At 44.1% G+C, this 144,179-nt stretch overlaps 3 protein-coding genes and 2 pseudogenes across 6 annotated transcripts; 1 reads left to right on the top strand and 4 right to left on the bottom strand.

Annotated features, from left to right (window-relative positions):
- Positions 1-21,411: 21,411 nt before the first annotated feature.
- On the bottom strand, positions 21,412-27,448 carry LOC149750473 (annexin A2 pseudogene; annotated as a pseudogene).
- A 35,073-nt stretch (positions 27,449-62,521) lies between these two features.
- On the top strand, positions 62,522-65,895 carry MYOG (myogenin). Its single transcript, XM_089908170.1, has 3 exons — positions 62,522-64,248; positions 64,939-65,104; positions 65,707-65,895. The coding sequence occupies exons 1-3, from the start codon at positions 63,703-63,705 to the stop codon at positions 65,826-65,828; spliced, it is 834 nt and encodes a 277-aa protein (XP_089764296.1). The 5' UTR covers positions 62,522-63,702; the 3' UTR covers positions 65,829-65,895.
- Positions 65,896-73,406: 7,511 nt separating this feature from the next.
- PPFIA4 (PPFI scaffold protein A4) lies at positions 73,407-107,159 on the bottom strand. Its single transcript, XM_089908159.1, has 28 exons — positions 106,926-107,159; positions 104,779-104,880; positions 104,228-104,392; positions 103,835-103,909; positions 103,515-103,604; positions 102,748-102,939; positions 102,302-102,448; positions 101,899-102,032; positions 99,944-100,100; positions 99,516-99,647; positions 99,088-99,150; positions 98,306-98,397; positions 96,324-96,432; positions 94,558-94,766; positions 92,785-93,025; positions 92,293-92,328; positions 91,942-92,075; positions 91,472-91,638; positions 89,492-89,585; positions 88,905-89,005; positions 88,179-88,426; positions 87,414-87,476; positions 84,887-85,062; positions 81,446-81,543; positions 80,520-80,695; positions 77,961-78,029; positions 74,288-74,465; positions 73,407-74,050 (listed from the first exon to the last, which is right to left on the bottom strand). The coding sequence occupies exons 1-28, from the start codon at positions 107,157-107,159 to the stop codon at positions 73,992-73,994; spliced, it is 3,741 nt and encodes a 1,246-aa protein (XP_089764285.1). The 3' UTR covers positions 73,407-73,991.
- Positions 107,160-118,342: 11,183 nt separating this feature from the next.
- Positions 118,343-119,634, bottom strand: LOC149750472 (uncharacterized; annotated as a pseudogene).
- Positions 119,635-119,957: 323 nt separating this feature from the next.
- TMEM183A (transmembrane protein 183A) lies at positions 119,958-135,440 on the bottom strand. 4 transcript variants are annotated; one of them, XM_022593268.3, is made up of 8 exons: positions 135,226-135,440; positions 134,942-135,031; positions 133,964-134,131; positions 129,007-129,163; positions 127,944-128,124; positions 125,453-125,533; positions 123,692-123,839; positions 119,958-122,344 (listed from the first exon to the last, which is right to left on the bottom strand). In XM_022593268.3, the coding sequence occupies exons 1-8, from the start codon at positions 135,332-135,334 to the stop codon at positions 122,250-122,252; spliced, it is 1,029 nt and encodes a 342-aa protein (XP_022448976.1). In that variant the 5' UTR covers positions 135,335-135,440; the 3' UTR covers positions 119,958-122,249. The 4 variants fall into 4 exon arrangements, with proteins under 4 accessions (XP_022448976.1, XP_022448975.1, XP_022448972.1 ...); XM_022593267.3 differs by having other exon boundaries at positions 129,007-129,166; positions 135,226-135,439; XM_022593264.3 differs by having other exon boundaries at positions 123,692-123,847; positions 135,226-135,436.
- Positions 135,441-144,179: the final 8,739 nt, after the last annotated feature.

Below are 144,179 nucleotides of genomic sequence, written 5' to 3'. Positions count from 1 at the left end.
CAGCTTCCACTCCAGCAGCAGAGGCTCCCTCCCTGGGCCGGCTCTGGGCTGGGTTCCTGAGGCTGGGAGGAGGCTCAAGGCTAGGGGGACCATCAGATGCACTGTGAAAGGCTTCAGGTGGGATGCTCCCGGGTAGAATGGACAAGACCTGTGGGAGACAGACAGAGCTCATGCCCCCTAACCTTTCTAGGCTTTGCCCATCTCCTCCGGAGAGCCCACCCAGAGGGAATGCATAGACTGAGCTCTCCTGACACCCAATCCAAAGTACTTTGTTCCCCTTTTTCTAGGCAAAGCCTTCTAAACCAGCCCAAAGAAATGGGATGGCTCCTATTTAGAGAAATCTCTAGAGAAGAGGATTTTCCAGCTTCCTTTACTTTTCACCACACCTCATCTAGCAGCTCTCAGTTCTGACAGTGAGAAAGGCTAGCTTAGACCCACCCACCTCTTGTTCCTTCTGGAGATGTGGGTCTGCTGGCTTTCCGCTGGATTTTTGTTAATTCAATCCTCCTCAAGGATTATGAGTTTAGTCTGTAGTGTCAGACAAATTTGGCATCAAATCTCACTTCTGTCCCTTCTTAGTGTCTGACTTTGAGCACATAACCAAGAAACCTCATTTTTCTCACTTATAAAATGGGCTTAACTTTCATAACGGGTTGTTGGGAATATTCAGTGATATATCATAAAATCAATAGCACTCTGCATATAGCGTGTTCAGTAAATGTTATTAATTATTATTATTTTCGTAGTTCTTTTACCTTTCTTACTCTATCACTTAACTAAAGAGGAGTGGGATGAGGGGTACAGTAGGCAGGTAGGAGTTCTGGACAGAAAAGTGTGGCACATCCTGTCATGTGCTTGAAATGTCCCCAACCTGGTCACCTCCTTTTGCTCCTACCCTTGTCTGCAAAGGGAGGGGTGACAGCTGCTCCTCCCACACCTGCCCAGGCCCTGACCCAGCCAAAGGACTGGCACAGCTGCTGGAACAGCTCAAATGCCTTGGATTTAGGGCTAGGTAGAGGACAGCTGAGGATGGGGGAAGAGGGTGAAGGGCCAGATAAGGAACACTCTTCTCTCTCATTATGTCCACTTACCCTGCAGCTTCCTAAGCCTTTCAGGTCAGCCTGGGACCTCTGACCTCATGCCTGCTCCACCCTGGGGGTTGGACAGGAGGTGCTCCCCCTCTTTCCCTCCCTTGTCCTCTGCCCTCTCATGCCTCCTCCCCCATGGCTGAACTTGCCCACCCCACCTCCATGCCCCTGCTCCCTCCCCCACCCATGTGCTGCCCAGCTGTCACTGGCCCTGAGCTGGGCACTCTGCCTGCCTGTACCACTCATGAATTGCCACTATTCACACTCTGGCTCCAGGGTCTCCACCTGTTCCCCTTGGTTTGCACAGCAGGAGAGTGTGGCCTCATCTGTTGTCCTCCATCCAGGACCCAGTGCAAGAGACTAAACTTAAAAATTCCCAACTTCCACCTGCCAGGACTGGGGTAGGGAGGACTGGCTGAGAGGCAGAGTCTGAGTTAGGGGCACCCTCATCTCCTGGAAGACCAGGCCTGGTTCTTGCCTGTCCCCGACCCACCAGCACTGTCTGAAACAACCTGCAGTGCAGTGTGAAGAAAAAGCAAGAAGCCCACTTTTCCCAAAAGGACATTTGCATAATTCATAACATTCTCTTATTACGTTTCATTTATTCGTGGCCAGGGCCTGAATAAGGGGCTGGTCAGTGTACAATGTGAACAGAAAGAGACACAGTGGCAACATTTTAAAAATTAATTTCTTATTATACAAGCAATATGTGAATACACTTTCCTTGATTGGGAGAATGAAACCATTGCAGTTCAGGCTCACATTCCCTTTGATCAATCCTCTAAATCCAGACCATTTCCCCTAAACACAGAGGTGACCACTGTTACCAGCTTGTCTATATATTTGCATAATATATCCATAGAAAATATATAATTCTATCATGTGGGTTTGGGTTTTGCTGTTATTTTTTACATAAATTGTAAACTACAAATATTTTGCAACTAAATTCACTAAAAAAGGTCTTATCTGGGCTTCCCTGGTGGCGCAGTGGTTGAGAGTCCGCCTGCCAAGGCAGGGGATACGGGTTCGTGCCCCGGTCTGGGAAGATCCCACATGCCGCGGAGTGGCTGGGCCTGTGAGCCATGGCCGCTGAGCCTGCGCGTCCGGAGCCTGTGCTCCGCAACGGGAGAGGCCACAACAGTGAGAGAACCGTGTACCGCAAAAAAAAGAAAAAAAAAAGGGTCTTATCTAAGTCAGTACATATAGATTTACAACAATCTCTTTAAATGCTACATGATATTCCTAGCATAGACACATCACAGTTTATTTAGCCATCTCCCTATTGATAGACATCAGGTTCTGTCATTTTCTCCCATTATAAACATTGTGTTCTGTCACATGCTTGAGGCTTCTCCAACCTGGTCCTGCCTGGTCCTATGTTCCTACCCCTGTGAAGAGGAAAACTTATCATTTATACTGTTTTAAGGGGGCAGAAATGGCAAAAGTGTCCTTAGGAGCATTTTATAACAAATGTTTAGTAATTTTAAAAATCCTGGGTCCTATTAAGATGATCTCTACATCCACCTGAGAACAAATTACTGCTCTAGGAAAGAGAGTGCATCCAGTGAGGTAGAAGGAGAGGCAAAAGAGAGTGAAGAGAGTAGAAAGTGAAAGAAAAGTGAACAGAAAAGAGCAAGAAAGAGAAAGATGTAAAAGGGCACGTATATGACAGTGCTCTCTGCAACAGGATAAAACTGGAAATGTCTAGTGGAAAAGAAACAGTTAAGTAAAATTTGTCATATCCATTCAGCAGAATATTATGTAGCCATTAAAATGATAATTATGAAGACTATGTAGGAGTATGAAAAATGCTTCTGATATTAAGTTAAAGAGTAGAGTACAAAATTAAAACTGCATTATGATGGCAACCATGAAAAATGATGGGAAGGGAATATAGGCAAATAAAACAATTTGATTTGTTGTAGTAGCAGAATTGTGGGTATACTATTATTATTGCTTACTTACATTAATATTGTCATAATATTGTTTTGCAATATATGATTAACGTTAAAGTTAAATAGCAACAGGAAGAAGGAAGGAAAGGAAAATGAATTTTAAAAAGAAGGAGAAGAAGAGAGGGAGGGGAGAAGGGCATGGAAGAAGAAATGAGAGGAGAAGAGAGATGAAAAGAGAGGGATTGGAGTAAAGCCCATGTTTTGAGGGCTGGGCCATCTTTAGCAGCCACCTCAGCCGTAGTATTGACTCAGGCTCTTCTTCCAGGCTCTTTGGACTGAAAACAGTTTTCACTGTACACAGAAGATGTTCACCTCCCACCCTCTTCCCTTCAGTATTTTTTAAAGCCTATTAAGGAGTTAGGGATACCAAGCTCAGGATTTCAAGAAACTCAGATTCTAGTGGCTAGAGAGAGATAGGGGCATAGATGTGTGAGCAAACAATTACAGCCAATCAACAAAAGCTCAAACAGAGGTCTAAAACTCTGTAGGTGGAGGCCGTAGGCTCTCAGAAGGCTTCACGAGCAAGCTACATTTGAGCTGCGTTTCAAAAACTGGGCAGGAGATTATCAGACAGAGAAAGGGGGGTAGCATCCTAACATCCTAGGGAGAAGGCACAAGTGCAAAGGCACCAGGGCCTAAACACACACACACACACACACACACACACACACACACCACATATACTACCATTTAGTATGGCTAAACATAGGATTCAGGAGGAACAGAGGCAAGAGATGAGGCCTTGAATTTATCCTAAGGGCAATGAGAAGGATTAAAGCGTTTAATCAGAGGAATAGCACACTCTAATTTGTGCTTTAGAGAGATGACTGTTGAGGCAATGAGGAAAGTGGGTGGTAGTAGGGCAAAGTGGAGAGAAGGAACATAAATTAGGAGGTTATTGTAAGAGTTTGATAAGAAAGAGTAAGACCCTAAACTGGGGCAATTAATGGCATAAGGGTAGAGGGATTAACTCAGGAAATCTTTATGTAGAAATAATAGAACTTTATTCATTAACTCATTTAGTGAACAACTTTTGAGCACCTCCTATGGCATTGGGTAGTCAGTGATCAAAGACAGTGTCTGTCTTAAGAGGGGAAGATAGACAGAGAGACAGCTGGTTACAGATCAGTGTGAAAAGTGCTATGATAGAGATAAGCCAGTGAGGGAGAGGCCTTGAGAGATCAGGAATAAATGGGATATGGGAAGGGAGGGAGGAGGGGTCTAGGATGACTTCCAGGTTTCCACCTCAGATGTTGAGTGGAGAGTTGAACCACTGGCTAAGGTGAGGAGCACAGGGTAAGTGTGTGTCTGGAGGCACATGGTCATTCTGATTTGGTTCTCTCAACTCTTCCTTTGCCACCACCCCATTGAGAAAGGCCAACTGTGGTTTAGGGAGCCTGTTGTTGCCTTCCCCGTTGGAAGAATTGCATGGAAAACACCTAGTATAGTTCCTGGCACATAGTAAGTGCTCAATAAATGTTAAGTAAAGAAAACTAGTAAAAAGTGCAGAAACTTAAAGCAAGATTCATACTTACCATGCTGCCTCTCTCCATAAAACCATTGAGGGATGTGTGGCCCACTGGCCCTGAAAGGCAGTCCACTAGAGACTTTTGACAGAACCTCAGCCTCCCAAGAAGAGGTTGTTAAAGAGAGTATGGATATAAATATGCAAAAACTGAGCTCACTGTTGGTAGATTGGGCTCCCACAAAGAAAAGGATAGATGCGGCACAGGGATCTCAGCAGTTTATTCCCATCAAAAGGCATCTGCATTGCATCATTTGTTTGAAGAATATGTACTGTGAACATTGAAACCCACCTCATCGCATGATACCATGGAGGAAGTCACCAAAGTTGTGAATTTTCTTTGTTCTTGTGCTTTTACTATTGTCGCTTTACTGAAATTTTAGAAAAAGATGAAGCAGAGTATGGAGACCTTGTTTATGTCAATGCTGTTGGGTAGTAAAGTCATGGAAAACTTGTTGAAAGATTTACTGAACTGCTTCTCCACCACAGGGAATTAAAAGGCTTTGAGGGACCCAACTCATCAGACCTCAGGCGGCTCATGTCTTCCAGATGTGACAAGACTTGTAAACACTCTAATCTTGAAAGTGAAACACTGCTGATGCATTGGATGGAGGAAGTGCTCACGTTGAGCTTAAGCCGGACATGTGGACTAAGTGACTGACCACTAGAACCTGCTTTCATTTCTTATTGCTTCACTACATTAAGTGCCACGAAATCACCAACAGTGAAGAAATGTGGTGCTGTTTGATGGACACAAAGTCACTTTTTAAGAGAAATTCTCAGATTTGGGTAAGTATGAACCTTGCTTTAAGTTTTATATTTTTTTTACCTTTTTGAAATGTACATGTATTGAGTGCTTATATGCTCCCGGGACTAGCCTAGGTGTTTTACATGTACTCATTCATTCCAGCCTCACAACAAACCTAAGAGGTAGTTTCTAGCATTATTCTCATTCCACAGATATTAACAGTGAGGTTAAGAAGAAAGACTTTCAAGTGGGGGAGCCTGGACTCTACCCTGGCAGTCTGACTTCTGTGCTCTTAACCACTCTGTGCAACCTTGAAGATGTGTCTAATCACCAAGCATCAGTCCTATCAGTGGGGCTTCATTTCCAAGGAACTGGTTATAGTGAAAGGGAATTATGCTCACCAAGAAGACTCAATTTTCCTAGAATTTTAGAAAGCACTGGATAAATCCCAGAGTCTAAAATATCCTGCTTTATGGTCTAGCTCTGGGCAACACTTGGGTCCATTTTCTTTTTCTCATGAAACCACTGAGGGCAGTGCTGAGAAACATCACTAGTGAGTAAATCTGGAGACTGTGTTGAGAGGTGCCCTGATGCAGCACCCTCCACAACTCCATTTGTTTAAATTCCTGTCCTCATGGACTTCATCAATGCTCTCAAAGTCAACCCACATCTAGCATAGGCCTATAAGAGTGCACTTTTGTATAAATTATGTTAATCTAACTGCTTTTATACTGCTTTTGTGTTGGTAAAAATCCATAAATGTGTTCATCCTGCTTCACTATTGTTATTAATTTTTAAGTTATGGACTTCATGTTCTGAGGTATAGCATCGTACGTTGTTTTTAAAAAATTTTTTTATTGTAGTATAGTTGCTTTACAATGTTGTGTTAATTTCTACTGTACAGCAAAGTGAATCAGCTACACGTATACATATATCCCCTCTTCTTTGGATTTCCTTCCCATTTAGGTCACCACAGAGCACTGAGTAGAGTTTCCTGTGCTATACAGTAGGTTCTCATTAGTTACCTATTTTATACATAGTATCAATAGTGCATATATGTCAATCTCAATCTCCCAGTTCATCCCACCCACCCCCCTTCCCCCCTTGGCATCCATATGTTTGTTCTCTATATCTGTGTCTCTATTTCTGCTTTGTAAATAAGATTGTCTATACCAATTTTTTCAGACTCCACATATATGTGCGAATATATTTCTTTTTCTCTTGACTTACTTCACTCTGTATGACAGTCTCTAGGTCCATCCACATCTCTACAAATGACTCAATTCCATTCCTTTTTATGACTCAGTAACATTCCATTGTATATACGTACCACATCTTCTTTATCCATTCCTCTGTTGATGGACATTTAGATTGTTTCCATGTCTTGGCTATTGTAAAGAGTGCTGCAATGAACATTGGGGTGCATGTGTCTTTTTGAATTATGGTTTTCCCTGGGTGGGAAATCCCAGTAGTGGGATTGCTGGATCACACGGTAGTTCTAGTTTTTTAAGGAACCTATATACTATTCTCCATAGTGGCTACATACTGTTCTCCATAGTGGCTGCATACTGTTCTCCATAGTAGCTGTATCAATTTACATTCCCACCAACAGTGCAAGAGGGTTCCCTTTTCTCCACACCCTCTCCAGTACTTATTGTTTGTAGAAGGTTTGATGATGGCCATTCGGACCAGTGTGAGGTGATACCTCATTGTAGTTTTGATTTGCATTTCTCTAATAATTAGTGATGTTGAATATCATTTCATATGTTTTTTTGCCAACTGTATGTCTTCTTTGCAGAAGTGTCTATTTAGGTCTTCTGCCCATTTTTTTGATTGGCTTGCTTGTCTTTTTGCTATTGAGCTGCATGAGCTGCTTGTATATTTTGGAGATTAACCCTTTGTCAGTTGCTTCATATTTTCTGCCATTCTGAGGGCTGTCTTTTTGTCTTGTTTATGGCTTCCTTTGCTGTGCAAAAGCTTTTAGTTTAATTAGGTCGCATTTGTTTATTTTTGTTTTTATTCTCATTACTCTAGGAGGGGGGGTCAAAAAAGATCTTGCTCAAAAAAGATCAGATTTATGTCAAAGAGTGTTCTGCTTATGTTTTCCTCTAAGAGTTTTATAGTGTCTGGCCTTACATTTAGGTCTTTAATCTATTTTGAGTTTATTTTTTTGCATGGTGTTAGGGAGTGTTCTAATTTCATTCTTTTACATGTAGCTGTCCAGTTTTCCCAGCACCACTTATTGAAGAGGCTCTCTTTGCTCAATTGTATATTCAGGCTTCCTTTGTCATAGATTAGGTGGCCATAGGTGCATGGGTTTATCTCTGAACTTTCTATCCTGTTCCATTGATCTATATTTCTGTTTTTGTGCCAGTACCATACTGTCTTGATTACTGTAGCTTTGTAGTATAGTCTGAAGTCAGGGAGCCTGCTTCCACTGGCTCTGTTTTTATTTCTCAAGATTGCTTTGGCTATTCAGGGTCTTTTGTGTTTCCATAAAAATTGTAAAATTTTTTGTTCTAGTTCTGTGAAAAATGCCATTGGTCATTTTATAGTGATTGCATTGAATCGGTAGATTGCTTTGGATAGTGTAGTCATTTTCACAGTATTGATTCTTCCAATCCAGGAACATGGTATAGCTCTCCACCTGTTGGTGTAGTCTTTGATTTCTTTCATCAGTATCTTATAGTTTTCTCATACAGGCCTTTGCCTCCTTATGTAGGTTTTTTCCTAGGTATTTTATTCCTTTTTGTTGCAATGGTAAATGGGATTGTTTCCTTAATTTCTCCTTCTGATCTTTTGTTGTTAATGTATAGGAATGAAAGAGATTTCTGTGTATTAACAGCGTATCCTGTGACTTTATTAAATTTGTTGATTAGCTCTAGTAGTTGTCTGGTGGAATCTTTAGGATTTTCTATGTGTAGTATCATGTCATCTGCAAACAGTGACAGTTTTACTTCTTCACTGCCAATTTGGATTCCTTTTATTTCTTTTCTTCTCTGATTGCCATGGTTAGGACTTCCAAAACTAGGTTGAATAATAATGGTGAGAGTGGGCACCCTTGTCTTGTTCCTGATTTTAGAGGAAATGCTTTCAGCTTTTCACCATTGAGAATGATGTTGGCTGTGGGTTTGTCATATATGGCCTTTATTATGTTGAGGTAGGTTCCCTCTATGCCCACTTTCTGGAGAGTTTTTTATCATAAATGGGTGTTGAATTTTGTCGAATGCTTTTTCTGCATCTATTGAGATGATCATATGGATTTTATTCTTCAATTTGTTAATATGGTGTATCACATTGATTGATTTGCATATATTGAAGACTCCTTGCATCTCTGGGATAAATCCCACTTGATCATGGTGTATGATCCTTTTAATGTGTTGTTGGATTTGGTTTCCTAGTATTTTGTTGAGGATTTTTCCGTCTATGTTCATCAATGATATTGGCCTGTAATTTTCTTTTTTTGTAATATCTTTGTCTGGTTTTGGTATCAGGGTGATGGTGGCCTCTAGAATGAGTTTGGGAGTGTTCCTCCATCTGCAATTATTTGGAAGGGTTTGAGAAGGATAGGTGTTAGCTCTTCTCTGAATGTTTGATAGAATTTGCCTGTGAAGCCATCTGGCCCTGGACTTTTGTTTGGTGGAAGATTTTTAATCACAGTTTCAATTTCATTACTTGTGATTGGTCTATTCATACTTTCTGTTTCTTCCTTGTTCAGTCTTGGAAGGTTATATCCTTCTAAGAATTTTTCCACTTCTAGGTTGTTCATTTTGTTGACATATAGTTGCTTGTAGTAATCTCTTATGACCCTTTGTATTTCTGTGGTGTCCATTGTAACTTCTCCTTTTTCCTTTCTCCTTTTATTGATTTGAATCCTCTCCCTTTTTTTCTTGATGAGTCTGGCTAAAGTTTTATCAATTTTGTTTATCTTCTCAAAGAACCAGCTTTTAATTTCATTGATCTTTGCTATTGTTTTCTTCATCTCTATTTCATTTGTTTCTGCTCTTCTTTATGATTTTTATTCTTCTGCTAACTTTGGGTTTTGTTTCTTCTTCTTTCTCTAGTTTCTTTAGGTGTAAGGATAGGTTGTTATTTGAGATTTTTCTTGTTTCTTGAGGTAGGATTGTATTGCTATAAACTTCCCCCTTAGAACTGCTTTTGCTGCATCCCCTAGGTTTTGGATTGTCATGTTATTTGTCATTTGTGTCTAGGTATTTTTCGATTTCCTCTTTGATTTCTTCAGGGATCCATTCATTATTTAATAACATGTTTATCCTCCATGTGTTTGTGTTATAAATAGCTTTTATTATGTTGAGATATGTTCCCTCTATACCCACTTTGGTAAGAGTTTTTATCATGAATGGATGTTGAATTTTGTCAAATCCTTTTTCTGCATCTATTGAGATGATCATGTGGTTTTTGTCTTTTCTTTTGTTTAAGTGGTATATCACATTGATTGATTTGTGTATGTTGAACCATCCTCATGAACTTGGGATGAATCCCATTTGGTCATGTTATATGACCGTTTTTATGTGTTGTTGGATTCAGCTTGCTAATATTTTATTGAGAATTTTTGTGTCTATATTCATCAAAGATATTGGCCTGTAATTTTCTTTTTTGGTGGTATCTTTGCCTAGTTTTGGTGTCAGCATGATGGTTGAGTTTGAGTTTGGAAGAGATTGAGAAAGATTAGTATAAGTTCTTCTTTGTGTGTTTGGTAGAATTCCCCTGTGAAGACAACTGGTCCTGGACTTTTGTTTGTAAGGAGTTTTTAAATTACAGATTCTATTTCATTTCTAGTGGTTGGTCTGTTCAAATTATCTATTTCTTCCTGATTCAGTCTGGTGGGCTGTATGTTTCTAGAAAGTTGTCCATTTCTTCTAGGCTGTTGAATTTGTTGGCAAATAATTATTCATAATATCCTCTTATGGTGTTTTGTATTTCTGCAGTATCAGTTGATATTTCTCCATTTTCATTTCTCATTTTGTTTGTGTTCTCTGCCTTTTCTTCTTGGTGAGCCTAGCTAGAGGTTTGTCAATTTTTTCTACTCTTTCAAAGAACCAGCTCTTGGTTTTATTGATTTTTTCTATTTTTTTTTGAATCTCTATTTTATATATTTCCTCTCTTATCTTTATTATTTCCTTCATTCTGCTGACTTTAAGTTTTGTTTATTTTTCTTTTTCTAATTCTTTTAGGTGGTAGGTTAGGTTGTTTATTTGAGATTTTTCTTGTTTTTTGAGGAAAGCCTGTATCTCTATGAACTTTCCTCTAATACCTGCTTTTGCTGCACCCCATAGATTTTTTATTGTTGTGCTTTCATTGTCATTTGTCTCAAGGTATTTTTTAATTTCCTTTTTGCTTTCCTCATTGACCCATTGGTTTTTTAGTAGCATGTTATTTAGTCTCCAAGCAATCTTTTTTTTCTCATTTCTTTTTCTGTGATTGATTTCTAGTTTCATGCCATTGTGCTCAGAAGAGAGGCTTGAAATAATTTCTATACTCTTAAATTTGTTGAGGTTTGTTTTGTGCCCTAGTACAATCAATCAATCCTAGTTGATTGATTCAATCCTCTAGTGGTCAATCCTAGAGAATGTTCCATGTGCACTTGAAAAGAATGTGTATTCTGCTTTTTCTTTCTTTGACGTAATATCCTGAAAATATCAATTAAATCTAACTGTTCTATTGTACCATTTAGGATCTCTGTTGCCTTACTGATTTTCTGTCTCGAAGATCTGTCCATTGATGTGAGTGGGGTGTTAAATCTCCTACTATTATTGCATTCCTGTCATTTTCTTCTTTTATGTATGTTAGCATTTTTTTAAATGTACTTGGGCACTCCTATATTAGGTGCATATATGTTGATGAGTGTAAAATCCTCTTTTTGTATTGATCCTTTTATCAATATATAGTGTCCTTCTTTATCTTTCTTTATGGCCTTTGTTTTAAAGTCTATTTTGTCTAATATGTGTATTGTGAACCCTGCTTTCTTGTCATTTCTATTTCCATGAAATATCTTTTTTTATCCCCTCACTTTCAATCTATGTGTCTCCTTTGCCCTAAAGTGGGTCTCTTATAGGCAGCATATTGTAGGCTCTTGTTTTTCTTTCCAGTCTGCCAGTCCACGTCTTTTGATTAGAGTACTTAGTCTGTTGACATTTAAGGTAATTATTGACAAACATGTATTTATTGCCATTTTATTTTATTTATTTATCTTTAACATCTTTATTGTAATATAATTGCTTTACAATGGTTTGTTAGTTTCTGCGTTATAATAAAGTGAATCAGTTATACATATACATATGTTCCCATATCTCTTCCCTCTTGTGTCTCCCTCCCTCACACCCTCCCTATCCCACCCCTCTAGGTGGTCACAAAGCACTGAGCTGATCTCCCTTTGCCATGCGGCTGCTTTCCACTAGCTATCCATTTTACGTTTGGTAGTGTATACTACCACAACCACTACCACAGTGTATATCCTCAAGTCCATTCTCTAGTAGGTCTGTGTCTTTATTCCCGTCTTACCCCTAGGTTCTTCATGACCTTTTTTTTTTCTCCTTAGACGCCATATATATGTGTTAGCATACAGTATTTGTTTTTCTCTTTCTGACTTACTTCACTCTGTATGACAGACTCTAGGTCCATCCACGTCACTACAAATAACTCAATTTCGTTTCTTTTTATGGCTGAGTAATATTCCATTGTATATATGTGCCACATCTTCCTTATCCATTCATCCGATGATGGACACTTATGTTGCTTCCATCTCCTTGCTATTGTAAATAGAGCTGCAATGAATATTTTGGTACATGACTCTTTTTGAATTACGGTTTTCTCAGGGTATATGCCCAGTCGTGGGATTGCTGGGTCGTATGGTAGTTCTATTTGTAGCTTTTTAAGGAACCTCCATACTGTTTTCCATAGTGGCTGTATCAATTTACATTCCCACCAGCAGTGCAAGAGTGTTCCCTTTTCTCCACACCTCCAGCATTTATTGTTTCTAGATTTTTTGATGATGGCCATTCTGACTGGTGTGAGATGATATCTCATTGTAGTTTTTATGTGCATTTCTCTAATGATTAATGATGTTGAGCATTCTTTCATGTGTTTGCTGGCAATCTGCATATGTTCTTTGGAGAAATGTCTATTTAGGTCTTCTGGCCATTTTTGGATTGGGTTGTTTTTTTAATATCGAGCTGCACGAGCTGCTTGTAAATTTTAGAGATTAATCCTTTGTCAGTTGCTTCATTTGCAAATATTTTCTCCCATTCTGAGGTTTTCTTTTAGTCTTGTTTATGGTTTCCTTTGCTGTGCAAAAGCTTTGAAGTTTCATTAGGTCCCATTTGTTTATTTTTGTTTTTATTTCCATTAATGTAGGAGGTGGGCCAAAAAGGATCTTGCTGTGGTTTATGTCATAGAGTGTTCTGCCTATGTTTTCCTCTAAGAGTTTAACAGTTTCTGGCCTTACATTTAGATCTTTAATCCATTTTGAGCTTATTTTTGTGTATAGTGTTAGGAAGTGTTCTAATCTCATACTTTTACATGTACCTGTCCAGTTTTCCCGGCACCACTTATTGAAGAGACTGTCTTTTCTCCACTGTATATTCTTGCCTCCTTGATCAAAGATAAGGTGACCGTATGTGTGTGGGTTTATCTCTGGGCTTTCTATCCTGTTCCATTGATCTATATTTCTGTTTTAGTGCCAATACCATACTGTCTAAATTACTGTAGCTTTGTAGTATAGTCTGAAGTCAGGGAGCCTGATTCCTCCAGCTCCATTTTTCGTTCTCAAGATTGCTTGGGCTATTCGGGGTCTTTTGTCTTTCCATACAAATTGTGAAATTTTTTGCTCTAGTTCTGTGAAAAATGCCAGTGGTAGTTTGATAGGGATTGCATTGCATCTGTAGATTGCTTTGGGTAGTAGAGTATTTTCACAATGTTGATTCTTCCAATCTAAGAACATGGTATATCTCTCCATCTATTTGTATCATCTTTAATTTCTTTCATAAGTGTCTTATAATTTTCTGCATACAGGTCTTTTGTCTCCTTAGGTAGGTTTATTCCTAGATATTTTATTCTTTTTTTTGCAATGGTAAATGGGAGTGTTTTCTTGATTTCATTTTCAGATTTTTCATCATTAGTGTATAGGAATGCCAGAGATTTCTGTGCATTAATTTTGTATCCTGCTACTTTACCAAATTCATTGATTAGCTCTAGTAGTTTTCTGGTAGTATCTTTGGGATTCTCTATGTATAGTATCATGTCATCTGCAGACAGTGAAAGCTTTACTTCTTTTCTGATTTGGATTCCTTTTATTTCTTTTTCTTCTCTGATTGCTGTGGCTAAAACTTCCAAAACTATGTTGAATAAGAGTAGTGAGAGTGGGCAACCTTGTCTTGCTCCTGATCTTAGTGGAAATGGTTTCAGTTTTTCACCATTAAGGAAGATGTTGGCTGTGGGTTTGTCATATATGGCCTTTATTATGTTGAGGAAAGTTCCCTCTATGCCTACTTTCTGGAGGGTTTTTTATCATAAATGGGTGTTGAATTTTGTCGAAAACTTTCTCTGCATCTATTGAGATGATCATATGGTTTTTCTCCTTCAGTTTGTTGATATGGTGTATCACGTTGATTGATTTGTGTACATTGAAGAATCCTTGCATTCCTGGGATAAACCCCACTTGATCATGGTGTATGATCCTTTTAATGTGCTGTTGGATTCTGTTTGCTAGTATTTTGTTGAGGATTTTTGCATCTATGTTCATCAGTGATATTGGCCTGTAGTTTTCTTTCTTTGTGACATCTTTTTCTGGTTTTGGTATCAGGGTGATGGTGGCCTCCTAGAATGAGTATGGGAGTGTTCCTCCCTCTGCTATATTTTGGAAGAGTTTGAGAAGGATAGGTGTTAGCTCTTCTCTGAATGTTTGATAGAACTCACCTGTGAAGCCATCTGGTCCTGGGCTTTTGTTTGTTGGAAGATTTTTAATCACAGTCTCAATTTCAATGCTTGTGATTGGTCTGTTCATATTTTCTATTTCTTCCTGGTTCAGTCTCAGCAGGTTGTGCATTTCTAAGAATTTGTGTGTTTCTTCCAGGTTGTTGATCTTATTGGCATAGAGTTGCTTGTAGTAATCTCTCATGATCTTTTGTATTTCTGCAGTGTCAGTTGTTACCTCTCCTTTTTCATTTCTAATTCTATTGATTTGAGTCTTCTCTCTTTTTTTCTTGATGAGTCTGGCTAATGGTTTATCGATTTTGTTTATCTTCTCAAAGAACAAGCTTTTAGTTTTATTGATCTTTGCTATCATTTCCTTCATTTCTTTTTCATTTATTTCTGATCTGATCTTTATGATTTCTTTCCTTCTGCTAACTTTGGGGGTATTTTGTTCTTCTTTCTCTAATTGCTTTAGGTCAAGGTTAGGTTGTTTATTCGAGATGTTTCCTGTTTCTTAAGGTAGGCTTGTATAGCTATAAACTTCCCTCTTAGAACTGCTTTTGCTGCATCCCATAGGTTTTGGGTCATCGTGTCTCCATTGTCATTTGTTTCTAGGTTTTTTTTTTATTTCCTCTTTGATTTCTTCAGTGATCAATTCATTATTAAGTAGTGTATTGTTTAGCCTCCATGTGTTTGTATTTTTTGCAGATCTTTTCCTGTAATTGATATCTAGTGTCATAGCGTTGTGGTCGGAAAAGATACTTGATACAATTTCAATTTTCTTAAATTTACCAAGGCTTGATTTGTTACCCAAGATATGATCTATCCTGGAGAATGTTCCATGAACACTCGAGAAAAATGTGTATTCTGTTGTTTCTGGATGGAATGTCCTATAAATATCAATTAAGTCCATCTTGTTTAATGTATCATTTAAAGCTTGTGTTTCCTTATTTATTTTCATTTTGGATGATCTGTCCATGGGTGAAAGTGGGGTGTTAAAGTCCCCTACTATGAATGTGTTACTGTCGATTTCCCCTTTTATGGCTGTATTTGCCTTATGTATTGAGGTGCTCCTATGTTGGGTGCATAAATATTTACAATTGTTATATCTTCTTCTTGGATCGATCCTTTGATCATTATGTAGTGTCCTTCTTTGTCTCTTCTAATAGTCTTTATTTTAAAGTCGATTTTGTCTGATATGAGAATTGCTACTCCAGCTTTCTTTTGATTTCCATTTGCATGGAATATCTTTTTCCATCCCCTCACTTTCAGTCTGTATGTGTCCCTAAGTCTGAAGTGGATCTCTTGTAGACAGCATATATATGTGTCTTGTTTTTGTATCCATTCAGCCAGTCTGTGTCTTTCGGTAGGAACACTTAATCCATTTACATTTAAGGTAATTATTGATATGTATGTTCCTATTCTCATTTTCTTAATTGTTTTGGGTTTGTTATTGTAGGTCTTTTCCTTCTCTTGTGTTTCTTGCCTAGAGAATTTCCTTTAGCATTTGTTCTAAAGCTAGTTTGGTGGTATTGAACTCTCTCAGCTTTTGCTTGTCTGTAAAGGTTTTAATTTCTCCATCAAATCTGAATGAGATCCTTGCTGGGTAGAGTAATCTTGGTTTTAGGTTTTTCTCCTTCATCACTTTAAATATGTCCTGCCACTCCCTTCTGGCTTGCAGAGTTTCTGCTGAAAGATCAGCTGTTAACCTTATGGGGATTCCCTTGTATGTTATTTGTTGTTTTTCCCTTGTTGCTTTTAATATGTTTTCTTTGTATTTAATTTTTGTCAGTTTAATATGTGTCTTGGTGTGTTTCTCCTTGGATTTATCCTGAATGGGACTCTCTGTGCTTCTTGGAGTTGATTAACTATTTCCTTTCCCATATTAGGGAAGTTTTCAACTATAATCTCTTCAAATATTTTCTCACTCCCTTTCTTTTTCTCTTCTTCTTCTGGGACCCCTATAATTCGAATATTGGTGCATTTAATGTTGTCCCAGAGGTCCCTGAGGCTGTCCTCAGTTCTTTTCATTCTTTTTTCTTTATTCTGCTCTGCAGTAGTTATTTCCACTATTTTATCTTCCAGGTCACTTATCTGTTCTTCTGCCTCAGTTATTCTGCTATTGATTCCTTCTAGAGTATTTTTAATTTCATTTATTGTGTTGTTCATCATTGCTTGTTTCCTCTTTAGTTCTTCTAGGTCCTTGTTAAATGTTTCTTGCATTTTCTGTATTCTATTTCCAAGCTTTTGGATCATCTTTATTATCATTATTCTGAAATCTTTTTCAGGTAGACTGCCTATTCCTCTTCATTTGTTAGGTCTGATGGGTTTTAATCTTGCTCCTTCATCTGCTGTGTGTTTTTCTGTTTTCTCATTTTGCTTATCTTACTGTGTTTGGGGTCTCCTTTTTGCAGGCTGCAGGTTCGTAGTTCCCATTGTTTTTGGTGTCTGTCCCCAGTGGCTAAAGTTGGTTCATTGGGCTGTGTAGGCTTCCTGGTGGGGGGGAGTAGTGCCTGTGTTCTGATGGATAAGGCTGGATCTTGTCTTTCTGGTGGGCAGGTCCATGTCTGGTGGTGTTTTGGGCTGTCTGTGGCCTTATTATGATTTTAGGCAGCCTCTCTGCTAATGCATGAGATTGTGTTCCTGTCTTGCTAGTTGTTTGGTGTAGGGTGTCCAGCACTGTAGCTTGCTGGTTGTTGAGTGAAGCTGGGTGTTGGTGTTGAGATGGAGATCTCTGGGAGATTTTCGCTGTTTGATATTACGTGGAGCTGGGAGGTTTCTTGTGGACCAGTGTCCTGAAGTTGGCTCTCCCACCTCAGAGGCACAGCACTGACTCCTGGCTGCAGCGCCAAGAGCCTTTCATCCACATGGCTCAGAATAAAAGGGAGAAAAAGTAGAAAGAATGAGGATAAAATAAAATAAAATAAAGTAAGATAAAATAAAATAAAATAGTTAAAAAATAATTATTAAGAAAAAAAAATTTTTTAAGTAAAACAAACAAACAAAAAACAGATGGACAGAACCCTAGGACAAATGGTGAAAGCAAAGCTATAAAGACAAAATCTCACACAGAAGCATACATATGCACGCTCACAAAAAGAGGAAAAGGGGAAAAAATAATATATTTTACTCTCAAAGTCTACCTCCTCAATTTGGGATGATTCATTGCCTATTCAGGTTTTCCACTGATGCAGGGTACATAAAGTTGATTGTGGAGCTTTAATCTGCTACTTCTGAGGCTGCTGGGAGAAATTTCCCTTTCTCTTCTTTGTTCACACAGCTCCCGTGGTTCAGCTTTGGATTTGGCCTCGCCTGTGCATGTAGGTCATGGAGGGCATCTGTTCTTCGCTCAGACAGGACGGGGTTAAAGAAGCAGCTGATTCGGGGGCTCTGGCTCACTCAGGCCGGGGGGAGGGATGGTAGAGATGTGGGGCGAGCCTGCGGAGGCAGAGGCCAGCGTGATGTTGCACCAGCCTCAGGCACGCCATGTGTTCTCCCAGGGAAGTTGTCCCTGGATCACGGGACCCTGGCAGTGGCGGGCTGCACAGGCTCCCGGGAGGGGAGGTGTGGATAGTGACCTGTGCTCACACAGAGGCTTCTTGGTGGCAGCAGCAGTGGCCTTAGCATCTCATGCCTGTCTCTGGGGTCTGCGCTGATAGCCGCGGCTCACGCCCGTCTTCGGAGCTCCTTTAAGCAGCACTCTTAATCCCCTCTCCTCGCGCACCAGGAAACAAAGAGGGAAGAAAAAGTCTCTTGCCTCTTTGGCAGGTCCAGACTTTTTCCTGGACTCCATCTCGGCTAGCCGTGGTGCACTAGCCCCTTCAGGCTGTGTTCACGCCGCCAGTCCTCTCCCTGCGATCCGACCGAAGTCCGAGCCTCAGCTCCCAGCCCCGCCTGCCGCGGCTGGTGAGCAGACAAGCCTCTCGGCCTGGTGAGTGCTGGTTGGCACCGATCCTCTGTGCGGGAGTCTCTCTACTTAGCCCTCTGCACCCCTGTTGCTGTGCTCTTCTCCGCGGCTCCGAAGCTTCCCCCCCCCCACCCACAGTCTCCGCCCGCGAAGGAGCTTCCTAGTGTGTGGGAACCTTTCCTCCTTCACAGCTCCGTCCTACTGGTGCAGGTCCCATCCCTATTCTTTTGTCTCTGTTTATTATTTTTTCTTTTGCCCTACCCAGGTATGTGGGGAGTTTGTTGCCTTTTGGGAGGCCTGAGGTCTTCTGCCAGCGTTCAGTGGGTGTTCTTTAGGAGTTGTTCCACATGTAGATGTATTTCTGATGTATCTGTGGGGAGGAAGGTGATCTCCGTGTCTTACTCTTCCGCCATCTTCCCCCTCTCTCTCTTTTTTTTTTCTTTTCAGTATGCAGGCCTCTCACTGTTGTGGCCTCTCCCGTTGCGGAGCACAGGCTCCAGACGCGCAGGCTCAGCGGCCATGGCTTACGGGCCCAGCTGCTCCACGGCATGTGGGATCTTCCCGGACCGGGGCACGAACCCGTGTCCCCTGCATCGGCAGGCAGACTCTCAACCACTGTGCCACCAGGGAAGCCCTTCCCCCTCTCTTTATTGCCATTTTAAACCTGTTTTCCTGTTGATTCTGTTTCTCCTTTGTTCCTTTCTTTTTCTTTTTGTGGTTTGATGATTTCCTTTTATTTTATGTTGTGTTCTCTTCTTTCTGTTTTCTGTGCATCTATTTTATGTTTTTGATTTGTGATTACCCCTTTTTTCAAGTATGTCAACCCCTTCCTATATCTGCTTCCTTTAGACTGATAGTTATGTAGGCTCAAACAAATTCTAAAAAAAGATAATAAGAATCTACATTTTTTACTCTCCTCCCCCACACTTTATGATTTTGATGTCCTTTTTTACATCTTCATGTTTATCCTTTTGCTGTTCCTTGTGTTTATCATTGTTTTCACAGATGGATTTCTTTTTTCCTTTTTGATCTGTATACTGGCTTATTTAAGTGATTTACTTTCCAATTGTGATTTCCCATTTCTTCTTCCTTCTTTTCTATTTAGAGAAGACCTTTCACTATTTCTTGTAAGATAGGTTTAGTATTGCTGTATTCTTTTAGTTTTTGCTTGTCTGAGAAATTCTTTATCTCTCCTTCTATTCTAAATGATAATCTTGCTGGGTAGAGTATTCTAGGTTGCAGATTATTCCCTTTTAAAACTTGTTAACTTTTGTCATTTTGAGTATAATGTGTCTTGGTGTAGGTCTCTTTGGGTTCATCTTGTTTGGGATTCTCTGTGCTTCTTGTGTCTGGATATCTGTTTGCTTCTTTAGGTTTGGGAAATTTTCAGCTATAATTTCTTCAAATACATTTTCAATCCCCTTTTCTCTTTCTTCTCCTTCTGGAATGCCTATTATGTGTAGATTGGCTTGTTATATTATCCCATAGGTCTCATATATGGCTTTCATATTTCTTCATTTGTCTTTCTGTCTGCTGTTCTGATTGGGTGATTTCCATTATCCTATCTTCCAGATCACTTCTTCATTCTTCTGCATTATTCATTCTGCTATTCATTGCCTTTAGTTCAGCTTTTGTCTCAGCAAATGAATTTTCTAATTTTTCTTGCCTCCTCCTTATATTTTCTCATTCCTTTTTACAGTACTCTGCATTTCTGTTGATAGCCTTTATTAATTCCGTCAGTGTTTTCATTACCCCTTTTTGACTCGGTGTCTATTAGACTGAAGAGGTCTGTCTCATTGTTTGTTCCTTCAGGGAAATTCTCTTGGTATTTTAAGTGGGAGTGGTTTCTCTGCTTCTTCATTTTACTTCCATTTCCCTTACTCCGTGAGTTTAGGAGAAACAGTTATCTACTGTAGTCTTGGAAGGCTAGATATACGTGGGAGCATCCCTGTGTAACTTGTGTGGGTTTAATATTTTTGGCATGAGAGCTGCTTTTAGTTTGGATGCCTTCCACCTCTTTCCTCAGCATGTCCTGGCTGTTATCCCCTTGATAGGGGGTGTGCAGATGTGGTGGCTCATGCATACTCCCAGGGGCTGCAACAGCAGGGGCAGCAATTGACTCTTGCTCATGGGTCTCTCAGCAGTGGCAGCAGTCTGAGCACACTCCCTGGACCCATGACAGGGTGGGGACAGTGATTGGCACTCACTCCCGATTCTCTCAGAAGTGGCAGGAACCCACACCCACCTCCGAAGCCCATGATGGCAGTGGGGGCTCACGCCCACCCCCAGAGCTTGTATAGGCCGTCCTGTTACCTGACAGCCTGAATGGGGAAAGAATTTCCTATGTGGTCCCACCCCTCTCCTTGAGCACCCCCCAACAATGGTGCCTTGCCACTCTGGCTGGCTCAGGCTTCTTCTGCATATACCCTCAGTTGCAGCCACACCCTGCTCCAGCCCCTTCAGGCTGTCTCCACTCAGCCAATCCCAGTTCTCTCCCCAAGTTGACCTCTGAAGCCCACGCTTTAGCACCCAGCCCCCAACCACACCGGGGACAAGCGTCTCAGGCTGGGGAGTGCACAGTGGTGGTATCGACCATCTGTGAAGGTCTCTCTCTGTTTTGCCTTCCACAGACTGGTTGTCATGCTCTCCTCCAAGGCTCCAAAATTCCCCCTCTATCCTGGCTTGTCTCCCCGCCAGTGAGGGGACTTTCCAGGGTGTGGGAACATTTCTTCTTCCATGGCTCCTTCCCAGGGGCACAGGTCCTATTCCGATTCCATTCTCTCTCTCTCTTTTTCTTTATTCTTTTGTCATACCTGGTTACATGGAGCTTTTCTTGCCCTTTCAGAAGTCTGAGGTCTTCTGCCTGTGTTCAGTAGATATTCTATGAGAATTGTTCCACACAGAGATGTATTTTTGATGTATTTGTGGGAGGAGGTGAGCTCCACGACCTACTCCACCACCATATTGATCCCCCTTCTGTTTTATTTTCTAATATAAGCATTTAAGATTATAATTTTTCTCTAAAGTACCACTTTAATTGTATTTCACAAGTTTGACATGTAGTGTTTTGTCTCTAAGCCTTTCTAAATATTTTTAATTTCAATTATAATTACTCTTTAATCCATGAGTTATTTAATGTTTTTAGATCTCTTTCTTTCATGGATGTTATTTTCACTAAGTTTAATAATTCTAGGAATAGACTTATTTTTTCTTTAGCTTCTCTAGCTTTCACTATTGATGAAAAAAGGAGTTAATGTAATTGTCATTTACTTGAAGGTTATATATCTTTTCTCTCTGACTGCTTTTAATATCTTTTCTTTTCTCTTAATTTTTAAAATAAAAATTTAGTTTATCATCTATTTATGCAAGGTACACAACAGGCAAAGTGTTTCACATCATAGATTGCACTTCCAACTCCTTGGAATATTCATTTCTTTGGCTGAAAGAGAGACTAGACAGGAAAGGCAGGCAATGCTTAGGCAACTAAAATAAGGTTGGGGCCAAGGGGAGCAATACTAACATCATCCTCACAGGGAATGGGCACAAGGGGGCTGTTAATAGCAAGCTGATTTTCTAGAACTGTTAGCTAGAAGCATAGAAGCACTACTTCTGGACATTCAGACAGTCTCAGGCTTCAGTCATCCCCATCACACAGGTACAGAGCACTTTCTGGTAGTCACTCTTGGTGTCTTGCTGGATGTAGTAGTACAGCAATTTGGAGACCATGATTCTAATCAACACCTTATAATGAGTCCCCTTGCCTTTCATGGAGCAAAATGCAGGGGCTTATTATGAATACACTAGGCCAGGTTCAGGAAAGCATTTTCCTGGTCTCCTTTGACCTCTTTCTTGATGCTCCTTAACATGTTATAAGGTCCATAATTCTTGTACCTTTCAAATACTTTCTGGAGGTGACACACACTCCACTTGATCATGATGCTGATCCATTTGAGAACCTCAGTTCCTCCCCTCTTCTCTTTAGTACAATAGAGATCGAAGGCATCTTGGTCAATCAATACAAAATCAATGACAGAGCCATCCTCTCCTCTTCTACCCTTTGCATGGGCAACCGTCTGCTTGCAGAAGTCACCAGATATGTCAGAAACAATGTCCTTCTCCAGATCAATCTTATACACTTCCTTGTAGACTGTTAATTTCCTGTAGCTCCTGGTTGGTCCTTGAGCAAATGGTCTCAATGAGGCAGTCCTTATCAAACCCCAGCCCCTACATGGAGGCTTTCAGTTCAGAAGCATAATACTGAGCATGTGTTTTCAATGGGCCTCAAATCACCATCTTCAGGTGGCTGGACAAGGCTGACTTCAGTGTTGACGCAAGTTCCTTTTTGGTCTTCCTCTGGTAGGCAATGTCCTGTCTCTGTTCATTGCTGCATTTGGTCAAGATGTTGATGATGGTAACGTCATCTATACCTTTGGTCCTGATGGCCGTTTCAATGTTCAAAGCATTCTACTCAGCATCAGAGTTGTACGCTTCGACTGACCTGTATGTACTTGAGGGTGTAATGTAATCACCCTTCAGGCTAGGCTTGTACAAAATTTCATAAGCAGTAGACATTTTGACAGAAGCTGGGCCACGTACCAAGAGCTATGAGCATTCCCATATGTGGACTTTTTTTTTTAATTTTAGACATTCTGGAAAGTTTCACTATGATGTGTTATAGGTGTGGATTACTTTTTATTTAAACTGCTTGTGATTACCTGGGCTTCCCAATTTTGTCAGTTATCTATTCTTCAGTTCTGAGAAATTTTTAGCCATCAACCCCTTCAAATACTGCCCCTTTTTTGTCTCATGTCTTTTAGAATTCCAATGCAATCTTTCTTGCCTACTTTTTATCTCTTTGTCTCTCTGAACTGCATTCTGGACAATTTCTTTAGATCTGTCTTCCAATATAGTAATTCTCACTTCAGCTTTGTCTAAGCTGCTGTTAAACCTGTCCACTTCATTTTTTAAACTTTTTTTTTGCATTGAGAATATGTAACACAATTCAGAAAAGTGCAAAAATATAAATGTATAGCTTAACAATTAATTATGAAACAAATACCAAATAATCACCCTATAAATGGAACATTATCAATAGTCCAGAAGTCCCTTGTGTCTCTGTTTCTGATCCCCAACCACCACTGCTTCCACCAGAGATAATTATCACTGTGACTTTAGTGTAATCATTTCTTTGCTTTTCTTTATAGTTTACCAGATATAGCAATTTTTGTTTGTTTTAATGTAACACTCCGTATTATGGGTCTTGCATCTTTTATTCAACACAATATTTAAAAATTAATCCATGTTTGTACCCGTGGTTCACTAACTTTCCCTGCTGGGAAGTAGTATAGTTCATGAGAATATTATAATTTTTTATTCTATTTTTGAAGAATATTTGGATTAGCTCTTTCCCCTTTTTGTGGAGACTATTTTCAACAATGCTGCCATGAACATCATTGTATATGTATATTGAAACACATGTGCATAAATTTCTTAAGGCTATGTATTAGGAGTGGAATTTTTGGGTCACAGGTTATGTATACCTTTAATTTTACTAGATAATTCCAAGCTATTTTTCAAAATGTTTGTTCCACTGAAATTTTTATTTCAATTGTTTTACTTAATTCATTTTTAGAAATTTTATTGCATTCTTCAAATCTGCTTGATAATATATTCCCTTGCTCTTTATGCATATTTTAAATTTCTTCTTTCATTTTCCTTAAGTTTATACTTATTATATGTTTTTTTCAGATGATTCCAAAATAGAAGCTTTGCAGGCATGATTCTGATATCTCAGGGTTTCTCAGCGTTAGCACTATTGACATCTTGAGCCAGATAAGTCTTTATTGTAAGAGGCTGTCCTGCATATTAGAGGATGTTTGACAGCATCCCTGACCTCTACATACTAGATGCCAAGAGCACACACATTCCCCTCCCAATTGCGACAACCAAAAATGTCTCCTGGAGGGCAAAATTGCCCCAGCTTGTGAACAACTATATGCCCTCTACTTTTTCCCTTATGGGACCTCACTCATGGTGTCTTGTTTCCTTGTGTTTTGTGATTTTTTTAGGTAAGCTCATGTTTCTTAAACCTATACCTGTGGGAATTCTCTGATGCCTAGATTGAAATGTTTTCCTTTGGGACTGTTTTCCATTTGCTACTGCCAGGCACCTCAGGACACTGCCAGCTCAGGATCACACAAAAAATAAATATTTGGATGTAGGTTTTTTGAACCATCAAGATAGTGTGAATTTTGTGCAGCAAATCTGCACAAGGGCTAGCTGGTAGTTACTAATTCTCAAGAGAGATGTTTTTCTCCCTTCTATTCAGTGCCAGGTTTAAGGCAGGTTGGTAGAGCACAGACTTATTTTTAATTCACCCTTATGATGACTTGTAGCCTTTGGGTTCCAGGTTTATGGGATTATACTGGGAGTGTGGACTCCTGTTAGACTTTTTACATTTGACAAGTCCTCCATGCCTTGCAAGATTTGTGAAAATTGAAACTCATTATAAATGCTGAAATTAGTACAGGCTTATATTTCTGGCTTTTATGTGATGTTAAGGCTTCTGAATTTACCTGTAATTTTTTCCCAGTCTATTGATGCATTTAAAAATAGGTTTTAATTATTTTGTCCAGCATTTTTAGGTTTTCTTAGTGAGAGGATCAATCATTAAAGTACTATGCTGGATTTCACCAAGATGGTGGAGGAGTAGGAGAATGTGGAGTTCATCTCTCTACAAAAATGCATCAAGAATACATCTGCAGATGGAACAATTCTCACAGAACACCGCCTGAACACTAGCAGAAGACCTTGGACACTGGAAAGGACAAGAAAGATCCCCGCATAAATGGGTAGGACAAAAGAAAGAAGGGTAAAAGAAGAGGAGAGGAAATGGGATGGGATTTGTACCCCTGGGGGGGAACTGAAGCAGAGAAGAGGTTCCCTCATTCAGGGAAGCCTCCTCACCAATGGGGAAATCAGTTGGGACAGAAGGGGAATATCTGTGGCTGTCAGAGGAGGGTGAAATGGACAGTCTCTGGCAGACAGGACAGAGTGAGACCTACACAGACAGTCTGTGACACAGCCTTGCATGCCCCAGACTGGGACATGTGTCCACCGGTGCACACTGGGGCTGAGAGCTTGAACGTGGGGACTAGAGAGAAAACCCAAGGGGAGAAAAGCTGTTGGCTGTGAGGAGACAGCCTGAGGGGACAGGAGGGAGGAAATCTACAACTGGAAATGCTTGTGGAAGAAACCCAGACTGCCATAGAAGCAAGGCACCACTGTCGAGTGATGCACAGGGGGTGGAGCTGCCATTGCAGCCTCTCTCTCCCCACATGTCAGCCCCCTGCCCCACCAGGCACTAGGAAACGCCCCCACTAGGGCTGGCCTTCTTTCACTTGCTGCCAGGTGCTAGGAAAAGCCCCCACCAGGGCTGACCTTCTCGTGCTGGCTGCCAGGTGATAGGAAAGTCTTCCACTAGGGCTGGATCTCTCACATCCATGGCCACCAGCTTTCCTGCATACCTGCTGCCACCAGGAACCCTATGACACAGGCAGTCATGCAATCTCCATGCCCTGTCCTCACCGGGGCAGAACAGAGTGTTCCAGGGCAGCCTTGGGAGCAGACTCCTGTGTATGGCCCACATGCAGAGGTGGAGCTAAAACCACAGCTGAGTCCCAGGGGCAGGGCAACTAATGAAGAGGAATGAAAATCTTTCTGTGACACTGCACAAGCTGCAGTTTAAAACCCCACAATCAGCTTGGTAAACCCTGCATCTATGGAATATCTGAATGGACAATGAGTGTTCCCACAACTGAAACTGGTCTAGCTCTAGCAGCTGTGGACTTTGGGGATTAGTACCCGTGGAAGTTGGGCCACATCAGAGTCTGAGATGCACCCATAGTGCCCACAGAGGGACTAGAGACCTACCTAGAAGTTTTTGAGGGCCTCCTGGGGAGGTGGAGGTTAGCAGTGACTCACAGTTGGGGCAAGGACAGCTGAAACACCAGAAAAATGTAATTTTTTTATGCTTTGTTCTGTTCTGCTGTTGTTTTTTTAATTATTATTTGTTTTTATTTAGTTTTTAAATTTTTTTATATTTCTATTTCTATATTACCTTTTTGTTGTTCTGTGTTTTTTCCTTGTTTTTTTCTTTCCTTTGTTCTATTTTGTTTTTATCTTTTTTCCCCCCATCTTCTATGTGTTATCTTTTTTAATCATTTTTTTATCATTTTTGAGAGTTTTGTTTTCTTTCCTTCTACCTTCAGTTTGCATTATGTTTTTCTTTTTTTTTATGTTTTGTTTTTAATTGTTTGATTTCATTTTGGGGTCCTTTTGTTTGTATGGTTGTTCTCTTGTTTTTTGTTTTCTCTGTTTTTGTTTATATTTCTTTTTTGTATGTGTGTGTTTTTTCGGTTTTGTTCGGTTTTGCTTTTACCATTTATCTGGGTTTTGTTTGTTTTTAATTATTGTTGATGCTGTTTGCTTTGCTATTTGTCTTGGGTTTTGTTTGTCTGTTTGTTTTCATCCTGACCTTTTTCTCTTCTTTTTTCTTTTATTTTTTTCCCCTTTTTAATCAAAATGTGTGGCTTGCAGGGTTTTGGTTCCCAGGCCGGGGGTCAGTCCTGAGCCTTGGGTTGGAGTGTCAAGTCCAGGAAACTGGAAATCCAGAGAATTCCCAGCCCCAGGGAATCCCAGAGGTCTCCATCTCAACTCCAAGACCCGGCTCCACCCAACTGCCTGCAGGCACCTGTGCTGAACGCTTACACCAAACAACAAGCAAGACAGGAACACAAACCACCCAACAGCCAACAGGCTGCCTAAAGGCACACAAAGCCCACAGACACCCCCAAACATACCACCTGATGTGGGCCTGCCCATCAAAGGGACAAGCTCCAACTCCACCCACCGGAAGACAGGCACCAGTCCCACCCACCAGGAAGCTTACACAAGCAACTGGACAAACCACACCCACTGGGGTCAGACACCAGAAGCAAGAGTAACTACGACCCGAGCCTCATCCACCAGAGGGCAGACAGCAGAAGCAAGAACTACAATCCTGCAGCCTGTGGAACAAAAACCACATTCACAGAAAGATAAACAAGATGAAAAGGCAGAGAGCTATGTACCAGATGACAGAGCAAGATAAAACCCCAGAAAAACAACTAAATGAAGTGGAGATACGCAACCTTCCAGAAAAAGAATTCAGAATAATGATAGTGAAGATGATCCAGGACCTTGGAAAAAGAATGGAGGCAAAGATCGAGAAGATGCAAGAAATGTTTTACAAAGACCTAGAAGAATGAAAGAGCAAACAAAAAGAGATGAACAATACAATAACTGAAATGAAAATTACACTAGAAGGAATCAATAGCAGAATAACTGAGGCAGAAGAACAGATAAGTGACCTGAAAGACAGAATGGTGGAATTCACTGCTGCAGAACAGAATAACGAAAAAGGAATGAAAAGAAATGAAGACAGCCTAAGAGACCTCTGGGAGAACATTAAATGCAGCAACATTCGCATTATAGCGGTCCCAGAGGAGAAGAGAGAGAGAAAGGACCAGAGAAAATATTTGAAGAGATTATACTTGAAAACTTCCATAACATGAGAAAGGAAATAGGCACCCAAGTCCAGGAAGTTCAGCGAGTCCCACACAGGATAAACAGAAGAAGAAACACTCGGAGACACAGTAAACAAATTGGCAAAAATTAAAGACAAAGAAAAATTATTGAAAGTAGCAAGGTAAAAATGACAAATAACATAAAAGGGAACTCCCATAAGGTTAAGCTGATTTCTCAGTAGAAACTCTACAAGCCAGAAGGGAGTGGCATGATATACTTAAAGTGATGACAGGGAAGAACCTACAACCAAGCTTACTCTACCCAGCAAGGATCTCATTCAGATTCAATGGAGAAATCAAAAGCTTTACAGACAAGCAAAAAATAAGAGAATTCAGCACCACCGTACCAGCTCTACAACAAATGCTAAAGGAACTTCTCTAAGAGGGAAACACAAGAGAAGAAAAGGACCTGCAAAAACAAACCCAAAACAATTAAGAAAATGGTCATAGGAACATACATATCGATAATTACCTTAAACATGAATAGATTAAATGCTCCAACCAAAAGACACAGGCTTGCTGAATGGATACAAAAATAAGACCCACCTATATGCTGTCTACAAGAGACCCACTTCAGACCTAGGGACACATACAGACTGAAAGTGAGGGGATGGAAAAAGATATTCCATGCAAATGGAAATCAAAAGAAAGCTGTAATAGCAATACTCATATCTGGTAAAATAGACTTTAAAATAAAGAATGTTACAAGAGACAAGGAAGGACACTACCTAATGATCAAGGGATCAATCCAAGAAGAAGATATAACAATTATAAATATATATGCACCCAACATAGAAGTACCTCAATACATAAGCCAACTGCTAACAGCTATAAAAGAGGAAATCGACTGTAACACAATAATAGTGGGAGACTTTAACACCTCACTTACACCAATGGACAGATCATCCAAAATGAAAATAAATAAGGAAACAGAAGCTTTAAATGACACAACAGACAAGATAGATTTAATTGATATTTATAGGAGACTCCATCCAAAAACAGCAGATTACACTTTCTTCTCAAGTGCGCATGGAACACTCTCCAGGATAGATCACATCTTGGGTCACAAATAAAGCCTCAGTAAAGTTAAGAGAATTGAAATCATATCAAGCATCTTTTCTGACCACAACACTATGAGATTAGAAATCATAGGGAATAAAACACACAAACACATGGAGGCTAAACAATACGTTACTAAATAACCAAGAGATCACTGAAGAAATCAAAGAGTAAATCAGAAAATACCTAGGACAAATGATAACACGATGATGCAAAACCTACGGGGTGAGCAAAAGCAGTTCTAAGAGGGAAGTTTATAGCTATACAAGCCTACCTCAAGAAACAAGAAAAATCTCAAATAAACAATCTAACCCAACACCTAAAGGAACTAGAGAAAGAAGAACAAACAAAAACCAAAGTTAGCAGAAGGAAAGAAATCATAAAGATCAGAGCAGAAATAAATGAAATAGAAACAAAGAAAACAATAGCAAAGATCAATAAAACTAAAAGCTGGTTCTTTGAGAAGATAAACAAAAAATTGATAAACCATTAGCCAGACTCACAAGAAAAAGAGGGAGAGGACTCAAATCAATAAAATTAGAAATGAAAAAGGAGAACTTACAACAGACACTGCAGAAATACAAAGCATCCTAAGAGACTACTACATGCAACTCTATGCCAATAAAATGGACAACCTGGAAGAAATGGACAAATGCTTATAAAGGTATAACCTTTCAAGACTGAACCAGGAAGAAACAGAAAATATGAACAGACCAAACACAAGCAATGAAATTGAAACTGTGATTCAAAATACTCCAACAAACAAAGGTCCAGGACCAGATGGCTTCACAGGTGAATTCTATCAAACATTTAGAGAAGAGCTAATACCCATCCTTCTCAAACTCTTCCAAAAAATTGTGGGGGAAGGAACACTCCCAAACTCATTCTATGAGGCCACCATCACCCTGATACCAAAACCAGACAAAGATACTACAAAAAAAGAAAATTACACACCAATATCACTGATGAATATAGATGCAAAAATCCTCAACAAAATTCTAGCAAAGAGAATGCAACAAAACATTAAAAGGATCATACACCGTGATTAATTGGGATTTATCCCAGAGGTGCAAGGATTCTTCAATATACGCAAATCAGTCAATGTGATACACCATATTAACAAATTGAAGAATAAAAACCATATGATCATCTCAATAGATGCAGAAAAAGCTTTTGACAAAATTCAACACACATTTGTGATAAAAACTCTCCAGAAAGTGGGCATAGAGGGAACCTACCTCAACATAATAAAGGCCATATACGACAAACCCACAGCAAACATCATTCTCAATGGTGAAAAATTGAAAGCATTTCCTCTAAGATCAGGAACAGACAAGGATGTCCACTCTCACCACTATAATTCAACGTAGTTTTGGAAGTCCTAGCCACGGCAATCAGCAAAGTAAAAGAAATAAAAGGAATACAAATTGGAAAAGAAGAAGTAAAACTGTCACAGTTTGCAGATGACATGATCCTATACATAGAGACTCCTAAATATGCCACCAGAAAACTACTAGAGCTAATCAATGATTTTGGTAAAGTTGCAGGATACAAAATTGATGCACAGAAATCTTTCATTCCTATACACTAACGATGAAAAATCTGAAAGAGAAATTAAGGAAACACTCCCATTTACCATTGCAACACAAAGAATAAAACACCTAGGAATAAACCTACCTAGAAAGACAAAAGATCTGTTTGCATAAAACTATAAGACACAGATGAAAGAAATTAAAGATGATACCAACAGATAGAGAGATATACCATGTTCTTGGATTGGAAGAATCAATATTGTGAAAATGGCTATACTGCCCAAAGCAGTCTACAGATTCAATGCAATCCCTATCAAATTACCAATGGCATTTTTTATGGAACTAGAACAAAAAATCTTAAAATTTGTATGGAGACACAAAAGACCCCAAATAGTCAAAGCAGTCTTCAGGGAAAAAAAACGGAGCTGGAGGAATCAGACTCCCTGACTTCAGACTATACTACAAAGCTACAGTAATCAAGACTATATGGTACTGGCACAAAAAAAGAAACATAGATCAAAGGAACAAGATAGAAAGCCCAGAGATAAACCCATGTACCTATGGTCACCTAATCTATGACAAAGGAGGCAAGGATATAAAATGGAGAAAAGACAGTCTCTTCAATAAGTGGTGCTGGGAAAACTGGATAGCTACATGTAAAAGAATGAAATTAGAACACTCCCTAACACCATACACAAAAATAAACTCAACATGGATTAGAGACCTAAATGTGAGACCAGACACTATATAACTCTTAGAGGAAAACATAGGAAGAAAACCCTCTGACATAAATCACAGCAAGATCTTTTTTGATCCACCTCCTAGAGCAATGGAAATGAAAACAAAAGTAAACAAATGGGAGCTTATGAAAATTCAAATCTTTTGCACAGCAAAGGAAACCAAAAACAAGACAAAAAGACAACCCTCAGAATGGGAGAAAATGTTTGCAAACGAATCAACGGACAAAGGATTAATGTCCAAAATATGTAAACAGCTCATGAAGCTCAATATTTAAAAAACAAACAACCCAATCCAAAAATGGGCAGAAGACCTAAATAGACATTTCTCGAAAGAAGACATACAGATGGCCAAGAAGCACATGAAAAGCTGCTCAACATCACTAATTATTAGAGGAATGCAAATCAAAACTACAATGAGGTATCACCTCACACCAGTTAGAATGGGCATCATCAGAAAATCTACAAACAACAAATGCTGGAGGGGGTGTGGAGAAAAGGGAACCCTCTTGCACTGTTAGTGGGAATGTAAGTCGATACAGCCACTATGGAGAACAGTATGAGTATGGAGGTTCCTTAAAAAATTAAAAATAGAACTACCACATGATCCAGCAATCCCACTACTGGGCATAAAGCCAGAGAAAACAATAATTCAAAAAGACACATGCACCCCAATGTTCATTGCAGCGCTATTAACAATAGCCGGATCATGGAATCAACCTAAATGCCCATCGACAGATGAAGGGATAAAGAAGATGTGGTACATATATACAATGGAATATTACTCAGCCATAAAAAGGAATGAAATTGGGTCATTTGTTTAGACGTGGATGGATCTAGAGACTGTCATACGGAGTGAAGTACGTCAGAAAGAGAAAAACAAATATTGTATATTGATGCATATATGTGGAACCTAGAAAAATGGTACAGATGAACCAGTTTGCAGGGCAGAAATTGAGACACAGATGTAGAGAACAAACGTATGGACACCATGGTGGAAAGCCATAGGGGGATGGGAGTGGTGGTGTGATGAATTGGGTGATTGGGATTGACATGTATACACTGATGTGCATAAAATTAATGACTAATAAGAACCTGCTGTATAAAAAAATAAATTAAATAACATGTAAAAATTTAAAAAAGAGTAACCATGACCCTGCAGCCTGTGGAAAGGAGATCTCAAACACAGTATTTTAGACAAAATGAGAAGACAGAGAAATATGTTGCAGACGAAGGAGCAAGGTAAAAACCCACAAGATCAAAAAAATGAAGAGGAAATAGGCAATCTACCTGAAAAAGAATTCAGAGTAATGATAGCGAAGACGATCCAAAATCTCGGAAACAGAATGGAGAAAATACAAGAAACGTTTACAAGGATCTAGAAGAACTAAAGAAAAAAACAAACAGTGATGAACAACACAATAACTGAAATTAAAAATACACTAGAAGGAATTGATAGCAGAATAACTGAGGCAGAAGAACAGATAAGTGAGCTGGAAGATAGAATGTTGGAAATAGCAGCCACAGAGAAGAATAAAGAAAAAGAACTAAAAGAATTGAGGACAGTCTCAGAAACCTCTGGGACAACATTAAACACACCAACTTTCGAATTATAGGTGTCCCAGAAGAAGAAGAGAAATAGAAGGGTCTGAGAATATATTTGAAGGGATTATAGTTGAAAACTTCCCTAACATGGGAAAAGAAATAGTCAGTCAAATCAAAGAGGCACAGAGAATCCCATATAGGATAAACGCAAGGAGAAACATGCTGAGACACATATTAATCAAACTAACAAAAATTAAATTCAAAGAAAAAATATTAAAAGCAGCAAGAGAAAATCAACAAATAACATACAAGTGAATCCCCATAAGCTTATCAGCTGATCTTTTGGCAGAAATTGTGCAGGCCACAAGGGAGTGGCAGGATATGTTTAAAGTGATGAAAGGGAAAAACCTACAACCAAGATTACTCTATCCAGCAAGGTTCTCATTCAGATTTGACTGAGAAATCAAAAGCTTTACAGACAAGCAAAAGCTAACAGAATTCAGCACAAGCAGAACAGCTTTGCAACAAATGCTAAAGGAACTTTTCTAGGCAGGAAACAGAAGAGAAGAAAAAGACCTACAAAAACAAACCCAAAGCAATTAAGAAAATGGTAATAGGAACATACATATTGATAATTGCCTTAAATGTAAATGGATTAAATGTGCCAACCAAAAGACACAGTCTGGCTGAATGGACACAAAAACAAGACCCATATCTGTGTTGTCTACAAGAGACCCACTTCAGACCTAGGGACACATACAGACTGAAAGTGAGGGGATGGAAAAAGATATTCCATGCAAATGGAAATCAGAAGAAAGCTGTAATAGCAATACTCATATCAGACAAAATAGACTTTAAAATAAAGACTGTCACAAGAGATAAGGAAGGACACTACATAATGATAAAGGGATCAACCCAAGAAGAAGGTATAGCAATTGTAAATATGTATGCACCCAACATAGGAGCACATAAGGCAAAAGTTAACAGCCATAAAAGGAGAAATTGACAGTAACACAATTATAGTGGGGGATTTAACACTCCACTTACACCAATGGATAGATCATCCAGACAGAAAATTAATAAGGAAACAGAAGCCTTAAGTGACATATTAGACCAGATAGACTTAATTGATATTTACAGGACATTCCATATGAAAGCAGAAGAATACACTTTCTTCTCAAGTGCACACAGAACATTCTCCAGGGTAGATCACATCTTGGGTCACAAATCAACCCTTGGTAAATTTAAGAAAATTGAAATCATATCAAGCATATTTTCCAGCCATGATGCTATGAGATTAGAAATCAATTACAGGGGAAAAAAACTGTAAAAAACACAAAACATGGAGGCTAAACAATATGATACTAAATAACCAAGAGATCACTGAAGAAATCAAAGAGGAAATAAAAAATACCTAGAAACAAATGACAATGAAAACACGATGACCCAAAACCTATGGGATGCAGCAAAAGCAGTTCTAACAGGGAAGCTTATAGCAATACAATCCTACCTCAAGAAACAAGAAAAATATCAAATAAACAACCTAACCTTATGCCTAAGCAACTAGAGGAAGAACAAACAAAACCCAACATTAGTAGAAGGAAAGAAATCATAAAGATAAGAGCAGAAATAAATGAAATAGAAATGAGGAAAATGATAGAAAAGGTCAAACTAAAAGCTGTTTCTTTGAGAGGCTAAACAAAAAATTGAAAAACTTTTAGCCAGACTCATCAAGAAAAAGAGGGAGAGGATTCATATCAATAAAATTGAGAAATGAAAAAGGAGAAGTTACAATGGACACCACAGAAATGCAAAGGGTAATAAGAGATTACTACAAGCAACTATAGGCCAATAAAATGAACAACCTAGAAGAAATGGAAAAATTCTTAGAAAGGTACAACCTTCCAAGACTGAACCAGAAAGAAATAGAAAATATGAACAGACCAATCACAAGTAATGAAATCGAAACTGTGATTAAAAATCTTCCACCAAACAAAAGTCCAGGGCCAGATGGCTTCACAGGCAAATTCTATCAAACATTCAGAGAAGAGCTAACACCTATCCTTCTCAAACTCCTCCAAATAATTGCAGAGGGAGGAACACTCCCAAACTCATTCTAGGACGCCACCAACACCCTGATACCAAAACCAGACAAAGATATTACAAAAAAAGAAAATTACAGGCCAATATCACTGATGAACATAGACGGAAAAATCCTCAACAAAATGTTAGCAAACCAAATCCAACAACACATTAAAAGTATCATACACCAAGGTCAAGTGGGATTTATCCCAGAGATGCAAGGATTCCTCAATATATGCAAATCAATCAATGTGATACATGATATTAACAAATTGAAGAATAAAATCCATATGATCATCTCAATAGATGCAGAAAAAGTGTTCGACAAAACTCAACACCAATTTATGATAAAAAAAAACCTCTCCAGAAAGTGGGCATAGAGGGAACCTACCTCAACATAATAAAGGCCATATATGACAAACCCACAGCCAACATCATTCTCAATGGTGAAAAGCTGAAAGCATTTCCTCTAAGATCAGGAACAAGACAAGGATGTCCAATCTTGCCACTTTTATTCAACACAATTTTGGAAGTCCTAGCTATGGCTATAAGTGAAGAAAAAGTAATAAAAGATATCCAAATTGGAAAAGAAGAAATAAAACTGTCACTGTTTGCAGATGATATGATACTGTACATAAAATTTCTAAAGATGTTACCAGATCAAACTACCCCTGGAATTTTTCACAGAACTAGAACAAAAAATTTCACAATTTGTATGGAGACACAAAAGACCCTGAATAGCCAAACCAATCTTGAGATAGAAAAACGGAGCAGGAGGGCTTCCCAGGTGGCACAGTGGTTGAGAGTCCACCTGCCGATGCAGGGGATGTGGGTTCGTGCCCCAGTCCGGGAAGATCCCACATGCCGTGGAGAGGCTGGGCCCGTGAGCCATGGCTGCTGAGCCTGTGGGTCTGGAGCCTGTGCTCCGCAACAGAGAGGCCACAACAGAGAGAGGCCTGCATACCGCAAAAAAAAAACAAAAACAAAAACAAAAAATGGAGCCGGAGGAATCAGGCTCCCTGCCTTTAGAATATACTACAAAGCTACAGTAATCAAGACAGTATGGTACTGGCACAAAAACAGAAATATAGATCAATGGAACAGGATAGAAAGCCCAGAGATAAACCCACACACATATGGTCACCTTATCTTTGATCAAGGAGGCAAGAATATACAGTGGAGAAAAGACAGCCTCTTCAATAAGTGGTGCTGGGAAAACTGGACAGGTACATGTAAAAGTATGAAATTAGAACACTCCCTAACACCATACACAAAAATAAACTCAAAATGGATTAATGACCTAAATGTAAGACCAGACACTATCAAACTCTTAGAGGAAAACATAGGCAGAACACTCTATGACATAAATCACAGCAAGATCCTTTTTGACCCACCTCCTAGAGAAATGGAAATAAAAACAAAAATAAACAAATGGGACCTAATGAAATTTCAAAGCTTTTGCACAACAAAGGAAACCATAAACAAGACCAAAAGACAACCCTCAGAATGGGAGAAAATATTTGCAAATGAAGCAACTGACAAAGGATTAATGTCCAAAATATGTAAACAGCTCATGCAGCTCGATATTAAAAAAACAAACAACCCAATCCAAAAATGGGCAGAAGACCTAAATAGACATTGCTCCAAAGAAGATATACAGATTGCCAACAAAAACATGAAAGAATGCTCAACATCATTAATCATTAGAGAAATGCAAATCAAAACTACAGTGAGATATCATCTCACACCAGTCAGAATGGCCATCATCAAAAAATCTAGAAACAATAAGTGCTGGAGAGGGTGTGGAGAAAGGGGAACACTCTTGCACTGTTGGTGGGAAGGTAAATTGATACAGCCACTATGGAGAACAGTATGGAGGTTCCTTAAAAAACTAAAAATAGAACTACCATACGACCCAGCAATCCCACTACTGGGCATATATCCTGAGAAGACCATAATTCAAAAAGAGTCATGTGGGGCTTCCCTGGTGGCGCAGTGGTTCAGAGTCCGCCTGCCGATGCAGGGGACGTGGGTTCGTTCCCCAGTCCGGGAGGATCCCACGTGTCGCGGAGCGGCTGGGTCCGTGAGCCATGGCCACTGGGCCTGCGCATCCAGAGCCTGTGCTCCACAGCGGGAGAGGCCACAGCAGTGAGAGGCCCACGTACAGCAAGAAAAAAAAAAGAGTCATGTACCAAAATGTTCATTGCAGCTGTATTTACAATGGCCAGAACGTGGAACCAACGTAAGTGTCCATCAACAGATGAATGGATAAAGGAGATGTGGCACATATATACAATGGACTATTACTCAGCCATAGAAAGAAACGAAATTGAATGATTTGTAGTGACTTGGATGGATCTAGAGTCTGTCATACAGAGTGAAGTAAGTCAGAAAGAGAAAAACAAATACCATATACTAACACATATACGTGGAATCTAAGAAAAAAAAATGGTCATGAAGTACCTAGGGGCAAGACAGGAATAAAGACACAGACCTAGTAGAGAATGGACTTGAGGATATGGGGAGGGGGAAGGGTAAGCTGTAATAAAGTGAGAGAGTGGCACGGACATATATACACTTCCAAACGTAAAATAGATAGCTAGTGGGAAGCAGCCACATAGCACAGGGAGATCAGCTCAGTGCTTTGTGACCACCTAGAGGCGTGGGATAGGGAGGGTGGGAGGGAGGGAGACGCAAGAGGGAAGAGGTATGGGAACACAGGTATATGTATAATTGATTCATTTTGTTATAAAGCAGAAACTAACGCACCATTGTAAAGCAATTATATTCCAATAAAGATGTGAAAAAAAACAAACAACAACAAACAAAGATGTTACCAGAAAACTACTAGAGCTCATCAATGAATCTGGTAAAGTCTCAGGATACAAAATTAATTCATAGAAATCTCTTGCATTCCTATACACTAACAACGAAAGATCAGAAAGAGATTAAGGAAACAATCCCATTTACCATCGCATCAAAAAGAATAAAATACTTAGGAATAAACCTACCTAAGGAGGCAAAAGACCTGTACTCAGAAAACTGTAAGGTACTGATGAAAGAAAGCAAAGATGACACAAATAGAGGGAGAGATATACCACATTCTTGGACTGGAAGAATCAATATTATGAAAATAACTATGCTTCCCAAAGCAATCTACAGATTCAATGCAATCTCTATCAAATTGCCAAGGGCATTTTTCACAGAATTAGAACAAATAAATTTTACCTTTTGTGTGGAAACACAAAAGACCCCGAATAGTGAAAGCAATCTTGAGAAAGAAGAATGAAGCTGGAGGAATCAGGCTCCCTCACTTCAGACTACACTACAGAGCTATAGTAATCAAAACAGTGTGCTACTGGCACAAAAATAGAAATATAGATCAATGGAACGGGATAGAAAGTTCAGAGATAAACCCATGCACCTATGGCCACCTAGTATATGACAAAGGAGGTAAGAATATACAATGGAGAAAAGACAGCCTCTTCAATAAGTGGTGCTGGGCAAACTGGACTTCTGCATGTAAAAGAATAAAATTAGAACACTCCCTAACACCATACACAAAAATAAACTCAAAACGTATTAAAGACCTAAATGTAAGGCTGGATACTGTAAAACTCTTAGAGGAAAATATAGGCAGAACGCTCTTTGACATAAATCACAGGAAGATCTTTTTCAATCCACCACTAGAGTAATGAAAATAAAAACAAAAATAAAGAAAAGGGATCTAATTAAACTTAAAAGCTTTTGCACAGCCAAGAAAACCATAAACAAAATGAAAAGACAGCCCTCAGAATGGGAGACAGTATATGCAAACGAAGCAATTGACACGGGATTAATTTCCAATACATACAAACAGTTTATGCAGCTCAGTGTCAAGAAAACGAACAACCCAATAAAAAATGGGTGGAAAACCTAAATAGACATTTCACCAAAGAAGACATACAGATGGCCAACAGGCACATGAAAAGATGCTTAACATCACTAATTATTAGAGAAATGCCAATCAAAACTACAAAAGGTATCACCTCACACCAGTCAGAATGGCCATCATCATAAATCTACAAACAATAAATGCTAGAGAGGATGTGGAGAAAAAGGAACCTTCTTACACTGTTGGTGTAAATGTAAATTGGTAGAGCCACTATGGAGAACAGTATGGAGGTTCCTTACAAAACTAAAACTAGAACTACCATATGACCCAGCAATCCTACTCCTAGGCATATATCCGGAAAGAAACATAATTTGAAAGGATGCATGCACCTTGATGTTCATTGCAGAACTATTCACAATAGCCTAGACATGAAAGCAACATAAATGCCCATCGACAGAGGAATGGATAAAGAAATGTGGTACATATATACAATGCAATATTACTCAGCCATAAAAAGGAACAAAATAGTGCCATTTGCAGAGACATGGATGGACCCAGAGACTGTCATACAGAATGAAGTAAGCCAAAAGGGAAAAATAAATATTGCATAATATTGCTTATATGTGGAATCTGGAAAAATGGTACAGATGAACCTATTTTCAAAGCACAAGTAGAGTCACAGAAGTAGAGAACAACTTATGGTTACCAAGGCAGGGAAAGGGGGTGGGACGAATAGACAGATGGGGATTGACATATATATCTATGTAAAATAGATAACTAATGAGAATCTACTGTATAGTACAAGGAATTCTACTCAATGCCCTGTGGTGACCTGAATGGGAAGGAAATCTAAAAAAGAGCGGAGATACGTATATGTACATCTGATTCACTTTGCTGCACAGCAGAAACTAACACAACATTGTAAATCAACTATACTCCAATAAAAAATCAAAATAAAATAAAATAAAAGCTATTTATGACAAACCCACAGCCAATATCGTACTCAACAGTAAAAACCTGAAAGCCATCCTGCCAAAATCTAGAACAAGACAGTGATGCCCACTCTCACCACTTCTTTTCAACATAGTATTGGAAGTCCTAGCCACAGCCAACAGACAAGAAAACGAAATAAAATGTATCCAAATTGGAAGGAAAGAGGTAAAATTGTCATTATATGCAGGTGACATGATACTATATATAGAAAACCCTAAAGATTCCACACAAAAACTACTAGAATTGATCAATGAATTCAGGAAGGTAGCAGGATACAAGTTAACATGCAGAAATCAGTTCCGTTTCTTTACAGTGACAGTGAAATATCAGAAAGAGAACGTTTAAAAAAAAAAAAACCTTTTAAGATTGCACTAAAAAAAATACTTAGGAATAAACCTGACCAAGGAGGTGAAAGAGTTATATGCTGAGAACTGTAAAACATTAATAAAGGAAACTAAAGATGATTCAAAGAAATGGAAAGATATTCTGTGCTCTTGGATTGGAAAAATTAATATTGTTAAAATGGCCATACTAGCCAAAGCATTATACAGATTTAATGTGATCCCTATCAAATTACCCATGACATTTTTCACAGAACTAGAAAAAATAATCCTGAAATTTATATGGAACCACAGGAGACCCAGAACTGCTAAAGCAATCCTGAGGAAAAAGAACAAAGCATAACCCTCCCAGACTTCAGACAATGCTACAAAGTTACAGTAATCAAAACAGTGTGGTATTGGCACTAAAACAGATATACAGATCAATAGAACAGGATAGAGAGCTTAGAAATAAACCCACACACCTATGGATAATTAATCTTTGACAAAATAGGCAAGAATATACAATAAGGAAAAGACAGTACCTTCAGCAAGTCATGCTGGGAAAGCTGGACAGTTGCATGTAAATTAATTAAGTGAGAACACACCCTCACACCATACACAAAATGGCTTAAAGACTTAAACATAAGATAAGACACCATAAAACTCCTAGAAGAGAACTTAGGCAAAACATTCTCTTATATAAATTGTACAAATGTTTTCTTATGTCAGTCTGCCAAGGCAATAGAAATAAAAACAAAAATAAACAAATGGGACCTAATCAAATTTACAAGCTTTTGCACAGCAAAGGAAACCATAAACAAAACAAAAAGACGAGTTACGGAATGAGAGAAAATATTTGCAAACAATGCAATTGACAAGGGCTTAATTTCCAAAATATACAGACAGCTCATACAATTCAACAAAAACAAAAAAACAAACAACCCAGTTGAAGAATGAGCAGAAGACCTAAATAGACATTTCTCCAAACAAGACATACAGGTGGCCAATAGGCACATGAAAAGATGCTCAACATTGCTAATGATTAAACGCAAATCAAAACTACAATGAGGTATCACCTCATACCAATCAAAATGGCCATTATTAAAAAGTCAAATAACAAATGCTAGAGAGGGTGTGGAGATAAGTAGTAGTATTGCCACCTACACCGTTGGTGGCAATGTAAGTTGGTACAGCCACTATGGAAGACAGTATGGAAGTTCCTCAGAAAACTAAAAATAGATTCACTATATGATCCAGCAATCCCACTCCTGGATATATATCCAGACGAACCTATAATTTGAAAAGATACATGCACTATTCACAATAGCCAAGACATGGAAACAACCTAAATGTCCATCAATAGATGAATGGATAATGAAGATGTGGTACATGTATATGGGTGAATACTACTCAGCCATGAAAAAGAATGAAATAATGCCATTTGCAGTAACATGGATGCAAGTAGAGGTTATCATACTAAATGAAGTAAGTCAAAAAGAGAAAGACAAATACCATATGATATCACTTATATGTGGAATCTAAAATATGACATAAATGAACTTATCTCCAAAGCAGAATCAGATTCACAGACATAGACAACAGACCTGTGGTTGCCAAGGGGGTGGGATGGAGGAGGGCTGGACTGGGAGCTTGGGGTTAGTAGATGTAAACAATTACATATAGAATAGATGGACAACAAGTTCCTACCATATAGCACAGGGAACTACGTTCAATGTCCTTGGATAAACCACAATGGAAAAGAATATAAAAAAGAACCTATATATGTATACATTAGTCACTGCTGTACAGCAGAAATTAACACAACATTGTAAATCAACTACACTTCAATTAAAAAAAAAAAAGAAAACAGACTGAAAATCGATGTTTTAACCTTTGAACTTAAGAAATTCAAATCACCTCACGCTCATACCTGTCAGAGTGGCTATCATCAAAATGACCACAGATAACAAATACTGGCGAGGATGTGGAGAAAAGGGAAACTAGAACACTGTTAGTGGGAATGTAAATTTTTGCTGCCACTATGTAAAACAATATAGAGGCTCCTCAAAAAACTACAAACAGAACTATCATATTATTCGGCGATTCTACTCTGGGTATGTGTCAGGAGAAAACAAACAAACAAAAAAAAAACAAATCTGAAAAGATGTATGTACTCTAAAGTTCACAGCAGCATTATTTACAATAGCCAAGATATGGGAGCAACTTAACTGTCCATCAGCAGATGAATGGATAAAAAATATGTCGTATATATATACAATGGAATATTACTCATCCATAAAAAAGAATGAATTTTTGCCATTTGCAACAAGATGAATGGTCCTGGAGGATATTATTCCTAATCAAATAAGTCAGAAAAAGACAAATACTCTATGTCATCACTTATATGTAGGATCTAAAAAGTGAAACAACAAATGAATATAACAAAACAGAAATAGACTCACAGATATAGAGAACAAACTAGTGGTTACCAGTGGGGGGAAGAAAGGGGGAGGGGCAAGAGAGGGGTAAGGGATTAAGAGGTACAAACTACTATGTATAAAACAAATAAGATACAAGGATACAGTGTACAGTACAGGGAATACAGCAAATTTTTACAATAACCTTAAATGGAGTATAAATTATAAAAATATTTAATCACTATGCTGTACACCCAAAACTAATATAATATTGTAAATCAACTATAATTTAAAAATAAATAAAAGAAATTCAAGAAAGAATAATAGATTAAACTCAAAGAAATTGAAGGAAGAAAATGATAAGAACCAGAATTAATAAAATAGAAAACAATACAGCGGATCAATAATATCAAATTTTGTTTCTTGAAAAGTCTAATAAAACTGCTGAAACTCTGGCAAGAATGATCAAGTGAAAAAAAGAAGACACAACTCAAAAATACAAGGAATGTAAAGGGAGGACACAAATTTACATAGGCTACAAGGGCTTTAAGAAGATAATATTAAGAAAAATTTTGTGCCAAATATTTGAAAATTTAGGTGAAATGGAAAATTTTCTAAAAAAAAAAAAAAACTTACCAAAACTAACTCAAGAAGAAAAAAATCTGAATAGTCTTTTAGCCAGTAAAGAAATTGAGTCAGTAGTTCTACCAAAAATTCAAGAATTAAGTAATTCCAATCTTACAAAAACTCTTCCAGAAATATAAACAATGAAAAATTGTGAACTCATTTTATGAACCTAGAATAATCTTAATACCAAATCTAGATTTTAAAAAAGCATGAGAACAGAATTTTAGGCCATTTTGTTTATTAACATACATGCAAAATCTAAACAAAATATTAGCAACCAGATAGAGCAACATGTAAAAATGTACTACATCTTGACAGAGATAGGTTAATTCTAGAAATAAAAGTTGCCTTATAATTGTTTTAAAAAAGTAATTAATACAATTCACCATATTAACAGACTAAAGGAGAAAAATCATCTTACTTGCTGCTGAAAAAAGCATTTGATTGATTCTCCATTCATGATAAAAACTCTCAGCAAACTAGAAGCAGAAGGAAATTGATAAAAGATAGCTTTTTAAAACTCACAGTGGGGCTTTTCTGGTGGCGCAGTGGTTGAGAGTCCGCCTGCCGATGCAGGGGACACGGATTCGTGCCCCGGTCCGGGAAGCTCCCACATTCTGCGGAGCGGCTGGGCCCGTGAGCCATGGCCGCTGAGCCTGCGCGTCCGGAGCCTGTGCTCTGCAACGGGAGAGGCCACAACAGTGAGGAGGCCGCATACCGCAAAAAAAAAAAACAACTCACAGTGAACATTACTCTTAATGGTAAATACTTGAAATCTTCTCTACTAGACCAGGAACAAGAGGAAAATGTACATTATCACCCCACCGACCTAGAAGTTTTAAGCAAGACACAGAGGAGGGAAAGGAGAAAAGGAAGAGAGAGAGGAAAGTTATAAGAATTAATAAGGAGGAACCAAAATTGTTATTTTTCACAGGTGATAAGATCATCTATTGGCAAATCCTAAGAAATCCACAGGTAAATGATTAGTATAAATACAAGCATTTTGCAAGGTTACTGGCCAAAAAAATCAATATATGAAGACCAATATCACTTAATTTTATTTCCATGAACCAGCAAAAACAGATAAAGAATGTAACCTTTAAAACTATAGCCATTCAAAATAACATCAAAATATAAGTAACTAGGAATAAATCTAACAAAAGACTGCAAGATTTTTATGAAGAAATATTTAAAACTTTATTGAAAAAACATTATAGGAAAATTATTATTTCATGTAACAAACACTTGTGCAGAACCCACTGCATGTCAAGTAATTCTAATGCTTTACAATTATTAACCTAATAAATCCTCATAACCACTCCTATGAGAAAGGGACTTTTATTATAATCATCCCATTTACAGTTAAGGAAACTAGAAAATATCACAAAGTTACAAATCCACTGAGTGACAGAGGTAGGATTTGAACCAAAGCAGCTTGGCTATAGAATCTTGTATTAGGTTGTCTTTCTTGGTGAAAAAAATAAAAAAATAGATGGAGAGAGACATCCTATTTATGGTTTAGAATACACAAAATATAAATATATGAGTTCTCCTCAAAATTATAAGGATGCCAAATTCTCAAAATTATTTTATAGTTTCAATGCAATTCCAATCAAAATTCCAAGAGATGCCATTGTGGTTCAGGTGCAGCATCCAACCAGGTTTTGAAGTTCACCTGCAGTGCAGGGGGCAAATCAGATAACTGCTGTGACCCACGTAGAAGCCAAGGACTGGGCTGTCCCATTTATTAAGCACCTACTATATTCTAGTCACTGCTCTAGAGACTAGGATACAGTGATGAACAAGATAGACAAGGTACTTGCTCTCATTGAGTTTTTCATCTAAGAGGAAATATATGTCTACCTCTGAAAAAATAATTGGCATCAGATTACTCCTCACACTGAGAACTTTAAAAGCTGGATTAAAGTGTTTGAAGGCACAAAGCTGGCAGCCAGGACTTGAAGAGCCAAGATCCAAAGCAAAGGGAAATGTGCTCTGTTGAGCCCAACACTCTAAAGACAATTTTCTATCGAGACAAATGTGCCTAAGTTGCACACATGTGAGGAAAAGCTTCAAGAAAGCAAGTAGAAAACAATAAATGCTGGAGAGGGTGTGGATAAAAGGGAAGCCTCTTGCACTGTTGGTGGGAATGTAAATTGATACAGCCACTATGGAGAACAGTATGGAGGTTCCTTAAAAAACTAAAAATAGAACTACAATACGACCCAGCAATCCCACTACTAGGCATATACCCTGAGAAAACCATAATTCAAAAAGAGTCATGTACCACAATGTTCATTGCAGCTCTATTTACAATAGCCAGAAGGTAGAACCAACCTAAGTGTCCATTGACAGATGAATGGATAAAGAAGATGTGGCACATATATACAATGGAATATTACTCAGCCATAAAAAGAAATGAAACTGAGTAATTTGTAGTGAGGTGGATGGACTTAGAGTCTGTCATACAGAGTGAAGTAAGTCAGAAAGAGAAAAACAAATACCATATGCTAACACATATATATGGAATCTAAAAAAAAAAAAAAAGGTCATGAAGAACCTAGGGGCAAGACGGGAATAAAGACGCAGACCTACTAGAGAATGGACTTGAGGATACGGGGAGGGGGAAGGGTAAGCTGGGACAAAGTGAGAGAGTGGCATGTACATATACACACTCCCAAATGTAAAACAGATAGCTAGTGGGAAGCAGCTGCATAGCACAGGGAGATCAGCTCGGTGCTTTGTGACCACCTAGAGGGGTGGGATAGGGAGGGTAAGAGGGAGGGAGACACAAGAGGGAAGAGATATGGGGATATATGTATATGTATAGCTGATTCACTTTGTTATACAGCAGAAACTAACACACCATTGTAAAGCAATTATACTCCAATAAAGATGTTAAAAATAAAATAAAAAGCAAAAAAAAAAAAAAGAAAGAAAGCAAGTAGAAACTTTTGGTAATGCTTATGGATCAGGGGAGACAAAATTAGAGTTCAGGGCCCCAGGCTTTCAGTTTAGCCACCAGATAGCCTAGAATTAAGGATAACATGGAAACAGATAAGTCTCAATTGGATCAATTTAATCTGATCATAACCTACCACAAGACAATTTAAAGCCTTACTTGGAGGAAGTTAACATCATTGAGTGCTTCTACAGTTTCTGAGAAAACCAATATCCAGCAAATAATTGAAAATTGACAAAATAAGAAAGGTTAAAATCCAAGAAAAAGACCCCTCCCTCCAAAAGAAAACACAGACACATAGGTGATTCAGATTTTTTATTTACCAGATACAGACTTTAAAATAATTATGATTATGATTAATGTATTTAAGAAAATAAGTTGAATTGAATGGAAATCCTGGGACTGAAAAATACAATACCATAAATTAAGAATTAATTTGATGAGTTTAACAGCAGATTAGACAAAGCAAAAGAGAGTATTGGTAAATTGGAAGATGAAGCAATAGAAAATATTCAGATTAAAATACATACCCCCCAAAGGGTGGAAAATGTGCAAGACATATAGTACATAGTTAAAATCCCAACATAACATGTAATTGGAGTGCCAGAGGAAAGGGAAAAGAATAAGACAGATGCAGCATATGAAGAGATACTTCACATAGAAGTATTCCAAATCTTAGAATATTTCAAAATGAAACCACAGACTGAAGAACATCCATAAAACCACCCTCCTACCCCAAATCTAAATATATCATAGTAAACTAGAGAAAACAAAACCAAAGAGAATATGTTAAAAGGAGGCAGAGTAAAAACAAACATTGCTGCAAAGGAGCAACTATAATACAATTAGTGAACTTTTCAAGAGAAACAATGAAAGCCAGATGACAATGGAATGACATCTTTAAAGTGTGGAAAACAAATAACCATATGTAGCATTTTATAAACAGCAAAAATAACCTTGGAGCGACATCAGCAAGATGGCAGAGTAAGAGATAGCAGCACTTTTCTCCCAACAAATAACAGACAGCTATCTACAAACAAAAATAGCTCTGGGAGGGCCCAAGAGTCCAGTTAAGAATTACAGCAACACCATGGAACAAAAAACAAAGATAATCTTCCACACCAGAAGATTATTAGGGAGACTGGCTTGACTGAGATGTCTGGAGATGACTAGGAGTAAAGGAGAAGGGAAGGAGCTATAAGTATCAGTGTCATCACAGTTCCCAGTGGCCTGCTCTATGGAGAACTCTGGAAGCCTTTGTCACCAAGGACCTCAACAGCTCCCATGACAGCTGCAGGCTCCCCACAACTTTCACAACAGAGGACCCTGTAGTGTTCATTGTCACAGATCTCAGAGGCCTGCTCCACAGAAGACATGGACAGCTTTCACCACTGAGGTAACCAACAGCTTCACATCACACACAAAACTCAGTTCCAGACAAAGAGACCTAACGTAAAGGTTAAACAATAAAATTTCTGGAAGAAAACAGAAAAGAGTACCTTCATGACCTTGCAGTAGGCAAATATTTCTTAAATAGGAACTAAAAGCATTAACTCTAAAGGAAAAGAAGTGGAAAGGCATCTTAAGAGAGTGAAAAGGCAAACCAGAGTGGGAAAAGATATTTGTAATACATATATCTGAAAAAGGACTCCTACTGAGAATATATGAGGAGCCCTTAAACACTTACAATCAATAAGAAAATGACAAACAATCCAATGGAAACATGGGCAAAATACTTGAAGAGGAATTTCACAAATGAAAAATCTGAATAGCCAAAAAAAATCTCAAAAAATATTCATTAGTCATCAGGGATATGCAGATTTTAACCACAAGAGATGCCATTTTCTTCCCTCCAGATAAACAAACAAACAAACAAAAATTAAGTCGGAAAATATCATCATTAGTGGAAGTACAAATTGGTGCAAGTACCTTGGAAAACAGTTTTTACATTATCTATCAAGGTTTAAGATGCATATACTCTGCGAGCCAGCAATTCTATTTCTATGTATATAGCCTAGAGCAACTCTTCCACACATGCATCAGCAGACATGAAGAAGAATATTCGTTGTAGCATAGTATTCAGTACTCTCAAACTGGGAGAAAGTTAGTTTCTATCAGCAATAGAATTGAGAAGTTAGTTGTGATGTATTCACATAATGGAATTCTGCACTACAAAGAAAAGAAAATGAATTGCAGTACACATAACACAGATGAAAGAAGTTAGCCACAAGAGAAGATGTACACTTTGACTCCACTGATAAAGTATTCAGAAACACATAAAATCAAACATTATGCCAGTTAGGGATTAAAAGCATGATAAAACTGTAAAGAAAACCAAAAGAATTATAAGCACAAAATTAATGATGAGGGTTACCTCAGATTAAGGAGGGAATGGATGAGATCAGGGAGGCATTCAAAGGCAATGCTGTCATGTTTTCTTTTTTAAACTGGATGGTGGGAATACAAGTGTTTGTTAAATTGTTTTTATACTGTATACCTTATAAATAAATATTAATTTATAATTAGTAAATTTTGATACAATTAAAACTTTGTCTTTTATGTAAATATATGTAAGTTATATATTTACATATAAATATATATAAAATATAAATCTTTAATACAGATTTCTGATCATGTGGCTCATGATGGAAAAAACATGGCTGCCTCTGTACCAGGTTTCACTAAGGAGCAGACCACAGTTGTTGACATTGTCTCCAGGAAGGCCCTGTTGAAATGCTCTTCCTGAGAAGAGGGAATGTTCTAACCATTCTGTTTATATAGAATATAACACTGGCTCAGGCTGCCATAACAAAATACCATAGACTGGGTGGCTTAAACAGCAGAAACTTATTTTCTCACAGTTCTGGAAGCTGGAAGTCCAAGATTAGGGTGCCAGCATGTTCAGATTCTGGTGAAGACTCTCTTCCTGGCTTGCAGACATCTGCCTTCTTGCTCTGGTCATATGGCCTTTTTTCAGTGCAGGTAGAGAGAAAGCAAGTTCTCTGGTACCTCTTCTTATAAGGGCACTAATCCACTCATGAGGGTCCCACCCTCATGACCTCATCTAACATTTCCTCCCAAAGGCCCCATCTCCAAATATCATCACATTATCATATCATTCACATATGAACTTGGTGGGGACAAAACATTCAGTCCATAACATATGGTCACCCAGATTAGCTAATTATCACTTTGGCAGGTTGAGAGGGGCTGAGGCGCAGAGGCCTCATGCAGAATATGTGTTTTTAGGGGTAGGGAATGAGAGTGAAGAAAGATCTCAAGGTCTCTCACCTTATTCCCTCCAACAAGGTTGAGGGCTTGCTTAGCTCTAGGGACTTAGAAAGCCATAGCTTCTGAGTCCCTTTGCCTTGGGTGATACCTGTCTCACAGTCCCCTCACATTTTCTGTGCACATTCCGTCTGCCTTTCAGCTGCTGGTCCTGCCTGGCCAAGGGTTGAGGAGGGAGTACACCGTTTCCATGCAATTTCCTTAAACGGGCACTTCCTTCTTAAGAGAGCTGTTCCCCAGAGATTTCCTCAATATTTGCAATGACAGAAAGTCCACACACAGGCTTGGGGTTGGGGAAGAAGGCACAAAAGGGAAGAGATTTAAATTCCAAAGCAGAGAAAATTAAAATCCTGCCAGAAGCAGAATAAGATGGGGAAGGATAGGGAAGCTTCTGCTTTTGGTCTCAGTATTGGGGTTTCAGAGAACAGATGACTGGGGGTTATTTATAACTTATAACAGGCAGAGCTGAGATCCGTGAAATGCCAGTGGCTTGGCTGACAATGGATGAAGCCAGGGTAAGGACTGAGACCTCCACAAGGACTCCTAGAATGTGGGTTTTGGTGTATTTGGCGAGGGGGTGTTCCACCATGGAAAGGTTATGGAGCCTGAGCTCCATCCTCCAGGTTAGGTGGGAAGCCCTCCCAAGGATCGCTGCTTTTAGGAATAATAATAGTCCCACTAATAATAATAACTAACATGTTATTAGCTGACTGGGTGCCAGGCACTAAGGTAAGTGCATTTATTTGTAAAATGAGAAAACTGAGGCTTGGCGAGGGTAAGTAACCATCCTAAGACCTCATAGCTGTAAGTAGTGAAGTTCTCTCTCTGGCACCCTGGCTTGTGTGGGAGGGGGGAGAGGCAAAGAGTCTAGATATCTTCCCCTGTCACATCAGCCCTTAGCATCCTAAAGAGGCAAGATCACAGGGATAGAAATCTGGACCAGGAACGTTGATGGGGGTGGGGAAGGGGCCAGGGAACTCGCAGACCCAGGAGATGTGCAGAAGGGCAGCTCTGAACAATGCATGTGTGTGTGTATATCCAGGTGATCACCCAGATAAAGGCAGTGTGATTATAAGTAGAAGACATTAAATGCTTATTAAATAAATAATTCCTGGCTCTTGAGGACAAGGCAGGCAGGGGTTGAAGCCCAATATGGCTTATTCCACTCTGCCATCTGTCACCTCAGGCAGGCCACTTCCTCCTCTCTAGTCCTCAGTCTTTCCTCTTTAAAATAAGACAGTTGGTCTAAGGTTCTTCCCAGCTCTGATTATCTATGCATCTATGATTTCACTGTAGTTAGCAAATGTGGGGAAGAGGAGTGTTGGGGATATCGGAGGTCAAAAGTCAAGATCTTGGCTATCAACCTCCAAGGCCTTGGCAAGAACAGCCAGCAAGAGCAAAGCAAAAGGAAGACAAGTCAAGAGGCGCCATCTGTTCTGTGTGGCAGGGGGTGAGGTGCCATGAGCACCACTGATCATGCCAACATCCACTCCCAGGGCTATGCACTGGTGCCAGGCATGCCCGCCAATTGGTGGATAGAATGCTCCCAAATGCATGACTCCAGGAGCGAGGCTGTCTGTCTCAGAATAAACAAAGCGCCAGGCAACTTGATGCAGCTCATCTACTCCTCAGAATGCAACAATCCTTTTTAAGGTCAAGGTGTCGGGCTTCTTGCCTCTATTAGTCTACAGTTCTATGTCCCTCTGAGCCACATCTTCGTTTTTTTTCCCCAAAGGGTATCAGTAACATCCAGAGGGCCAGGAATTCACCCCAGGTCACAAAGCACGTGGGCCATATGTTCAGGTCAACCCAGAGGAGAAGTGACCCTGAACTCTCGCTCTGTGCCATAGGAGGGACTTGCTTTGATGGGCTTCGTTGTTTAGCCCAGCTAATTAGTAAGCATGTAGTGTGCAGCCACCATGTGCACTTGCTGGGTACCTACTATATGCCCAACCTGAAGAGGAGTTGGTTACCAAGGTCATCCAAGGCCTGAGTCTGAGGTAGCAGACCATAATGGAGAAGACTGTCCACTGAATTTGAGGTTGGTCAGGCTGGGTTCTAATCCTGCATCTATCCTCAGGCAGTACCATTAGAAAATTTCTTAACTAGAACTTGCAGTCTGAAAATGGTAAGATACCTACTTCATAGAATCATTGTAGAGACAAAATAGTGCCTGGCAAACAGGAAAGTCCTAAATGATGGTGTAGCTGTCGATGATGACAGGGTGATGATGGCCACATTGTCCCCCCTGAGTCAATCCTACTTCAGGCCCAGGGTACTTCCCTGACTATCCAACACCCACTGGGTGATACTAGATGGAGAATGCAGCTGGCTATGGGTTCAGGAATACAAGGAAATATTTCCCCTCACTCCTGGCCCAGGAAGCGTGAGAACCTCACTAGCAAACAAAGGAAACTGTCACTTTCAGAAATCTGGATACAGTCAAGAAAGATGAGAAAGACAACTGGAGCCTTCGGAAGCCAGACACAGGTTTGTGAAAGCAGCCCTATTAAGAGACCAGGGATGAAGGAACAGGGTGAGGGAAGGGCAGGTGCCTGAGATCCTATCCCAGTCTGGTCCCCTGACCCACCTCCCAAGACCTCGACTTCCCCATCTATAAATGCAGAAAAGCAAACTATAGGCTGAAGTGAACTATGGCTAGAAATTTGAAGTCAGGGCTATGTCTCCATCATTATGGAGCCAAGATGGGGTGGGGACATGGAACGTACGAGCTGGTGAATGTTTTGATGTGTGAATTCCATGGGTGGTCTGAGAGTGAGGCTTGGAACTTTAGGAATGGAAACAGCCTGCTGAGGAAAAGTCCCTGGACCCAGGAAGCAAGTTTAACCCAACTACACATTTACTTCCAGGAGGCCACATGCTTTCAGTGGCAGAAAAGCAAATGGGTCCTGCTTTGGGCTGGCCCAAGCTCCCACAAAGAGGGGAATGCAGAGAGGCAATATGGCTCAGGGAAAATACTCCAGGCACCAGGATCTGGAGGGTGGAATGCAGTGTTCCCACAGCTCGCTATGCAGGGAACGTAGCAGATGGAACTGCCCTGACTTGGGGAAACATTTGGTTCCTTGTCCCACACTGACTCACTGTAGAGGATTGTGAGGAGGGCCTGGAGACAGACTAACAAAAGAAAAGGTCAGGAAAGGGAAAGCCGGGAAGCTGTGCAGAAGTTTCCTAAGATCCTTCCAGAGGCCTTGAGCAGGTAGTGACAAAAGGTCAAACTGGATGGGACCTTCCAGAACACCGAATCTAATTCTTTCATTTTACAGATCGGGAAACTAAGGCCCCTAGAGAAGTCAGCATAGCACAATTGAAAGAGGCTGTGGAGTCAGGGAAACATGAACTAACCGCTTAAAAGCTATGTGATTTAGTACAAATTTCTTAACTTCTCTGAGCCTTAGATTTCTTCTTTGTAAAGGGACTGTCACTTGTAAGAAGTGTAAGAAGTGAGTGAGGTAATGTATGTAGACCACTTAGCATAGTGGCCAACTCACAGTAGAGACTCAGTAAATATTAGCTTCTGTTTCTCAAGGTCACATTGGGGTTATCAGCAGACCTAGAACTAGAGTAAAGATGTCCTGACTCTTGACCCAATGAGTTACACATTCTACCATCCAGCTACAGAAGAGTGTCGAAGACAAAACATGCCTGTGATGTGCCGTTAGAGATGGGGTAGGGAGGGGATAAAGCGATGTTAGAAGGGATTTTCTCATGACCAAAGAATGGGAATGTATTACCAAAGGTTCCATTTTGGGAACTTATTTAAGTGTGTGCTTGGAATGGATTAAAGGCTGCGAGTGAACTAAATGTCATCTTGATGACCTGTTTGGCTCACAGATGCAGGAATCAACTTACCAGAGGCAGGGCTGGTTATACTGTTCTCTAAACCCCCCAAAAGAAAGGAAATGAATATGCAATCATTCATTCAACAAACATTTATTGAGTACATGATATGCTCAGAGAAACAGGGTTTCTAGTTACCATTTTGCCTATGAGGAAATGAAAGTTCCAAGATATTAAATGAATAAAAGGCCATACAGCTAGCAAGTGTCAGGACTAGGATTCAATGCCAACTTGATCTGATCTTTGCCCTGCACCACATTGCATCTCCTGTCTTCTGATAGAGAGAAAGGAGCAAGATTGTGTCTGGGGCTGACATCCTCAGAATGGTGTGCATGGACAGAAGGTCTAGGGGGAACACCCGGCTTGCCCCTTCCTAAGAGCAGAAGTAGTCCCTGGAGGCTGCCTTGTGACCTTGTCCCTGGAGCTGTGAGCTTGCTCTGGGGGCCACCCTGCCCTGGGTAGGAATCTCTGTCTAGAATCCCATGGCTTTCTCAACCAGGATAAGACATCTCCCAGGACCACTCTCCAAGACAACCTTGCTGCCCAGGAGCTCCACTGGGACTGACATATTCACACTCAGAGTGATTAGGGGCAGGCAAAGAAGGAAATTCAGGCATAGACACAGTTCCTGTGTGAAGGGGGAGACATCAGGTAGCTCTCACTCTTTAGGGAGATTCAGCCCCTTTCCCCAGAGAGCTCCCAGGAATAGAATAAACACTACTTGTGCTCTTAGAGAGCTCCCAGTCTGATGGGGGACACACAGACAAAGGTAGGTTCAATAATAATCATGGAGCTAAAGCTTACTGAGTACATACTACATGAAAAAGCATTCATATAAATATGAACTCATTTAATCCAAACAACAACTTTATGAGAGAGGTCTTATTTTTATCCTTGTTAAACAGATGAAGAAATGGAGGTACAGAGAGGTCAAGCCACTTACACAGCTAGAAAGTGATAATGCCAGGATTAAAACCCAGGCAGTCTGGCTCAAGTGTCTCTAAAATAAAAGAGAAAGAAAAAGCAAGCCCCTAGGCAGTGCTGGACAGTCTGGGGATACTCTAACTACTGGTGATTCCAGGTGACCAGCAACAGTGGTTCTGGTCCAAGAAGGCTCCCTCAGGAGCATGGGCAGTCTTAAGGCTTGTTTGGAGCTCAGGGCCCAGGGATAAGGGTCAGAAAGCAGGCCTGGGGCAGAAAGCAGGGCTGCTGAGATTAGCAAGCCAGAAGTGAGGGCAGTGAAGGTGAGACTCCTAGAGGAGGAAGACCAGGTAGTCTTGTGAAAAGTTTAGATAGAGCACCTGAGAAAGGCCCACGAGCCTGCCATGGAGAGAGCTGGCTAGGGACAGAGGAGCCCCAGAACAGAGAGGAATTAGGGTTGGGGAGAACACAAGGAAACATCCAATGGGAGATTTTCCAGAGGGAAGGCTCTTGAGCACCAAGCCTGAAAGTAATATTGGGGATGGGGAGTTGATAAGGAGACAACAGCATGTCAACAGCTGAGCCACATACTCCCCTAACCCCAAGCCCGACAAGCCCTCTCTCGGGGGCACCCATCTCAAATGCTCTAACTAGTTGGCTGTTACATAACATACTGATCATGAGCTGGGCATTGGCATTAGAGAGATATGAGTTTCTGGTCCCAGCTTTACAACTCACCAGCTGCCTACCCTCTCTGAATTCTGGGTCCTTATCTGCAAAATGGTGGTAATAGTAACTTTAAGGAATTATTGCGAGGATTAAATGAGTTACAGGTTATCTAGCACTTCACATAGGGACTGGAAGAAAGGGCTCAATAGGTAATGACCCATGAGTTATTTAAAAGTTTAATTTCCAAATATTTGGGGGGTTTTCTAGAAATTTCTGTTGTTGATTTCTAATTTAATCACATTGTGTTCAGAGCACATGCTCTCTATTATCAATATTTTTAACTTTATTGAGACTTGTTTTGTGGTCCAGCATATCTCAACCTTGTGCAGCTATTGTTGGGTGGAATATCCTACTAATGTCAACTGGCAAAATTGATTGATAAAGTCGTTTAAGTCTTCTATTTCCATGTTGATTTTATCCACTTGTTCTATGAATTACTGAGAGAGGATTTTTGAAATCTCTAGCTAAAATTTTGGATTTGTCTCTTTCTCCCTTCAGTTTTGTCTTTATGTATTTTGCTTTATGCATTAATTTTTGCTTTATGTATTTTGAAGGTCTGTTATTAGGTACATATACATTTAAGACTAACATGTTTTACTGATAAATTGAGCCCTTTATCATTGTATAATGTATCCCTTTATGCCAAGTAATATTTTGTTCTGAAACCTACTTTTTCTGATATTAATATAGCCACTCCAGGTTTCTTACGACTAGTGTTCCCATGGTATATATTTTTCTATCATTTTACTGTCAACCTATCTGTGTATTTGTGTCATTAGTTTCTTCTAGACAGCCTATATTTGGACCTTATTTTTTTAAATCTAGCTGATTTATATTTAATGCAATTATAGATATGGTTGGGTGTAAATCTACCATCTTGCTAATTGTTTTCAATTTATCCTATTACTCTTCGTTCCTTTTTGCCTCTTTTCCTGTCTTCTTCCAGATTAACTGAGTATTTAATATTCCAATTTATCTCCAGTATTGACTTATTAGCTATAGCTCTATGTTTTATTTTTTAGTAGTTGCTCTAGTTTTGACAATATTCTTCTTTAACTTATTACAGGCTACTTTCAGGTAATGTTACACCACTTCACATATAAGTAAGAACCCTACAACAACAGTATACTTCTTTTCCCACCTCCCATTCTCTGTGCTATTGTTGTCATATATTTTATTTTTATGTTATAAACCCTACAGTACATTGTTATTATTTTTGCTTTAAATAGACAACTATCTTTTAAAGAAATTTTTTAATGAGGGGGGAAAGTCTTTTTATATTTACCCACATGTTTACCACTTCTGATGCTCTTCATTCCTGTATGTAGGTGCAAGTTTCAATTTTGTATCATTTTCCTTCTGCCTAAAGAACTTCCTTTAACGTTTATTATAGTGAATATCTCCTGATGATAAATTCTGCCAGTTTATCTTTATTTGAAAAAAAGTCTTTATTTCACCTTCATTCTTGAAAGATATTTTTTGTTGGGTACAGAATTCTTGTTTGATAGATTTTCTTTTCTTTCAGCACTTTAAAGATATTGTTCTACTATCTTCTGTCCCTCATAGTATCTGATGATAAATCAGCAGCTTTAAAAAATCTTTGTTCTTCTATACATAATGTGCCTCTTTTTCTCTGACTGCTTTAAAAATTTTTCTCTTTATCACTGATTTTCAGAAGTTTGATTATGATGTTCCTTGGTGTGGTTTTCTTTCTTTTTATCCTTTCTGGGGTTCATTAAGTGACTTAGATTTGTGAGTTCATAGTTTCCATCAAATCTGCAAAAATTTTAGTCATTATTTCTTCTAATATTTTTCTGTCCCTTTCTGGGACTTCAGTTACATGTCTGTTAGTCCACTTGATACTGTCCCACATGTCAGTGAAGCTCTTTTTAAAATAATTTTTCTCTGTGTTTCATTTTTGATTTTTCCTATTGCTTTGTATACAGATTCAACGAACTCTTTCCCTGCAATGTCTCATCTGCCATTAATCTGTTATGAACTGAATGTTTGTATTCACCCCCCCTCCCAATTCACACGTTGAAACCCTAATCCCTCAATATAATCAATGTAATTGTATTGATATTTGAAGATGGGGCTTTGGAGAGTTAATTAGGTCATGAGGGTGGGGGCCTCATCTCATGGGATTATTACCCTTATAAGAAGAAACACCAGAGAGCTTGATCTCTCTTTCTGTGCACCAGGGAAAGGTCATGTGAGCACACAGCATGAAGGCAACCATCTGCAAATCAGGAAGAGAGCTCTCACCAGAACCCAACCATGCTGGTACCCTGATTACAGACTTCTAGCCTCCAGAGCTGAGAGGAAATAAAATTCTGTTTAAGCCATCCAGTCTATGGTGTTTTGTTGTGGCAGCCAAAGCAGACTAATACATAATCCTACCCAGCGAAATTTTGATTTCTTTTCATATCTTCTATTTCTCTCTTCATTATGCTCATGTTTTTCTTTAAATCCTTAAGCGTATTGAGCATATTTATAATAGCTCTTTTAATGTCCCTATCTGCTAATTCTATCATCTCTATCATTTCTGGGTCAACTGACTATTTCAATTTACTAGTTTTTCTCCTGATTGTAAGTCACATTTTTTTCTGCTTCTTTGCTGCCTACTAACTTTTGATTGAATAACTGACATTGTGAATTTTATATAACTGAGTGTTGAATTTTATCATATTTCTTTGAAGAGTGTTGGACTTTGTTCTGGCAGGAAGTTAAATTAGTTCGACCCTTTGCTTGAGGCTTATTTTTAAACTTTTTAAAAGCAGATCTAGAGTACCTTTTACTTCATTTTACTACTAAGGTGTGACTGTTTTGTGAGGTTCTTGCTAAAACTAGTGGAAGTTCAAACAATTCCTGGCTTTATGTGAAGCTAGGAATTGTTAAGATACAGGGGGGAACAGAGGTTGAGGGGCTTTTGACTAATTGGATTTGGAACGATAAGAGATAGAGAGGAACTACTGGGTGGTGGCATTAGTCATCTACAGTAAATAGGTGGCAAAACCACTGTGGTTGACAAGGAAGACAGTACTCATCATCCCCATTTTAAAGATAGAAAAATGAATCCCAGAGGGGAAGAGATTTGCCTCAAACCATACAGCCTGGGACATGGCAGAAGAGATCCTATCCCCTACACCTGGCCACCTGACTCCCTATCCCACAAGGTTCCCTCCATATCAGTCTAGAGCCCTGGCCACCCCTGCAGGAACCTAGGAAAAGCTGGGTGCCTGAGTTCCAGAGAGAGGAATGCAGGGAGGGTCTTATAGCACATTCTGGGAAGAGGTGGCTATTGGGAGAGGTATTGGGGAGGAGAAGACAGAGCTGGGAGAAAAGCAAAGGCACCTCCACCCAGTCAGCAGCTGCTCCCAAATATGTCACAACTTGTCAAAGAGGCAGAAATAGAAGCTGTCCAGGGAGTAGAAGGGGGGTGGGGTGGCATGCTAGGGCTCTCGGCCCACAAGGAGGGCAGAATTGAGAGGCTGGAAGGGAAGGGGGACAGGAGAGGGGCTGCTGTTCCGAGATGAGTATGACAAATACATGCCAGGCAGTTCTAGGTAGGCTGAAATGGGTCCAGAGAACATTCCAGTTGCCTTTCAGTGAGATTAAATATGGGAGCAGAAGTGGAGATGGGAAGGGACAAAATATCCAAGGAAACCTGCCCTCTCTGATCCTATGAGTTCACCTTCAGAGCTAGGTCTGATTCAAACAACACTCAAAACACCTACCCCTGACCCCAGGAGCACTTCCTCCAGCCCCACATGCTGAGTCAGAAAAAGAATGTCACCTCTCAAAGGGCCGTTTGAATCATTCAATCAAGTATCTTGATTTACAAACAGGGGAGTTGAGAAGCAGAGAGGAGAAATGACAGTAACATGCCCTGACTCCTTATCCAGGGTTTCTTCTTCCTCTTTCCCTTAACTTTCTCACAGTATTTGTCTCAACCAGGAGCTGAAGTTCCAGCCCTCGTAGGGATTTCATAAGAAATCCTCACCTATATTTCCAAAGGCCCTCAGGTTCACACTGCCACACACTCTCCTAAGCTCTGGTCTGGTTATTTAAAAAACTAGCTCTGTGCTTTGTGTCTACCAATCACCTCTCCATGACCCTAACTTCCCGAGGACCTATCCCCTTCCACCTCCAGACCTGCACTTCCCCACCCCAAGGCCAGAGATTCTTGATGAATGAGCCTGGCTCTGAGCTCCAGATTCCAGGCAGGGACGGATTTCCCAGCGGTTATTTGATGCTCAGTTCTCAATGGAAACAATGTGTGGCCTCTGGAGGCCTGGAGCCCTCCCCTCCCCCTCATCTCTCCACCCTGGCTCCCATCTGCCTCCAAACCTCTCCTCCTGTCTCAAGCCCTCAGGATTCCCCCTGGTCTCCCCAGCCTATTGTCTCTCACCCTTCTCTTGTGTCTTCTTTTCATCTCTCCATCACCACCTCTCCTGATGTCTCTCTGAACGCTCCATTTGAAACCTAGAGCACCTCCAGTTCCCTCACTGCCTCCCACCTGTGGCCTCAGGCTCACCTGGAAAGCATGTACTCACCTGAAGCACCCTTTTTCACCTGTCAGCCTCAGAGAGGGAGAGGAGGCACCTTCATTCAGCCCCGAGGCCTAAGAGGCAGTCCAAGAGCTTAGGTAGTCCAAGAGCCAACACTTGTGTTCACACTTCTGATATTGGTGCTCTGTGCACCCAGTATGTAGAAGGAAGAAGGTGCACTAGCTGATCCTTAGACTACCTTACACCTCTGACATTCTATGATTCTGTGATCTGTTCTCACCCTGCTACAAAGCCCCACAAATAATGCTGATGTGCATGATGTGTTCTTGCATCTAGGTCCTATTGAAATTTACATGCATTCCCGCCACCCACCTCCCGCCTGGTCCTCATCCATAATACCAGAGAACTAGCCTAGGCAAACAAAATGTGGGGCCTGTTTGGAGAAGCCAGAGGCTCCCATTCTTCCAGAACCTTCTCCTTGATCCTCTATACCTAGGCACGTGAGACTCTGGGATGAGAAACTTGCTTTGATGTGAGTCAAGTAAACTGGCAGCCCAGGTCAGCCCCCCTGTGAGGGCAGTAGGGACTGGAAGATGCTGGGAGTCGGAAGGTTGGGACTGGGTATGCAGCAGATGTGGAAGGATAGAGTCAGGAGCAGGTGAAGGGGATCGCTGAGCATTTTGAAATCCAAGCACTACCATGCAAATGAGATCAGCCCAGCATGCAAATAGACAGAATCCAGTTGAGACAGTCAGGGTGGGGGCAACAAACAACCTGGCCCTGGAGCCCCAGCCAGGGATAAGGGCTTCCTCTGGAGGGAGCAGGACTGCTGGAGGAGGAGGCTACAGTCAGAGCAGGGGGCCCTGAGTGCCCAAGCCAGCAGGGGTGAGGATTAAGGCCTGACGCCCTGCTGTCAAGTTAGAGCTGATGGATCACCACTGGTGGCAGAGCACAAAGGCTGTTCTGTGCTTGGCACCAATGTGTTCCCATCCATCAGAGGGCAGTTTTCATGGGGTGGAGGAATATGCAGGGGGAGCCTCTAGGGGCAGCTTTTCTTCAGCTCAGTTCTAAGACAGGAACAAGGAGAGAAAAGGGTCAATCGCTCCATTAGGGTTCTGAGGTGAGAGACACCTGGGCCACCCTATCTTCTCAGTCCTGGAAGGGTCTGTGCCTCACAGCTGGGACTCAACATAGTCCCCCAGCCACTCACTTAGACAGACATACACAAACACATCCACAGACAGGGAGGGATTCATTGAAACCTAGACACACAAGGTCACCCCTAACCTCCCAGTCCTGCCCTCACATTTGGTCAGAGGCAAACGTCCCACAGATCTAAGGCCAAACTCACACCCAGACTGAGGGCAGGGACTGATCTTATTTGCTGCTCTTGCCTATGTCCAGTCATGCCTGGGGAATAATAGAGAGTGGGCTCTCAGGAAATTGAGTTGAGCAGAGAAAGGAGTAAATGAATAAATTCCTTCTCTGGATTATAGTAGCATTTTTCTAGCCTACTCTATTATCACCTACTTTGTATAATCACCTTCCTCACTCAACTGTGAGTACCTGGCAGGCAGAAAGACCACATCTTATTCACGTCAGTGACTCTCACACTCAGCACAAGGTGCACAATACCTGTTCCTTGAATGAAAGAGTGAATGAATAAATACATACACGCGTGGGGTGGGGCCATGTTTTCGCTGCTGTTTTGGTCCCCTAGGGGCAATGAAGACAGCTAGGGAAATAGCCTGAGGGAGAGGCCAGGAGTGGAGAAGAGGACAAAGCAAGTAAGGGGACTAATGTTTTGGAGGTGTTTCCATGTGCCAGGTGCCCTTTCATCAATACAACAACCACTCCCCTATAATACACATGTACCATCCCTTTACCCGCTGAAACATACATCCTCTCCCAGTTGAATCCATCCCCTTGCCTCTGAGTGGCTTGTTCAGGTCTTCAGCACTTCACTCCGGGGTCATTGTCATGGTCCTCTGTGCTATCTCCTTGCCTCAGATTTTCAAGTCCCTCCATTCTGCCTAGGTGGGCCTCCTCTCGTCTTTTGCAGGCTTGTCCAATCATCCACTTACCTGAACGCTGAGCTCCATACAAACCCATCTACCCAGTGCTCCCTTCACCCTCCTCTCCTCTTCTCATCCAAATCCTACCTTTTCTCCAAGACCCAGCCCAGGGCTCTCCTCCCCTTCCAGCCTTCGGTGATTTTGATTTTCTGTAAACTTCAACACTCATTTGATGAACCCACTCATTTACAATTGGTCACGGCCCCCATGTTTACTGCTGAATTAAAATAGCTCTCTCTTGCATTGTAATTTAACATTCACACAGTGTCCACACTCATCAACTAGAGAGTAAGATCCTAGAAATAATCACAGAACAAGCCCAGTTCTCCTGCTTCCATTTTTAGAGGATGTGGGCACATGGTTTAGGGGTGAGGCAGACTGGATCCCAAAAGGACAAAATAATGCAATTTCTGGGTTTCTATAGGAACTTCAACATTACTTTTTTTCTCAGCGCTCAGAGGATTAGAGTGTAAACTGAGACAAGGGTTTTCTTTTATTTTTTCTTTTCTTGATGGGATGTATGTTAGAAATAGAGATTCTTCTTCAGCCTATCTTGTCTGAGTCAAAGCAAGGTTTACAACCCACAGCCCCCAGGCTGCCACTCTGTATCACAGTGGTAAGGCCAAAAACCAAATGAAGACCTTGCTGCTCCCCCTCAAAATGCTTGGGTTTTTAAAAAAATTGTCTAGTTATGTCCCCTCCTCATCTCTGTTCCTTACCCCAAAAGGACATCAGCATTTTCCTGGCTCCTCACCACAGACAGTGAGACGGAGGAAAGCTGGGTTTTTCAAGCTCCATTCAGATCTCACCTTCTCTGTGAAGTCTTCCCTGAGTCCCTAGCACAGTTCCTCTTCTTCTTGTTATCCTTGCCACTGCTTGGAACTTATAACATCAGCCTCATCTGTCTTAGGAAGAGGAATCAGACTTAGTCCAGAGTGTCCTAGGGAAAAAACTGGGACCACAGGACAGAAGGTAGTAGAGGGAGCAGATTGCAGTTCAAAACCCAGAAGGTCTCCCTGCACATCAGTGGAATGGGCTGCCTTGTGAGGACAACAGATGTCAGACAATGGCCACCTGCGAAAGGGATCCGGACATCAGGGGTTGGGTAGAACCAGGTGACCAGCAGGGTCTACTAGATGGTAAGGTCCTCAAGGGTAGAGACCCTGCCTTGAGCATCCCTGTAATCCTTCAGTCCCAAGATTGAGCCTTGTTCACTGCTGATTTCTGAGGCCCCCCCTACTATATCGGGACCACTGTCCTCTCAGACCCCAAATCTTCTGCTGAGAGATGTCCGTGGACGAAGAAGCCCGAAGATTAAGTAGCCCCTCCTCCACCTGATATTTGAGATCTGCATGATATATATAAAGCTGATGGCTCAGAACGGAAGACCAGAACAACCAAGCCAAGTGGTCAAGGAGAGGGCATATTTAAACTGAGTTTGAAGATCTCTGCTTTCTCTCCTTTCTACCTCACCCACAGTAAGGAGCCAGGAAAATCCTGGTGTCTAAATGGGGCAGGAAACAAAGTTGAAGAGGTGCCATAGGAGGACAGATAAATGATTCAGAGTGAGAAAGGGAGGAGACAGAGGGCTTAATAGATCTTGACCTTGCCTCTGCGGGGAAGGTGGAGATGTGTAGACTGTTAAGTTCTAATCTCTGCTCTGACCCTGGCCAGCTGTATTAAAGAGAAAACTTCCACTGACACATACCAAAAAAGAAAAATAAGACCAAAAAATTCCTTTTGCCTCAATTTATCCCCAATCACATGAGACTTAAGTGACATATGATGTCAAAGCTTCTTTGAAAACCCAGAAGTTGAATCCATCTGCCAATTCTTGTTACCTCGGACACTGAGTGTCAATACATGCCCCAAATTTAAAGCACTCTCACCCTCTGGGAGGGGAATCTTTCTAAGAGTTTCATCTGACTGATATAGTCTGGGTAAGGTGCTGTGAGGAAGCAGGGGGATGAATAAGTTGACTTCTTAAGGCCCCTTCCAGCCTAAACCTACCCCTTCCTTACTCCTCCCTCCACCCCCATCCCGCCTCTTTGGGACTAGAAGCAGGCAGGCCGCCCAGCTAGGAGTAATTGAAAGGAGCAGATGAGAGGAGAATGTGTGTCCTCCCCCACCTCCCCAGCCCCCATGGAGGCTGTTGAGAAATGAAAACTAGTCAAATTACACCCTATGGCCTCCCTACCCGTGCACAAGAGCCGGATGGGGGTAGGCTGGCTGGGGGCAGGGGTGGGGGTGCGCAGGGGGAGAGGGAAGGGGAATCACATCTAATCCACTGTAAACGTCTTGATGTGCAGCAACAGCTTAGAGGGGGGCTCAGGTTTCTGTGGCGTTGGCTATATTTATCTCTGGTTCCATGCCAGCGGGGAGGGTTTAAATGGCACCCAGCAGTTGGCGTGAGGGGCTGCAGGAGCTTGGGGGCTGGTGGCAGGAACAAGTCTTTTCTGACCCCATGGAGCTGTATGAGACATCCCCCTACTTCTACCAGGAACCCCACTTCTATGACGGGGAAAACTACCTGCCCGTCCACCTCCAGGGCTTCGAGCCACCGGGCTATGAGCGGACTGAGCTCAGCCTGAGCCCCGAGGCCCGAGTGCCCCTCGAAGACAAGGGGCTAGGGACCCCCGAGCACTGCCCAGGCCAGTGCCTGCCGTGGGCGTGTAAGGTGTGCAAGAGGAAGTCGGTGTCTGTGGACCGGCGGCGGGCGGCCACGCTGAGGGAGAAGCGCAGGCTCAAGAAGGTGAATGAGGCCTTTGAGGCCCTGAAGAGGAGCACCCTGCTCAACCCCAACCAGCGGCTGCCCAAGGTGGAGATCCTGCGCAGTGCCATCCAGTACATCGAGCGCCTGCAGGCCCTGCTCAGCTCCCTCAACCAGGAGGAGCGCGATCTCCGCTACCGAGGCGGGGGCGGACCCCAACCAGGGGTAAGTGGCCATCCCACCCACCTGCCCCAGGGGGAGGGGGGGCAGCAGGCACCTGGATAACCTTAGAGGACCCCGTGGTAGGGCTCAGTCAGATGGCTAGAGCAGGAGCCAGACAGGGTCTTAGGAGGCTGCAGGATGCCTTCCTTTGTTAGAGCTAGGCTGCCCAGCTGACCTCCTGTGTCTCTGTGTCCTTTCCAGATGAGATACAGGCAGTGGGGAGAAGAAGCATGTGGAGGGGGGTGGAACGGGACTGAAGGAGGGATCCAGGAGCAAGTCCAAAGTCAGCTGGATGAGGGGGAAGACAGGGCCTAAAAGTCAAGGCCAAGTGTACCTGAGAAGACTGCTTTGCCCCTCACCCGACCCCCTCCTGGGTATGGCTGAGCAGAGAGCAAACCCACTCAGTCTCTCTCATGGAACCCCAACAGGCCTGCACAAAAGCGGCCCTGGTTGGGACAGACATTCTGCCTCCTTCACCCTTATCCCAAGGTCAAGAAAACCACAGACCCCCTTAGGCTGGGTGTCCTATGAGGGCAGGATCACCACGCAGAATGGATGCTAGGAATGGCCCTGAAGCAGGGGCTCTGTGCCCAGAGAAAGTCATGAAGGGAGGTGATTTTGAAGATTCTGGAACAGGGGGTGGGCCAGGCTGGAGGGCTGCAGCTTGTGGCCCACCCTCCAACCCCACCACAGGTACTTCTGCCCATTGGGACTGGACGAAGAGACACCACCAGGAATGGCAGTGCCCTGACCTTGGGCCTTTGCCCTGTCTTGCAGGTGCCCAGTGAATGCAGCTCCCATAGTGCCTCCTGCAGTCCAGAGTGGGGCAGTGCACTGGAGTTTGGTCCCAACCCAGGGGGTAAGTGAGACCAGGACCCTGGTTACTTTGACTCAAACCCCACAGGCTATCTCTAAGCCCAGTTCTCCCCTCTTATCTTACTCCCTGCTCTAGTCCTCTTCCCTTGGCCTCTCTAGGGACCTTTTGAACCCAGGGCCCCAAATGGTGGGCTAGAAGGCCATGTGCCTCCCTGAAGCCTTGACCAGCTAAGGAGTTGTCTAGGCCTCCTGCAACTCCCCAGCTGGTGCCTGGTAGATGACCTTCCCCACGGAGAGGACAATGTCCCTGCCCCAAGGGTCCCTGGGAATTGCTGAGTCAGTGCTGCAAAACTGGGCCAGCAAAGGGCAGTTCTAGTCTCCCAGGATACACCATTCTGGCTCCACTTCAGAATAACTGCTTCTGAATTCTAAGCCCACCAGGGGATATCAGAGAGGACACACTGGCGTGCACACACACATACGCACACACACGTGCACCCGGCACTAGGAGAGGCATGGGCTGGGGAGTAGGACCCTGAGCTTTTCTCACCCATCTGTCCGGGAAAACCAAAGGGCTCAGCCCCTGTCTTGGGTCTTAAGACACCTTTATCACCCAGGTAACATCTTCCTACCTTCTCCTTACAGATCATCTGCTCACAGCTGACCCTACGGATGTCCACAATCTGCAGTCCCTCACCTCCATCGTGGACAGCATCACAGTGGAGGATGTCGCTGTGGCCTTCCCAGATGAAACCATGCCCAATTGAGATTGTCTGCCAAAATGGGCAACCATGAGAGCCCCCCAAGCTGGCCACAGGTGCCACCACTCCTGCAGCAGGGCTCTCCTAAGCCAGGCTGTCCTGATGCCAGGAAGCCAGCCTTGGGGCTGCCAAATGCCAGACTACCCCCCTCCTCATCCATATAAGGTTAACCCACCACCCAGAGAGGGAACGGATGCTCTCATTCAGCTTACTCCTTAGAGCAGAGAGCAGTTCTGTTCCCAGGGAGATAAAGCAGGGCACCAGAGTGCCCCCTTGTGTAAGCCCCCTGGCTCAGGGGGCAACTCAGGAGCTTCCCTTTGATCATAATGCAGCCTCCAATTCCACCCCCTGAAAAGACACGCTTTGAGAGACGAAGACAGTGTCCTGACCTGGACAGACTATGTACATCTCCTGTTGTTGTCTCTTCCTATGCCAGGGTTAGGCTGGGCCTGCCCTGAATTGAGAGAAGGGAGAGGAACAATCAATCCTCTGTTCCCAAGTCACTGGGGGGGCCAAGCTTTTGCAGTGAATGCTGGGAACCTTCCAATGGTTTTATGTTTTGTTTTGTTTTGTTTTGTGTGTTGTTTGTAAAGCTGCCATCTGACCAAGGTCTCTGTGCTGAAGTTGCCAGGGACAGGTGGGGGTGGGGGGTGGGCAGGGACTCCTGGGGTGATTTATTTTGTTAACTAAGCATCGTGTGGTTTTGCCATTGTTTTGTATATTTTTTTTCTTTTTTTTGCTAACTTATTTGGATTTCTTTTTTAAAAAATGAATAAAGACTGGGTGCTAGAAGAGTGTCTGTGATGATATAGAGGGAGGAGATGACTAATGCTATAGCCTCTCCCACCTCAGTGGTCCAGACACGTGGCAGGGCCAGGGCTTGTGGAGCAGATGGGGCTCCAAGAGCGTCAGAGGCACCATGTTGCTGGTGGTCACTAGGCGCTGGGATCCCTGCTCTTTTTACCATTACAAAGGAAGCCAGGTCTGGTCCATTGGCTGGGCGAAGACAAGGTTCTACAGAAATCCTTGTGGGACGTGCAGGAAATTCCGTTGAGCATTCTGTTGCACTCTAATTCATAGACACTGTTCACAGTCTACTACACTCCATCTTATATCCCAATAGGTCCATTCCCTTCCAATTAACTGAGCATGCTCATATGCCTAGCACTCAGACCACAGCCAGCAGACAGGGGTGTAGAGCTGGAATTTGTGGGTTTCCCCTCTCTAATCCCTGCCTCTCCTCTGGTGCCACATTAGCAGGAGTCCTGCGAGGAAGTGGGAGTTAATTCAATCAGGGTGATTAGGGTCAGACACTATCACTTTCTTCCAGGCCAACTAGCATGTCCCCTCACCACACCCTTCCATTCCTCCAGGCTGCAAGAGATTCTGGTCCCTGTCTACAGCTCAGAGAATGAAGGCAATTCTGCTGTGGGTAGGGGAAGGGGCTTACAAAGGAAACAAAGCTGGGGCTCTCTTCATGTGGGATGCTATCTTCCAAAGACTGGCTTCCTGAGGGGGAGAAGGTGGGTGAAGAATTGGGGAGAAAGAATTTGGATAGAGATCGCATAATATTAACTGAGAAGGCATCAGGAGCTAGAATTTGAATGGACTAAAACCTTTATTAATTCCAACTGCTTCACGCTAAGTGTGTCTGATTTATTGCAACTTACAAGTTTCAGAATCATTACAGAAGTCAGGGGATTCAGAGTGTGCTACATTCCATCCTGCATTCAATTCCTCAGGGCCCTTTATAAAACACTTAACCCGGTTTTATCAACCAGGCCCTCATACCCATTCTGCACTTGCTCTGCACTTGCTCAGCTGGGCCGTCTCTACCACACCTGTCCTCTTGATTTGTTCCTGGAGAGGGGAGTCAACACACTGCTCCCAGAGGTTTCTCCAGAAACTCCATTTAAGCAAAAGGTGAAGTAGGCTCACAGAACTCAGGTGAGGGTGCAGAAGGGAGGGTCCCCCCCGGGGCATGCTCATCCCAAACCACCAGTCAGGGCTGGGCCTGTTGGGAATCATAAACTGGCCTAATCTGTCCCCGTCTGTGGGATTTTCTTCTTGGGTTTATGTCATTGTGTTTACAGCTGTGGACAGGGAATGTTGCCTGCCATCAGACTATCATCCACTGTAGTGGCAAAGGTACTCCCTGAGGGGAACGCAGGATGGAGGAAACACAGGAGGCATTATGCGCTTCGGATACTGGCCCTAGACTGTTAAGATGCACACCTAAGGAATAATTTCAGTGAGCCTGGACTCTTGCATCTTCCCACACATAGAAGAGCACTAAAATCATTAATTTGATATGCCTGTTTTTTGTGATTAGCAGTAATCTTTGACATCTGACTACATTTTTTTTTCAGCAAAAACTCCCATATATCCTGGCTCCTCCCTTAACTCTTCAGAACGGTTCCTCAGAGCTATCTGAGAGGCTGTCTCCTGGGCTATAGTCCTCAGTAAGTTCCCTGAGTAAAACATATCTTGCAACTTTTAGGTTGTGCATTTTTCTTCAGTTGGCACAGTTTTACCTTCTTGGAAAGGCTGGAGAGGAATACCTAGGTCACTGCCACAACTCTTAGCTCTCCCTGGCTCCCTGCCCTTGGAGATGAGGAGAGTAACATGTGTGGGTGCAACACCTTGGCTCTCCAATCTATACTCACTCCCTTATTATGCACCAATAATAATGAACTACCCATTCAAGGGGGATCTTCTCCCCTTGGGTTCATTTCCTCTGCCCCTGGTACCTCCCAAGCTCCTAGGGTAGATACAAGCCTGCTGCCTTCAGTTGCCCTCCTTCTTACTGTGGGCCCGGTCTGGCCAAGAGAAAGGCACTCATCTCTCCTAAGGAACTGATAGGCTCTCGGGTTGCTGGATATATTTTTTAAGTTTATTCCTCTTCAGTTATCATGTCAATTGGAATCCGAGGTTCATATTCATAATCTGTTATGAATGAACAGTTCTAAGCAATGGCTATTAAGGTCGATTGTTCCTGACCATTGTCAGGTGTAGTCATTGTCTGCTTATTTCTTTTTCAGTCTTTAAGTCCTTAAGCCTCCCACCAGGAAGAAACAATTTGCTGGAACTTCACACGTGTGAATGGCAAACTTTGCCAAACTGGAGCCCAGCCTCACTTATTATTTTCACAGAAGAAACATTTGTCATCAAAGCACAGGGACTTTCTTAAATTAACAAATGCTTGACCTGCACAACTGAATTACAGATAAGACTCCAATTAACGAGTAATGAGTGATAGTTCTTTGGGGAAATTAGCTTATGTCTGGTCTCCCGTGGAAGCACATGCAATAAATCAAAGTTAAACAAATGTTGCCTAATAAGGGACTTTAGGGAATCTGCCGGAATAAAAAGATAAGATTTGAAATTGACATACCAATTGTCAGTGTGTAGAGAGGAACTTCTTGGAGTGTTTAGACAGTGTGAATTGCAGAATGCTTAAAGTACTATTTGCTGCACTCCAATAAACATCCTTCAGGTATCTAACTTCTCAAAGTAACCTACTTGGCAGACTGAAAAGCCTTTCTAAGTGCTGCAGGTATAGTAGTAGGAGGTTGGACCAACTGGAGAGGGAGGTAAAGGGGGTAAAATGGAGGGTGAGCGAAGAGGAGCCCCCTCAGCTCAGGTATCTGTTTCTTGGACAAGACCCACCATGTCACGTCCCCTGGGCTTGTCTGAATTCCTGGTTTCTGGGCTCCAGGCTAGGGCAGAGATGCCTGGAGGTGAGCTAAAGCTCAGGAAGAACTGAAGGCTGTGAATTGGGCTAGGATCTTGGCTAAGGAGGCACCACCTAGGCCCAAATGGGATCCTCAAACCCCACAGCGATTCTAGCTGTCCCTCACTGCTCAGCCACAGGAAGCCACCTGATCCAGATTCTCTGCCTCTCACTCTGCTGGGACCATTCCTAAGGAAGGCAAAGGAAAGTGTTCTAGGAAAGAAACCTAGAGTCTTCTTTCTTTTTTACAAATGCTGACAGAAACATGATGTTGGGGTCTCATCTCAAATGCAGCATGTCCAATATCAAGCTCACATTTTCACATGAGCCTGTTCCCTCTACATTCCCCAGCCCAGTAGATGGCAACTCTGGGAAACTGTAGTTTTCCTGGATTCCTTCAGATCTCACTCCTGTAGCCAGCTGGTCACCAAGGCTGGTCAACTCTACCTTTGATCATTGAGAGGGTGGGAGGGGACCCCCAGAGGCTTGTAGGCACTAGGCCAGCATCTTCCCTTGCCTGTTTGGCCTCCCTGAGTCACAAGTTGCCTTGTCTTACTCCCATCCTGCCATCTGTGCCCATGGACTCTGCCATCCTGTATCATCGGTGGGTCAGTTAGCCTTGGAGAGGATACAAGGCTGGATGGTGGATTATGCTGCCCTCAGGGAGTTCACCATTCAGATGAACAGAAGAAACAAGGCTCCATGAAAATCACAGGAGCCAAGTACCGCACGAGTGGTACAGATGTAAGAGTTTGAGAAAGGGAGCTGCGAGAGGCTTAACTTCAGCGTAAGGTCTTGGGCTCACTTAAAAGAGAAGCAAGTAATATCTGTTAAGCACCCCTGGTACTGGGCCAGAAGTTTTAAGAAACATCTGCACATCTATCTAACCAGCTGCATGGTCTCAGCTTTAGAATTTCCTGTTCTGCAAAATGGCGATGACGATACATCACAGGGTTGGGAGGATTTCACGGGCCAATACATTTAGCATGCTTAGAACAGTGCCTGGCACACAATAGTTCTCAATACTTTTTAGCTTTATTTAATAATAATCCTTATAAAAACCCTCTGAGATAAGGTTGGTTCATTTATTCATTCAAGTATATACCTAACCCTAAAGGAGCTTCCCCACAGCCCAGTGGGAAACAGACAAAGAGAGGACAATGGCTGGGCAGCGTCACGGTGTGCACAGACTGCCAGGGGCGCAAAAGGTTGCTGGTTATCTAATTCTTCTGAGGAGAGGCAGGCAATGCCTCCCAGGTGATGCTTGAAGTGGGTCTGGAAGGTTCACAGCTGCAAAGGCAAGGGAAGAAGTATTCTGTGCTGCCTTCTGGTGATGGGCCCGCGTAGACGCAACACTTCTGAGTCAGGTGGACTCGAGACTGTTGGGAGGAGAGGCCACTGGAAGAAGTCATGATGGCCTCTTGTCCTACACCGAGGAGTTGGACCTCAGTGCTGGGGAGCTGCTACAAAAGCGAACAGCAGCGTGATATGACTAACGGGTGTTTAGCTTCAGTAACTCTTGCATCAGTAGGAAAGTCTATGAGGATAGTGAAGCAGGTGTGTTCAGAGGAAGAAAAAGAAATCAATCAATCCCAGCAGTCAGGACTCCTCACTCCTTTTCCTATACTCCCTTGGCACAAGTAGCTCAAACAGTAATCTATCAACCCATGGTTATGTAAGTAAACAGAAGGTTACTGACTACAAGTTTAAAAAACTCTGATATTTACTTTCCAGATTACAGCAGCCCTTAGGACTGTGGAATAAGCTAGATGTATCAGGTAAGCTCAAAGTTAAAAAAAAAAAAGAAAAGACCAAAGCCATATGTATGTTGTCTCAAAACCAGGTTATTTATTGGTATGTACACACTCACACACACACACACTCACACTCATACACACCCATACACCCATTCCTGATGCACTGTGTCGGCAGTACGGTACTGAGAAGGGACCTGAAAAGATACAGGAAGCTGGTGAGGGGGTATGGGTCACAAGTGACTCCCCAAATAAAAAGTATATTGACTGTGAGGCAAGGGATACACCAAGACAAGAGCCTTCCATCACTGTGTGCATCACCTCCCTGCAATAATCCCAAGATGCCCCGAACAGACCTGGGTCCTGCCAGCTGCTGCCTTATGACATGACTAGTTAAGATAGGGTTGAGTTGCAGAGGAGAGGCTGGGGCTGAATTTCCCACTATGCTAGCCTATCAGAGTTCCCTGAAGGAGTCAGATGGCCTTGTGGTCTCCAACTTCACCAATCTTAGGAATCTGGGGTTTCTCCATAACCTTAACATCCATTACCCAGGGATAGGAGCTCTTTCTCTCCATCCAACTTATTTTCTGCTCAAGAACTCCTCCAGCTCCATTCCCAGTGGCCTGACAGACAGGAAGGGCAGGGAACAATGAGGGAGAGCAAGGGAAGTTGGATGCCTTGCCCATACCCATGGGAGCCCACCCAGCCCCACCACTGGTGGACCTCTCCTCTACTGAAAAGCAGCAGAAACCTGTAAGCCTGGTACTGCCCCAGGCTCCAGCACTCCTTCTGGACAGGGTGCTCTGACCCATCATCCCACCTGCTAGCCTAGCCACCACTCAGAATCCAAGTCATCAGCTTGCAAACCAGCTGCTCAGCCACCTGCAGGGTGGCACTTCACTGGCTCCTCTCCAGGAAACATGCTTCAGGCACTTTTCCTCTCCTTCCACTTGGATGAAACCTTAGGTTCCATCAGCTCACCCTGAACTTGGGTCCCAAACACTTCCAGGCACCTTTGCAGGACGAGTACATGGGTTAAGAAGAGGGATTTCTTGGAAATAACATTCCTACCAAAGCGGGACCTGTATCCCTCAGCCCTGGATGCTGCCGTGCTACTGGGGAAAGCAACTGAAACTGGGCAGGTCTCAGGAATTTCTGGACGAAGCAGTCCCTGCACACCAAAAGAGCCCTGAACAAGGGGGTAGTGGTGTGGGGACAAGCAAGAGAATGACACTCTTCACCAACACTGGATTTCCTGGACCTAGGACATGATTCACTACAGGAGAATCTTTATTTTCCTCCTAGGAGATCAGAGGAAGGAAGCCTCAGATTACCTTTTTCCCAAACCAGACTTTAAGGTCAATGGCCTTAAATCCACCCATTAGGTATATTCTTATGGGGCTGGAATTATCAAAGAAGTGGGGCAGAGGGGGACAGAAAGGGAAGGAATACTGGGAGCATAGCTGGCAGTGCAAGGTTAGCTTGATCCACAGCCAAGATCCACACAGTTCCCTCTCCCCCCAGCCCAGCAGCAGCTCTACCCTACAGCTGGGGCAGGAGGCATTCCCGCTGCCATCTGGGCTTAAGGTTACCACAGGCCATTGGCTCTCCCTCTAGCTGACCTGCCTGCACCTCTCACTGGGCAGGAGGGCTGAGTTTCCCCATCCTTATGCTTGGTGTTTGGGATTCAACTTAAACCAGGGCCTAGAATCTCCACCTTAGCCTTCCCCCTTCCCAGGTTCATCATCCTGAGGAAGAACAGGGCCTTCTACAGCCCTTCCCAGCCCCCAAGGAGGTCCTGGAGGTGAGGCAGGAGCTGCAGCTATGCAGATGAGTTGAGGGAGGGATAATGGTGAAGGTGCCAAGAGCAGATGTAGACCATCTAGTACAACCAAGAGGTGGACAGAAACCAGAAAGCCAAATAACCCAAGCGAGGCAGTCTGAAGTGCCATTTTCTTGGAAGGGCCATCCCCAGCCCTTGATGCTGTGTCCTGGTCTCTGGTGGAGTTTGCAGTCCAGACCAGCTAGATGCAGAAGAGGGAAGGTGGAGTCCATCCATCTTGGGCTGCCTTCCTCTCCCTCCCGCAGACCCACAAGCATGGACAACCTGGTTGCCTCCACAACACCAGGAAACCCAGCCACATCCCAGAGAGCCTTACAAGGGACACACGTTGGACTTGGGGTAGAGGGATGGCTAGGGGGTAGACAGTATATTCTGAGATAGGAGACTAGGAGCTGTGGGAGTAAGGGGACCGAGCAGGAGGGTTAAGGGCTCTCTGAGCCTGTGAAACCAAGCAGGAGGAAGCTGGCCTTGGGGGCCGTAGCTAGTCCCGGAAGGCGGAGAGCATGTGTCCGTAGAGATAGTGAGAGTGTGCTAAAAGAGAGAGAAAGAGACAGGCGTTGCGCGGTGAGCTGGCAGTGAGTCCCTGAGAGACGGGTTGCAGGGTATCTGCGGCGTGCTCGCAAGCTCCAAGCGCCCAAGGCCAAAGACAGCAGAAAGGGTAAGCCGGGCACTGGGCGCGAGCAGGGTGGGAGCGGTACTGCCGGCCGGAGGCCAGGAACAGGTGCGGGGAGGCCTTTGTGCGGGCGGAGGGCTGGCCGAAGAGCGCCCGTGCCCAGGGCCTGGCCCACTTACCCCGAGCCTCGGGCATAGCCCCGTCAGACCCGGGGCGGGAGGCGGGGTCAGCAGAAGTAGGTCCGAACCGTGGAGGTCTCCAGTCTCTGCGCCCCCGCCGTCCCGGCTGGGAGGAGTCGGCAGCCGCGGGAGAACACAGAGCGGCGGGTTAGTGCGCGCACAGCTCGCCCGTGGGGCCTTCCCGGCCGCGCCTGCCCGCGGCGGCCGTTAGTTAGTGCAGCGCCGGCGCCGGAGGTGTGCACCCGCCTCGGCCTCTCCTGAGCGCCAGCGCCCGTCCCACTCCGCCGCCCGGGCCCCTAGGTCCTGCTGGGCCGCGGCCATGCCCAGCCAGCCTGCCACTCACCTTCAGGCATGATCCTCTTTGGCGGGGCCGGTGGAGGCTGCAATGGCCCCAGGGTGGACACGCGGAAGCCTACCGGGAGCGTTTCGGCAGAGGCGCTGAGCATGGCGCTGCCATGGTGGTCCCGCGGCCGGAAGCGTTTCCTCCAGGAGGGTGCGCGGCGGAACACCTTGTCCTCCCCCTGCACCGTGGGGACACGCAAAGGACCAGGGCTACCTTGGAACTGCCACGCTCACTGCCTGCCTGGGGCAGGACAGTCAATGGCTGGTTCTAGGGGTACCTGTCCCTTCGGAAAGAAGGAAGCAAGGTCACGTCCGCTTTTAGGCCCTCAGCTTTTCCTTGTGTAAAGTGAATGGGGCAAGTGGATGACTCCGGGGAGCCCTTGCGACTCTGAAGTTCCCTGTCTCTTGGCTCGCGGGGTGGGGTCCCCCTGTTCGGATGTGGCATCCTGCAGTTGAACTCTGTTTCTCTGCCCACCCCAATCATCTCAAACTGGGCTTGGGGTGCCCATTGACCTTTAAAGTATTCCTCCTCTCAGGCTCATCCATGGGAAGTAGTCACCAGCCAGCCTCCATTCACTCCTCCCTGCCTTTCTGGGGCCTCAGTATGGCTGCAGCACCGGTGTGCTGAAAGAGAGCTGGGTCAGGAGTCAGGAGACCTGGCTTCCATTTTATCAATACTAGCTATGTGACCCCGAGCAAGTAACCTCTCTGAGCTTCAGTTTCCTTATCTGTAAATGTAAAATAGGAATAACAGCATCTGCCCTACCTATTTCTCAGGCTGCCTATCCCTGAGGGGATCAGGGGAGAACATTGACCCATTGATAGTGATGGGTCAGGCAGATGGCCAATCAGAGGCAGTTTCCTCCAAAGGCTCCTGCTGTCTGCCCTCTCACCCGTGCCAGCCAAGTCTCCAAAATAACTATCTCTGCCAGAGGGCACCCAGAGCCATAACTCTACAGGATGTCCCTCTGCACAAGCACCCACCCCACCCTTCAGAGCCCACATCCATCCTGCTTGGCAGCCATGCCTAATCCCCCTCAACGCTTATGTTCTTGGAACTGGTGCAGGTAGACTGCTAGCAGCAGGAATAAGAGACACTAACCCACCAGTTCTCACCTAAACAACCTCTCCCAACCCCCATTAGGGTTTGTTGTTTGTGCCCTGAGTAGGCCAAGTGCCCCCATCAGTTCTTAGCACCATGTATCTCTGTCATAGCATTCATCATAGCATTTTTAAATGTACTTATGAGATTATTTCATCAATTCCTTTCTCTCCCTCTCTTCCTCCCCCCACCCCACCCCTTTCAAATTCTATGCTTCATGGGACAGAGATTATGATCTTTTTTGTTCCAACCAATATATCCACAGACCTGAGTAGTGCCTGGGAACACCATAGGCACTGGATAAATATTTGCTAAATGGCAGCTGGCTCCCTAGGCAGGCATCCCATCCCTGAGTTTATCAGGAACTTTCCTCATCATTTCTGTCTTCGCCATGATCCTATCTTTAACCTAATCTAGAGACCCTTCTCTTCTGCATGCTCTCTCTCCCTCCATTTCTATCTTCAGCCAACCCTAAGGACTAGTTTCTGTTTTTCTCCCCTGTCCCCTAATAGTCAGATGTTCTTTGTGTTCCTCATCTCCTCATTTCCCTTGAGTCCTGACATCCATGCATGGGAGAACTGGATATAGCCCTCCAGGGCCTTGAAGCTTGAGAGGGGAAACTGAGAACCAGAATTGTCAAAGGAAAGAGTTGAAAGAGACAGCTCAAGGTTGCTGATGGTGTGCTGGATGGCTGGACAGGAGGCAGTCTCTTGGATCTCCACCCTCCCACCTGCCACTCCCCCCACCCCCAAATCTCACCTTATTCCTAGGACCTGGCCTTCTACTTAAGCTTCCTTTTAAAGAATCAGTTCTCTCCAGCCCCACACCTAGCTGCATCCCAGAAAGCCCACTACATTGCCAAGATGATGTCACCTACTCAGTAACCACCCCAATGCCTGAAGCCTGATAGGACAGCTGTCTCCACTTTTAGGAGGCAGCAGGAGGTAGGAAAAAGAACACAGGAATCAGATACACTTTTGCTCCCGTCTGGCTCTGCCACATGTCAGCCTGTGACTGCAGGTAAGTTACCTCTTTGAGCTTCGATTCCTCATCTGTAAGATGGCATCATAACCTGTCTCACATGGTGACTGTTAGCATAAAATAAGATGTCTGTCATCACTGCACCACCATGCCTTGCCCAATGCCTGGCCCAGAGTAGGCATTCAGAGAATATTTTTGTTAGGATTGAAGGAGTAAAGAGTTTTCTAAGTTAGAAAGCACCATTCAAAGATATATGGGAAAGCTGTATCAAAGAAAGCTTAGAACCTAGTGGGTGGGGAATAAGTAGGAGGGTCCACCTTGCAGGGGGCACTGGGAAGATTCAGATCAGAGTGGGGACATCTGGTGGGGTCTGGCAGTTTCTCTCCTTGAGTGGAATACACACACATACACATGTAATATGTATGTAATATATGTGTGTGTGTAAATAACACACTCCAAATTTCAAGGCACCTCTGTGAAGAAAACACCCCTCCACAAATTCTGTATGTTTCTGAGTGTGTCCTATCTACCGAGGTGCAGTAGTCATTCCACAAAGGTGGGGTTTAGCCCTGTTAAACCCAACTAAGAAGAGACTAACTGATAAGCAGATAACACTAATGGTGTCCCACAAGGAGGCCCAGAAGTCTAAACAGAGGCATTGGTAGAGGTAGGGGTGCTGCAGAGAAAATGGGGATCAGAAACAGTTCTGATTGATGATGGAGAAGCTAAAAATAAACAGTCTGGGCTCTTTTTTAACTTGTTTGGAACCAAGGCAGCTAAGGCAGACCTGACAGCGAAGGCAGGCAAGGTTAATGGTAAGAAAGGGAGGAGGGAGGAGGGAGGGGAGAGGAGGCAAGGGCTGGGGAGGGGGCTGTGCCCTCAGGAAACACGTATGTTTTAGGAGGAGCATTATGCTAGGAGCATCAATCTAGCATCCTAATGCTAGATTAGGAGCATCTCTAACAGGAGCATTATGGCTAGAACTTCGGAGTCTTCCAAGACATAGTCCAACCTGAACTCAAGGAGAAGGCCTGATGAAACTCAGTTGGAAGGGACTGTTTCTTCAGTGACCTGAGGCATAAGAGTAATACTAAGAAAGGAAGCTGGGAATGATAGAAGCCTGAGCCATGTGTTTAGCTGTGTCAAACTGCACTGAGGAACATGTGAGCAAACCTGTCATTTAATGACCTCAGAATAATGTCTACCTCCAAACAACCACACTATTGGATGGGTGGGAAACGTAGCAGGCTGGAGATATGCTGTGCTCACAGCACTGAAGAGAGGGGCTCTAAAAGATAAAGAAAAAGGTATGATCCCAAAGAGATGACCTTTGGGGAAAACCTCTGATCCTGTGTGGTTAGGAGGTTTAGGGCACAGAGTTGGAAGAGGCTAGAGGTACCCAGAAGGAGTTTCATAGAGACTTCTCCAGGCCTATTGCTAGGCCTGTCCCTGCCTCCCCAACCCCCTGATATCATGCCCATCCTCTATGACTCTCCTCCCTTAGGCCACCCCACCAGTCATTAGACCGAGGAAAGCAGAACTCATGAACTCCAACAAACCAACAGTGACCAGTTCACAGCCAGGTACTCACATCATCCAGTTTCCGGTCTGTGCCTAAGGCCAACAGGTTGTTGAACTCTCTCTCCATCACCTGGCGTGCCTGGAGTCCACAGGGTGAAAGGGGGAGAGAAGGGAGGGGCTATAGTTAGTGACCTCTAATGCCATCTTTCACCTGTTTCCTAGGGGGTCCAAGGGCAGAGATGGGGTTTTCAGTGCATTTAACCCATTAGCCCTTGATGCCGCTCCTTTGAGCTAACCTCGGTGTCCTCTGAGAAGTCAAAATGTTAACCTTACAATTTTTTTCATATGGAGCAAATTAGAAAACTATAATTTTTTTAAAAAGTAGGATCATAGAACACGTGGATGGACAGACTTCACCTACTGGGGAAACCCCCCCCCCCAGTTTGTCTCTGTAAGGGAATGTCATGCCATACTATCTTTCTGGAGGGGTAAATAAGCATGTAGACCATGGATAATGAAGATTTAACTTATTTAGATTATATAAATGTATTTTATAAAGTTCCACATCAAAAATTAAACTTAGGAAAACTGCTCAGTCATGGATATTGGTGGCCCTTGGGCTGAGTGGGGCATAAAGGCCTTCTCTATAGGCCTCCCAGCAATTTCTTGCTAGGAGATTTGAGAAATGCCAGAAACAAGAAAATTTTCAAAATTACCACCAGATATTCTGAACCATTTTTAATGAAGGATTCCATATTGGGTCAGATCCTACTTCCCCTAATAGCTAAGCTAAATGAATGGGTCAGAATAATAAGAACGGTTAGAGAGCAACAGAGAGTAGCCCTGCTACTCTTTACAGATGTACTGCTGTCCACAAAAACTGGATGTATTTAGAGATAGGAAATGAGAGAAAAACAAGCCCATTTCCGGGTAGATAATATTAACCATAGAATTCTGTGGGGACAGTCTTTGTTGGTATTGGGAACATAATATTTTTTTAAGTGATCAGAAAGGAGAAGCATAGTTAATTTTCAAGTATCCAGGTGACACTGTTCCTCTGGGTAATGAAAGGTGACTATGACATTTACAAACTTCAGAAACATTTCACAAAGTTGTATGAGTGGGCAAGAAAGCAGCTGATGGGGTTGGTAATGGGCAAGCCTAGAAAAATTGCATTGGGATTTCCCTGGTGGCGCAGTGGTTAAGAATCTGCCTGCCAACGCAGGGGACATGGGTTCAATCCCTGGTCCAGGAAGATCTCACATGCCGTGGAGCAACTAAGCCCATGTGCCACAACTACTGAGCCTGCACTCTAGAGCCCACGAGCCACAACTACTGAGCCCACGTGCCATGCAGCCATAAAGAAATAAATAAATAAAATTAAAAATGACTCCTTGATTAAAATAAGAAAAATTGCAGCTTGGGGGAAATCTCAGCTCTTCCTAGAGAGCGAGGGGAATCTGTGCTATCCATTCTGACTGGTTGGGATGGGTCATTGCAGAGAGACTGTAGGATGCCCTGGCCCTGTGTGCTGCCATCACCCCTAAAAGGCCAACACTCCGCCCAAAATTACAAGACAACTCAGCCCTATCCTCACACAAGCGAAAACTCGTCTGCTCCCAGAATAGCTTGTGCAGCTCTGGTGGCTGAATTTCAAGAGATCTGACAGCTGCAAACAGTCCAGACAAGGGCAGCTAAACTGATCAGGGCATGGAGACAAGTCTATATGAGGAAAGGCTAAAAGAATTAAGACCACTCTGTCTGAAGAAACAAAAGCTTGGACCCAGAGGCAACACAATCAGAGTTTATGAAATCACAGAAGGTGAGAGCTAGTCAAATACAAATACCCGTACTAAATCGTAGACAATTAGGATGAGGCAATTCTCTTCCCCGGGGGAGCTGACTGTGGGTACATTTAGGACAAATAAAATTAGGTAGTACTTTACACAACAGGTAGTAATTCTAGAGTCCATTACCCACAGGAAGTTAAAAAAGCCAAACATATAAATAGGTTCAAGAGAATTTAGGTATATTCTTAGATGACAGCTCCATAATAATTATCAAATGTAATGGAAGGAGATGTCTAATCTTTTGAGCTGTTGACAGGGAGACAAAGCCCTGGCATGGAGAAGCTCTGGGCTGTGTTATTTGGTATATTTAACTTTCTAAAACCTAGGGACCCAGGAACAGATCCCCGGGGTGGGGGTGGGGGGGAAACAAAGGGGATATGGGTTCTCTGGTCCTTGTGGGCCCCAGCGCTAGTTTTCTTCTATGAATAGTCAGGTCAGAGAAGCAAGTAGAGGAAAAGTCCCAGCTGTAAAGATGGGGCTGGGAGGAGATGGGGGTGCTCACTGCAGTGTGGGGATTAACACAGTATTCCAGGCCTGTGCTGAACGTGCTCTGTATGTAAAGGGTACTTGTTTCCTAGGGGCGCTTGGTTATGCACAGGGACCACTTGGAGGTTTGAGGCCATTTGTGATCCCCTCTAGAACAGGCCTCCAGAAAGCCCTCCCACCAATCCATAAACTTGCGCATATCAGAGGGAAAGAGAGCAAGAGAGTGGAGGAAAGGGAGAGACCAAGATTGAGACTGATGACCAAGATCAGACTGATTGAGACTTACAGCCTACCTGGGTATTCTGCGTGGGTATCTGGAGGACCAGGGCCAATGTGTTGTGGTCGAAGTTCTCGTCCAGGGCCAGCAGAGCACCATGCACACCACTCTCATGCAGGTTTCCTGCATAGTCCCGGAGCCCAATAGACTGGACCCAATGAACCACCTGGTCGTTGGTCCAGACCAGCACATCTGGAGGGCAGGGGAAGAAAAGGAGCAGGAAGAGACAGGTTTGGCCAAGGCCCCCTCCAGGGACAGAAATAGAGGTTCCTAGACCCAGAGCCCCAGTCCACCCTGTTCTCTTGGCTCCTAGCCACCCCTACCCCCCTCAACTTTCCACATCTTCTTTCTGTCCTCCCTGGCACCTGGGCTCTTGGAGAACCAGCCCCACACCACTCCATTCTTGCCAGCCTGCAAGACTCAGGGTCAGGCTAATAGGCTTTCTCCCCAGAGCCCCTGTACCAGTCATCCACTGCCCCCAGGCGGGAATGGCCCTCTTCTTATTCTTTCTACCTTCAAGGTCTCTTCTAAGACTTGCCTTTCTTTCCTGTCCAGCCCCACCCAGATCACCAAGTTCCGCGAGCACTTTCTCACACCAGTCTATGGCACCCTCCCAAGGGGGCCATTGCATCTGCCTCGTTGGTGGCCACTGTCTAATGTGCTGGGGAGGGGGGTTGCCGCTGATTGGGCGGGGGCTAGGTTTCCTCCACCAGATGGCAGCATCCTTTGGGCATGGATTGCGTCTCCCTCATCAGACTGGGAGCTCCCTGCTCCCTAAGGGCTGTGTCTTCCCTCTTAGATTTGGAGCTTCCCTGTGGCACAGAATGCCTCTTCTCCCTTCACTCAGCCCAAGGCAGGGATCAGTGAGGCAGGTCCCTGCTCCCCCAAAGCCGCTCCCACCACAACTTTCAGAGGAGGCTCCATTGAGCCTGACAAGCTTACCCTTGATCTCATGCTGGCTTTCTTCCCGCCTCTTCTCCAGCTCCTTCCGGTCATAATTCAGCCTCTTCAGACACATGATGCCATACTGAAGACTGGTTCTGCAGGCACACAGCCCCCCTGAGCCAGAGCCTCAGTGGGGCCATGTTTCTACCACATCTGCCCCATATCCAGCACCAACCACAGCCCATCAAGACCTATATGCTCCAGCACAAAGAGTATCCCAGCCCACTCCTTCTTCTCCTTCCCCCAGGGCTTAGACATAGTCCATCACAAGGCTACTTCCCTCTCTCTGCCTACCCCAAGCCCTCCCTCTCAGCCAGGGTGTGGGCCTGATTGACAAAGGAAAGTTCTTTGAATGATAGCAACATATCCCTCCCTCTCCAGGCACTGGAATGACAAAGAACCCTACAGATATTCTTTTGTGTCCCCATTTCACTCAGAGTCCTTACAGTGGCCTACAATGTGATACATGATCTGCCCCTATACTGATAGCCCTGCTGTTCCTCAAACGTGGCAGGAACGCTTGGCCTATGTGCTTTGGGGCCTTTGCAGTGGCTGCTCCTTCTGCCTGGAACACACCCCCTCCCTGCCCCCCAGTCTGCTACATGGCTTACCCCCTTGTCTCCTTTAAGTTTTTGCTCAAATGTTATATTTTAAATTCAGTAGTTACCTTGTCCACCTGATTTAAGACTGCAACATCACCAGCACCACCAATCCCCCTTACTCTGGTCTAATTTTTTTTTCTACCACCTTTTATCTATTAACATTCTATATATTTATAATTCCTTGTCTGTCTCTCCCAGTTACAATGTAAGCTCCATGAGGGCAAGGAGGTTTGTTTTGTTCACTGATGTATCTCAAACACCTAGGATGGTGCCTGACACATTCCACAAATGTAAACACCATAAATGCTAAATGAATGATGTGAAATAATTCACATAAAGTACTAAAAGTACTTTAAACTGTACCAGGTGCATAGTAAGCACTCAATAAATAATTACTAAGCCAGGCCACGAATCAAAGAATCCGTAGGTTAGAAGGGACCCCACACACTATCAGTCCAAGCTCCCCACCTAATGCAGGAGTCACCTCTGTAACATCCTTCTGAGTATTATGAACACCTGTGCCTAAATACCTCTGGTGACAGGGAGCTCACTACCTCTTGATGTAGCTCATTCCATCTCGGGCAGCTTCCCCTGTAGTGTTCTTCTTTAAACTTGAGCACTACTCTGTCATTCAGCCTCTCTGGGTTTTGTCATCTACAAAGTGGAGGAATAAAATAGGTCTCTCCCAATTCCAAATACTTTTGACTCTATCATTGAGGCCATTGCTTTGTGAGATTAAATTATGCTTGATTTCTCCCTACTTCTCTCCCCTCAGTTCTACCCAGGTAGCCCATCTGCCTAGAACAAACCCTTATAGCTCAGGGACACCACTTCTAAGGAATCCTGCTCAAGGCCATTGGTTTAAGCCTTGGTCCCCTGGAGGGGGCAGATGCACACATACCTCCAAACTGGAAATGCCTCTAATTTCAATCTCACTTACTATAATTTTCAGTTCAGTTCCTATGACTTTCAAAGCTGTTGCACAGCTTAGCAAAAATATAAAGGCCTTAAAGTCAGATCAACCTGGATCTGAATGCCAGCTGTGCCACTTCCCAGTTGAGTGGCACTCAGCATATGTGAGATGGGGGTCATAACTCTCGTGCAGAGTTACTGTGAGCATTAAAGGTGATCCTGTATGAAAGGGCTTAGGCCAGCCCCTGAACATCAGAGGCATTCAGTAATGGTAGCACGTTTGGGAGGACATTACTAATTATTGTGTGTGCTTTTTCTCCTATCAGAATAGGAGATTCTCATGGAAACCTGCTCAATAGAACGCTACAGTCTAAGGAAAAGAGCTCTGAGTTGGGTGTCAAGAAAGAAGGATGCTGGCCCCATTCTGTAACCACTTGGCTGAGTGACCTGGTGATACTCAATCTCTACTGGACTTGCTTTCCCCATCTGTGAAAGGAGAGTTTTTAAATAACCCTTTCTCATCGTTAAAAAAAGTACGATTTAAAAGAATTTTTAAAGATATAAGAACATGCTTATGAAATATTAAGTGGAAAAAAAGCAGTTATATACCTAATTGAGGTAAGAAATGTGGAAATGTTTTAGAAACTGTGAAATACCCAAGATTTAGAGCTAAATCTGGAACCGTGTATATAGGCTGAGAGTCTCTCATGGGCAAAGGGTCGGGGAAGGACTTCCATAATGCTGTATAGGGTTGGGCTGCCTGATCCTCTAGCAGCCGAGGCACATCTCAGCTTGGTGGGGAATGGCCCTTCTCTCCCCAGCCCTATCAATCACTGAGGAGGGAACAGGTGCAGCTAGGCCTGGCAGCCTCCCAGATTGACAGAAACAAAAGATTCTCTTTCAGCCCCGGTGGTGAGGGAGGGGTGGTGCTCAGGGCAGACACAGATGGGGGTTCCAGCATAGGCGGCTCTGCAATGTGGTGGCAAGAGAACTGGGTTTCAGTCAGGAGACTTGCATTTTGCTAGCATCCCTGCGTGACCTCGGGCCGCTGCTCCTTCCCATGCCTCAGTTTCCTCACCCATAAAATATGGAGGCTAACTAGATCCCTTCCAAATATAACTTTCTGTTGTTTGTGAGTTGGAGAGACCAAGGGACACTTGCAGAGCCCTAAAAGAACCTTGAAAAGCCACACACTCCCAGCTCCACCCTTTGTCACATTAACTACTCAAGATAAAAGACCTGGCTCAAATAGCAGCCTGTGTGATTTGAAGTTGGATGTTAAAAAGGACTTCCTAAAGCCTATGAACTCCTGGAACCATTACCAAAAACCTATGTCTTAGGAGGGCTGCCTCCCTAGCTCCAGCTGGTTGTTTCCATGCTGGGATGTGCCCATAGAGCTTTCTCTTTTTCAAGAGAAGCCAGACATCCAGAATTTTGTTTAACATTTCCTAGTGTTTAAATATTGGCAGCTAAGGTCACAGTTTTAAAAATACAATGTAGGCCAAACAAATTACATGTGTGAGCCAAATTCTGCCCTCAGGCTACCAGTTTGTGACCTCCACTGCAGATACTTTTGCACAGAGGACCTTTTCAACAAAGAGGAGAACACTGGATGACTTCCTGTACAAAAGGATGTGTGTTTAAAATTGAGAGGCTCAGATCTGGGATGTTGGCAGGGCAAGCATCCAGAAAGAACTTTCCTCTCATCTTGTAAGGAATTAGACACCTAAAATAGATGCTGGGTTCAGTGTGAGTCTTCTCAGGGTAAATGTAGAGAATTCAGCAAGCTCAATGACAAGAAATAAAATTCATATCTAGGGGGAAAATTCATATCTAGGGGGAAAACCTCTATTCCTGGAGACAGACCCCCAGAGTTGGGGGAGACCTGTGTAGGGAGGTGGCCCCGGGTTCCAGCCTGGCTCACCGGTGGAAGCTGTCCACCATCTTCAGGTGGACCCGCAGGTCCTTCTTGGTGAGGTGATCCAGCATGCGAGCGTCCACAAGGCACTCCATGAAGTAGCTGCGGTACTGGGGGAGCCCCAGGCTGGGCAGCCACTGGTTCCCAATCCACTCGTGGTTCATGTCCCCATAGGCCAGGGTCTGGAGAACAAGATGGAGGAGGCTGGGGGCAAAGGCAGTGCTGGCAGGTTGCAGCTAGCAGTTCAATAAAATTTCAGCTTACTTCCACTGAGGGGCTGGTAGAGGCGGGAGGTGAGGATTTTAAATGGAGCTTTTTAAGATCCTGGAATGATATATTCCCACTCACTTATCAATTATCTACACTAATGAACAGAAGCAACCACCTAGGCAGCAAGTCATAGGAAATCCTTCCCATCGACTCTGAAATGCATTGGTGGTGCTGTAAGGCAGACTCGCCTTCCTGATTTTCAGTCAGCCTCAAGCCTGCTGAGCCCAGCGGATAGGCTGCATTACAGAGGGCCTGCAGAGTGACAAAGAAAGCCAGTCTCACTTGGGAAACTGGCCTCACACGGTCCACAGGGAGTTACGTTTGGCTAAAGATATAAAAAAATGAAGTAAGGTGAACTGCGCCTGCCAGCGCTCTTCTCTAAGGCTTGGTTGTCTCTCCAGAGATTCTCTAGGTCCTTCGTGTGCCGCCTCCCCACCCCACCACACACTGTGCGCCCCACCGCCCACCCAGTCTGGTTCTGAGAGGCCTGCTCCACTTAGTCGTTGCCTCCTGCCTTGAGGGCAGGGACCTCCTTAACCATCTATCCTTAGAACGAATTTTAATGGTAACCCTCCATCACTGTCTTTCCTTACCCACCTTGATTTTTTTAGAGTTGAACATTTTATTTTGTTATCTTTTAAAATAAAACGATTGATACATATAAAACATATGTAGCGTATGTTCATTACTAAGCATAAAAACGAAGTTGACATCCTTGGACACCATCCATGTTATCCACACTGTTGCATCCATTCTTATGCTCTTTTTCCCCATCTTATGCCCTACTGCCCCCCTAGAGGTAACCACCATGCTGAGTTTTCTGTCCATGATGCCCCTGCTTGAAAAAATGTTCTTATAGTCACCAAGGTATATTTCTCTAAATAATATGTTTAAATTTGCTTGTTTTTGAGTTTTAATAGAAAATCTTTGGGGACCTACACTTTTCACTTTACACTATATGTCTGAGTCATCCATTCCCTTTGCTAAATAGTGTTTTACTGTGAGAACATACTGTAACTGATCTGTCCAGTCTCCTGTTGATGGGGTTGCCCAACAAGTATAAACAGTGCTACGTGCTTCATTTTTATTCATGGCACTTACATCTATCTGATATATTATCCATTTATTTGTTTGTTTACTGTCTGTTTCTCCCCTAGAATATAAGCCCCATGAGGGCTAAGTTTGCTCACTTCTGTATCCAGAGGGCATAGAAAGGCCTAACACCTAGTAGCTGCTCAATAAATCCTTGCTCACCAAGTGAATGAATGAAAGCCCTTTGCTCAGCTCACCAGGGGTACCCCTGAGAGGGACAGGAAGAGGAAGAGGATTCATACTAATCTAAGTCTCATTACTCCTGGGAAGAGGGTCGAACTGAGGGGAAGAGGCAGGCATGCTGGGGGCACAGCCCTCCAAGGCCCCTCACCTGCCATGGTGAAAAACTAGAAGTAGCTAAAGGGGAATGAGGAAGGATGGAGGTGGGTGGCTTCAGCAGAGGAGAGAACCTGTGCCCAGGACTCTTTGTGTGAAGAGGGACCTAAAAGACTGGGGCTCAGAGAGTCCTGCAGGGGAACGAACCTGCTGTGAGAACACTACCCCAAGCTGCTGCGAGTTGGTTCTGGACAAGAGGAGGGGGTCTTACCTGAGCCCAGCTGCCCTCCTCACTGTCCTAGGAATGAGTGCAGCATGTCACGGGAAACAGGCAAAGTCAAGAAACCTGGCAGCCTCCACCCAAGGTCCCATCAAGAAGGAGGAGCAGACACCCCAGTAGCTGAATGGGTGACTAGGGAAAGCTTGTTAGGAAGGTTAAGAGAGCACAGAAGGCTGGTGCACGCGCCTGTGTTTGCAGTGAGAGGGGATCAAATGTGTGTGTGGCAGAAACACAGTCAGGCGAGGTGCCAGGTCCTCCCAACCCTCCCTGTTCCTCCACCAAGGTTCAAGCACAAGGGTTACGGACTCTGTGGCTTCATGACAATAGCAGGGCAAAACGCTCCCAAGCCCTGCTCTTCTTCACTGGAGTATACCAGTAGCTCAGGGTGAACTTGTGACCCCCTGGAATAGACCACCCCCCCCCACACACACTGTTTCCATTCTCACTTCTTTCCCACCCACCCACCACCCCGAGAACAGAACTCCATCACACAGCAGGGATACCAATCTCGTATTAGATCAGCTACAAGCCCCTTTGACTTCCCACAACCTTTCCCTCATCCTCATGCAAGTCATCAGCCCTAACCCCAGGCCCAGGGCCCAGGGCCAGACTCACTGTTTTAGTGGATGTTGCCAGAGTTTCCATCTCTTCATGGGTGACCCAGACATTCCCAGAAGACTGTAAGCAGAGAGGAAACCTAGCTGGTCCTGCGTGTGAGCTCCTAGGCTCCCCATCAGGCTGGGAGCCCTAAGGACAAGACATAGCTCCCTTCCCCTAAGTCCTCCCACAGGCCCAGCCCAGAATTCTGCACATCGTCTAGCTCTGAGCAGCTCTCTTTTATTACCGTATCTGCTCTGCTGAGCACAATGCCTGGCACATAGAAGTACCCAACAAATGTTTCCTGAATGAATATTAATAAATAGTGTGAATCTGGAATAAGGGCTGACCCCAATCACAGAGATGGACTACAGTGAAAGGTTTTACCCTGGGGGTCCATGGAGAGGTTTACATTCTTATGGAGAGGTTGGCGGACCAGAATTTACAAATGCCCTACTCCCTCTGCTACCCCAATCTGGCAAAAACACAGAACCCAGAAGTCCTGTCTTTGGAAACTCTGCCCAAAGATCTAAAATTACTGGCAGGGTAGGTATGGGGAGATGGAGCTCATGAGTGGTACGTGGGAGGCAGGGAACTAGGCCTGCTGGGATTCTGCTAGCAACAGTGTTACCTCCTCTTGGAGACCTGATGGAACCCTTTGTGGGGATGGGAAGTAAGGGGCAGGACTCAAATGCTACCATCTTCCCAATGACCAATATGAAACTTTGTAAACACTATTTTGGGGCTTCTGAAAATGTCCTGGGTGAGGGAGAGGCCACTCACAGTCCTGGAGGTGGGCGGGGCAGAGGGGCTGGTCAGCGACACCATCTCCTGGATAGCCAGCCGGAGCTTGAGCCGGTGCAGGGCATTGCTGATGCCAATTTCCCGCTGGATCTCTGTGTCCGAGAGGGCTGACATGATGGCACCACTCTTGACGTTGGCCCGGCAGGCTGCCACATACCAAGCAGGCATCCCCACCCAGAGCTGCAGATATGGGGCACAGAGGGTAAATTCAGCCCCTTTCCCAAGATCTGGGCTCCACTGCAAAAGTCTGGCAATACTGAGAGGCAAGGGCCAGGCCTCATCCATGGCCTCAGAACAGCAAATGAAGAGCAGAGGAATTTAGAAATGTGGAGATGACCATCATCAAATGCCTCTTTTTCCCATTTTACAGATGAAAAATCTGAGGCCTGGGAAGGTGAAGGGACTTTACCAACATTGCATGGGTGATTAGCTCCTGGGGGCACCTATAGGAAGAATGAAAGTCTTAATGGGGGCACCTGTGAAAGTCTTAATGGCTCAGTGAAGATTAATTCCCCTTATCCAGACTTAGCTACTTGAGAGGCATAAGTATATAGCATCGATTCTGGCTAAGTGCTAGGTATGGCACTGTGCACTTGGCATGGGAGAAACATGCTGGGAAAATTCTAGAAATACCACCCCTTTGCCCAAGGAGTCCTTGTCCCAGTCCACACATCCTTCCCACCAGACCCCTGAGTAGACTTAGACTCCCTTTGCCCAGGTTTACCTCTAGCCAGGAGACCACAGTAGGGCCGTCCCACTGGGCAAAGGGCATTCCTTTTCTGCGGGCATCTTCAAGCAGCTGGTGTCTTGCAGGAAGAGGAACAACAGACTCACTAGTCCTTCCTTCTTTCTCAACAAAGCTTACTCCCAGGGACCATGGACTGTGCCAAGAGTTGGACTCCCACTACCCCTTCTCCCCACCGTTGGACTGCTACCCCTGCTCTATTCCTGAAGCAGTGTGACACCAAGACATGAAGCAGCAACACCTCTCCATTCCCAGAGGTGAGGGGTCTCGCTTTGTTTGCACATGGCCTGAAACACATTCTACTCTGCTCTGTCAGAGATCCCCAGATGCTGGGTCACTCTCCCACAGCACCTTGTCTCCTTCTCACTCAGGTCATCCTAAGAACAACCTCCCAAACCCTGCTGTGCCCACTTAGACCAGGCCAACTCAGTCCAGAAAGGGCCTTGCTGGGCTCTGGCTGCCTGAGCTCAGTCCCATGGCAGTCCAGGGAAAAGAGTGTATGAGGGGTTGGACCCCACCCTGGCAGAGACTGGCCGGTGGCTCTTACTTCTTCTTCAGCCGCCGGTCCTTTTCTGCCTGGGTCCCCAGCTTGGTAGGTACCATGGGCTCCTGCAGACCGAGCTCAGAGTCTATTAGCAGAACTAGAAGGGAAGAGATGGCATATCAGTGAGCCCTCTCTGCTTCTCCTCCCTTGGCCTGGGCCAGGACTGGGGAGCAGACCAGCAGGAGGCTCCTCAGCATGTGACAACCCGAGGGTCTGATGGGACAACCCATTATTCCTGGAGCCTCCACATGACATCCCTACAAACAGGCAGTCCCACAGTGGCATCGAGTGGGTCACTCCAAGCCCAGAGAGCCTTCCCCTGGGAGCCTCAGCCCTGGAGGTGTTTTTCAGCCAGACGGATGGAAGTCGTTCCACCCTAACGGCAGCAGAATCCTAGACAGAACTTGTCCCTCCTCCAAACCAAGGGGAAAAGGAAACCCAGAGAGCCAGAGTGGGCTTCGAGGCTCAGACAGAATTATCCTGACCTGGGTTGAGGGTGGGGAAAGAGGCACGTTCAGAGATGTGTGCCTGGGCCTCTTTCTCAGGGCCACTCACTTGCACAAATCTCAAAAGGGAACATGCATAGCTCTGTCCTCTTCTGTTAAGGATCTCCTGAACTGATGCTAGAGTTCATGGCAGGGGCAGCATCTTACAATTCATTTAAGCCCTGGTCACTCCTCACAAGTGCACAGAGGACCGAGGGTGTTGGTAATCCAGAAGCCAATCTGGGATGCTGTCTTAGGTTTAGGTGCCAATGTGGTGTGGGGAACATAGGAAATCATAAGGCTTCAACACGAGATGCCTCTTCCACTGACCAGACCTTCTCAGCCCTGCCCCCTCCCATGTGTGGCTGGCTCCACAATATATTTTGCAAGGCCCTTATGAGCTGGCCCCAGCCTAGGGTCTAAACTCACCTCTTCTGCTCCCTCTACCCTCTTCCCTCCCCACTCTGAATAGACTCAACTGCTTACAAAACTCTCACACTCATGAATCTTTGCCTTTCTCAGACCCCCCCCACCCCCCCGCCTCTTCCCCTCACACACACACACACACACACACACACACACCCCTCTTCTTGGCTTGGCTAATTCCCACTTAGCCTTCAAGCTTCTGCCCAGGTGTTGCCCAGCAGAGAAAGCTTCTCCTGTCGCCCCCACCACTCCATGGCTGACCTCTGAGTTCCAGAAGCACCCAGAGCCTATTGCTATCTTAATATTGTTTTAGAATCATCTCTTTATTTTTTCCTTTTCATTAGAAACTGAACTCCTTGAAGGAATGCACTATTGCTCCGAGACCTAATACTAAGCCTTGTTTACAGTAGTTACTCAATACATGTCTATTGAACAAATCACTGAATAGATGAGGGAAAGAGAAGGAGGAAGGGAGGGAAAGGAAGAAAGGAAAGAAGGAATAGGGGAAGGGAGAGGAAGATAGCTAACATTTATTGTGTACCTACCACACACCAAGCACACACTGGAACTTTATGTCGTCATAGAGGTGTTAATAATGCTACCCTTGCCCAAGCACTTACTTGACTATAATGTCTACAAAGTCATGATTAGGCATTGTGATATTTTGAGTCCTGAAGGCAAGATGTACTAGGAATTAAGAACTGACTCTCTTAGAGAAAGAACTAAGAAATTTCTCCTGAAGGTCCTGAGCACAGTACCTCAGAAAACCTCCAGATTGGAAGAAACCTCAGAGGTCCAACCTCACACTGAATACAGGAACCCCTTCCACAGCATATCAAATAAACAGCCTGATACTGATGCTTGACACTTCTCGTGGCAGGAGCTACCACCTCATGAGGTAGCCCTTCCCGCTGTGAAATAGCTCTAACAGAAAACTTCTTCTCCGGAGCTGAATCTCTGTGTCTGTGGCTTCTGCCCACTGGTCCCTGGGAGGCAGGCAGAGAAGACTGGATCCAAGGATACCCTCCTGCTTCTGCCCTCTACTCGCACCCATTTACTAGGAGACAGAGACCATGGCCCGTGGCTCCGCCCTGGCTCAGCTGGATCAGCCTGCCTTTCTCCTTCTTCCCAAACAGGCGGCCGATGGATGATTTGATGCCCTTGCGCTTGGTGCCCTTGTGCAAGGAGTCCTGGCTGCTGTTGCTGCTGCTGGGGTTGCTGCCTGGATCCTCCAAAGCACTACAGGATGACAGCCAGGAGGGGGTGGAATGAGAAGAAACATACTTAAATTACAGCATGAGAGATGGAAGTTAGACTTCAGGAAGAACTTACAGTAAGTGTCAGAGTTGGGAGGGTTAAGGGGGTATGATCAGAGCATGTGACCAAAGGAGACATGGGACTGTCCTTCCCTGATGGTGTTTCAAAGACAAGTGAGATGTTCAGACATCTGGGACAAGTGAGATGCAGCCTGTTCAGAGGCAGAGAGAGGGACGCGATAAACTTGGGAATGGAGAGGCTCGATAAGGGGTCTGCTCCATTTACCTCTTGCTTTCTTCCTGGCTCAGGGCTGGGTGGCCAAGCTTCTCTAGCTGCAGCGTCCTGGGTGAGGAAGGAGGAGAAGTCTCACATTTTATGGTGGCTTTATCCTCTCGGTTCTCTTCCCGAGACACTGGTGACTGAACAGACAGTGAAGCCGTCAGGGGATAGAGGGAGAGATCTGGGGCCTGCCTACCCAGCCCAGACAGGCAGAGGAGCACGGAGAAAAGCAGAGGGGAGGCCCTAGGGGCCTCTCAGAGTTCAGACTCAGACTCAAGGGCCCAGTGGGGAGAAGCCAAAAGGGAAAGGCCTGGGAGAATTAACCTATTAGTACCTGCGTCATCAGGCAGCACTCACCAGCAGCTTCCTCCTATGCTTTCTTAAGTCACTGGGCTGGAAGAGAGAGTGAAGGGTGAGCTTGGACTCACCCTTTGGTTGCTTGAAAGTCTACCCCAAGGGGAGCCTAGTGGTCTTAGGATGAGAAGATAGGATTCAGTGCCTCACACAGGCCTGAAGAGAATATCACAGCAAAACAAAACAAAACAACAACAACAAAAAACTGGCTTGAAAAAATAAATCAGAGCTACCTCTGGAAGAGAGAAAGAGGTATGGGCATTGGGTGAGTTTCTTAAGCATTACCCAAGGGAGAGGGTAAGGAAGATACTACATAGCCCTTTCCAGACCCAGAAGGACATGCTGGTGACCTGGTATGCCAGGGTCTGCACACATCATGAGAAGAAGATGCTGGGGCCCAAATGAGAGAGAGTGAGCCCTGCTGTGCCTTCTCAACTCCCCTCGGCCAAGCCCAGTGATGACAAGGTTGTTCATCAACTGCCCCAAGACTCTCACCAAGGTCATGACCCCCATTCGGTCCAGGTCCTGGGTAGCACTGCGGGAAGTAAGCTTAGGTGTGGAGCGGCCGCTGAACGGAGGGGATGCGCTGGCCAGGGACAGGGCAGTCAGAGAGGTGGGGATGGAACCACGTTTGCGCAGCTGGGTCAGGTTTAGGGCCTCCATGCTGCCACTAGTCACTCGTGTCTCAATCTCCTCAGCACGGAGCTCTGTGGACTCCTTCTCTTCCTGGATCATCCTGGGAGGCAGGCAAAACCGGATCTCATGATTAGCCCCAGAGAGGACAAGCAGGAGGCAGATGTGGGCACTGCCTGCAGTCACCACCCAGTGACCCCAGGTAGAAGGCAATGGCCAGGTGTGCCCCATTGTTTTCGGCATTGCAGGGACATACAAGGCCCTGTGGGCAGAGTTGGTTCTATCCCACTGCAGCTTAGACAATTTTCTCTCTTTCTTGTTAACTGGCCTAATGTAACAAAACTCCCTAATTTAACAAAAGCAGTTGCTGGGAAAGGAGGCAATTTAGTCAGTGGAATATAAACCTTCATGGAAGTCAGAATTCTTGACCTACCACTATCTATAGGGCCTCAGTTTCCCAATATACCCAATGTCAGGAATGGTCTAGGTCAGTATTTCTCAAACACAGGACCTTTAATTGATACTGATCCCTGATGGAGCTTTTCCTGTTCCAAGGAAAAATTAGAATAATAGTGATAATGTTATGTGTATGAAGGGGGCACTCAGAGAGGAATGTGTGTATGCACACTCACACACATGTACACACACACTCTCTCTCTCTCTCTCTCACACACACACACACACACACACACACAAACTAATGTAAACATGCCAACTATCCTTTAGGAACAGGACCTATCTTTATTCTCAGAGCATGTCTTTCCAACTTTAGGGATGTTAAAATATCCTTTCTTTTGTAGAATGGTTGTGATAGGAAATGGTAATTATCTTTAATGTTTCATTTTGCAGAATGAAAGTTGGCAGTCCTATGTTAGTACCCTTCTCTTTGTGTGTGTGTGTGTGTGTGTGTGTGTGTGTGTGTGTGTGTGTCTAGTGTTTTCTTCTTAGCTGGTCTGTGAAATCCAAAAGTGTGGGAACCATTGAACCAGATGACCCCTACAGCCCTGTAAAGCTCTGACATTCTCTGGTTTGGATTTTCTCTTGCTGTTTGTCACAAACATTAATAAACTCTCTACAAAGGCAGGGTGAAGTGCAGGTCTTCATAACGTTCCCTGCCAATGGTTTCTGTTTGATGCCTCATTAGAGACCAGAGGCATGACACAGTGCACTGAGTTTAGACCCGAGTTTGAATCCGGGCTCTGCCACTTACTGCATCGCTTTGGGCAAATCACTTAATCTCTCTGGTTTGTTTCCTTGTCTATAAAATGGAGATAATGCTGTCTCCTCCAGTGACTGTGATTAGACTGACCAAAGCTCTCACCCTGAGTTGGCCTCAGTATGTGGGAACTACACTCATAATGGTTATGTTTAGCTTCAGGAGCTTCAGGAACACAGTCTCCATAGACCTGGGAGAGAAAATGAAGCCTAAGAAGTCAATCTGAGGTCCTACCCCTCTCTGTCCAGCACTGGGCCAGAACCTTGCCCGATGCTCCACACAGGGTCCCTAAACTGTGGCACTCTAAGGTCCAGCTGTAAGAGACAAGCAAACACATGTAGAATCTCTCCTGCAGTGACCAAACACAAAGAGCCTCTGTCCTTCAAGGAACCTCCCAGGCCCTCCACCCCTGCCCTAACCTGATCTCCTCGTTGATAGCATCCAGCTGCTCCTGCAGCATCATGGCCAGGGTCTGGGCGTCTGAGTGGCTGCTGGGGGAGACAACGTCCACGGAGCCCCCCAGACCCCCTGGCTCATCCTCATCCACATCAGAGATCTCAGGGTCACTGTCAAAGGCAGGGGTGGCTGTGGGGACCAGCACCCCAGGCAGTGGAGATGGCTCCCAGTCCTTAGCAGAGAAGGAGGATACAGGAGTAGTAATAAGACACACCAGATGACTAAGGAGCAGGACCCTCCCAACCTATACCAGCAGCATTGGCATCTCCTAGGAGCTTGTTAGATACGCTAAATCTCTGGCCCCATCCCAGACCTACTAATTCAGAATCTGCATTTTAACAAAATCCCTGGGTAACTTACTTGTATGTTAAAGTCTAAGAAATACTACGCAAACTCAAGGAGCCAGATAGCAGAATGGTTAGGAACAGATTCCAGAGACTGCCTTGCTTTGAATCCTGGCTCCACCCAATACAAGCTACAAGAGAGTTGTTTCACCTCTCTGTGCCTCAGTTGCTTCATCTGTAAAGTGGGAATGGTAATAGTATCTACTTCATAGGTAGCTCTGAGGATTAAATTAGGAAATGCATGTAAGGCACTTAGCACAGGGTCTGGCACCAAGTAAGCATTATGTAAAGGCAATCTGTTTCTACTCACACAAAAGGTGACTAGATATAGGAAACGAGAAAAAGCCAAGCAGGCATGACTGTCTTGTGTCTCAGAGTTTCAGCACATTACAGGACCCTCCGATCAACCCTCAGAGGAGGTAGCTTCTCAGAAATCATTGTACAAACCCCTTCGGTAGACAAAGGTCCAGAAGCAGAAAGAGCACAGAACTGGGCTGGGAGTGTGAGAAGAGCAGCGGAAGAAAAGGAAAGAGGCCATCTCTAACCCCATCCTGTATGACCCAAACCCCCAAGATCCCCTTAGGGCTCTTTTCCCACTCCTGCAGCCTTTAGACTGAGGTCCTGGGCAGCTGCTGTGCTCTTATAAACAGAGGAAAGGGAGAGAGGGGAGAGAGAAAAAGAGATGACTTCAGACTTCAATTCCCCCCTTACACTAGGGGTTTCCTAATGGCAGAGATGAATCTTCCGCCATCAGACTAGGAGTTCCCTCCTTCTCCACCTATATCTGCTAGTGCCCTAGAGCACGTAGAGGATCTGGGCTCGAGACAGAGCACGGTTAACAATTATGGGGCTAGGAAGGAATCAGACTTCCCCAAAAGATTGAAGTCAGTCCTTTTCTGCCCCTAATCTTTCCTGTTCTCTCTAAATCTCCCTAGGCAGACTCCACATGAGCTACATGCTTCTCAGAAAACTTCAGGTGCCGTCCCATGGCTAGTTAACCTGTCATCCTCTCTCACCTACCCATAAACCACAGCTTTTGTTCCAGAAAGCTTGCCAATTCCATCTTGCCCCTGCGTCCCCCACCCCAACCACTAGAAATACGTGCTGCACACCCAGGTACACATGCACAGGCTTCAGTGGGGCCCCAGGGACTAGCTGACCACCCACCAGCCTCTACCTCTTGCCCACTAGGAGGTCGAGGCGAGACACAGCTGTTGCAGTGATGGCCCCAACCCCAAGGCTGCAGCTGTCGTTGACACGGGGGAGGGTAGGGGGAGGATTTGCATCACACCAGCCGTCTGTGAAACTGGAGCAAGGCGCGTGGCTGAACTGACCCCAAACTCCCCAGGGTAGACCCATCCACACTCACCCCTCCACCCCCTCACCTTGGCAGACTCTTCCTGCAGTGCTGAGTAGGAACGATGCAGACCTTGAGGTGCATGGGCGGTTGCGCTCAGGGAGAACCGCACATCTGCTGCACTGCCTATGTGCGCCCTTGAGTGGCGGATGGGGGAGAGAAGACGATCCCTGAGGACTGACAGCCCCAGCTTACACCCACTGGGCCCAAAGAGTTAAGGGATCTTCAGCTGGGAAAAGAGAAGTCTTAGCAGGACATGAGCTTTTGTTAATGCCTTAAGGGCTGCCACGTAAGCAAGAGATTAGGTTTATTCTCTGGTGCTCCAGGGATCAGTATGATCCAGGGGAGAAAGTTCTAGGGAGGCAGCTTTTCACTTAACACAAGAGGCACCTTCAAATAGCAAGAGCTGGCTTATGATGCAACTGGTAGCTTTAAACAAGCTGCACTCCCCTCAGAGAGGTATTCAGGTGGAGACTCTGGCCACCTGACAAGAATGTGTGGGAGGGATCATGGCACCAAGAGAAGTTGGAAGGGATGATCTCTAAAAGTCCTTTGAACTCTGAGCGTCTTTGTTTCTTGGTCTTCTCCCTAGCAACTACCTCTGGTCTTCCTCTGGACTAAGTCCCTGGCCAAAATTCAAGCCAGGCATACTCCCTGTCCCCAGGAAGCTTCAGGAGGCCCTGACACTGTATCAGAGACATGGGCTAGAGAAAGCATTTTGACTGCCCCAAGGGTCTATCCCAACCCTGAAATTTTAGGATCACAGTAATGATCCTCTGGAATATCTGGAGCCTCCCCTACTGACATTTCTTCCCTATGCCTTCCCAGTTTAGAACTTGAGGGAGCCCAGAGCAAAGGGACAGGGTGAGCCTACAACAGGTTACACAAGCTATCTGGAGGGATGGGGGAGTTTCTGCTTATTCCCCCCTTTTCCCTGCAACTCAGTCCCAATTCCATGATGGGGCCAGTGCTTCTATAGTCAAAGCCAAGAACTCCCAACCATTAAGGAAAGCAAGCAGTGCCAAATAGCTTGGTGAACTCTGGGCTATGCCTTTTTAATTGGCGTAGGGGGTTGGTCTCTTCTGAGCAACCTACAGGAAGGGAGAAGTAGGAGGAATTCCAACTACCATTTTCTGTCTCTATTCCCTGCTTCTCTCCACACTCCTATACAAATATTCCTAACAAACTTGAAATTGATACCCAAGTCTCTAACACCCCAGAAACCCACAGGCTTCTCTTCTTCACGTTCAACGTCTCTTTCCCTAATTTAAGCCCTACCCCTCTGCACATATACATGTACAATTTTCCTTTAACCTCTCTTCAAAGAAGCTGATACCTATTTCTCTGATCTAACGAGAGCATGACCATAGGGAACCTTATGTGTTCTGATCTAAGAGACTTTGGTTTGGACAGAAAATATCCAGGAGCCATGAACCTTGAGTGGCCTCATCTACTTCAGTCTCCTCGATCGTCAGCCTGCCTCTCTGGGCAAAGAACTGAGCGCAGGCTTGAGGTCTGAGTTCACTGCCAAATGCTTCACAAAATATGAAGAAAAATCCAGAAGTTCCCTAAAACATGGGCCTAATTTAAGCATTAGGTTCAGAGCCGTAAATAAGGTGTCTCAAAGTAACTAGAGTGAACCAGATACTCCCTGTGAGCAGGCCCTGTGGGACATAGGTGAGCATGTAACTCAGCAGACCCCTGTCAAGGGTGGGCCCTCTGTCAAGGAAGCAGGAATCATGCCCTGTGTCTCATGGCAGTGGCGAAGGATCATCCTGTGCTCTAGTTGCCTCTCAGCATCCCTCAGAGGACAGGTGCTCCCTTCTAAACTGCCCAAGTGAGCTGGGTGACTTTACAAAGTTCTCTAAGCCTCAGTGTCCCACCCTGAATATGAGCAGGACCCTGAGATCCTGGGCGGTGTTTTGGTGGGAGGAAGTCTCCTCCCCCAGGGCCCATCTAGGTCTGTCCAGGACTCCATCACAGCACACTAAGCCTCCTGAGCTCCAGTACCTGGAGTGGATGCCATCCACAAATGGCCCTCCTCGACCCTTCAGCTGGTCCACCTCTTGGCGCAGCTTCTCAATCTCTTCAGACAGGCGGCCCTGTGCCAGGCAGAGCCATGGTGGGGGTAGGGGCGAGGGAGGGGAAGAGAGAGGAGAGAAGGACCAAGAGAACAGCAGAGTTGGGGAGAAGCAGAAGAATGCACTGCAAAGTCCAAAGCCAGGGACCCAAGGCCAAGCCCACAGATGACACCAAAAGAGAAGAGGTCCAACTGGAGAGTGAGTAGAAGGGTTGGCAGGGGCAGGGCCAGAAGGAAGGTCTGTCTGGAAGGACTCTACCAGAACAGGCCTGCTGAGCCCCCACTAACAAGCAAATGCATGACAAATAAGGCTGGGCAGCAGAGGGGCCCTCAGTGAACTCCCAGACCTCACAGACATTGCTAGCATAGGGATAGTGGCTAATCCGGCCCAAATCACCAGAAAGCAAGAGCTTCACCAGGTTTGAGGCCCCACCAAATCCTTCTGTCGAGTCCTTCACAGCGTCCTGCCTCTCTGCTACCCACTCTCTGCCCTATGCTTACGGCTAAGTTTCTTCTTTACAGGTGGGTGGCGGTGATGCATCTACTATGATAGGCTTTAGGGAGGATTAGTGAAATAATGTGTGTACATGGACTAACGAACTGGCTAGCACAGTGCTGGGTTTTAGGGCAGCTGCTTGAAACACAGGCGTGTTCCTTCCTCACAGCAAGCTCAGCCCTCCCGGGCTGGCAGGGATGGCCAGCAGCTGGGTACCTTGTCATGCTGCCACTCTTCAATCTGCCGCTGGGAGCTCTCCAGCTCTTGGATCAGTGTGTTCTGGGGGAGAACAGCTGTGAGCCAAGATGCCCCCCTTCCCCTCCACCCCGGCTCCTCTACTCCGGCTCAGGCCTTCCCCTTCCAGCAAGATCTGCCTTCCGGTCTGCTCTCCCAGCCCTACCTCTCCTTGCCAGACCGCCCCACCCCCAGCCCAGGCTGCTCCTCTTCAGCCTAACTCCACTCCACAGCCCTCCGCAGTCCCCGCCTCACCCAGGCCCCCACCCCCGCCCGCTCCCGACTAAGCTCTCACACCCCAACCATTCCTGCTTGCCCGGCTCCACCCAGACCTTTACCCACCCCGCCCCTTTCCGCCAGCGCAGTCCTTCCGGGCAGCCCTGCCCATCCAGGCCCGCCACCCACAGCACCTTCTCCTCCAGGGCCGCCATGCGCTCCTTGAGGTGGAGCTGCAGGCGCTCATTCGACTCGCTAAGCAGTCGGTCCACGGTGTCTGACAGTCGCTTGCCGTGGTCCTCGTTCATCTTCTCCCGCTGGCGCACCTGCATAACCAGACCACCTTGCACCAAGCCACCCCAGGGCCATCTCACTGCAATCCCAGGGAGCCACTCATTCCTGCTGTGGTTCCAGCCCACTCACCTGTCCCCTTCTTATCCTCCGGGGGCCCCTGTCTGCAGCTTTCCTGACCACCTCCTCCCACCCCTCTGTGGCTCCGTCTCTGTCCCTAGCCAGGTCCTTCCCTAGCTCTCACTCTTCCTCCTTTCCCTACCCACAGACCATCCTGGGATGCCGCCCTGGGGTTGAGAGGAGGCTCGAGAGTCTGGCCCGGTAAGCTCACCCTTGCCAGCTCTTGGTTCTTTTCCTGCAGCTGTCCCTCCAACTGCCGCAGGTGCTCCTCAGTGCTGCCATGCCGCTCTTCAGCCTGGAGGGAGGAATGGGTCAGTGCAGCCCGAAGATCATCTGTCTTCCTGCTCAGACCTTGTATCCCATGCACCCAGGTGCCAGAGCGGCCCTTGGGAATCAGGGCCTCAGGGACCAAGAAAGCCAAGCTCTCCACTTACCATCTTGGAGCATAATTGCCACCACCGTTGCCTTTCTTCCCAAGTACCCCAACCCTGCCGCTTTCCCCCCACCCATACCCTCTCCTTCCTGCTCAGGGCTATAGCCTTGAAACATCCTAGAGCTGGCAGCTCAAGAGGCTAAATTCTCCCTACGCTTCCAGAAAAAAACCCCACTTGAAAGTATGAGCGACCATAAATCTCTATGCCTCCAGATAGATGGAATTGCCCTTAAGAACATGGACTCAAACCAGACTGGTTCAAATCCTAGCTCCCTCCCTTCCCAGCTGTGTGACCTTGGGCAAGTTACTGAACCTCTATTGAGCCTTTATCTCCTCAGTTGTAATAACAGCACCTATGCCCATTGCAAGGACTAAAGGTGATAATCCATGGCAAACACTTAGGACACAATAAGCACTCAACAAATGTTAGCCATGGTGATTACCTTTGTTATTAAAGCAGCCTGGGTAGAGTGGTCTCCCCTTCCGTTCATGCATCTTCAGAGATGGAGACCCCACTGCCTCTTCTGACGAGGTATTCCAGACTATCACACATGTTACAGTCAGGAAATCCCTCTTTAAGGCCCTTCTACTATGACTCCCTTGAACATATTAATCACTTCAGTCCATCCCTTCTTGTCAGTTTTGAGAGTTACTAAAACTGACTGCTCAGCATCCCACACATAATGTCTTCTGCTGCACTTTAAACTCTGCCCTTCACTCCTAGGGGCCTGAGAGGCCTTAGAGACGACCAAATTCAACCCCATCATTGTAGAGATGATGACATCATCACAGAGATAATGACACAGATGCCCAGTTAGGGAGGGAGGGACTTTTCCCAGGTAACAGAGCAAGTCAGTGGCAGAAGCAAACGTGGTCCTGAGTCTACCGAGGTACAGCCAGGCTGCAGGTTCCATCCCCAGAGCCCCCAAGCTGCCACACTGGCACAATGGCCAGCCTCTATCCTCCAGAGGTTCTGGGGTCTGATGCTTATTAAATATTGGTTTTCTTCTCTCCATTGCTTGGGTGGGTAGCTATGGTGATCCCACATGAGGCACCCCTGAAAGCCTCCGACCCGCTGTAAACACTCCTAAATTCTCTTGATTAAGCCACCACATGTAGATGTCCATGCATTTACATAGCTCTTCCAGACCTAGGATGTTTTCAGCCTGCATACCTCCATAAAGTTAACTATCCATTGGGTAAAATTATATTCCCTTTTATTTGTCCAAAAGCTGAAGCCTTCAAACAGCTAGGGATGGTCCCTAGATCTAGAATGCTTCAATTTGACAAAAAAAAAAAGATATGCTCAGCCTAAACTCCCACCCCATTCAGAGATGTATAAACTTTGATCATATTTCCTCTCAGATTTCACCTTTCCAGAAATGAAAGTCCTATTTTTTCCACTTCAGACCCCCCCAAAGGAAGTGTTAACTACAGTGGTGTAAATGATAATAAAAATGTTTTGCATCAGCACAGTTTCTTCTACTTATTAAAGTACTCTTACATCCCTTCTTACGGAACTGTCACGTCCCTGTGGGGTGATGAGGGCAGGGATTACTCTTCCATGTGACAGACACAACAACAAAGTGTGTTTCCTGGAGTCATGCAATGAGAAGCAGTTTCCTGGCCCCCAGCCCAACGTGCGTCCCACTCTCTCCATTCACTGCCTGGCTACATAAGAGCTCAGGAAGCAGGGAACAGAGGAGGATTCCCAGGCCCTTGGCCCGCTTGCCTTGGTGAGGGCTGCAATTCTCTGGGCCAGCTCAGCCTCCACCTCTGGCAGCGTCTCAGCCTTGCGCATCGTCTGCCGCAGTTTCTGCTCTGCTACCTCCAGTAGCTCCTGCAGATGCTGGGCTTTCTCCTCACACTAGCAAAGTAGGGGGTGGGGAGAAGAGTCAAGAGGGAGCACTGAAGCTCCCCCCACCCCCTGGCCCATCCTCAGTAGAGAGCAAGTGATAGGTCAGAAGCCGCAGGGAGCAATCTTGATTCTTGGCTACCCAGAGATACCTGACTTTCCCTTTCCCAAGGCGACCAGCACCTCAGGGTCTCCTGGGCCACCAAGGGGAGGTTCCAGCATGATCATTAGGACCTCCAGGGTCAAGTACAGTGTCCCCCAACCCCATCTGCAGGAGTTACCTGGCGGTGCAGGGACTCCTTATTGGCCAGCTCATTCTCCAGTTTGTCGTTGAGGTCATGAATCGATGTGGCCTCACGCTGAGCAGCCAGGTAGCGCTTCTCCAGTGTGGTTATTCGCTTCTCCACGTCCTCCTTCTGGGCTAGAGCCTGAGCGGTACAGGAGAGGATGAGATGAAGGTCATCAGCTTTTTCCTGCCCTCATCGTGTCCGCACCTCCCCACCAAATCTGGCTGGCTGTATCTCCTCCACATTACCCTATCAGTTTCTGACCTTGACCAATCCCTCCCACCACTCGTCCCCACATTGGACCCTACCAAGTGTTCAGTCTTACACTCCTCAGCCCTTGCCTGGCTCTCCCTCTACACCCAGGACATCCAGCAGCTACCTTCCTGAGTGCCAAATACCTGCACCCAGAAAGATAGGGTCAGGCCCAGGCCCTTGCTCACTTCCCGGAGGTCCCGCTGATGTTTGCTGCTCAGCTCCTCCGACTTGATAAGGTCCCGGCGGGCCGTGCCCAGGTCCTCCTCAAGTTCGGCCACGGTTGCTGTCAGGGTGACCAGTCGCTCCCGGGCCTGGCTCAACTCAAAGTTCTGCTTCTCCAGGAGCTCCTGCAGCTCTTCTACCTGGCCCGCGTCATGCTCCAGAGACAGTGAACTATCAGTCAGTCATCAGAGCCTTGGGCATCCCATTCCCCTGCCCTGCCCTGGGGAGGTGGGAAGAGGGACAGCACAACCAGAGCAGATCACAGCTCTGCCCCCAATTTTAGAGCACACCTCCAGGTACACCCTTCTTCCTCTGGCCTCCAGAAGCTCATTCCAGACAATGACCAAACACTCTCACTCTCCTGTGTATCTCTTGAAAAATAATCATGTCTAGTTTTACCTGCTATTTCAGCCTCTTGTAACCTAGAAAGGGGCATGACTAGGGGAACAGAGGCTCAGAAAGAGAAGTGATCTCTTAGGTACATGGCACCTAACAATGCAAGTGAACAAACACATTATATGCTTAGCAGTGTGCGTACTGGGCACTAAAACAAAAATCTGTAGAGTTCTTTGCAGATGGGGTAGGGGGAAGAAGGAAAGAGAGATGGTACCATTGGAGAAAGCTCCAAATTTAAGTCAAGCAGTTGCTCTACTGCACTAAGGCAGGGCAGGGCCCCCACCTCCTGTCCGGGGTAAGACACGTCCCCTCTATGCAGCTCCCCATGACCCACCTTCCACAGGCATTTCGGTCCCAGTTCCACAGTCCCCTCCTCTTCTGCCACTCCATCCTGAACCCCTGCCTCCTGCTGTAGGGCAGACACCTGTAGGGCACAGTCCCCAGGGCAGTGAGTCAAAGAGAAGAGAACCTCCTATATATTCCAGGCCCTTCCAAGTCTCCCACCTCCTAGAGAGAGATGCCTCCTGTTGGCTAACAGTCTCCAGTTAAGACCGAGGGGAGAAATCTGATGAGGAACAGAGTGGGGAAAAGGGGTAAACAGCCTTGGCTTCCAGGAGCTGTAGTCTACAGATGGAGGGAGGGCAAGCAGCTTACCTGCTGGTGGGCACCCGCCAACTGCTCTTCCAAGGTGGTCACTCTCTCCAGGGCCACCCGGAGCCGCTCTCGCACCTGTCCAAGATAAAAGGGGAGATGAAGAAAGAAACAGGGACCCCACTGGACTCAAGTTGGAGAAGCCTGGGCTTGGTCGACCACCACTGAGCATAAGGCAAAGAGAAGGACCTGCCAAGGGGCAAATTTCTGAGAGGGAACCTAATAGGAGGACCTGGAAATTGGATTAATGGTAGGAGGGAGCCAGTTATGAAGCTAGAAGGCAGTTTTCCCTTCTGAAACACAGGATTCAGAAATCTCAGAGAAGGGATGCACGGAGGCTCTGGGGAAGCCTGGCTGGATTGGGGGTGGAGGCAGGCTGTGGGCCAGCCTAGGTACCTTCTCATCCAGGGCCTTGTGGTGCACAAACAGTGACTTGAGAGCCTTCAGCACCTCCACCTCACTGGAAACCCCTGAAGGTGACTGAGCCTGACGCTTCACCACAGTCATCCTCAGTGACCGCTCATGACGGGACACTAGGCACTCCAGATGTTCCAGAAGCAACTGGCAGAGAGAAGGGGAGGGCAAGAGGAAGGGCTGTGAGCCCAGGGGCTATAAGCAGGGTCCACACGAACACCCAGCAGACACGAGTACTGCCATGTGTACCATTGTTAGAATGGTGAAATACTTCTGTGTGGGTAAACAGCGGCTGCCCCAACTGCATACCTGCCCTAGCCTCTCTCCCAAGACCCCGACCTTTTCCTTGACCCCGAACTAGAGGTGAAAAGCCTAGCACTGATGGTTGAACAAACTGACTATCACGCCAGGGTGATATAAGGCAGGAGGAGGTTAGGATAGGGCTGGGGATGTGCTGGCCCTGGCCATGCCTGCTCCCTTGGTCATACCCCCCACCCCCAAAGCACAAACACACACCAGGTCACCCCACTTACCCTCGTGTTATTCCGCTCTGCTTTCAGCTCTGATATCTCTTCCTCCCTCTCTAGAAGCTGCTCCCGACACATACTCAGCTCCCGGGTTAAGGTGGCAAATTCCTGAAAACCCCCAAGGCCCCTCAGTGCTTGGGGATCCACCACCTAAGCAGTATCCTGCACGCCCGAGTCAGTGGTGGGATCCTCTCACTCGTCCCTTACTTCCACCAACTGTCCCCAGAAAAATCCCTATCCATCCATACTACTAGCATGTGCTTCTCCAGAGGGGAAGCATTCCAAGGATGTGGTAGGGTGCAAGGGAATACAGTTGCATAGAAGAGTGAGAAAGTCACCAGGTCTGCTCTGCGCCCCTTCCCCCTCCAGCCACCAATATAACCTGATTATGTCCTCCCTCCCATTTTGTATTTCTGTTTCTCCAACAATCCAGTGACATTTCCCTTTAGAAGTGGATGGAGGGGAGTTTCACTTCTGGTTTGGCATTAGTAACGTCCCTCCCCAACTCTAACCCCTCTGACACACTGCTGCTAGGGTAATCTCCCAAAGCACAGTGTTGTTTACACCATTAAATCCAAACTTATTATCCTGGTTTCCAGCTTCTCTCTCACAGTTCCTTTCCATACACCCTAAGACCTGGTCAACCTGGGTAACCGCTGTTTACAGTCACTAGTAAACTTCTTAATTCCACACCTTTGCTCAGTGGGCTCCCCCGACCCCTGAAAGCCCAATCTTCTATCAACACCTGATCTTTCAAAGTCCATCTCAAAGGACACACCTCCTTGGGACCTTTCCAGACTTCCCAGTGGAAGGCTTTCTCCCTCCTCTGAAAACTGTTCCGAACACAGGCACTCTGAGCACCTACCATGTACCAGCTCCTGTGCTGGTCACTGGAAACACAGTAACAGAAAAGACATAATCCCTGCCCTCATGAAGCTCCCAGTGAGGGGTTGAGATCAAATCTCAGGTCTGCCCGTTTGTGACCTTGGACAAGATACCTAACCCCTTTGAACCTCTAATCCGAAAGACAATCCTCCCTCAAGTGTTGCTCTGAGGATCAATTATCTGGAAGCTATTTTAGGTGTTGACACTGTTTTAACAGTCCTTTGGGGGCCCCTCTTCTCTTCCTCCACATTTTCTTCCTATCATTTGGGTTCTTGTCTATCTCCTTTCTAGTGTTCGAGCTCCCTGGGGGCAGGGACTGGCTCCTTCATCCTGGGGGGGGGCTTGTTCAGGGCTCCGAACACAGTGGGGTAGGATGGGCCCATCTCCCACCCCAATTCCTCACCAGGGCTCCATATTCCTATCTACAGAGCATCACAAGACTATGCCCCCCGAACGCTTCTGGACCCTGGGTAGGAAACTCAGCTACTCTGGTTCTTCTCCCCACACGTGGGGGAGAGGGCCTGGAGCTGAGTCCTGAGCTGTGTGGCCCCTCAGGGCTGCCTCCCTAACCCTTGCAGCACCCCCACAGGCAGGGTGGCCATGAGCGGTTTACCAATCTCCTCAAGTTTCAGCTTCATCATTTGTAAAATAGAGATGATGGCGATAACAGCGCTAACTTCGGCACTGTGGAATTTAGTGAAGGAAATTCCAGTCAAAGTGCTTAGCACACAGAAAACACAATAAATGCTGACCATTATTGCTAGTAGTCATGTTGATTGAGAAGAATAAGTGGGGTATCACAGCTCTGCCTATAATTTTCCATGTGATGCCTCTTGTTTTTTTCATCTGTGCAATGAGAGGTGGACTAGATAACCTCTAAGGCTTCTTCCATCTCCATTCTCTGTGGTTCGCCACCCACCACTTCCAAGAACAGGACCCTGGTGAGGAGCCTCCAAGGTGGAGGTGTCTTTCCAGTATAGCCTGCCACCTTCTGGCTGCATGGGTTCACTGCAGTTGGCAACTAAGGCTGGGTTTTCTTCCTGCATCAAAGTCCATCCTTTTCTCCAGGTGGAGCCAATTTCAGCCTGAGGAGCTTGGGAGTAACAGGGAAAAGTATTATGAAGCAAGGCGAAGGAGAGTAAATGCTCTGTGAATTCCATCTGTTGAGACGCTACTAGACGAAGAGAGCTGAGGGCCCAGAAGCTGAGGGCTCTGAAAGGCTGGGTGAGGGGAAGGGGATGAGGGAGATGCAGACTATCGGGCCTTACCTGGGGAAGGGCAGAGTTAAGGCGGCACTGGAGCTGGTCTCGCTCACGCAGGGCATCCTGGAGCCGGCTCTGTGTCGCCGCCAAAGTCTCCTGATTCTCCCGAAGGGACTCTAGCAATTTCTCCCGCTCATCCAGCATGTTCACCATCAGCTGCTCCAGGTTGGCGTCAGCATCCGTTCCATGGGGAGACCCCAGGGGGTCCCCCTCGGTGATTGTGGGCATCACTTCACACATGGTGGGGGTGGGCAGGGCCTTCTCAGTGTCAGGGCACAGGGGAGGGGTTCACAGGGTTGGCACCTCCAGGGCGACCCGGGTAGGGGTCTCAGAGCAGGCAGTGCCAGGTGAGTGAACAGACGGCATCAGTTGCTCTCGGTCTGAAAGGGGCCTGGTGCCCAGAGCGCCCCTGTGAAATGGAGTGAGAGGGCCTGGTTTAGCCTCTCAGCGCTGGGGCTGGGTGCCCTATGTCCCCAGGCAAGCAGGCAGCAGCTGAGCGTGGCCATGACAGGCAGGGAGAGCAGGGCTGGAAGAGGGCCCTTTCCTTAGACTGAGCACTGGAGCCTGGCAGAGTCCCAGCTGGGTCCAGCAACAACCATCGTTTCCGGAGGGCAGTGGTCTGTTGGAGAAGAGGCTGCTGTGAGAAACAGCTGAGCAGAGAAGGGCATCCAGGAGGTGGGTGAGGGGAGAGGAGGCAGGAACGTGGACCAGAACGTGGGGGAAGAGGGTGAAGAGTTGGCGCATGCCCCTTCTCCGGGCTTACTCACTCAGATGGTGCCTTCCTTAGTTCTTCCAAGAAATGCACATGCCCACTGCTGTAGCCTCTGTCACCAGCTTCCCCCACCCACAGCTGTCAGAAGTGCAGCCGCAGTGGAGTGGTTCCCCCACCCACGTGGCTTGCTGGCCAAATATAGAAATAATTCAGTAAGCGGCAAGGGAGCAGCCGGAAGGCTGCCCAGAGTCCTCCCGAGACCTGAGGCTGTGAGAGTGGGAGGAGAGGAAATAGGGTCCCTACCCCACCCCATAGGTTTCTCCCCCACATTCAGGCCAAGGCAAGCACAGAAGGGGTTAAAGGGCTCTTAGTGGGTGTGAGTCCCATACAGGATGGACTACTGGGCTCATAGGAAACAGGGACAGAGTAGCTCCTACCCTGACCACTGGCACAACATGGCTCCTTGAAAAGGCACAGGCTGGACACTGGGGCAGGCAGACAGCCCTGACCTGCTCCATGCCCATCATTCAGGGAGGAGGCTCTGGCTCAAGTAATCCCCTACTCCTGAAACCTGGCAGACAGCAGGCTTCCATTCTGAACTCATGGCCTACCACCTCTGGGTTGGAGCAGAGACAGAATGATGTAAAGGATTCATGTTGGTAGGTGGGGGAGATGTTACTCTCCTAGGGCAGGGCTTCCATGTGGGGCCCCTGCTCGTGTCTGGGAATCTTCTCCCTCCATGTAACTTCCCAATGCTGGCACTGTCAGAAAGTCACCAGCTAGGGTGGTTAGCATGTGCACAGCCTGGCAGTAACGCCTTGAGCCTGGCACAGGGAAGTCCAGTGGTCAGAGCAAAGGAAGGTGAACCGAGGAAGGCAGCATGCAGCTAGGGATTTCTGCCTGCCATCAGCCTCCAACCTCCCTGCTCACTGCTGGAAGGCTACCACCTTAATCAGTTTTCAGAGGGAGCTGTCTTCAGAGCTCCTGTTTTATGAGAGGTGGGATGTGAGACACCCAGCACAGTAATGGGCACTCAGAGAAGCCCCGTAAATGGTGCTTTCCTTCCTTCCCTACCCCATCCCCATTTGGGAGACAGAGGGACAGCTTCCTGTTCACCCCTCAGGTAGCAGACTGGGGAATAGGCAGACTGGGAGGGTCAGGGAGAGGACAGGCGGCATCTGGACCCAGTATGAGGTGAAAAGTCAGACACAGGGAACCTCTGGCCTGTGGCAGGGTTGAACCTAGCAGGGGAACCAAAAATGGGCCATGTCTCTTCTACCTGAACCCCCCTGTCATCCCCTTATCCCCTCCCCCAGAAACGGGGCATAGCCAAGGTGAGGCTGGGGAGGAACTTGGGCCTGGATAAGATAAAAGTTAGAGTGCCAGCTTGAGAACTCCCAAGCTCATACCCACAGCCATTCCCAGAGGGCCCAGTAGTTCAGGCAGCATGTGGGCGTGCCCACACAGGGAGACACAGGAACTTGGAGACTTAGGACATACACATGTTCCCAGACACAGAAACTGGATACACACTCTGATCCAGGGATCCATTCCCCAAGCCGGACAGTCACCGTAAAGGGCAGGGTTCCAAGAGGTGAAAAGTAGCACCTTGGTCTGCACCCTACCTTACCCCAATATCGCTGCCCCACAGAGCAGCTGGGAGCAGGTAGGAGGGGCTGCTACCCCAGTCTTGCCAGAGGTGCCATCTCACTAATGCTAATAACAGCAAGTCCTCTGATTCTCCTACCCACTTCACCCTAAAGCTCCAATCTGTGAGGTTTAAAGGCCACATTGGCCCCCCATACCTCTCCAAGCTCATCAACAGCCAGGCCCTCATCCCTTCCCACTCCCCTACCCCCATCCCAAGAAGAAATGGAAGCAGAAAAGAAGGCCAGTCTGGGGAAGGGGCCCCCTATGGCAGAGGCTGTCTTTTGGAGAAGAGTATAGTGTGCTCAGGAGCTCAGGGACTCAGTCCAACAGATCTCCAGGCAGCCTGCAGTGTAATATAGAGGAAGGAGCCCAGAGCGGGGACTCTGGAGACCTGAGCTGCAGTTCTGCCAGACCAGCTGAGTGATCTTGGGCTTGTCATGACCTACTAAGGCCTCTACTGTAAGAACCCACAGCCCTTATTTAGTCCACCTCAGAGGGATGAGATCATGGATAAAGAGTTTGGAAAAGCACCCCACAATTGTAGGGGAGTATGAATTACCTTAGTAGTGGGCAAAGGCAGGCCTGTGGGTGGGTTTTGCCTCTCACTGTTGTGGCCTCTCCCGTTGCGGAGCACAGGCTCCGGACGCGCAGGCTCAGCGGCCATGGCTCACGGGCCCAGCCGCTCCGCGGCACGTGGGATCTTCCCGGACCGGGGCATGAACCCGCGTCCCCTGCATCGGCAGGCGGACTCTCAACCACTGCGCCACCAGGGAAGCCCTGTGGGTGGGTTTTTTATGGCTCCTTATGGGAAAGGGGTTGGGAAGTTCTCAGGAAGGAAACATAGGACCTCAGGCTGCCCACAGTGATGTGCTGGCCATTTGGTCTGACTTGGCCTCCTCAAATCCTCCTAGTCATTCTGGTAACTGAGAAGCTGGCTTCAGTGCCATCAGCCCTTTCCCAGCCTCCTTCCAAACCGAGAGCCAGGTAGCGACTCCACTTACCCTAGTGAACTGGCATCATGTAGAGCAGGTTGAAGATGAGCCCAGAGATGTACGCCAGACAGATGCCCCTGAGATGACTGTCCAGGACTTCCTCTCCCTGTCCCCACAAACTGCACAAGCATGGTGAGCAGATGGGAGCTTGAAGACAGCCACATCAGGACGCCTGGCTCTTCCTGGTTCCATGGCCATCTTTAAATAGCGCAATTATCATCTCAGCCTAACACAAGCCTCCTCAACCCCTGCATAATTCCTAAGTAACACTCACACGTCCTGATTCAGAAGCGAAAGCTACCAGCCCCCAAAGCAAACATATGTGAGGGGTTTTGCCAAGTGAGGAGTGTGGGCAGGCTGTGACACAACAAAGGGCTCCAGACTGAGCTGATGTGTGTGTGAGGAGGGAGGGGTCAGATGAAAACCAGGCCTCTGGGGTTTTAAACACAGAAGAGGCAGACTCTGAGGCCTCTTTGGCTCCCCCAAAATCACCCCCATCTTTTCCTAACAAACAGGAGGGATGGGCACTTGGGTCTGATGCTCTAGCTGGCCACATGCACACACAGACAGGCTGGCTCCCCACTGCCCTGCCAGATGGCAGGCCCCACCATGGTGAGACAGCTCAGCAAAGGCAAAGCTACCAGCTCCCATAGAAGCCAAAGGGCCAGGGCAAAGCTTCCAGGAGCTGTGCTCAAGTCTAAGTGGGCCATGAGCCACACAAAGAGGGCGCTTCAAGGTAAAGAGGTAAGAGAGGAAGGTCAGATACCCACCCAATTGGAAGGTCAGGTACCCACCCAAAAGGGTGAAGACCTGAGGAAATGGGGAGGGAAGTGGTCATCTAGGAAAATAATAACAATTATAATAGCAACTATGATTTATTCAATATTTACCATGTGCCAGACACTGTGTTGTCAGTGGACATATATTAACTTACTTTAATCCTCACAAGTCCTTGCAAGGAAGACACAATTCTTCTTCTCATTTCACAGATGTGAGAATTGGGACTTAAGGCATGTAATCAAGTCTATTACAGCTAGTAAGAGGAAGAGCTAGGATTCAAGTCCAGTCTGTCTGACTCCAAAGACGGGTAGGGGATGGAGGAAGAGGGAGTGGACATGACTCCTTCAGGCATCGTGTTTCTTCCAAGAGGCCAAGGCACTTGGGCCCCGGCCCTTGTCGCCTTCATCCAGGGAGATGGCAGCCTAGGGATAGCTCACCTCGGGCCTCCTCCACTGATCCTCCTCTAGCTTGAGCGAAGGCCTCTGTGTAGCAGGCATCATGGTCATGAGGCAGCCACTTCCCCACTGGAAGTGACCTGTCTCCAAAGCCTTATCTACCCCTACCCAATTCTCTCCCTCTACCGCCTAGCTGGCTCCATACTGAGTTGTAAGGAGACTGCCTGAGTTCCCCATACCATACCACATTACCACAGGAGCTACAGAAACACATTCTTCTGAGCCCTCAGCCCCCCTCACCCTGTGGGGTTTTCAGATACCATCCTCCCAGTAGAATGAAGTCTCACTCCCCACCTCTTTTTTCCTCTAATCCAGAAGCTTCTCCTCCTCCCTTGTTCCTCTCCCTATCCAGCTCAACACCCCAAGAAGACTTGCCCTCACTCATCCTCTTCTCCAAAGCCCAGTCAAGCCCTTTCTCCCCTGCTACTCCCTAGCTCTGCCCACTGTCATGCTCCCAAAGCCCACCTATTGCTCATGAGCTTCTAGCACCTCACCTGGCCTGCCTCAGTCTTCCTTTCCATGTTAGTCTAAGGAACTCCTGATCACCCTTCTAAGCTCATCTTAAATACCACTTTCTCCATGGAGCCTTTTCTGATTCCCCCCCATACATAAGATTGGCTCTTCCACTGACCCAGCACAGCCTTTCCCTCTGTTTGTGCAACATAGACTCATCTGAAGACTCTAAGGTAAGAACCATAACCTAATTATCTTTGGATGCTCCAACACTTACCATGGTCCTAACATACAAGGAGCTGAATGGATACATGTGACAGAGTCATTCTGGGAAGTGCATCTCTGACCAACTTTAAAGAAGGGGAACTCTAAAATAGAAAAAACTGACTCAAGGCCTGGGAATAGGTTCATTTGTCTTCCCCTCTGAAAAATTAAAGCTTCTTTACAGCAAGATGGAGGCCACTCCTGCCTCGAAAGGAAGACTCTGGAGCAGGCTGACGGGCTGGCTCCTCCACTGACATGTGACTCTGGAAAGACACCTAATCTCTCTGAGCCTCCGTTCTTCATCTGTGAAATGGAGATGACAATAATATTCACCTCACATAGCTGATGTGAGGATTACTAGAGTTAACATATGCAAAGTGTTGACATCCGTGTCCAGAAAACACTCAGTAAGTGTTAACTCTTAGCACCCCAGGCTCCTGAAGCACCTCAAGGCTGGGCCCACTCCAATTACAATAAGAAAGCTAAAAATCTATATTAGCTACAGGAAGCCTTCCAAGAGAAAAACACTCTTGGAAAAGCTTTATTGACAGTTTCTCACTGCTGGCCACAAATCACTTCTGAATCATCCAGTTCCCTGGGTCCCTAAAAGGCCAGCAGTTAGACTTTCTCCGGGCATCAGGTTCCCAAATCTGGAAAATGAAGGTTGTAACACACAACACGAGACAGTGATCTTACAGGGTGTCATGAGGGTCAAAGGAGTTAAGAGACATGAAACTGTTCTGAAAAGTATAAAATGCTACCCAAGCACAGGTTAGCACTGACTGCCAGCCCAGATACTCAACTTCCGAACATCGCGCATTCTGCTGATTCAGGAACAGGCCTCTCTATCTGACAGGTTCCTCTGGGCCTGTATCTGTGAAGCCCATCCCTCCAGCTGCTCCCCAGGAGTTAGTTATGAACCACCTCTTGCTAAGACATGGCCTATCATTTGGGTAAGCAAACAACTTTCTGTCCAAACCAGGAGAGTGAATGGAAGCACTGTTAACAACCACACCAGGACACAGATATAAACTGCAGCTGCCCCAGGCATGCCTAGCCGTATGGTTACTCGCATTCTCACCACCCCAGGAGGACTAATGTCAAAGGCTAGTGGGGAAAGGAGGACTGCAAGTCTCTGTGCACCTCCAAAATAGTTCCGCTTCAAAATTACAGCCATCACAACTACATCTTTAAATTAAGCCAGGGATTTGCAAACTGGGCTTTATGATAGAGTACCTTTGGGGCAGCCCGGGACGAAAAAAGGGGAAAGAGGTGAGACAGACACAAAGGGCTCTGAACTCTCTTTCCTTTCTTTAATCTCATCAACTCCAAGTCTGTCAATTTTACTGGACATGTGATTAAGGTTTCATTTGTATAAAAGGGTTCCAGGCCTAAAAGAGGTTAGAAGATCCCTGGTAAGTATTGTCTACAGAGACCTCTGCTAAAATAAATACATGTTCTCTCAGAGAGGCAGCACATCAATGCAACAGAGAAAAAAACCTGGGAAGGCTACACAGGTGACACTGGGGGCCCACATTCTAAATGTCTAGTAGAGATCATTTATTTACAAAAGCTAAGATAGGCAGGACCTGGCTTTCACTGAACTTACATCATTAAGTACAGTAACCCTAGCCATCTTCTGCTAATCAGAGCCGTTGATTAACACTTACAGATGTCCTCAAATAATGTTCGCAAAAGAAGGAACAAAGTCATAAATGTCATCTATTTGGAGGATAAAAATCTTTCAAACTAGAGGTCTGTGTGGGACAAATATGGGTCCTCTGGTGTTCACAAAAAACTGCACAGAGGTTTCTGCGTTAGTAGGTCAGCCCATCAGATTAGAGAGCTGTCACGTAGCAGAAAACAGAACTGCTCAGGGGTAATCAGGAACACCAGAAGGGAGTGCTGCCAGGTGCTGGGGTGTGAAAGGTCTAGAGTACACAGAACTACCCAGAGACATGTAGGCACCACAAAAAGTGTGTATGTGTATGTGGTCACAAAAGTATGGGGGCTATATGTGGTTATGACACAGAGAGAACGTGGGGGAAGGCATGTATATTCACACAACAGAGTGTGTAAGTGCATAGTCATGAGAATTTGTGGCGTAAATGTGTAATCATGAAAGAGAAGCGTGTGTGTGTGTGTGTGTGTGTGTAAGAGTATGGTCATGAGAATGGGGTCCTGAGCGCATGTGCGTGAGAGAGCATGAGTATGTATAATGGTGAGATTGTGTGTGGATGTGTGTGGTCACAAGTGTATGACAGGGCTCATGATGGTATACGACTGTGGTCGTGAGAATGCATGTGTGTGTGCAGTCATGAGAATGCATCTGGGAGTCATGAAATCATGTATGTTCATAAGAGCTCATGGGTGCCGTGAGAGCTTTGTGTGTGTGCGTGATCATGAAAGCGTACCACTGGTCATGAAAGAGTGTAAGTGTATATGTGGTCTTGAATTTCTGTGGGAATGTATGAGAGGGAAAGGAGGGAAGGATGAGGATAATAATGAAGGAATGAAAATTCCACTTGTTCCATGTGCTCTGTCCCAAACAAGGGCCAAAATTTTGGGGTACTCCACAACTGGCCTAGTGTGAGCTGAGGTCAAGGAACTGGGCCCAGCCCACCCTTCTACTTACCACCATCCATCAGAGCTCTACTGCCTAATCTCCCGAGCCCAGGGCTCCGTGTGCATTAGAGATGGCGGTGGTCACCCCCTAAGTCTCCCAGAATGCTCACTCTTCATGGAACAGTCAACGTCAAGCTCCTGGCCTGGCTGCACTTCCCAGGCCCTCCTCTCAGCAGCTATCCTCTAAGCCAGCGGTCCGCAACCTTTTTGGCACCAGGGACTGGTTTTGTAGAAGACAATTTTTCCACGGACGGAGTTGGCGGGGGCATTGTTCAGGTGGTAATGTGAGAGATGGGGAGCGATGGGAAGCGGCAGATGGAGGTTCGCTCGCTGGCCCGCCACTCACCTCCTGCTGTGCTGCCTGGCTCCTAACAGGCCTTGGACTGGTACCTGTCTGTGGCCTGGGGGTTGGGGACCCCTGCTCTAAGCCAAACACAGGAAAATCCTCTTCTGTAGTAGCTGTCAAGAACCTCTATCATCCAGTGCCGACCCCCACCCCTGCCCATATTTGGAACTGCAGATTCCTGCTTGAAAGGTTTTCTGACGTCATGCAGGCCAACCTCCTTCCACAACATCCCTGACAGTTCAGTCTTTACTTGATTATCCTTCAGGAATAAGGAGCTCACAACTAAATGAGGAATCCCTCATTGTCCTAAGGAAGTATTTCTTAAATTAAATGGAAACCTATCTCTCCTTTAAAATGACAGTTATCTATCTGAAGACAGTGGCCATGAAGTCACATCAGACATGCATTTAATTTATGAGAATAAATTTATGAGAATAAATAAAATTCCACTGGCTGGGCAAAGTGAGCAATAAAGGCCTCTAAATGCAAACCAGCTATTTCATCTGACACTTAACTACAAAATTATACTTGTACTTAAATACTCTTTTAAATCATTGTATACATTATGTATTTTTATAATTACTATATAATATATACTATATCTGTACATTAGTATTATTATTCAGAGTTATAAACCTAAACCACATACCATGGCTTTATGGGAGATTTAGGAATTTTCACTTCACTGCCTATAGAATCTAATTCCCCCACTGATGTAATACCACTGTATTGGGTCCCCAGAGGATCCTCTGCTCCTGGTTAAATATTTCTAGTTGCAAGGAGGTTTCATTGAACCCAGAGGATCTGAAGACAGATCTCTTTAATTCAATCCAACGATTACTGTCAGTAGACTTCCTATTCTGTAGTAGATTACTTACTTAGCTAGGAATTGTTATGGATACAAAAGGCAAGTAAGATACAATCTTTACCCTTAACAAGTTCACAGTCTACCTGAAAGAACTTAAGATATACAAGTAATCATTTGGGAGCAATACGGAGTAGCATGTGATCAAAGATTCAGTCTCTGGCACAGCCTGGGGGTCAGCACTGAGCACCACTTGGAGTATGACCAACTGAATTAACTGGTGATAGTTTCTCCTCCAGCTCTTTGAGAATGAAGCAACCCCAGCTAAGGCCTCTCAGCCCCTGACTGACAGGCAAGAAGCTGCTCTGGATTAGAACTGATTTCACCTGGGGGAACAGAAGACACTTGAGGGAGGTGGGGGGCTGCAGCTCCCGATGCTCTCTGAAAGCAGAGCAATGAGCTGGGCAGCAGTCATGCTTCTTGTGTGACTGGTGAGCCAGCGGCCAGGAGATAAGAGGGGAGTCCTCAGGCTCTGCCAGCCCTGGAGTTTCATACCATCCTGGCTTAGAGCTCCTTCCCCCACTGCTATTTCCCCATGACATTCTCAGGTCCTAACAGGCCACTCCCAATTCAGAAAAGGTCCCCTAGAAACACCCCCTCTCAGAGTTCGCCCAGCACCAGCACCTCTCTGAGTACTCTTTACTCTGCTGGCCATCCCAAGTGCCACACTCCTGTGAGCCAGCACCACATGCCCTCCAGAGCTAATTATATCTCAGTGAGCAAGCAGGCCAGAGGGGGGATGTATGGTGACTTCATGTGGCTGCAGTACACACTCACCCCTCCCTCTGACCCCACTCCCTCCCCTCCATTTCTCCCAATTCCCTACCTGGGACCTAGACTCTGAGGCAGCTTTCACTCAGTCCTCCCTGCTCCATACCAACTCCTCCTCTCCAGCACACACACACCACACACAACTCCATACCACTCAGAAACCACACGTTGTTTCTATGTCAACCCATCCAAGGGCCTAAAGCCCCAGAGTAGAGTATCCCTGGCATAGAAAGACCTCAGCTATCTCCCCCATATCCTAAAGCCCCATTGGCCCCCACCTCCCTGGCCCTGCTCCTCTCCCTAGCTCTCACCCTGCTATCCTCAGAGGCTCTCTCTGAAAGGATCCACAAGCAATCCCTGACAGCTCTTTCAGCTCTAAGATTTCAGCAATCTCCTAGAGAGGAGACCCAGCAGCCTGTCTGCCTGCCCTGCCCTGCCCCTCCAATCTCTCCTTAGCACCCAGCTGCCAGACCTTCCTTATACATGCCACAGTTCTGGCATCATGACGTGCTCAGCTGCACATGCCCAGATACCACTGGACGAGATTTCCCTTTCACATCCCCCCACCCCTACTCTTCTATCTTCCAGAGATGGTGTCTCCCATTGTGCTGGGTGTCTAGTGCATTCTTGGCCCCTGATAACCATTGTGCCATTCATTGCTTCATTTTTATCTTGAGATACCTTTTATCCCAGGCAGCCTCCTCACACCTCAGGACAAAGTCCTAGAAAATAGCCAAAGGAAATCATTCAAACTGTTCCTTTTGCTAAGGTACTTTTCCTTGGGACTGCCTGCTAATTAATAGTGGTAGGGGGTGGATAGGTTGGAATCCAGTTCAGACAGTTATTTGAAAGGATGTGGACAGGGCTCTGGCTTTTTCTAATCCAAGAGCAATGTAACAAAATTGGGGCTGGTGGAGGGCGGGGAGCGGGGGCTGGCGGTGTGCAGAGCTGTTAACAGTGTCTACTGTGTGTACCTTTCAGGTGCTCCATAGCCCTAAATTGCCTTCAGAAGACTTAGCACCTAGCATGGTGTCTGGCATTATAGTAGGTGTCCAATTAATGTTTGTTGGATGTCAAACAAAGTACTAGGTACCAGTTCCAATGGGGAAGACTGGGGGAAGAACCTGAAACGTGGCTACTGGAGCAGCCCCTTAAGCTCCCGCCAGGAGGGGATCTCCATGCTAAGCAGAGTCTCCTCCTTAACCACTTGCTCACCACATAGGACAGCAGCCCCAATTCCCCCACCCCTCTACCAGCATACCTCTCCTCAAAGGTGACTAGCACCTGGTGGTACCTTGTCCTCAATCCCTCCTCCTCAAAACAAAAAACCCAGCCATACCTCGTTTCCAAGTCTTTCAACCGGACCTCTCTCTTCCCACCCACCACCAAACTGTACGGGGAAAACACCGCTACTGCGTGGTCGAAAGTCAGTTCCCCACTCCCACCCTCCCAGCTCAGGAATCTGTATTCCAGCACTCTTTTACGGTTGCGCCCACACTCAACCCCACCTTCACCAGACCTCGGATTGGCCGCTCCTTCCACCCCACCGCCCTGGCACTGCAGAGATGGGGGCATCTCTGGCACAGCCTGAGACTGGCAGTTCGAGGAATGGAGAGCTAGCAATATTAAGAACGGGTGATATGAGCAACGTGGAAAGGAATAAGGCCCCCGGGAAGAGCGAAGACCTCAGTACCTCTTGTGCCAAAGGAGCGGAGCTGGCCCAGGCTCTTCTTCTCTGACTCTCCTGGAAGGGAAATGGGGGCGCAGTCCATCCAGTTCCCACCGGGAGAGTTGCCAACTCAGCTCCCCCCCCCCAAGCTGATGGAGCTGAAGGCGAACTCCACGCCCTCCCCGCAAATCGAGAATCGTCCCCCCCCCCATTCTCACCTCCAAGGGCACAGGGCACTGCAAAGGCTGGTGAGGGGCGGCAGAAGCAGCAGTAGCGAAGTCTAAAGGAGACGACACATTTGAGTAAAAAGGTGCTGTTTCCCCAGAACCGCTAGACTGAGACCCCCTCCCCAAACTGTGAGGGGAGCTGAAAGTGGGAAAAAGAGGCATCCTTCCCCAACCCGGGCTCTGGACGCTCACCTGCCTGCAATCACTGAAGGCCGGGCAGCTCGTATCCGAGCAAGAAGCCACCCCGGACCCCGGGAGCCCGACGCGTCCTAGGGAGCCGAGCAGGCGCGGACGTAGCTGCAGCCTCCACCAGCGCCGTGGCGCCCCTCCTCAGGGTCCTACCCCCTCCTTCTGCTGACAGTCCCTGGCCCCACCTCAAGGGCGGGGCCTGACCGACTCCCTCGAAGCCACGCCTCCGCCCCGGCACTCCCTCACACGTGACACAGGAGCCTCTTTGATGCTGCGCGCCATCTTGGTTCTGCCCGGAGAGTCCTTTACGAGGTGGCGGAGAGCCGAGGTTTTTACCCAACGCCAGTAAAGTTTCAGAGCCCAGCGGAGTCCTGGCTCCTTCCCAGTGAGGTGCAGCACATATCCCTTTGAACTTACCTTTGTCTCTAACCACCTGCTCTCTAAATTGGCCTCAGTACTGGCCTTGTAATTGTTTGCCAATGGTTCGTCACCTTTCTCTTGCGCCCATTTACTACTTTTACTCTGGTTGTACCCATTTTGTAAGTGGAGAAACCTAATCCAGATACATTTCCCTAGGGTGCACTTCAGTGAATTGTGTCGCTTGCCTGAATTCAGGTATTTGGCTGTGCTAACACTTACTATAAAATGAAATGTTTGTCTATTATATATACATAGTATGAAGACAGTCTCAATGCCAAAATTCCTGACAAATTTTGGTTAAATCTGTACATTTTCTTGAATTGCTCCTTACCCTGTCACCTGTGGCTATTAATGCATCTTTCCCATCTGGTTTGTGAAGTATCATCACAGTGCTTACTCAATCCTTTACAATACCCAGTACACACTGCTACAAGTGTGAAAGATTTTTATATACATGCCATGTGTACAGACTTATACACACACATGTTCTATATCAGCAACAAATGCTGTAGTTGAGATCAGTGGCACATATAACCATTAATTAATTAATATTTTTCTTTCCTGCAATATATTCACCTTTTGGCTTAGTTTCCTTGTATCTTTGGTAGAAGGCAGGAAAATCTGAGTAATTCTGATTTATTTGAGGGGTAAGAAATGAAGGTAAGTATTTTGTCTGACCCTTAGAGCAAAATCAAGGTACATATTTAAGGAAGTGACAAGTACAAAGCAGTTTTTACAAAAGCAGTTCAGAAAGTTCCAACTCTTCTCCAGGTAGTTTCAGGTTCTCATCAAAGGGAAATCCCTGAGACACTTCATATCCTTTCACTAATGAATCAGGAATCATCCTAGAAAAGGCAACTCAGTCAGTGCAGAGGGAAGGCTGAAGCCATGATAACCTTTGATAACATACTCTACCAAGTGTTTGTCAATATTACACTAAGAGAACAGCTGAGGCAATATGATCATACCATGGAGTTTCATACAAAAACTAGGAAGATCAGTCAGAACACAATTATTAAGCCAAATTTATTTCACTCCCCTTCTAAAAGTAACTCCTAAATGGGGGACACAAAATCCACCAGGACAACTCCCTTCTGCTCCATGGCATCTTTAATTCAGGGAACTAGGGACTGTGTGCTTCTCTCCTCTTGCCTCAAAGAGGCAACTTCTGATTGTAGAGATGGTGCATATTGTTCAGGGGTTTTTTGTTTTTATCATTTAACTGCCCAAATTCTGGTTTTCACTGACCCAGGCTCACTTTCTGTGTGAACAGCTTTAGTACCACCCTCAGTGCAGGGTAAGGTTAGCTGTTAGCAGCTGTATTAAGCAGGTGCTTCCTAAGAATATTCTTTAAATAGCAGGGGGTAGGGAATGGTAAGGAAAAAACAACACACTAATTTAGCAGTCAAGCTCATGATAATAACTACCCCCATGAGATTTTCATGTTTAAAGAATATGGTCGTAATGCCACCTCTAGCTAATATCCAGCTCCCTAGCTAATTTGGGTGGGGGGCAGGTGGGAGGAGACAAGCAGCAAACTTATCTTGTTAGCAGAAACAAAACAAAAACATGATCCTCTTCTCAGAGTACACAAGCTATACCAAGACCTCTCACCAAGAGGACATGAGCATTTCTGCAGGGATAAAAGGCCAAGCTCTCATAGGCAGCACAGGGCAGAGCAGAGCAAAGGAGTCACTAAATTCTTATAGTGCAGGAGTCTGGTTTCAATATGAGAATGCAATTTTTTAATGACCTTCATAATAAATGCCCTTCTAACAATTCAATGAAAATATCACTATCCTTCCTGCAATAACTGTCTTGATTTGTTTTACATTTTACTTGGAAACACATATTTAAAAGATTCTTTCATCAATCTTATATAACTTTTAGGCTGATTAGGGATAAGGTATACCACAATCAACTTTTTACTCACCCTTTTACTCTTTCTATCTATGTACACTCTGCCTGCTCCCCTGTGCCACCATCTACCACAAGAATAATGAGACTGACCTTTTAAATTGTGGCACAGCAAAAGGACCTGGGTCAGGATTCTGGCTCTGCCACTTATTGGATAGTATGGCCTTGGGTTAGTCACTGATTCAGCTTTTTCAGCCAGAGAATGGGAATAGTATCACCTACCTTGCAGGATTGTGAGAACTAGAGATATTATGAAAAGTTCCTAGTGTAGCACAAAATCATTATCATTACTATCAGCTTCATGCAAAAAAAAAAAATACCTAAAATCCAAAACTGGCAAAAAAATATTTATGTGACAAATATTTTTAAAGAAAGATACACAAGTCAACCTCATAAGTTTATGAAAACCCTGTCACCTGCTTTATTTCTAGAGAGGGGTAAAGGGAGAAGAGGAAATATTCACTTGAATTTGAGGGGCAGCTAAATTGAAAGCAACAGTAGCAACAATTTTAAGCCTCTAAGGTTACTCTGATCCATAAGGGAATGCTGAAATTTCCTTGTTTGGAGATTTAAGAGTTTAATTTTCCCCTAAAGCGAGATCATCCACTCTGGCTGGGATAAAAGAATAAAGAACAAACTCAGTAGCACCAAATGGGGTTTAACACAGAAAATAGGGCCAGGTTTCACCTTTCAAATGCAAAATTTTACATTAAAATATGTTTATAAATCATAATGTTTTTACTCCTGATTCAATCCTTCTCCTTCCCCTAGAAGGAGCCCCAGAAACCTGAAGAGCATGTGCATTACTGACCAGATATACAATCAGCTGCCCCTTCCAAACTGGAATCTGATTACAAATGGACTGGCCTAGCTCAGGGCTGCCCTCAGTGACGGGAAGCAGTATCTATGCTCTCAGGGAGAATGGATACTGAGGATGCCACCAGTCAAAAAGTCGAATGCTGTGCACTGGGTCCAGGATGACTTGCACACCCTGTTCACTGCGCAGTTTCCGACCTCCATGGACAGGAGAATCTTGGAACACCAGTCTCACTCGATGATGCCGCATGTCCGTGCTCACATTGATAGTAAACTGGGAGGGAAAAATAAATTCAGTACTCAAATTAAACAACCTTGTTTTCCTATGACTCACTCTAAAATGAGACAATCTAGAAAACTGACATGAACTAGGCCACAAAATAATCTCTAAGTTATACCAACAGCACTATACTATCTTTTTTTGCAAAGATATTAAAAATTAAGGGTGATTTTTATAAGTTTTTCTTAGCTTCATATATTTAAACTGTGCTAAAGAAAGCCTCTCAAATGGCTGAACAAATTAGGACACATGCACATAGACTACCTTAATGACAATTTTTAAAAACTGGATTAGAGCTATAAGAGATGACTTGAAGGGATTCTGATGAGATATTATTGAGCAAGTTAAGCAAGATGCATGAAACTGATCTGATCACATTGTTTTGGAAAATAAACCACAAAATCTCTAAATGTTTATGTATACGTAAATCTGTATAGAATTCTAAGAGTAGGAAGTATATGGAGTATAAGTATATAAATAAGTCATTAATGTGGCTTAATGAGAGATGCCTACAATAAAAACAGATATATGACATAATCTCAATTATACAAAATTATTTAAGAGAGTGGGTATATACATGTATTGAATATACATTAACAGATACATTAAAGAATAGTTCCCCAAAAGTTAACTGCAGTTATAGGATAGCGGAAGTCTAAGTCACCTTCACTGTTCTCAACGTGTTTGTGTATTATTTAAATTCTTCACATGAAGTATGAATTATTTATTTTACCATTAAAAAAAGAATAATGCTATTTTCAATGTGGAGGGGGAAACATATCTCTGAACATAAGCTTAAAATACAGAGAACATAAATTACATGAACTCTCCAGTTGCCAATCCAGTTAAAAATGTTAAAAACACGGAAAATACACCAGAAGCATATTTGTTGTTTACTAATCTAATTCTTAGCTAAAATCTAATTCTTAGCTAAACCTTGAATAGTCAGAGCATCACACAAAAGACAGAGCTGGTAACCCTACATTTTAATATTCCATTTATGATACCACACGCATGCCTCAGGTCCTGACATACAGTGTTCATGTATAAGCTTCTTCATTAACCTTAACGGGATAATGTTTCTCAAACATTAATGAGCACTACACAGGAGATGCAAAAACATTCTGTTCACTATAGAGAAGGAAACAGAAGTAAAATATTCTCAGACATAATTAACTTCACAAATATGTCTGTTCCTAGTATACAAGTCTGCTTTCAGATTTTGTTTAAAATTATTCTTCAAAGATTTCTTCCTCAATGGTTAAATTTACAAATTTCTTTCAAACCCTAAGTATAGTGAGTCTATGAAAGAGCTGAGGATGACATCCTGTCTCCACTTACCAGGGTAAATATCATTCCCATGACAATTGGAATAAAGATGAAATTGAGGGTGGTGACCTGCAGTAGGCAGCAGTCCTGGTCTGGGTTGGTATGAACATCTTCGTACTGAATGGGAGGCTGCAATCCTCCCATACACTTGCTCTTTAATCTAGGGGACTGAAGAGAATTAAGAATTACTCTAATGGGTTAGAGAAAATGTTTATGGCTCTAAGACTCCACCAATGAAAATGGTATGGCTTAACTAAAGCTGCTGAGATCCATTTTTCTGTTATCTCTTCTCTCTTTAATATACATATCAGTTTCTATACAGATCAAGGAAAATCTGACCTTTGAAAGACATGGAAACACATTTGGATGAGAAATGTGACAGTGGGTGCTTCATTTAGATGGTGTTTCCTACCATCTGGCAAGACATGGAAACTTATAGCTCTATCAGAGGCCCTCCAATGTTTGAGAGATCACAAATTCCTTGTGACTTGTCAGACTCCAAAGAACATCTGCTGCACAAAAAGGGATGGAAGCAGAAGTGGCCATCTAATTCCAGGCATCATAAAACAAGAGTCACAACTCTCAGAGCTAGAGGAAATCTTAAAATTCACTTTCCTGCAGCAGCTCTGGTCTTAGCTTGTATACACTGTGAAGATTGCCCCTCAGTTCCCTCCCAAAAAGCTGCTATGGTGGACTCTCTACCAACATCTAATGGATATCATAGATTGTGGACATCTTATTAAAAGCAAATGATCAGAGCCAAAGTTCATCCCTAGAACCGTGTTTTTGAAAAATCAATGTAAAAATATGATTTACTTTAAATACAAACTTATCTGGAACACACTTGTCATCAAGTGAGGGATAACTGTAATTCTATTTGTAATGTGTCACCTCAGTGAGATACTAAGTATGGGAGACAGCTGGAGGAAATGAGGCTGCTGAGGACAAGAAGTAAAGACATGCAGAAGAGATCCTCACTGTAGCCAAGATCTCAGGTACAGTCCAAGAAAAAGGCAGAGATAAAGGTGCAATAGTATCTACTCTTCTTATAGACTCTTGGCAGTCCCTCTCCCCATGGCTTGCCCAAACTGCCTCAGATATAAAACCATATGAAGTATTGTTGTTTACAAATACATTTGCTTTGAAAAACAAAAAAATTCTTAGTCAAATAACCTCAGTACATTGTTATAACAAGTTTTTCCCTTTTCCCCACTTTTAAAGTCTTCAAATATATAGAAAAGTTAACAAAACCATGCAATAAACTCCTGTATACCCTTTACCACTGGATATTTTGCCACGTTTGTTTTCTCTCTCCCTCACCTCTCATTTTATATATATTCACATATTAAGAAAAAAAAACACATGAACTCTTGGGGTAGGGGAAGCAAAGCCATTTGAAAGTAACACTGGCATTCCACCCTTATTCAACATGAATAAAGATACATATATAATCTCAGTAACATGATCACACCTAAGAAAATTAACAATAATTTCATATAATCTAATATCCAGGGCATACTCAAATTTCTTTAATTGTACCAAAAATGTCTTTTATTGCTCTTTGTTCATTAATCCAGGATCCACTCAAGGTTTACTCTTTGCATTAAGCTATTAAATCTTTGTGCCTCTTTCACACAAAACAGTTCTTTCTTTCATTTTTATGACATTATATGTTTTAATGTGTATTATCTGATTTTAATGAGGCAATTTTATGTCTAGTAAAATTAGAGTAAGATATTACCTGACAAGCAAAGAGATGATAAAAGCACACACCTGCTTTTTGAACTTGAAGTTGAATTCCCACATTGGCTCCTGTCTGTTCCCAACAATCTTTCTGCACCAGAAAAGTAAGCACTGTAAGAAAATAAAAATAACCTTTCTGTTTGCTAGCTCTAAAGCCAGCCACGGTCCCAATGCTGAGATTTTACTTTGGCACGGATAGAAACCCCCACCTCCCCCGCACCACCACTACAATTTGACACTGGTGCAACATGAAAAGAGACAATCCCAAGGCTATTCAGTAAAGAGAAGAGGTACCAATATACGTCAACCTCAGATGCTATTGAGGTCAACCCCTATTGTTCTCATCTTTAAAGACAGAAACATGGTCTCTAGAGACTGGGGCATTATCTGATTCAGCAGGCCACTCCTCTATATTAAAATATAAGGGCAGCCAGTAGCCACCAGACAAGATGATAACAAAGCCATAAGGCAGGCAGAGACAGCCAGCCCTGTACGTAATAGGAGCAAACCACTCAGGACCTTCTGGGAGCAGACAGCCGGTATGGAAACTACAGAGGTGAGCTGAATTCAGTCTAGAGTAAGCCCCTCGAGGAAAGTCAGGCTACAGCTAGGGTTAACACAAGAAGTTAAGTACCTCCCAGGGGATAAGGGGTGGGTCGTCCGCCGTGCCAGCTGTCCTGCCCTTCAGACATGCCCTGTAGGTCCTGCTGTTCCATCAAAAATAATGGGCTTGGCTTTAAGGGGCAAACACTTCTGCTGCCAACACAACGGCTCCAGTGTCCCACACAAGCTATGCTACTGAAAAGAGAGAGAGGGAGAATCAAATACGAAAAGGTGGAGTCCAGGAACATGGGACAACTTCCCTTAGGCATGCTGGCAACTTCCTGAATGCCATGCGATGTGGTTATACTAGCAAGGCCATGCATGGGACACCTGCCACTGCAGGTCCCACATCCTCTTCAGAAGATCTCTAACAACAGGTACAAAAGCAGCAGACAGGTGGCCTAGCCTTCCTGTCTGGATTAAGACCTTAGTTATCACCACCTTGATTTTAGCCACTTAAAAGTCACTTTTTTAGTCCACTTAAAAAACTTAATATACAATTATAAGAATATGAAGACATGGGTATTTTAGATTTAGGCAGTAGCACTTGCATTGTGCACTGGAGCCGCGAGGATGTGTCAAGCATGAGGAGTTTGCCCAATGCTGCTCTGCTCCCAACAACTGATTCACCCCTAGCATGGTTAGCTTTGGGATGATCCCCACCTCACCTGACAAGATCAAATGTTTTTTGGGGGAGAAAAACTATAAATGTGAAATGATACACTGTCCACTCATATTACAAGGAGAAGGAATGAAATTCTACTCACCCAGCATTCTAATCCTGCCCTAAATCCATCAGCTAGTGTGACATTAGCTGATGTCAGCCAATGGCCCTGACCACCTCAGTTTGCAACCCTGGGGGGAACCATGATGATCTTGAATCAACAGTACCCTTTTAATCAATATGTATCAGGTAGAATGTTATCACACTAGAGCTGAACTAGGGGAAAAGAATCATTATGTAACATCCAAAGCATAAAAACAAAACAGAGGAGAATAGGAAGTGCCATAGAACACCAGACTTTGGGTAGGAACAGAGTAATAAAAATTATTAACAAACGCAAAAGATACAAAATTTAGACAATAGTATTAGTTGAATGAGAAAAAGGCCGAGACATCAACTTGCCTAAACAATCATATATGCTATACTAGTCTAGCTTGGCAAAGATGTGTTCACTAGATATTTCATTATGGCAAAAAAAAGGAGAGAATGGACCAAAGGCTTATAGACCTACTTACAAATCAGAAGAATGCTAGAACCTTGAATACAATGTACAAATATAAACTACTGGGGAAATTCCAAGATATAAGGAATGGCCTAGAACACAGTAAGAATTTTAGAGGGCTAAAGTCTATGAGTGGAAGTACCTTATAGTCTCTGAAACAACCCACCCCTGAGCCTGGCAATAGTGGGCACTTTGCAAATGCTGAAGAAGTCCACACCAGAATCTTTTAAGGTTAACAAGAAAGTGGAAATCCAGATGTCAAGGTCACATTAGAAAAAGAAAATTAGTAAGTTGTTTTATATCTTTGTATCATGATTTAAAGCACCTTTTAAGAATTATAGTTTACATCTACCATTTGAGTTGTGTTCTTCCTAGCCCAAACCATCAAACCATCTAAACCATCTAAAGTGGCCCAATGTATAAGGCATGAAGATAAATTAAAATAAAGAGAATAAGGAATATGCTAAAAGCACAAGAAAGCTTTAAGGTAAAGATAACATGAGCCAACCCAGCACAGCAGGAATGTCTTGGAGAAGAGATACCCATGAGCTCTGAAAGTTTACATTAGTCCCTTAGCAGCCTGGTACCTATGGCCCTAGACCACCCCATCAAGGAAGCTGGAAACAAGCCATGATAACAGGCCCATTATACAAGAGTCCATTTGTTAAACCCCAACACTAATTGTCACTTACTTTGGAATTCTTTAATGTGCTAGGAGTGCTTTCTGGAATGGCTGGATTCTTGGAGATTCGAGCAGCAAATGGCTCATACATATGGTACAGAGATCGGATCACACATGCCCGGAGACAGCGCAGCTTCTCCATTGACTCTGGTCGCAGGCGCAAAGGCAGAGAGGCATCCAGCGTGTAGTGCCTAAAACATGACACATTACTCCTACCAATAAGTGACCTCTCTCTTCTGCTCTAGGCCAGTCTCCTAGGACTCCTAGGCTCAGTACAAATTTTACTATACTATTCCACTGGCCAGTAGTTAGTTTTTCCCTAGTGCTCTCACATACACACACACAAATCACTATCTCCTTCACTTCTTAGCTACTTTTGCGTCTCTTCTATGCAAAACCCAATATACCTTGTAATCCTGCACTCCTCTATTCATTTAAAAATTTTAAATCCTCACTATTTCACTTTAAAAAAGGGGCAAGTCTCTGACTTTATACCAGTACAATATACTTCAGCTGCTCAAAAAGAACCTGCACTGGGGAAGATCCACCAAGTTCTCTTGTCACATGTCTCAGAAAGTTCTCTACTCCCTGATACCTCACCATCCCCTTCCACCACATTCTTACTGACGATTTATAATCTTCACTACACTTCTAACCCTGCATCAAAAGTCAGCCCTCTTACTAATCACATCATTCACTCCCTCTTCACCACTACAACTATACACAGAGCAGCATAACTACAAAGACTATATGATACTTCAAGATGACTAGCAGATCTAAGAAACAACAAATCCAGTTGCAAAGATAAACAGATGGGCATCTATAACTTCTGAAAATTCTAGCTAAGATAAACCGCTGAAGAAAAGTGGGTAACCATAGGGAAGACAATTACCAGATGAATTAATAATATCAATTTTAAATTAAAGAGGAGCTCAAGGAATTCAAAGCTAGGTTCATGCCCAGGCATGCAGTAGAGAAAGTGAAAAGAGGTCACCATCCAGAGAGTAGCTCCAAATCAAAAACAACAAGAAATAAGCTACACAGATAACACAGTGAGCTCTCTGTGGTCGCACCTTCGGTACAACCTGGTCCAAAAGGCAGCAGTGCAAGTGACAGTCCAGGCATTCTTACAAATCAGGGAAAAATTCACAATGTCCTCAGGACGGATATAGGAGGCCAGTAAGAGCCAAATATCCATGGGATACTCTTCTCCTCCAGCCCCATCCAGATCTTCTGAAACAGAAAAAAGAACTATTAACTTTTGACCTTCTATTATATGCACATATAAAGATCCCCAATCATTTCAATTCTCCCAGGGCTTGCACAGTTAAGAAAATGGTTTAAATAGGTCCAAGGAAGCCTCTCAAACTCATCATTTCCTGCTTATTCTAGCTGCTGAAAACTTTTGTTTCCTGTTGCCCAAGTGAATAGGTCTTGTTCTTAAGGCCTTTATTTAACCACTATTTACATACTATTTTGAAGTTTTCAAAGTACCTTTGCATACATTATATCATTCAACTATAATAATTTTTCAGTGGAAATAAGGAAAATATTATTGTGTCCATTTTACTGTAAGAAAACAGAACGTTGCACGTATTCAAGGTAAACAGAACCCAGTTTTCTCCCAAGTCCAGCTTTTCACTATAAATTCTGCCCTTGATTTCCCTTGCAGTCCCCATCCACCAAACATTTTCTTCAATTCAGTCATTTAAAAAATAAAACTGATTTTAAGATGGTATGAGGAAACCTCAAAGTACAAACTAAATTTAAAAAACCAAGTAAGTTACAGTGTACTTTCATTACTCAGTAATTGCCTTAGATATGTGTCTTCTGGTTTCTTCTTGTTTCATTGTCAGCTTGATCTACAATTCTGGCCACAAGCATCCAGTATTCAAGGATACCCTGTGATGATGTATCCCCACCTCTTCCTCCTTCAGACCTCATTAGGGTTAATTCTCTTGACCCTGAGGTCCACTGTACATGTCAGGTTCAAATAAAAATTCACACTCCACAGAGATACCAGAATCTGGGCTAACCATAATCTTTAATTGAGACTTAGTTATATAGCTATCCAAAACACAGCTTTTTTCTTTCTGTTTCCTGAGCAAAAAGCCCCTACAACTACCTCCCTGAAGCTGCCTCTGCTTTTCTAGCTGCTTCCTGTAGCTCTATGACTCAATCAGGTTCTTGCATTAGGTTCTTCATAACAGAGACCAATGCTTCTAAAACAACATCGTCTTTTTTGGTTCTTATGCTTCTTGAAATCTCCAGTAACCATTTAAGGCTCAGCCTACCACATTTGGGGCCCCCTTCTCCCACATTAAATCTCTCTCTAAAAGAGAAGGCAAACAACTATCAGAATTTCCTCCACTGAGACCCATGAGGACTTTCACAAAGCAGAGTACTATTAAAAATTTTCTGTTCTTAGGGACAAAACTCAGTAATTATAAAAATTGCCAATGTTTTACACACAATTATTAAGAAATTTCAAAACGTAGGAAATGGAATCAGTAAAGGAAAGCTTCATGGAGATAAGTTATGAAGGACAAAAAATTTGATATTCATAGGTTAAGGGGAAAAGTATTCCAAGTGAAATAAACAGCTAACATGAAGCCTGGATATTTAAAAAAACAAAACACATGTGAGGGCAATAAAGAGACAAGTCTAACAAGATTTTGATGATATTAAGAAATTACTGTTGGGCTTCCTTGGTGGCACAGTGGTTAAGAATCCACCTGCCAATACAGGCCACACGGGTTTGAGCCCTGGTCCGGGAAGATCCCACATGCCGCAGAGCAACTAAGCACGTGTGCCACAACTACTGAGCCTGTGCTCTAGAGCCTACAAGCCACAGCTACCGAACCCGCGTGCCACAACTACTGAAGCCAGCACGCCTAGAGCCCATGCTCCTCAACAAGAGAGGCCACCACAGTGAGAAGCCTGCGCACCTCAATGAAGTATAGCCCCCACTTGCTGCAACTAGAGAAAGCCCACGCGCAGCAACGAAGACCCAACACAGCCAAAAATAAATAAATAAATTTTAAAAATAATAATAAAGTAGCTTTAAAAAAAAAAGAAATTACTAACTTTTTTAGATGTGATAATTTTTTTAAGAGCATTTATCTTTTGGTGATAACTACCAGAATATTTACAGATATAAAAATGGAATATTGGAAATTGTTTCAAAATAATCAAGTGTGTATAGTGTGTGTGTGTGTGTGTGTGTGTGTGTGTGTGGAGGTGGGGGTGAGGGGGTAGTGGCTGAAACAAAAATGACCATGAGTTGATTGATAACTGAAGCTATGTAATAGCCACACTGGATTCATTACACTATTCTCTCTTCTTTTGTATATGTTTCATTTTTAAAAAGCTAAAAGAGGGGGAAAAAAAAGACCAGTTTGATGAGAATGAAGGACCCTAATGGGGGTAAAGTGCAGCAAGGAAGTAAAAGATGAATTATAGCTAAGAGTTTGTAAACCACAAATCATGTATCTGATAAGTGACTGGTCTCCTGAATACATAAAAATTCTTACAACTCAGTAATAAAAAGATAACCTAATGTAAAAATGAGTGAAGAATTTGAATAGACATTTCTCCAAAGAAGATACACAAAAGGCCAATAAGCACATAAAAGACGCTCAACATCATTAGCATGCAAATCAAAACCATGAGATACCACTTCACATCAACTAGAATGCCTATAGTTTAAAAAGTTAGACAATAACAAGTGTTGAGGAGGATGTGGAGAAACTGTAACTCTCATTCATTGCTGGTGGGAATATAAAATGGAAACTTCATAAAAAACTTGGCAGTTCCGCAAAAAGTTAAACATAGTTACCATGTGATCCAGCAATTTCACTCCTACCTGACAAAAATGAAAATATATGTTCACACAAAAACTTGTCCATGAGTTTTCATAGTAGCATTTATGACAGTCAAATAAAAAGCAATAAAAAGGAATAAAGTACTGATATATGCTACAATATGGATGAACCTTGAAAACATTATGTTAAGTCAAAGAAGCCAGACGCAAAAGACCACATATTATATGATTTTGTTTATATGAAATGCCCGGAATAGGCAAATCTATAAGGACAGAAAGTAGATTGGTGGTTGCCTGGGGGAAGGGATGGGTGGGAGAGAGTGTTGGGAGAGAATGAGGAATGATACTAATAGATTTGAGTTGATAGAAATGTTCTAAACTTAGATCATGTTGATGGCTACACAACTCTCTTGCACTGCCGCTGGGAATGTGAATTGGTACAGCCACTATGGAGAACAGTATGGAGATTCCTTAAAAAACTACAAACAGAACTACCATATGACCCAGCAATCCCACCACTGGGCATATACCCTGAGAAAACCATAATTCAAAAAGAGTCATGTACCAAAATGTTCATTGCAGCTCTATTTACAATAGCCAGGAGATGGAAGCAACCTAAGTGTCCATCATTGGATGAATGGATAAAGATGTTGTGGCACATATATACAATGGAATATTACTCAGCCATAAAAAGAAATGAAATTGAGTTATTTGTAGTGAGGTGGATGGACCTAGAGTCTGTCATACAGAGTGAAGTAAGTCAGAAAGAGAAAGACAAATACCGTATGCTAACATATATGGAATCTAAGGAAAAAAAAATGTCATGAAGAACCTAGGGGTAAGACGGGAATAAAGACACAGACCTACTAGAGAATGGACTTGAGGATGTAGGGAGGGGGAAGGGTAAGCTGTGACAAAGTGAGAGAGTGGCATGGACATATATACACTACCAAACGTAAAATAGATAGCTAGTGGGAAGCAGCCGCATAGCACAGGGAGATCAGCTCGGGTGCTTTGTGACCACCTAGAGGGGTGAGACAGGGAGGGTGGGAGGGAGGGAGACGCAAGAGGGAAGAGAGATGGGAACATATGTATATATATAACTGATTCGCCATTGTAAAGCAATTATACGCCAATAAAGATGTTAAAAAAAAAAAACTCTGAGAACATACTAAAACTACTGCATTGTACACTTTAAAGAGATGAATTTTATCTCAATAAAGATGTTTTAAAAGTCTGTAAGCTCTTCTGTGGAATGTGCTCAAAACCAAAAAGGAAAATCAAGAGAAATATCTAATACAATGGTGATGATGAGTAGGGATTTAAAGCAAGAAATTAAGGAACAAAGAAGTGTGAGGAATGTCTATTAACATTCTTGGTTCCGGAAAAGAGCGGTATCACTGACAATAATTGGTATAACTTCAAAGCAAAGTCAGTTCATTAATTTATTGATTATTTCAATATATTTTAACATATGCAAAAGTCTGTCATCTGATTCTCAAGTATAGGTGAAAGTTCTCACAGATCTGAGACCAAAAATACACATATCATTTATTACATTAGTTTCCTCCTAACTCTAGCTGATCATCAGAACCACTTTAGCTTTAAGAATTCTGGGCTCTACCCCAAGAGTCTGATTCCTTAAGTCTGGAGCAAACCAGTGAATGATGCATTGGCACATTGTATACCATTAGTTTACCTTTCTTTGTTTCATTTGTGTAAGTTTTATTGCCACTAATACATAAACACCACACATTTTTCTATTTCCTACAGTACCTACTAGACACAAAGCAGGCATTAACAATTGCAGAGCACTTAAAAGTCCACGATAATAATCTAACTTTCGCTGAAATGAAATTGGTTATATACAATCCACATATTTGGGAGAGAGAACATTTTTGTCACAACTCTGCTTCCTTACACATTCAGAAATGCAGAAATGCAAAGGCTTTTTGTTTTCCTGTTGCTAGATGGATTTTACCTGATAATGATATGTTCTCAATGAATGGCTACTACTGTTACCAATCTCCTTTCCTCTCAACTTTAGATATAAGTAGAAAGCCCTGGTATATTGAAGTCCTGTCCCACTAGAAAGATCCAAACTCTGGTTCTCCACTGGTATCATCTCTTGTGCTACTGAGAAAGTGACAGCTTCAAGTTATCACCACAGATAGGACTAATAATCCAAAAGAGAGTGAGCCCTGTACCTTTGTGCCTCTTGCTTTTCTTTTTTCTGGAGGCAGTTCTCTCATGGATGCTTTCCTCCTGGGCATCAATCTCATCACTGCTGTCAATGATGTCACAGGGCTCACCAGCCCCAGAGAAAGCTTCTACTGCAGGAACCTGGGAGGCTTCCAAGCCACAAAGAGATTTTACTAGAAGAAAATAAGAAGAGAATGAGATGGCAGAGTACCATGGCTTAGGCAGGATATCAGCATCCATAAGGAAAAAAGAAAACAAAAGCAAAAGCTGTGTGAGAGTCTGCTAAAGGAAGCTGAGAATCTTAAAAAAAAAAAAAAAAATAGCATTTTAAATACAAAAAATTGGAAAGTAATGAGCAAACTGACTCCAAAGTTGCAGAAACTGCTTCAGACCTGAAGAAAAAGGGAGTGAATTATTCTCCACTATAAACCCTTCAGGGTAAAAGCAAAAGGTGAATGCTATTTTCATTTGCATAAATTCTGAGGAGCAGTGTTTGAGAGGAATTAAACCCAATTTAACCTTATTCCTGGGCTGGAGATAGTACATATCATGCAAACACAAGCTTCAAGGACCCCTGAGTAAGAAGTTTGAAAGTAAGAGAAGCATGAGAAAAGGAAAAGAATAGTTCAAGGTTATTACACAAAGAAGCAAACAGCAGAGTTAAGTGGAGAATATATGTGAACAACAGGAATAAGATTAATAACCAGGAAGAAAGCAGTGGAAACCAAAGAAGAGTACGCAAAGTTTTTTGTTTGTTTGTTTATGGGAAGACAGAAATAAAATATTTCTGCTACAGAAACTGCTACTGCTCTTGACTAATCCTTCCCCTCCGCCTGAATATATGAGTAACCATCGAGGAGAGCAAGCATGTTTACGGGAAGATGCCTAAAGGATTGCAAGAAAAACACTGAGGCAGAATCCCAGGAAAATAAAGCACCTAGTTCACTCTTCACTGAGTCTGAAAAGACTCGTCGGAAGCCTACCTTCCTGCTGAACAGCATTGGCGACGGCTTTCTTGACCCTTCCAGACCTCACGACGGCCGGATCCGAGTTGGCATAATCCGCCACAGTCACTGAAACACAGCACCAAACCTCAAAGGAGGAGGCCTTCTCTCCTCAGCTTCCTCCCCACCAAGATTTCCTGCTCACTCCAAGTCCCCAGTCCAGCCGCCCTCCCGTCGCAGGCAGGCGAGCACTCGCCTCGGTGCTGTCCAGCCCCCTCCCTGCTTCCAGCCCCAAGCCTTTCAACGCCCCCGCCCTCGCCCACCTCGCCCAGAGCAGGCGTCTTGGGCCCGGAACTTGAGTCGCTTTCCTCTCTTGGGCATGGCGACTGTGTCGGGGCGAGGCCGGGTTAGCGGGCCAGGACCCCGGGCCATGTTTCAGGCCAGAGAGCGGGAAGCAGGAGCCAAAGGCCAGCTCTGCCCGGCTCCGCGGCCATTCCGCTCCAGGACCGCAGCTCTCGCGAGGCTTAGGACAGGGCTCCGCGTCGCACTGGCGACCAACCCCCCTCTTCAGAAACCAATCACCACCTGGTCTAGGCAGTACGTCATCATCCAGCGCCTAAGGATCAACCTGCGTCTGGTTCCCTAAGGGTAGCTGGTGGTTCTGGGCAGTGTGGGGTTTTTATATCATACGTCTTGTAAGGTGATTTGGTGTCTTAGACCCGAAACCCACAACCCCGTTGATTAGAACTGAGTTTACATTATGGTCTCCCCGATTTTTCTGCTACTGCCTCTGTCCACACTCCAGGTTCACTTCAGTATCCCCAAAGCACATCTATTGTCATCTTCGTGCTCCATCTCTCAGGCCACGTAGACATAGTCCAACATGGGTCTAAAAGAGTCTTAACTCTAATTTCTTATACAAAAGCTGTAAATTTCTGAATCCCAAAGCTGGGGGAGGGGTTCTTAAAAGTTTATTAATTTACCACCATACTCCAAACTTAATACTAGAAGGATCAATGAGGAAAGAATGGTGTCTTTGCTTTGTATTGAGAGAAAAAACCGAGCGAAGGTTACAGAACTGTGAGGGAGCAGGATCCTGGTCTAGTATCACCAGTACGAATAAGTTATTGTGTGTCCTAAGTTAGGTTCTTTGTCCTTCTAAGTTCTTTGCAGCTCCCAAAAGGTGCTAATCCCTGGCTTGAGAAGCATGGTACTTAGGGACCAGGAATCCAAACTGTTGGACCCACCAGACAGTGCCACCCTAACATATTTAGAAGCAGACTTCTGTTTTTAATTACTTAATACATAGACATTCATTAGGCGCAAACCACTGGCCTTTTACTAACATCGTGTAACAGACTATCACTAGAGATGGTGCTAATAGGGTTGAATCAATTAGGAATTGTAATTGAAACTGAGTAATTGATTATAGTCGCGAACTATTCAAATTTATCTAAAGTTATAACATGAACAAGGGTCTAATAGACTGAACTAAAAGAAAATTGTTTCAAATAATTTTTCCATGATTGATGTTTGTAGTCAAAACACAGCTGGTAAAGCACCAAGCCTTCTCACTTCACAACATTAATAAAAAGTTCATAACGCCCACATGCAAGTATATTTCTGCTAATGTGATACCCTGTTGAAAACACCGAGACATTGAGACTCTGGAGGAAATCAAAGTGCAAAAGAAATAAACCCTATTTTTATGCCGTCACTATCGGAGACTTAAAGGTTTTAACTGAAACATTCATTTTCAACCATATAATTACTATTTTAATTCATTGGAATGAAAGAAGTGCTAACCCCAAAACTGTTTATCTTTCAAATTTCAAGAATATGAAGATCTAAAGCAAAGCTCCTCTTAAGTCCTTTGGCCACATTAATGGAACCGAACACATGCAAATCTTTTATTTCACCTTTTACTAAAAAGCAGCAATTTTTAATTAATGACACTGCTAAACTCCAAACTCAAAGATACACATTCTTTCTAGAGAGACAAGTTGTAAAAGTTACTAAAAGAGCTGCTATGTTTTTTCAAGTTCCAGAAAGAATTTTATTGAAAACTTTTTAAAAATTTCCTTCAGCTTATAGACTTGATTTGGGAATGAATTGACATCTATATACTCTTGAGTCTTTCCGCTCAGGAACTTGGTATGCATCTCCATTTAATAACATCCTCTTTTATGTCCCTTAATTTTTTTTACACAAACTTATTGTTTGTTCTTGTCAATGTTTTATTTACCTTTTTATTGAAGTATAGTTGACTTACAATATTATATTAGTTTCAGATTTACAACATAGTAATTCAATATCTTTATATATTATACTCCATTTACAAAGTAATGGCTATATTTCCCTGTATTGTATCCTTGTTGCTTGCTTATTTTATACATAGTAGTTTGCGTCTCTTAATCTCATACCCCTATCTTGCCCCTCCTTCTTCCCTCTCCCCATTGGTAGCCACTAGTTTGTTCTCTGTATCTGTGAGCCTGTTTCTGTTTTGTTATTACATTCGTTTTATTTTTTAGATTCCATATATAAGTGATAGCATACAGTATTAGTCTTTATCTGACTTATTTCACTAGGCATAATCTCTAGGTCCATCCACATTACTGCAAATGGCAGAATTTCTTTTTTTTTTTATGGTCAAGCACTATTCCATTGTGTGTGTGTGTGTGTGTGTGTGTGTGTGCGTGTACACATCTTCTTTATCCATACATCTTTTGATGGACATTTGGGTAGCTTCCATATCTTGGTTATTGTAAATAATGCTGCTGTGATAATTAGCATGCATGTATCTTAGTGTTTTCGTTTTCTTCAGATATCCAGCAGTGGAATTGCTGGATTATATGGTAGTTTGATTTTTAGGTTTCTGAGAAACCTCCCTACTGTTTTCCAGAGTGGCTGCACCAATTTAAAATCCCACCACTAGTGTACTAGCGTTCCCTTTTCCCCACATCCTTGCCAGCATTTGTTATTTATGGTCTTTTTGATGATAGCCATTTTGACAGGTGTGAGGTGGTATCTCATGGTTTTGATTTATATTTCTCTGATAATTAGCACTGTTGAGAATTTTTTCATGTGCCTGTTGGCCATCTGTATATCTTCTTTGGAAAAATGTCTGTTCCGGTCTTCTGCTCATTTTTTCATTGGGTTCTTTGCTTTTTTGATATTGAGTTGTATGAGCTGTTTATATTTTTTGGATATTAATCTTTTATCAATCATATCATTTGCATATATTTTCTCCCATTCAGTAGGTTGTCTTTTTGTTTAGTCAACAATTTCCTATGGTGTGCAAAAGCTTTTAAGTTTAATTAGGTCCCATTTGTTTATTTTGCTTTTATTTCTTTTGCCTTAGGAGACAGATCCAAAAAATATTGCTACAATTTATGTCAAAGGGTGTTCTGCCTATGTCCTCTTGTAGGAGTTTTATGGTTTCTAGTCTTACATTTAGGTCTTTAATCCATTTTGAGTTTATTTTTGTATATGGTGTGAGGAAATGTTCTAATCTCATTGTTTTACACGTAGCTGTCCAGTTTCTTCAGCACTATTTACTGAGGAGACTGTCTTTTTTCCATTGTATATTCCTGCCTCCTTTGTTGTAGATTGATTGACCATAAGTGTGTGGGTTTATTTCTGGAATCTCTTTTCTATTCCACTGATATATGTGTCTGTTTTTGTGCCAGTACTGTGCTGTTTTTATTACTGTAGCTTTGTAGTATGAACTGAGTCAGGGAGTGTGATACCCCCAGCTTTGTTCTTGTTTTCTTCAAGATTGCTTTGGCAATTCGGTATCTTTTGTGGTTCCACATAAATTTTAGGATTATTTGTTCTAGTTCTGTGAAAAATGTCATGGGTATTTTGATAGGGATCACATTAAATCTCTAGATTGCTTTGGGTTGTATGGACATTTTAACAACATTATTTCTTCCAATCCAAGAACACAGGATATCTTTCCATTTCTTTCTATAATTTTCAAATTCCTTCATCAATAATTTATAGTTTTCAGAGTATAGGTATTTCATTCCTTGGTTAAGTTTATTCCAAGGTATTTATTCTTTTTGATGTAATTGTAAATGGAATTATTTTCTTAATTCCTCTTTCTGAGAAATTATTAGTATACAGAAACGCAACAAATTTCTATTAATCTTGTATCCTGCAACTTTACTGAATTTGTGTGTTAGTTCTAGTGGGTTTTTGGTAGAGACTTTAGGGTTTTCTACATATGGTATCATTTCATCTGCAGATAGTGACAGTTTTAAGAATTCCTTTCCAATCTGGATGCCTTTTATTTCTTTTTCTTGTCTGATTGCCATGGCTAGGACTTCCAATACTATGTTAAATAGAAGTGGCAGGAATGGGCATCCTTTTCCTATTCCTGAATTTAGAGGGAAAGCTTTTGGCTTTTCACCATTGAGTATGATGTTAGCTGTGGGTTTGTCATAAATAGCTTTTATTATGTTGAGATATGTTCCCTGTATACCAACTTCGATGAGAGTTTTTACAATGAATGGATGTTAAATTTTGTCAAATGCTTTTTCTGTATCTGTTGAGATGATCATGTGACTTTTATCCTTCATTTTGTTAATATGGTAAATCACATTGATTTGTGATTATTGAATCATTTTATGTTTTTAAAATTTATTTTATTTACTTATTTTGGCTGTGTTGGGTCTTGGTTTCTGTGCGCGGGCTTTTTCTAGTTGCAGCGAGCGGGGGCTACTCTTCGTTGCAGTGCACGGGCCACTGCGGTGGCTTCTCTTGTTGTGGAACACAGGCTCTAGGCACATGGGCTTCAGTAGTTGTGGCACGTGGGCTCAGTAGTTGTGCCTCTCAGGCTCTAGAGCGCAGTCTCAGTAGTTGTGGCACACGGGCTTAGTTGCTCCGCGGCATGTGGGATCTTCCTGGACCAGGGCTCGAACCTGTGTCCCCTGCATTAGCAGGCAGATTCTTAACCACTGCGCCACCAGGGAAGCCTGCGATTATTGAATCATTCCTGGTTCCCTGGAATAAATACCACTGATCATTGGTGCATGATACTTTTTATAGATTATTGAGTTTGATTTGCTGATAATTGTAGAGATTTTTTTGCATCAGAGATATTGGCCTGTAATTTTCTTTTATTTTGTAGTGTCTTTATCTAGTTTTGGTATCAAGGTAATGGTGGCCTTATAGAATGAATTTGGAAGTGTTCTATCTTCTTCATTTTTGGAATAGTCTAAAAATTATAGGTATTAGTTATTCTTTATATGTTTGGTAGAGTTCATCTGTAAAGCCGTTGGATCCTGGACTTTTGTTTGCTAGTTTTTGTTGTTTTGTTTTGTTTTTGTTTGTTTGTTTGTTTTTACTGATTCAATTTTACTCCTAGTGATTAGTCTTGTCAGATTGTCTATTTCTTCCTGATTCAGTCTTGAAAGGTTGTATGTTTCTAGAAATTTGTCCATTTTTTCTAGATTGTCCAATTTGTTGGCATATAACTGTTCATAGTATTCTCATGATGTTTTGTATCTGTGTGGTATTGGTTGTTATTTCTCATCTTGTTTGTTTAGGTCCTCTCTCTTTTCTTCTTGGTGAGCCTGGCTAAGGTTTATTAATTTCGTTTGCCTTTTCAATGATCCAGCTCTTGGTTTCTTTGATATTTTCTGGGTTTTTTAGTCTCTGTTTTATTTATTTCCTTGCTGATCTTTATTGTTACCTCCCTCCTGCTGACTTTGGGCTTTGTTTGTTTTTCTTTATCTAATTCCTTTATATGGAAGTTGAGGTTGTTTATTTGAAATTTTTCTTATTTCTTGTGATAGGCCCATATTTTTATAAACTTCCCTCTTAAAACTGCTTTTGCTGCATTCCATAGATTTTGGAAAGTTGTTTCCATTTTCATTTGTCTTGAGGTATTTTCTGATTTCCCTTTTGATTTCTTCATTGACCCATTGGTTTTTTAGAAGCATGTTGTTTAATCTCCACGTTTGTTCTTTTCCCATTTTTCTTCCTGTAATTGATTTCTATTTTCATACCATTGTGGTTGGAAAAAATACTTGATATAATTTTTATCTTCTTAAACTTGTTGGGACTTATTCTGTGGCCTAGCATGTGCTGTATCCTGGAGAATGTTTTTTCTTTTTGCTGTTCTAATTGGGTGATTTCCATTATTCTATCTTCTAGATCACTTGCACATTATTTTGTATTACCAAGACTGCTGTTCATTTCTTCTAATGTGTTTTCATTTCAGTTATTGTATTCATCTGTTCTGACTGGTTCTTTTTTTTATATTTTATAGTTCCTAAGTAAAATTCTCACTATGTCCATCTATTCTTTTTCCCAATTCCATTAGCATTCTTATCACTAATGCTTTGAATTCTTTATCTGGTAAATTCGTTATTTCTGTCCATTGGTTGTTTTTTCAGGGTTTTTCTCTGGCTCTTCAAATGAGTCAAATTCCTCTGTCTTCTCATTTTGCTTATATTTCTCTGTCTCTATGAAATTAGGTGAAACAGTTGCCTATAGCAGTCTTGAAGGAGTGTCCTTATGTAGGAGCTTCCCTATAGTCTGTGTGTGTCCAGTGGCTTTGGTGGGAGAGTTGTATTTGACATGAACACAAGTCCTGTCTTTCCTCAGGATATGCTGGCAGCTATCACCTTGGTAAGAAGGGGGGCTGAAAATAGAAGGGCTAGGGCCAGATTTGGGTGTGAGGCGGGACTTCCTCTCTGCTTAGTGGCTGTCACTGCCCTACTGGGGGTGGGGTCAGGTCCCAAGCTACTGGAGCAGAATCCCTGAGGGTCAGTTCCAAGCTGAGTCAGTTCCCTTTAAGTGCGTGCTCTTCCCCCTCCCAGCACTGGAACCCTCGCCCCAGAGGAGAGCAGTACTGGAGTATGAGGGGTTGGTGTGGGTATCTGGTGAGGGTCAAGCATGGTGTGTTGCTGTCTGGCTGCTATCAGAAATTCAGACTGCCTCTGATAGGCTGCCTTTTGCAATCATCTGTAATGGCTGCCCCCTCCCTGCTCAGATGCTGCTTATGGTTTGAACTACTTCGGCATCTCACAGCCAAGCCTTTTCCTCAGTCATGGCAGCCCTTGCTCCAGTGTGGAGCTGCAACGCCAGGTAAGTGGTGCGGGAGGGTTCAATCAGCTCAGGCTGGGGCAGGTACCAGGGTGGTTACAAGACACCAGTCAGTCACTCAAGCAGTTTCAGTCTGCCCTCTCTGCCCTGCTTTGGAAGCAAGCAAGTGTTTATGCACTTCTCTGCAGCAGAGTCCAGGCTTCCCACAGCCCTCCTGTTAGTCTCACTGGTCCTCCAGTCAGCCAAGGGGCTCATCATCCTTTTGTTGGATTTGAGTGTTGGGGCACCCAGTGTGTGGCTCAAAACACTCACTCTTTAGGGAGGGTCTCCACCTGTGTAGTCTCTTTTACTCTGAGTCCTCTCCCAGGGGCACGGATCCTGACCTGATTGCTTTTCTTCCCTTGCTACCCAATTCTGTGTGATCTTTCTTAAAGCCTTGGTTGTGCAGGAGTCCTTCTGCTAGTCTCCAGTTAGTTTTCAGTGAGAGTTGTTCCACATATAGATATATTGTTGATGTGTTCACAGGTGCAGATGAGTTCTGCATCTGCCATCTTGATTCAAGTCCAAGGACCCGTTTTTATTTCTTTATTTAATAAAATTATTTCTTTTTATTTAATTTGCAATACCTATCATTTCTTCTTCTTCTTCTTCTTTTTTCTTTTTTTTTTGCGGTATGCGGGCCTCTCACTGCCGTGGCCTCTCCCATCGCGGAGCACAGGCTCCGGACGCGCAGGCTCAGCGGCCATGGCTTACGGGCCCAGCCGCTCCGCGGCGTGTGGGATCCTCCCGGACCGGGGCACAAACGCACGTCCCCCGCATCAGCAGGCGGACTCTCAACCACTGTGCCACCAGGAAAGCCCTCTTCTTTTTTTAAATCAGATCATATATACATATTTTTATTAAAGTATAGTTGATGTATAATATTATATAAGTCTACAGGTGTACAATATAGTGATTCACAATTTTTAAAAAATAAATGTATTTATTTTTGGCTGTGTTGGGTCTTCGTTTCTGTGTAGGGGCTTTCTGTAGTTGCAGCCAGCGGGGGCTACTCTTCACTGTGGTGCACGGGCTTCTCATTGCGGTTGCTTCTCTTGTTGCAGAGCACGCGCTGTAGGCATGCAGGCTTCAGTAGTTGTGGTGCGTAGGCTCTAGAGTGCAGGCTCAGTAGTTGTGGCGCACAGGCTTAGTTGCTCCATGGCATGTATCGCCTGCATTGGCAGGTAGATTCTCAACCACTGCGCCATCCAGGAAGCCCATGATTCACAATTTTTAAAGGTTATACTCCGTTTATACTTATAAAATATTGGCTATATTCCCTGCATTGTACAATATATCCTTGTAATTTATTTTATATCTAATAGTTTGTACCTCTTAATCCTCTACCCTTATATTGTCCCTCCCCCTTCTCTCTCCCCACTGGTAACCACTAGTTTGTTCTCTATATCTGTGAGTCTGCTTCTTTTTCCTTATATTCATTAGTTTGTTGTATTTTTTAGATTCTACATATAAGTGATATCATACAGTATTTGTCTTTCTGTGTCTGACTTACTTCTCTTAGCATAATATCCTCTAAGTCCATCCATGTTGCTACAAATGGCAAAATTTCATTTCTTTTTATGGCTGAGTAATATTCCATTGTGTGTGTGTGTGTGTGTGTGTGTGTGTGTGTGTATACATACACACATACCACATCTTCTTATCCATTCATCTATTGATGGACATTTAGGTTGCTTCCATATTTTGGCTATCACAAATGATGCTGCTATGAACATTGGTGTGCATATATCTTTTTGAATTAGTGTTTTCATTTTTTTTCTTGGATATATATCCAGGAGTTGAATTGCTGGATCATGTGGCAGTTCCATTTTTAGTTTTTTGAGAAACTGCCATACTGTTTTCCACAGTGGCTGCACAAATCTACATTCCCACCAACAGTGGAACCCAGTGTTTGAGGGTTCCTTTTTCTCCACATCCTTGCCAACATGTGTTATTTGTGTTCTTTTTGGTGATAGCCATTCTAACAGGTGTGAGCTGATATCTCATTGTGGTTTTGATTTGCATCATTTCCCTGATGATTAGCGTTGTTCAGCATCTTTTTTTTTTTACATCTTTATTGGAGTATAATTGCTTTACAATGGTGTGTTAGTTTCTGCCTTATAACAAAGTGAATCAGTTATACATATACACATGTTCCCATATCTCTTCCCTCTTGCATCTC

Source organism: Delphinapterus leucas, chromosome 1 (assembly GCF_059928025.1).
Source record: "Delphinapterus leucas isolate spDelLeu-1000000601 "Yukka" chromosome 1, BTC_Dleu_Yukka2, whole genome shotgun sequence".
In the NCBI taxonomy this organism is placed as follows: domain Eukaryota; kingdom Metazoa; phylum Chordata; class Mammalia; order Artiodactyla; family Monodontidae; genus Delphinapterus; species Delphinapterus leucas.
This window is presented reverse-complemented; position numbering and strand designations above follow the sequence as displayed.

Bases quoted from the DNA above. Each gene is read 5' to 3' on its own strand.
- TMEM183A (XM_022593263.2), bottom strand. From the start codon at position 135,334: ATGGCCCGGGGTCCTGGCCCGCTAACCCGGCCTCGCCCCGACACAGTC. The intron at 128,125-129,006 runs GTGCGACCACAG...GTCATGTTTTAG, and splicing joins TGGACCAGGTTGTACCGAAG to GCACTACACGCTGGATGCCT. The intron at 122,345-123,691 runs GTAAGTGGAGAC...TTTCCCTCCCAG, and splicing joins TGGGAATGATATTTACCCTG to TTTACTATCAATGTGAGCAC.
- PPFIA4 (XM_089908159.1), bottom strand. From the start codon at position 107,159: ATGTGTGAAGTGATGCCCACAATCACCGAGGGGGACCCCCTGGGGTCT. The intron at 96,433-98,305 runs GTACTGGAGCTC...CCGCCACTCAAG, and splicing joins GTGGATGGCATCCACTCCAG to GGCGCACATAGGCAGTGCAG. The intron at 88,427-88,904 runs GTCTAAGTCTAC...AGTGGAGCCCAG, and splicing joins GGTAAACCTGGGCAAAGGGA to ATCTTGGGAAAGGGGCTGAA.
- MYOG (XM_089908170.1), top strand. From the start codon at position 63,703: ATGGCACCCAGCAGTTGGCGTGAGGGGCTGCAGGAGCTTGGGGGCTGG. The intron at 64,249-64,938 runs GTAAGTGGCCAT...ACCCCACCACAG, and splicing joins GGGGCGGACCCCAACCAGGG to GTACTTCTGCCCATTGGGAC. The intron at 65,105-65,706 runs GTAAGTGAGACC...TTCTCCTTACAG, and splicing joins GTTTGGTCCCAACCCAGGGG to ATCATCTGCTCACAGCTGAC.